Source organism: Pseudopodoces humilis, chromosome 5 (assembly GCF_049639895.1).
Source record: "Pseudopodoces humilis isolate 2021_Gansu_Grassland_sample_001 chromosome 5, ASM4963989v1, whole genome shotgun sequence".
NCBI classification, from domain to species: domain Eukaryota; kingdom Metazoa; phylum Chordata; class Aves; order Passeriformes; family Paridae; genus Pseudopodoces; species Pseudopodoces humilis.
This window is the reverse complement of record NC_142204.1, coordinates 53,949,392-54,093,570: the sequence shown is the minus strand read 5'-3', so window position 1 is coordinate 54,093,570 and position 144,179 is coordinate 53,949,392. Positions and strand designations below refer to the sequence as shown.

Here is a 144,179-nt window from a genome sequence, read left to right as displayed (position 1 = left end):
ATCTATAGAACTCTGAGAATCAACTCTTTTGTATGGATGATGAAAAAAATCATGGAAAGAGAAACATACAGTTAAAACAATCAAAAACTGAGTAAAACAGGCTTAGGGCTTTGAGGCAACAAGCCTCAAGGAATTCTGGGCTGGCCAGAAGACTGCAGGCTGTATTTGTTCCTTTTCTTTATCCCTGGAGAAGAATATAATTCAAATCAGCTTTTGATGATGCATAATATTATGGGAGAAAAATATACACTTTAAGATTATAAAATCATCTCTCTAAAGTGCTCTTTTGTTTCACAGGCTAAGTTTCTCCTACTTTTAGTAGAACTATTTGGTTGCATACTCTGGAAACAGAGAAATGTAGCTGAGCTGGCCCAGTTCCATAATCAGGAGTTAACAGAAGTGGGATTGTTTCTGGGTCCAGAACTGGGAGGGACAGAAGTGCTTTTGTTTTCTTTCAGTGGAATCCTGCAGAAAAGTTAAATAACAGAGAACCCAACAGAGAAATGATAATTCTACAAAGTCTACAACCTGTACAATGCACAAAGGTATACATAAATAATATGGAAATTATTAACACTCCAGTTTTAGGCTGCTAATTTAATGAACTACTCTCAGCGGCATCAGAAAGAGAAAGCCCACACATGCACATACACAAAATTAATGTTATCATATGCATTAGTCTCAATTGATAACTGTATCATTATTAAATAGATATTTCACTAGTATATTTAGCTATATTTCGCAAGTGCAAGTACCCTGAAAGCATCCTTGAAACAGAGTTTCTGAAACTCATAGAGCAACTAAAAAAGCATGTTTTGCCTAACTGACTGATGCCTACAAGCAGACTTCGAAGTAAAATTTTATTTTCGGTATAAACATTTTGTCAACTGCTTCCTTTCTCACTTATGTACACAGTCATGAAGTTCATGATGTATTGGCCCATACTGAAACACACATATATCTCACAAGCCACATGGCCTGTATATTCCCCTTTATATCTGCTCATGGTCCGTTTCACTTACTACACTTATGACACAAGTGTTCATGCAGTGGTTCCATCAAGTACTCTTGCACCCCTGTTCACGTCCAGGGCTCAGCGCCAGCAGTCACAGCAAACACCCCCTCACAGTGAGGAACCAGGTGGCAGCTCCCAGCCCTACTTCCCTAGGGCCAATCCCACAGGACAGGAAGCAGCACCTCTCCCCAGTTCCCAACAAACACTACAAGCAACAACCTCCTTCCCAACCTACGAACCGAACTTCTAGCACTACCAGCTGGATTTACAATATTTTCCCTTCAGGGGACTTTCAGCATTAGATGTGCCAAAAATTTCATTAAAACGCAACATTGACTTAACAACTCAAGTCTCTGGCGGTTTTCCCCAGGAAAAACTGGCAGGATCAATTCCAGGCTGTTCGTCCCATTACACAACACCACACTGCTTCCTACACACACCACTGAGTCATAAGGATTCCTTAAACTTACATTACTCTTCCTACTCAAACAAGATGTAGGCTTTAACGTCTGGTAATAATACAGCAGTATTTTGATGATTCAGAGTATGGTGGCTGACTCACAACTCATATTGTACTATTGAATTTAAAGAAAAAAGTCTTATGAATGTGAGGTTTGGCTTGGAAGAAAAGGTCTTTTGGGAAATGTTTCAGTTAAGGATTTTTTTTATGTTTTGGTTTGGGTTTTTTAAGTTTTTTTTTTAATTAATATGGTTTTAATAAACATTCCCATTACCCAAGTACCACAAAGGCTGGTGGGTCCCACAGGGTCAGACACTTGGGGTGCTGAGAGCTCCCTAGGAGAACCATCTGAGCAGGGCCTGTCAGCCAGTGCATGTTCCACCCTAGCCAGGAGCTGGGCAGCAGGAACACCCCCAGCCCTGGGCATCAGGCAGCTCTCTGGGAATGCAGAGCTGTGGGTGGGCCCTGCTCAGGAGGGGAAGGCTGTGGGGAGCTGGAGACCAGTGCTGTTCCAGTGTCACTGGGATGGGAATGATAGTCCCAGGGGGGCTGGAATGTGTCCTGGGCCATGGCAGGGTGGCGCATTATAGAACTGCTCACAGGAGGGAAAAGACTAGAATAAGCCATTCAAGACTACATAGCTTCTCAAACTCCCTTAAGAAATAATAGTCAAAAACTGCTGTCAGTCCCACATACCTGACTGCCCAGCATCTGCATTGTATAAATATCAGGTAACAGCTACTACAGACATTCAAAATACGACGCTACAATACATGATACATTGAACTTGGAAGCATTGTGCAAGAACCTGTATTTTGCATGTAAAAGCAATATATGCAGATTTGGAGTGATAAATTACGTGCACACATAATTGATCCAAATGGGGTGGGATGGTTGGCTTCAGTGTTAGTACACTCAGCAACATTGTACCATATACACTTGTAGAAGGAGTGTCACTGTTTCAAACTACTAAAAGTATTGAAGGGAGTTTCCTAATAATAGCTTTTTTCTAATACACTTGAAAGCCTGCTGTGATGGAAGACAATATTTTCTCTATTTTCTCAGCTAAGATATATGTTTTGCAGTCTCCCAGGTCTTAGTTTTTACTGTCTGTCCTTGACAAATCCCATGTGATGACAGAAAAATTGAACCCTGCCATCAATTAACATTCAGAATGGATGAGCATATGCCCTGGTAAGTACCATAAATATGAAGAAAATATTAAAAACAATTGCTTGTATTCAATGGGAGAACAGAGATAAGAATTCAGACATTTAAAGTTTGTATACATAAAAATCATTTTAAGAAAAAATGGAGTGGTATGTTTCAGGAAGGGCCAATATTAAATAAAAAATACTTTCCCTCTGTTCACAATTTAGTGAACAATGTGACATAAAATATACTACATTCTTTTATTGTCTTCCCCTAAAATAGTATGTTAGGAGAGAGGAAGACATTAATATTGACATAAATTATAATCCATTGACTGAAAACTAAGAGGCAGATAAAAAATACACAAACAATAGGAAACAGTGATTATTCATGAGTAAGTTGGATCCAGTATGTGATTTGCAAGCCAAATTTGTCTGTTTGATTTTTTAAATAATTTTCCCCCTTTAAAACATAAAACAGTCATCCTTTTTAGTTAACATCATCCTTTTTAGTTAACATATTATCACTAGTCTAAAAATTTCCCAACAAATACAAAGGCTTCTGAGAAGCAGACACAAAGATTTTCTATTAAGAACATTTACTTACCCTAATATGGAATCTATGAGGACTAAACCTACAGCTCATCTTAAATTATTTGGAGAAACTATTGTCAAGATATTCCACAAAATTGTCTCATTTTTTTCAATTTATTCTTCTAAGATCAATATATATGAAATAATCCATAATCTTACATTCCTCAGAAACACCAGAATTACTTCAATAAATGCCACCAATAGAAAGCATAAGGAATAAAAGACTAAGAATACTTTGATGCTATATTAAAGGAGAAGGAAAAATGTACTTTCAAACATTTCAGCTTTGATATTCTGACCTGTAGGTCATTTAGCCTATAAAAAAGTGTTTTTACTCTTCCACAGACTCTATTCTTTCCTTCAAAAATCAACTAATTCATTATTATCATAAAAAAACTGTTCATTGGCTAGAAGTGTCTTCCTTCACGGACACATCAACTTAAGAAAAAAAAGCCAGGCAAGCAGATCATTAAAATCCCAAAATCCAATATAAAAGTGTAACATCAATTTTAGTTCAATCAATGATGATTTTGATCTTCAATTGTTCCTTAAATTAATATATAATCATAGTTCCAAATACTATTTTTCATAAAATATTTAGTGAACTTATGCAAGCAAACAGATCCTGGAAATTTGGAAGTGGCATACCTTGGTGTTTGTACTTTAAGTTTTCCTTGAAGGGTATTTAAAAGGTCTATCGCCAATAAAAATAAAATAATTTTTAAACAATAAATAAACAAACAAAAATTTATTTATATATCAGGTGGACTTCATTAATCAATACCATCTCTTTCAATTAGCAAATACTGTATCCTTAAATCTGACCTGATGTTTTGTAATATACTCAGATATTGCAGGTGGGAAGTTACACATTTATGAAGGAAAACAGTTTTTCCACCTACTACTTGTTTCAGAAATTGTTTTAGAAATCAGCTCTGGTTTTGACAACACTGGATATACAGCAGCTGGAACAGCAGTTGATCCAGGCCCTTTACATAAAATACCTAGAAACAACATAGGTGGTTTTTAAAGGGATCCATATAAATATTGTCAATTTCTAAGTTCATTAAAGAAGATTTTAACTGTGATCAAATTTTGACTTACTTTTAATGCTTGCTTCCTCACTAAATGGTAATTATTTTAAATAGCCATTATGCCAAAAGAATCCTTTCAGCAATTACATCTTCCTTTTACTAAGAGTTGATATATAGGCAGAAGTCTCAGTTTGAAAAGGCACAACACTAATATATCACTAATATCACAGCTGATATAGGCAAAGAGAAATGCATAAGATCTGGAAATTAGCCTTTTGCAGGGAAATAAGAGAAGGTTTATGGAAATGAACTGAAACATATGCAGCACCCATACATTCAAGCAGGTGTCCTTTATTTATTAGTGACTCACAGGAATGTGGTTTCAACATTGGATTTTCATCTGATTTGTTCATAAAAGCATCCACAGTAATGCTTATTATTCTGTGCAATGAAGCAGACCTCCTCTGTCATAAGAGAGATGCCACTATTTCCTTCTCTGTATATAAATACCCAGTGTTTATAGCAGTTCAGATGATGGAGGGTTTTGGTGCAATACATTATGAAAAATTTCTTTACCAAAAGGGTTGTCAAGCGCTGGAACAGGCTCCCAGGGAAGTGAATGAGTCACCAACCCTAGAGGTGTTTAAAATGTGTAGATGTAGAACTTAGGGACACAGGTAGTAGTGGGCTTGGCAGTGCTGCATTAACAACTGAGACTTGATGATCTCAGAGGTCCTTTCCAACCTAAATGATTCTGTGATTTACAATAGGAAGTTAGGCCACAGAAGCCCCAGCATATCCTAATATTGTTATGGAATACAAAGGCTGTGGACAGCAAGCTGTATCACAGGTCAGCTGGAGCAAGACTGTGCATTTTAAAGTATTTTCTTACTCAAACCAATTCCCTTGACACTTCAAAACAGAAGTTGTTCACATTCTTTCTGGCTTCTTGACTGATGAGAGGTTTTCAGGACAGAAAATTCTTGCTCTATGTGAAGCTTTTTATAATGACCTTGTGCAGGCCAGATTATTCAAAGTGAGTGGAACAATATTGCTTAGAGGGATTGCTCTGTGCGGATGTCATTCATTGAGGATAAACAAAAAGCTAAACCATGAGTCAGCCTCAAAGAATGCTGAAAATAAAGAAGCTCCTACAGGCTGGTTTTGCATTTTTATCCCCTAAACGAGTTTTTTCTAAAGAATGCAGTATGATTTGTCAGACTTCTTGGTGGCCAAAGAAAAGAAATAAGAAATAAGAAATAAATAAGAAATAAATAATAAGAAATAAGAAAGAAGAAAGAAGAAAGAAGAAAGAAAGAAGAAAGAAGAAAGAAGAAAGGAGAAAGGAGAAAGGAGAAATGAGCAAAAATAAGAATAATCTAGAAAAGCAGCTGAGTTTCCTATAGAACTGCAAAAATAATTTAAATTTTGGCATTTATAGAGAGGAGTGAACTTGTTCAAAAATACACATATATTTAAGTTGTTTTGCAGATGACCAGTTCTTAAATCCTTTGTGCAACCATGCCAGTGAAATTTTCAGTTAGTTAAAGACTTTGAAAACAGTACCTCTTTTAAAAAGAGACTGTGCCTTGCAAGTGCATGAGCAGCATCATAAACATAACATCAGTATTTCCACTGGTTCCACAGTGCTCTTCTCACACTGGAAGATGATGCTTCCTCTTGAGACCTGTAACATATAGAGTTAATGCAATTCCCATGACAACGAAATTATAAAATTAGACAAAAGCTAAATGCAAACAAAAGACACAGTTGGTTAAAAATTTCTTCACAATCTCCTCTATAACAGATGAAGGAAACACAGCAGGAGAAAGATATTTTCTCTGGAATCAGTATCAATGAGACTAGTTCCTCGACCATTTATTTACTCAAATCCTGAGAGGGGCTGAAATAAAACCCTGATATGCATTCAGCATACTGCAAAGAATTTGGCTACTGGCAAAAAGATTAAAAACTTAAACAAATACAACAAAAAGAAGACAGAAATCTGTTTTATAGTCCCTGTCAGTAAAAGGAGTTAACAATTTTTCTCAGTCACTCATTGATGATTCAGAAGTTAAACTCCCTCCTGAATATGTCAGTTGCCTTGCTTGATGGAGCATTCCCAAACAGCTGCCTAGAGCTGCTTCCCCAAGTCTTTATACTCAGAGTAAGAACAACAGTCAGACCCCTCTACTTGCAAAGATGGGGCACACACTTCTCAAATTCTCACTGAATGCTGTTGCTCCTTCCCCATGACCTCCTCAGTGTTTCATCTTCCCTTTCTCCAGGAATATTTCAGGTCCCACATCCAAACCTCCTGCCTTGCTGAAGGTGCTGTTACTCCTCATGTAGACAGAAAACTCCATTTGACTTCACTGATCACAATTCAATGTACATTGAATTGTTTCAGTTGCTGTAAAACACAGTGTTCTCTTATTCACTATAAATTTGATAGAGAATAACTTAAGTCATCAATACTGTACATGTTGAAGTTACATACTTTCAACAAAGCTGGCTGAGGATGGCAATGTCATAGGAAGAAGTGATTGCATGGTTGTGTTACCCTGGCAATTTAAAGACCAAAGTGAATCCACTTGTTACTTTCAACACTCCTCAAAATTCTACCAACTGTGCAAACAATATGTCTAATGGCACCAGACTAGCAGAGCTTGTTTGAAATTAGATACGTGCTCTGAATATCATTGGAATGCCTGTAACAAAAACTCCCCTGAAACTGCAACATGACATGAAGTATGATATGTCCCCTGCTATCTTCAGTGGAATCAGAGCACCCATGAGCCCAGGCCCACAGCAGCATCAGCGAGCAGGAACCTGAGCCCAGTTAGTATTTTGCAAGTCACAACCTGTGAGTTAAATCATAACTGAATATCCAGGAACACTCATTCTGGCTTTATGATATACTATTACCTGATAGATAATAGTTCATGTAATTAGACTCTGAATTCTTAGATAAAGATGCCAGGCTGTAGAGAAACATTCACTTTCAGCAGGATTGTGACTTAGATTACATTTCTCTGTGGAAAAGAAGCACTACACGTTATTCCAAATGCACTAATTAGGGCATGAAAAAAGCACTCATTTATTCTGATAAAGCACAGATGGGTACACCCTTCATTCTTCAGGGCAGAGAAATAATTGACTACTGGTAAGTGTAAACTTCAGATAATATGTATCTTGCAGCACTATAGAAATATATGGAAGATAAACAGTGAGTACACTATCTACATAAGTGAATATAAAAAGCTAGTGAATAGGATGCCACTTCTCCCAAAATTGGAGGGATCTTCCTCCAGCACATGTATGCTGTGTGAAACTGTGTAGACAATCCAACTTTCCTGCAATCTGTATCATTCCCACAAGCAAACAGAAAAGAGTAAGTCAGTTACCCAAAAAACTGGAGCATGACATTGCAACAGCTTCAGGGTTAAAATTTTTCTCTGCATTGGAGAAGAGATGCTCACCTGAAGCTCAGCATCTCAAATTGTTTCTAATAAGATGGCACATGTTTGCCAGCTGTGGCTCAGAAATCCACTTGACTCACTGACATATGACCGACGCTATGAGCTATGGTTTTTCCATACATATCCCAAGTACAAAAACTGGATGCAAGGCATTTCTCAGGTGCTTTGCTTTCCCAAAAGACTATCCTCAAAACCAAGCCTGGAACTACAACAAAGTGATTAGCACACTCCAACCCTTCTCTGTTCAAACAGTTTTTCCATGAAGAATGGAATTCATGGTTTCTAAGTCCAGAAGAGAACAAAGAGGGCCCTAACAGTACAAACTTGTTGTTCACCTTCTCTAAAAGAACATGGCCATTTCTTCCCAGTAGAACTGTTTTTGCATAGAATGAGCGCTGGGTAAAGTTGCAGTATCAGCAGCTATCATCTATTGGCTGCGTGTTTTGGAAGGGAATAGCTTAATCACCTTTAAGCATCAGTGGGAATGTAACTGAATCACGAGCCATGAGAAACCATCCTAATAAAGTCCAAAGAAGTGGAGCACTAGAAAAGGAAAATAAGGTGCTAAGAAGTCACGGCTGGTGACAGACATGCTAAGATAGTTGAAAGAATGTAAATCCCAGGTTTTCCATAAAAGAATCTGTATTCCCTACAAAGATGCGCCTCTGAGAAGGCACTCTCTTAAATTTGGCAAAAATATCTTCTCAAAGTAAAACACAAACCATGGGTTTTATCCATAGTTTAAAATGCCACATAGTTCCAGCAACATGCTCATAAAAGAAATTAAAACAGCCATGATCACCCATGGTAAAAAGCTTCAGTAGGTTAATTATAGGCTCTCTTTCCAACAAGGAATATATTTGGTTACATTTGGGATAAATTTTGAAATACTTATCATGCTTCTCCAAATACAAAATTCGCATTTGTTCATGCTGTGCCTTGGATCTCTATTTGAAAGAGGGAGGCGAGAAATATTTATCATGGACATGTTCCAAAACCTGCAAGGAGAACAAAGATATTACTCTGAAATTAAATGCACTCTCCTAGTCAGCAAGCCACTTCAAAATAAATCTGAGAATAACTCCTTTCAGTCCTCTCCTGCCTTTTCAGTCATTTAAAAACAAGCATTATCTTTCATGATGTCTGCAATTTTAAACTAAAATTTAGTTTATTTAAAATTTAAACAACAGCTAAATAACATTTATCTGAGCCGATGTGCAAGAATACTTGCATTTGGGAACTGCAGTCATTGTGTCAATAATAGTTGAAAACACTGAAGAAGCTGTTCTGCAAGACATAAATTTTTAATCAACCAGTTAACAGCTTTTTATACATTAATTCATACTAATAACAGCATTCCCATGTCAGAACCTCACAAATACATGGAAACCATTTGTATATAATCCAAGTAGTCACTGTTTAGCAAAAGCCTGATAAGCTAGAGGTCCACTTAAACATCTAAGAGCTGCTTCTTTTCCTCACATCCTAGTTCTGTCAGACTGACTTTTTGACATTAAAAAAAAAAGGAACAAGACTATGCAGCAAAGCCGGACAGCTCTTCCAGACTTTTAGACAAAACACTGTGTAAAAGTTATTGTCAAACACAGCTGCCCATTCCATTTGCTTATATGTCAGTGCAAAATAAGTCTTTACAGAGCTCCTACTTCGCAAAGCACCTTCAGTACAAGGCTGTATTAGAGTGAAAGGTTCTGTTTCACATGAAGTTGGTAACATGATAAAAGTAAATGCATCTTTCCTTTAAGGAAGACTTGTAGCTATTAAAGCAGTGAACAAAGACAGTACTTGGTCTGAATTTGCTTAAGATCACACACTTGGAAAGAAATAACTGCAAGTCACATTCATGTAAAAATGCCCCTATTAGTCTTTGTAGTTTTCAGGTTTTGCTTTTTCTTTTTTCTTTTCTCCATTATAATTACTTATCTTTTAAAATAGTTAAGTATTCCTGCCAACTTTACTTGATCTCTAACCAGTCTCTGATGTGGAGGTGTTTCTGACATGCCTGCAGGACCTGTTAAGGCTAAGTGAAATATTACTTTAAAACAGCTTGTTCATTCCTGCTTGGTTGATACAATAAGGTTGTGATGGGCCCTTGTGTCTGTTCCCTAAAGGCTTTAGTGAGTGCAGTCTTGCATCTTTCACAATGAGGTTTTACATCTTTCATTCTGGGTCTCTCACAGGTGGACAACCTTGAAGGAAACAACAAGGAAAGTATCTGGGCGCTGGTACTTGCAAGACAAGAGGATGCAGATACCAGGAAATAAATATTCAGCACCTCTTCCTTATATCACACACACCAACGTTGAAGCTTTAAAGTATTTGAAAGACACAGGATATCAAGAGCTAACCTTATTTGGAAGGATACAGGAGCCCTCCCCTTCCTAGAATCAGTTAGGTTCATGTCCCACCTCCCAGGGAGTGCCTAAACCAGTTTAAGGTATACTTGAGCGCTGGTCTTAATCACTCCTGTTGCAGTAGGTCCACTTTACATGAAATATCCACCAGGGTAAGTAATGTCAGAAAAATAGGCAAGACAGCAAAGTTCCTAACCTTTCTCCTGAAAGAGTTTAGTATTCTGTGCAATGCTGAACAACATTGGATAGAGTACTTGAGAGAAATCCACTCTGGAGTAACACATCCAATACTGGTTGGTGATCTCTGTTGTAAGATAATGGGTTCAAATCCCCTTAATTGCAAGAGAATTGAATTGGGGTTTCTCACATCTTCCAAAATTACAGTTCAGAATGAATGGGTAGGAAGAAGTAAGAAAAGAGTAATTTTTCTGTCTGGCTCTTTAGTGAACAATGTTTGTCACTTCTCACTTTTACCACAAATTTGCAAAAATACAGTTGTCAAAGCCTGTCTTTTTTTTTTAGGCACAATGTTTTGGTGAATTTAGGACTAAATTTGCTGAGTTTTGACAACTAAAATAAAATCCCAAACTATTTTTTCTGGCTTCATTTATAGCTTAAAAAACACCAGAGCATGCAAGGATTAGAAATCACAAGTTCTACTTCTGTGAAAATACGTGTGAAAGAAACTGAAGATACGCATTTAAAAAGACTCTCAGCTTGACTCCCCCTCCAGTTCTCCTTGCATCTCTTTCTCCCTTTGTGCCTTATGGTTTGGGACCTATTGCACCCGCCACTTTTTTCAAAGACCTCCCACCACACTATAGTATCCACCTGAGTATTTATCCTGCCCCAATCTTCTCCACCTCAATGACAAAGCTAAGAGTAATTTTCTAACCCACCACAAGGCAGAAACAGCCACAGAATGAGTTTAAAATGCATAAAGCAGGCTTCAGACATCCCATAATTTCTCTTTCTGTAAATAGTGTGTGACCCACCTATTAAGCCCAAATCTAAATAGACTTCACAAGAAACAGCTGGGTGCTATGCAATACCCATCACTGAGGAACAGATGTGAGAAGACTTTCTTTTAGACTATATTTTATTAATATGTGAAGGTCTCCTCTTTCATCGATCAAACTATTACATTCTACAACTTGTTTTTAGTTTGCAGAGTGCTCTCTGCAAGGCACCAAAGCGAAAACTTCTCATGGTGGGTTGAAATTCAACCTCAGTGTGGTGGGAGACAACAGTGTCTGTCATCATGATGATCTAGATAAAATCCAGATTACCTTCCAGAATTCTTTTGCCTTCACTGTCTGGGGATGGGATGGACTGGGCAGGGAAGGATCTCACACCCAGCTTGCCCCACCATGTACTGGTATATTAGCCAGCTGGCAAGGAGTATACAAAAACTGACCAGGTACTGGGGCCTCTCAGGTGGAAATCTATGAAAAAGGTTCAGAAACTCATTTGCTCTCTTACAACTCCTTCTGCTGTGTCAGTGGTGCAGGGACCATCCCCACAGAGTCACTGAATGTACCATGGCCAAGAGATGCAGAGAAGAAGCCTATTTTTTTATCAGATACTTAGGAACAGAGCAAAGGCTGGCACTGAACTGAGAAAGAAAAAAATTAATTTTTCTTATGCTTGTCTCTTAAGATTGATGGCAAGCGTTGGAGGAGGGAATCATTAGATTTAAGTAAGCTGCAACTTTGGTCATATTTTTACCATTTTTATGTTTCGTTTTCTAGCACTATTAACAAACAAAATTAAAAGCTCCATTGTTTACCTCCATATTAAGCACCCATAACAGATCACAAAATGGTTGTTCTGTGTTTTTCAAATGTGCATCACTTTAAAGCTAGTTGACTGCTAGCCATCTTTTTGATCTACATGGTAGTCAGAATATCTTGAGCTTTTGTACTCGAAAAAGCAAGATTATCTCTAAAATCTGTTCTCCCATCATACATTGCTTTTTTTTCAAGACAGTGAAAAATAGACTGCAGTAAGACAGTGCTTACCGTGAGTACTACTATGTCAAAGAAACAGGTCTAGCCTGGATCTGTGATTTTCATAATTTTATTTCATTGTTGTTGTCTTTGCTAAGTCCCAAGACAACATTTGATTTCATATAATTCAAAGGAGTGCAGGTGTTACATGGTTGGTACAAATGAACAGTGTCTGAGGAAAAAAAAATAAGACCAGATGAATGTAAACATGAAGATGATTCATTCTTGCAGTAATTTTGTGTCAATGGAAAATACACCAGGTATAAATTTGGCCCCATGACGCAAAGCTTCCAGGAAAAATGAAGCTATTGTAACTAGAGATCTCAGCTGACGTATGAATTGAAAAGCAAAACAGAAATGAGGCAAATTCAGCATGGGCATAAAAGAAGTGAAGTCAGCCCTATTAATTACCAAACTGAAAGAAAATAAAAGCCTGGATCAAAATAACCTAAAGTACAGAGAGAAAAGGATGAAAACATGAGGCAAGAAGAACAGCATGATGACAGATTTGAGAAGTAGCACATAATGAATACAATGACTAAAATGGAAAGCGTTTTCCATGACATTCAGCATAGAAAACAAATCCTTGGCTTCTGAGAAACTCAGTTCAGAGAGTGCTCAATGAACTATACACCTTTCAATAAACATCCTTTACACCCATTAATAACCAGAGTAATAGAGCTTCTGCTAATGCCACACTCATGCATAAAATTGTGAAGAGCTGGCTTTTGATCTGATGAAATTAGGGTAAAGGTAATCTGTTTCTACATAATTGCTACTGACATTTTCATCACTTCACAAGGGGAACAAGAACTGGTTCCTCTCAGGAGATACCCCACACTTTCAATTTAAACTCTCATTAGTGTAAAATGTAGGTGGTAGAGTAGGGTGCAAAAGAGAAAAGGTCAATATATATTTTATAACAAGTAAACCTATTGGCACATATTTTTCCTAAATTTGAGAAGAGAATGTCAGAATCACCATTAACCCTGCTGTCCCAATCTTCTGTCCTGGCAGAGATGCAGGAACATGTTACATCCTCCTCCTTCACTGCCTGGGTTTCGTGCCTGTGGAGGATGAGAGAAGGGGGCCACCTAAAACTTACACCAGTGTGATTAGACACAGACAAGACATGCACTTGGTGCCCAGGACTGCCCACAGCAATTATCCATTAATGTGCACAGATTCTATTATGAAAAGAGGTAACTCAGGCCAGAGAAGAGTGGAGAAATTTTTCTTGCAGTTATTTTTAAGAAACCGGCATATTTTGTTACACTATCTAAGGTTCTTCCTAAAGCAGGTAATTTATTAATGGTGTCACCAAATATACTACAAACCCTTACTCGTAATATGGAAGCTGTGACAAGTCAAACTAGATTTCTTTTTCTGGTAGTTTACTAAATACAAGAAATGGATCATAAAAACTCAGGTTGACAATGTCTCCAAGAGCAGTGAGGAGAGGTTTAGGCTCACTTCCAATCACCTTATTTTTTCTCCTGAGAATCAACCAACAGAAAGGGATGGGAGAATGAAGAAGAAAAATAAACCTCAATGGCCTCTCTCTTGTGACATGGTAAGTAAGTTATGGGTTGAGAAATTAATTGTTAAAACATGAATGTGTCCTTTTTTGCTGAAAGCTGGGGGCATACAAATGATCTCACCAAGGTGATCATGAGTATAAGCACTGTGTGAACTTCAAACGTACAAAAGAAATTTCCATGTACAGGCAATCCCAAAAACACGACCTAGGTGCAATCTGGTTTCTCCATGTTCTCCAGCTTTTTACAGTTGTGTTATTAAAAATAGTGTCATCAGAGGGACTAGCTCTTTGTAACAGTCCTGTATAACACTTATATTTACTAGATTGCAGGTCTGCAATCTGAAATCACTAACAGCCTATACTTGACTACTTTTTTGCCTGTAAAAATGACTCCAAATAGATATATTTGAGGTGGATTTTGTCAACTTTAAACCTATGTTTTCCAAAGTACTAGAATTGCAATTACTGTGAGTTAGTTTATAGAGCTGACTTCTCAAGCAATAGACTTTCTAAAAGATAATAAAAACAGACATGTCTTACTGCAAGTTTCATCATGGAAATATTTCCAACTAAAACAATTAATATTGTTCTTTCTTGGCTTTATTGTCATGAATTATTTATCTGTTATGATTGTCTGAACAACAAAAGAGATTTCAGTGTTTAATAACTAATATTTATCTTTTGATTATCCATTATCACATTAATATTCCTTTGTCTCTAAAATACTACTAAGGAAAAGAATATATTATTCTTGTAAATCAATCCAAAAACAAGACATTTTTGTTCAACAGGAAAACATGCCTATGTTATTATCTTGGTTGATTTGTTCTCTGTCATGTTTTGCAAAGAAGACTTGTAACCAGCAGGGATTTAGTAAAAGCCATTTTATAAATAAATAAAAGTAAATTATTTCTCTGTGGCAACCACCCTGAAGAATATTACTCAGAGAATCCTACCTAGTTTGATGTTTCTTTTCACATGATAAATGATGACCAGCTGTCCAGGCTACTGAGCACAGATTCTCTTACAAAGTAAGGCAAGGTCAGAAGTTTATGCATCTATCTTTACATGTCTGAGTTGGCAAACAGTATTCTCAATTTATTACAAGTGCATCCCTGACCCAAAGTAAAAAATTTGGTGTAGGTGATGCAACTTAGTACTTGAATAACATACGCCAATTTCTATAACAATTACTTGATCCTCAAATCTACCTTCATGTAGACTTGCAAAATTGCCAATGAGATACTTGTCAAGATCTGAACTATTAACTTCAGCAGCAAAGAATTTAGACATTGCCCTTTTGAGGACTACTACAATAGATATGAGTAATTAGCCTATCCAGGAACTGGACAGGAAAACAGAGTTGGGTGAGTGAATGAGAGATAGACATAAAGTGACAACTTCAGGAGCAGAAGGAATTAGAGAAGCAGAACAGACACATGTTATCAGAAAGGGAAGTAGAGAGAGAAAAGGAATTTCCCATCAACCTCCCTAATCTTACTTCCTTTGTTTGCTTTCCCATTATCATGGTAGAAAAGAGGAGAGGAAGGTTGGAAAAAACACTAAGCAGAAGAGAAAGGGGAAAATGTGGTTTTAGTTCCTTCCTACCCATGACAGGAAATACCACAGGAACAATAATTATAACAGCAGGTGCAAAGGATCAAAGTGGTCTAGAAGGACCAAGAGGGAGGTACCATTTGGATGTGGGAATCACCAGATCCCTTATTATTGATACGCCTTAAGAAACTCCATAGCAGCCCAGTTTGTGTATGAACATAGGCTCATCCAGGACAATAACACTAGCTTCAACACTTCTTCTTACTCAGGGAATCCTACAAGCATAGAGATATTCTTCTTGTTGTTGGCTTGGGGTTGGAGGTCTTTTATACATAACTAGGAGTATTTTTCCCACAGTGAATTAACTTGTGGTTTTCTCAACTTGCTATGCGGCCGTGATCAGAGAAAAATGTCTTACATGATTTGGGTAAAATCCTCTACAGTGAAAAATAAAAACTGATCTTTTCTTTTAATAGTTTTACCAGCTTCTGTTATGGATATAAATTAGCCCATTTTATTGATAAGGGCTTGAAGTAGTCAGAGCTGATTCAGAGTCCAGAGGTCTGATTTACCAAAGTAAATCTGCACAGTCTCCTTGTATACTCTCTTTCCCATCATCCTCCCTCCAACTCACTGTGATCATTGGATATGTTGAAGGCATTTGCCATTCCCACACAGAGAAAATAATTCCTTCCACCATGTGTCACCCACATCTTAAGGTCAATAATTTTAAATTACATAACTGGGCTATGCTGATCACAGTTGGATCAGAAGGAACCAAGCTGATCTGATGAGCTATTGCTCTGATTCTAAACAGCACTGTTCGTACAGCTCTGAACCACCAGGATTTTAGTCTGAGGTCTCTTGCTTTTAGTTACCACATCAAATAACCAAGGACCACTTGTCCCAGATTATACCATACACCTACAACACAAGATTAAAATGGAAACATCTGTCCTATACTATTTACATCCCTGACACCTAGCAAAGGTTTCCTAGACCACTTATTCTCTGTTATCTAGATACAACTGCTATGCTACTGTACAATGGATGTGCTTTGAGAGGCAAAATGCACAGAAAGCAAAAGATTATGGAATGGTCACATTAAATTTAGTAACAGAAGCACCTCCTAATTATAAAGCAACAGACCTTATCTTCAACACAATTTTATCTCTATTAAAAATAACTATCAGTCTGTGTAACCAGTATATGAGTAATGCTGCACAAAGAGCTATTTTTTCTGTATATTAACTAATTTATTTTGCCAACAACTATTATTTCTAGTGTATTAATTTGCCAACATCTGTGGTTTTGTCATCGAAAGAAATTCATGCTACACTAATCACCTCACCATGGAAAACATAACACATAGAAATTGAAGGAGAAAAGTCAAGGAAAATGTGATGAAAAAGAGTAGGGGTATTGGTAGAAATCAAAAAAAAATGAGGATTATTTTCCTTAGAAAACAGGTGAATAAGAGACTATGGGATAAAAAAATACAAAGAACAAGACTTAGATTAATTTTCTCTGCATCAAACCACAGAAGTATGGATATTCAATCAAAATACATTATCATCTCACATGATATTTACCCAAACTCTGGAACTGCATTTCCAGATGTCACAAGCATCAGGACAGCAGCATGCTTGAAAAGATTACAGATTCAGAGGTAGCAGCTGAAAATACAGAACAGAGCTAACAGCATTTCTGAGGAGATTAATCTTCATATTTCAGGGAGTAGTGAAAAAGCATCTTAACTCTTCTGAGTTTTCTGAGCTGACCACTTTCATAGTAAGACTGAATATCTGATAGGGTCACCAACTAAACTACTGTTACATTACCTCCCAGACTAGTCTTCACCTGTGTGAAAATGCTGAGACTGAGCTAAACTGTCCTTTTTTTTGGCAAAAAAAATTAGGCATAACCTAAAAATGCATTAATTTTTCCACCCCAGTGTAGTATCTGCCCACTATCCATACAGTGAAAGATTGCTTTTGACAGATCAAAATCACATGTGTACACATACAGAAGGAAGACACCTACCATCACCTTCTGAAACTGGATTTATGTTGTATCCATAACTGCTATAGGAATCCAAAAGGAGCTACTTATGCAAGGTATGGACATAAAATGCAGGGCTGTTCATCTTAGATCCATTTAGCCTGAGTAAATCAGCTGTGTCTCACAAAGAGCTGGAGGGACATCTAGTGGACTTGTTTACAAGCAGGAAGGCCTTTGTGCTATCATTTTACTGCACTGCTGCTTCACGTGAGAGTTGTTAATGTTGGTCTTCCCACTAAATAAGTGTATGAAATACCAGAACAGTACTAAAATCCCTGCCATGAGAAACAGGCAGCCAGCTACAAAACATACTGTCATCAATTCTAGATCTAGCCTGATTCTCATACCCAAACCAACATACAATTCAAAGCAAATCTACAGTTTCCTGATACTACAAGATCAGAACTATGTTTAAAATACACACCTAAGGTGTTTTAACTATAAATATGGAAAGTGCACATTGCATTTCAAAAGGTGCATATGGTTTAACATCTACAAAAATTCCTTTACAGGCTGCAAGCAAGAGATAATTCTATTTTTTTTATCATCTATGAAAGTAAGAGAAAATTATCTTCCAGCTTTACCCCAATCCTATCAGCCTCAAGAGGAAAAATGTACTTTGGAAAGCAGAATGAAACATTCAGCAACAGGTATTTTATAGAAACTTTATTCTTACCCAAGCTATGAATATTTACTTCCACTGGCTATATTCAATAATAAACTTGAATATTTCCAAGTTTCTTGGGAATGGAGTTCATTTAAAGAAGAGGAAAGAGCAGACCTGCAGATTGCTCTGATTCTGGGGAATAATCCTACTAATTTCAAGTACTTTTGAAAAAATGTGAGAGATTATATTGGAGGGTCTAAACATTTTTAGCGTCTGAGTCCAACAGATGTATTCCAAAACAGTACATCAGCCTAAAATCTGTACATTTAAGAATATCATTACTTAGTTTTGTAATTCCCACAAATTTTAATGTGAGCATCTTGACCTGCATGTGCTTTCAACTTTGTTTCAGACATGGGCAATCTTTATGCAAAAACAAATTCTTGAAGTGTTTCAGTCTAAGAAGCAACTTCGGGAGAATCAGGCAAAAGCCATTTCAATCTTCTTTCCACCCAAGGGAAAAGCTAAGCCTCAGCTCTTCTCTTTTCAGTTTTCCCTGCTATAGTTCTCTATAGCTTAAAATACAGAAAAATCCTCCAAACAGTGAATTTCAGTACCATTTCTACCTTTTCAAATTTAAGTTACGTTCAAATTTCATTCTACGGTTTGTTTTAATTAATGTGAAATGGGCAAACTTCAGGTGGGCTTTCACTTTCCTTATTGATTTTCCACACACCTACACAGTGTCTTTGTTCCTTCAAGGTTTGGAGGAATAACCTGACTCTGCTTCTACTTGTTCTATGTTCCTTTATTGCATTTTTTAGTCAGGAGACCTCATCTACTTCTTCCCTTCTGTAACAGACACTCACTCTAACACACATGTTGGTTGCCCACAAACCCTAGCTCATAAGCAATCAGTTCGCTCATCATGCAAAGTTCATCTTCATGTACAAGAAATCAAAATCTTTGGAAGACTGACTTCATGAAACACAAGTGTGCACAACCCAGAAAAGAAGCATATGCTTCCTCTTGCATTCACGTGGGAACTCTGCAACTTCTGCTACCATGTTGCCTAATCTGGACTCGCATTTTACAGACTGCAAGAGTATAGAAAGTATGGTTTCATAAGCAGAGAGTAACAGTCCACAACAAACTCTGAGACACAAAGACAGATTATGGAGCATGACACTTTCTTTCACTGACATTTTGACTAAGGAATGGGGATTAACACCAGGATGTGACCAATGCATTTCCTAATTAAATCATATTATAAATAGATCATATATACATGTCCTGAAAGACAAACACAATCGAAAGTCAGCCTATGTATTTACGAGCTACATGGTATTTATGGAAAAGCTATGAAGAGGATCAATAGTTACCCAAAGCCAGAAGCTGAGATTTCCCTTGAGCAAGGATCTTACACTGTAGTTTAGTTTAACAAAACTAAAGTAGTTTTGTAGTATAGTAGTGCAGTGTAGTGTAGTTTAACAAAGAGAGGCTGATTGCTATGTTCCAGGTGCTCCTCAGGGAGCATCCAGTTGGACACTGGACTGCAGAAGCAAATGACTGCTAGATGTTCCAAATCCATGTTCAGACCTACAGCTGAAAACTTAATTTCCATTTCTGAGACACTCAAATTACATAGTCAAAATTAATTTTTAAAAGGTTGCAGTTAACAAGTCCACATATAGCAAGCAGTTCACTGGTGAAGGTGGCTTATACCTGCCTGAAGATGGCAAATAAATGTATTTCTAATCTCCTTGCTGAAAAAGGCAGCCAGCCAAAACACAAGGTTATTCCAAATGGATTTACAGGCCTAAAAAAAAAAAAAAAAAACCCTCACAGGCTTGCAATCCTTTTGACTGAGTAATTATAGAAGTATTCTGTTTACCAGTGCCCTTCCCATCCTTATTCATGTTTTCATCTAACTCAATTCAACAACAAAAGAGAAAAAAAAAAACAAAAAACAGCTCTCATCTGTTTCAGCCTTTAGCATACAGAGAGTAAGGGGAATCTCTCCTACTGCCTTTTTCTTCTTTACATTTCTTTTAAAAAAGAAGACACATGACTGAGGTTGGCAGGGACCTTTGGAGATTAAGTGGTCCAATCTCTCTGCTCAAAGCAGTCATCTACAGCAGGTTCTTGTACATGATGTCCAGCCACATTTCAAGCATCTACAAGGACAGAAACTCACAGGATATCTCAACATGTGCCTATGTTCAGCACCCTTACAGTTTAAAAGTCTTCCTTACATTCAAGCAGGATTTCTCATATTTCAGCCAATTCCCTCTTGTTCTTTCACTGGATCCACTTAGCAGGGTCCATCTCATTTAGTGTCCCTGCTGTTATTTGCACACATTGAATTTTCTCTTCTGTAGTCTAAACTGTCCCATCTCTCTCAGTTTATCCTTACACATCAGGATTGGATCTAATCCCCTAATCATCTCAGTGATCCTTTCCAAGAGTCACCACAGTATGTAAATGTCCTTCTTGTCGTGGAGAGCGCTGGCCTGGACAGAACACTCTGACTGCAGTCTTGACAAAGCTGAGCCAAGGTGGGAGAAGTAGCATCTCCCTCAATCTGCTGCAGTGCCGTGCCCAGTAGAGCCCAGGATGCTGCTGGCCACCGTTGCAAAAGGATGCATTTCTGGACAATAACTTTTATTGTATCCCAGGTCCTGTTGGCAGTGCAGTCACCCAGCCAGTCAATCCCCAGCGGCCCAGGTGCAGGGGGACCTACCTGGCCCACAGCTCAGACAGTAATTCCACAACCAGTGCAAGGCCTCGTGCGTGTTCATTTTGCCCTCCACTGTCACCACTTAGGCAGACCACTGTAGCTGGCAGTCATTGGAAAGCTCAGCATGGAAAATACTTGTGTTTTTTTCAGGAATGAGGCCCTTCCCTAACAGACCCCACTGGCCGCCCCTGAATACTGCTGGCCTATCCTGTAACGTCAGAACGTTCAGAAAGCGAAGGGAGCACTGCCACTGTTGCACAGCGCAGCTTTATTTAACAACCTATAGAAAACTTCGCACTCTGATGAACACTGAGAGACATGAGAGCACTTTCTGTTCACTCTTCTTGGCTATTTGACGGTACAGCCGCCGGGGCCGGCACACGCGCAGCCCTGCCCTGGGCCGCTCCCCCCGCGGCGGGCACGGCGGGCTCGCTGCGGCCCTGCCCCGGCGCCTCCGGCAGGGGGAGCGCGGAGGCCGCGGCTCGGCGGGACGGGGCTGAGGGGCCTCCCGGCCGCGCTCACTGCACAGGCCGCAAGCAGGCCCCTTCCCGGCTGGTTCGGTCTCCATAACGGGGAGTCACTGCGGAAAGGAGTCCGTGTTGCCGAGCCAGAGGCACGTTCTTACCACAGAAAGCGGCGGCTGGCGCGGGGAGGCGGTCAGCGCAGCGAGCCTCCTCGGTACCGGGACCTGGTGTTCCTTTTCCTAGGCAAGAGCAGCTGGAATCCCAGGAATTTCAGAATATTCCCAGATGGTACTGAGCAAGTCGTAATGGGTTTCAGGAGTCGAGGGTCGTCTCAGGGACGAAACTCCGCGGGAATTTGTGCGTTTCGGCACAGGGAGTTTCTGTGTTTGGAGGCGCGGCGTGGGTCTGGGGAAGCGGCTGTCTCGGGAAAAGGGCATTCCACGCAAGGCACGGTGATCTCCAGGAGCGTCCTGGGTCCAAGAGCTGCACTAATCATCATTTGCATAAGGGGTGGTTTGGGTTTTTTTTAATTCCTTGGTGTACAAGCAAGAAGCGAATAACGATTTGGTGCCATTTGTACACGTGGTTACAGGCAAAAGAATTGAGTGTCCTATTCTAGGTCAAAAACTAAGTGACGGCCAGAATTCAGAATCTAGCCCAACTTCCTGTCCAACACCAAACACTAATACCGTACTTTTGGAGCGATTCACACCCTTTCATGTCACACTCTTTGATGCTTCTAATGGTTCTACTTTACCACAGCTTTAATTTCACTGCAAGACTGGCAAGATACTAATCCTGAAATACGCCTTGCATTGGTGGAAAAGAACTATTATCCACTTGGGATACTAAATCTCATGTGCAACTCAACAAATTTCCACAAACGCAGCTAGAACCACTATTCCATTAAAGCTATTTGCTGCAAGACCACGTCTGCAGTTTACAAACAAGTTATGAGAATACTGTCTTCCCATTCACTGGAGCAGTTTCTGCACTTCCGTTTGTAAAAGATAGATCTCATTGACATCATCTGAATGTGTCTTCACCTAGTTATTATCCTATTAAAATAATTATGCCTCCATTTTGAGCAGCAAGAATTTTTGTCTTATACTTTCACACGCATAAAGATCTCCTATTTCCTAGAGTGGACACAAGTAAGCATTTATCTCATTAGGATCATGTCTTGGTTTTATTAACTGTCCTTTGTATTGCAGTTATAATTTCCATATTCTTGGCAACATGCATTCCAATGTGTAAATTCTTCAGACCGGTTCTTGGAATAAACAACACAGCTTTCTGAAACAACCAAAATTAACTGTTCTGAGCAGAGCATGGGACTATGTGTGAGAGGCTGGGAAAGTGGGGGAGACAGCTCAGACTGGCCTCTGATTAGAGATTTCTAAATCATATGAGTACCTTGTGATACCTAAGACATTTCAAAACCTCCCCTGTGCAGGAAGGTACAGAAAGAAATTGACGCTGAAATGCAGAGGAACTCTCAAGTTTATATTCTTTCTGGGCTGAAGTTGGCCAGATAATTTCTAGTCACCATGTAAACTAAAAACTTTAAGAGTTCCACGGCCATTTAAATTCTTGTACATGAGCTGAGACTGCCACAGTTGAAGTTAATCCTCAATTCCTGGGAGCCTATCAAAGACAGCCCATTCTATCTTGGACAAACAGAGTAATACTACAAAGCCTTTACCATGGAAAAATTACTGATCAATAGCTCCTATAAAGGGGATTATCCTTTGTCTTTGGAAAAAGTTGAATTGAGAAGCTGTTTCATGCATCAATGTATCTTTTTGCTCTTGTTGCATTATTTTCTTTCAAACTATGTCATATAAAATATCAACAATTTGATAAGGTGACTTGCCATCCATTCAGGTGTTGTATGACAGGTGAGAATGGGTTTACTTATCCACTGGCAACTGGCTTAGAGAAAAAGAATTTCAAAGCTTTATTCAAAAAAATCCAGATCTTCATTTTCAGATATGACCTGAAAAATGCGCTTCAAGACTACAACAAGCAGACAAGATGATGGCTGTTGTGGTTGTCTGAGGTGAGTCACTGTTCTGCTTCCACCCTGACAGGGGAGTAACTTGGATTTATCCTGGCACTGGTATGTTCTGGGGTGGTAATTTGCCTTTGGGGATATTTGTGACGTATTTTGTTTCTCTCTTCCCATGTTCCCTTATTTTATACCCGTTTGTACTGTGCATTGCTTATGACTGAGGAAAAACCTTTACTTCAAAGCCTAGATACTTTGGTTTATTGTACTCAAGTTAATGTAATTTTCTGACCATTCTGCATGGAAGTGACAAACGGTGTACCTGCTTATTAATGAGGGTCTGAGCTTGGACCAGTGACTGCCTTTCTGCAAGTCAGTCCCTGGCAGAAAAGTTACATGAGTGATGATACCAGAGCTACCATCACACTGGGCTGTAAGACAGCAATGAGATTATAAGAAGAAAGCAAGTTTAGAAGTGAGAAGTCATTTTAACTATGTGAAGAACTCTAGGCATATGTATGGCATTCATACCTGGCCTCTTTGCTGTGTATATTCAGCAGACAGTAGTGTGACTATTTAACTGTCTATGCCTGTCTATATCGACTCACAGAGGTCATGCACTCTGTGGGGGTAATGATGGGTGCACCCTGTATCTCGGTTCCCTTGCAGAGGAAAACAAGGCTTATAAAAATAGACAGCACAGTCTGAAAAACTCCAGCTACTGTAACAGAAGTTACCTTAAGAAATCATCTCAAAAGGGAAGCCCTTTCAGGGATTTTCTGTTGTGGGCAACATGAAACTCAAAATATGAAGAAGTGAAGGAGAACAGTATGGAGTGCTTTGCCAACTATTAAATTAAAAGGCTTCTGTAAATTAAAATGTCACCAGAGATTTAGATTTTCTTTTTCAAATGTCTTTTATATCACTGTCACTGCTGCAACGTCTCTGATGCTCTGTTTTGTTGCATACAAAGGAAAGTGTAAATATGGTAACATCAACAGAAAATGTCCATGAAAAAAGTACTCTTAGATTCACAACTAAGTCCACCTTGACCATCTTATAAGAGTTCTTTATGCAACCTAATATCCTTTTGGAGAGTTTCAGAATAGTTGGAGATTAGCACTGGAGCTTGGCATACCCTCTGCCACCATCATGGCCAATAGCAACACTCACAAGAAAAGACAAAACATAGAATCCAAAAGTCAAAACATGGGATACATAAATTTGATGCCACTATTCCTGTATGAGAAGTATGGGACTAATAGTTCTGGGGGAAAACATCATTGATTTTTTTTTAATCTTATCCAAGATTTTCCATTCTCTTTCAACAGAGTGGATTTTTAAGAAATATCTTGTCCAGTTAGTCAGGATCTGCTATCATAGCATGATGCAATTTAGGAACAGGCTGCTTCAGTGCTTCTTATGTGTCCAGACAATAGTCAAAGAGTTGCAGTATGTCACACAGTTTTAGATAATGTCTTTCTGACATAAAAAGCTCTTTATAAAGCTGGGTAGTTCTGCCTATCAAGGTTTTGCTGATGACAATTAAGGTAGCAAAGATTAGTAGAGAGAGTATTTTCATTTATCACGGAAACCATATAGCTTTAGGCTGATGTGTGATGGGGTACTCTTCCTCCCACCTCCATTCTGGGACAACAGAATAGCGTACAGATAGTTTGGGTTCAGTGAAGTGATGTGCTTACCCTCTGATTTTCTAAAAAGCTGTAGCAATCAGAATCTGAGAACAAGCTTACAGAGATTCCTCCATTGTCCAGGAGACATTGGCAAGGCATTCCTTACTCTGAGGTCTTCAGAAACGAAAACAATTACATTTCTTCTTGGTGAGTCCTGCAAACAAGTCAAACCTACAGCAAGTACAAAGAAAATCCATATTGTCCAGAATCTATGATTGTTCACTTGTGTTTAAAGATGTGCCTGATTAAGTTATCCACCAGACTGTTCTAATAACTGCAGCACAGAGTGATCTGATGCCATATGCATGAGTTCAAAAGTTTCATTACCTCCTGGCATTCAGAAAAGCTCTTTCTGCTTTTCACTTCATTATCATCATCTGTCATTACTGACACTGATTAACCTGAGAGGTGCTAGATCATTTACAGGCTTTCTGGGCTGCTCCTCCAGTGCTGGAGGAGTTTGCAAAGAATGTCTGTGTCTTGGGCAATATGGGCAGTAAAATACCTGACAGAAATTTACCCAAGTATGAAAAAATAAAAAATGTAAATTAAATATGTTTTGTGCCTGCCTCTGGGTCCTTTTCTGTCTCAATCTGAAGTTAATATTGGCAAAGGATTTCACTCCAAAAGGCTTGTTTCTATTCATTAAAATTACCTAGAATTATATCGTTAGCCCAGTCTGTGTGGTTAAGTTACATTCAGAAACTGAACCTTGTTCACTTTCCAAAGTTTTTCCTTCCAGTGACTCTAATTAGAGAGCAGACAACCAGCTCAGCAGTAGATGTCTACACCTGATCAGATGGAACCATCAGCAAAATTTTTGCCCCAGCTACTAGATTAGAGGCTTCTCAATCCCTAAATTTTTCATTGTGAATACATGTTTCTTTTGAGAACTCTACATAGTCACACTACTTCATTATGCTGGGTGTATGATGGGAGGTGAAGACCTGAAAATGAATCATTTGGGCTCACTTCAGTAAACCAAAGTGGATTTTTTTGATTGTGGTCTATGATAACCTTTCATTTAGATTTTAAAAACAGCAGGAAAACGTTGAGATTTTTAATTAAACTTTTGTGGGAACATCTTGTTTTCTTGGAGTACTACATGCTCACAGTTTTTATTCACGTGTAATAAAAACAATATTGAAATGTTGGAACTTTTCTTGGGATTGAAACTGGGCTCTGTTTAACAACACTAAAATCATACTGAGTTCATCCAATTAGGTCGCATCACCAAGTTACAAAAGGACATTACAGCAAAGGAGAACCTACCACATTTAAGAAGCTTTTTGTGTTTTCCTTTCACATTTGTTTAGCAAACCATCATGTTGATTACAATAAAATACTGGCCACAGCTGATTACTGGGGTATGTTTTCTGACCATGCAAATGAGTGGGACAGCCTGTCTTGCTTACAGCAGCACAGCTGGATCCTTTCCACAGCATGGTCTTCACTATACCTTGTATTGCAGCCAGCCTCTTTCCTCGTATTATCCCTCAAGCCACTCCTGGCCACCTTTTGGAGCAGTGCTGGTTAAAAGGTCATGTGGCAAAAGTGGGCCAGGTCAGGGGTTAGTAAACACCAAACAGTACATCTGATAGATGTTACTTCTCAAGCCAATGCCTTGGCGCTGTTTAGCTTGCTTGCAGTTTGCTTTTAGTTCACTATGGCTGAGTAAAAGCCTCTAAGCAGTGTAGACTGGCTCGTGGCCACAGCAGGAAGGGTTAGCTCCCTTCAGAGCCGAAATCCTTGTGCCTCAGTCATACTTTGGTGCCTCTAAAATGCTGCTCCTACATGATCTGATGCTTTCATCTGAAAGTGTTCAAAATAAGGTAAGGGGAATTTTGCAGCACATCAGGGTATTTTGATAACGACTGATGTAGTGTGTGTATTGCATGCCCAGGGATACACTGCACTAGTGAGTAGAGGGCAAAAGTGCTGATGTATTATGGAATCACTGCAGAGGGGAGGAGAGACGGGATAGTTCCATCTATTTTGGGGAAAAGAGCCTGGAGTGAACTATCCCCAGAGCTGTGCCTGGGCTGTGTGTGTCCTTGCTAAAGCAGATAGGAGAGAGACAAACCAGAGCCATGTTAAGCTACAGCTAAACAGACAATGATCAAAGTCTCTCTCCCTTGCCCTTGCACATCTAGTAGCAGTAGTACCTTCAGACTGTAATAAAATATTTAACAATGGTCCATCATTAGCTTTGGGAACCCCTCATGGATTGGAGAGCTGGAATCTAGTCAAACCATACTTAGCTCATAAGTTCTCTAAAACCAAAACCTTCCAATGTCAAAATTTCACTTTTGACTTTAGGACAACTAGCCTTAAAGGGAATGTAACAGTTTCCACACAATGAATAACACAGACAGTTGCCTATCCCAACTGGAGTATTTTTGTGTGTGGTTTGTGGCCAGGCTTTGAAGCAGCATTCTGTTGCATGGTAAAAGTCAAAGTGACACTATCATCTGTTTTGCAGAGATACAATTTTATTACTGTGGTGCCCAGTGAAGATTTTTCTTTAATAAAAGAGTCATAAATGTCTATTTTCAAAAGACCTTATCTGAACCATAAAATTTATCTTCAGGCATGAGCTATAAAAATAAGGCTGTGGCACTCAAGCATGATTTTATCTTTGGCAGCACTGTAGACAGTATGTTTAAATTTGAATTGGTTTGCCCTGATTCAGTCTTTTTTGGTAACTTAAGGCATGCCACAAATTATAGCACATTTTTATATTGCTAGATTTTTTAACAGATTTCATAAAAATCCAAAGGCTAGTTTTATGTCTGTAATTTTTATGGACCAATAAATCTGTGAGAAAGAATGGTTGTTCACAGCCAAATTACAGCTCTGTGCAAGCACATAATTTTTATTGTCTTTGTAAAAATATTAATTACTATAACTAAGATTCTGTACAAAATCTTGTAGATACAGGTTTTTCATACTGGAAGACACCCTGAGGAATCATAGTCAGTTTTTTTTACATTTTTATGTTTAAAGACTGACTGGGGACTCCTCGCAGAGAACTATGGTTCAGAGCAATAGCAATAAAAATAGTAAATTATTTTTACATAAACGCAATAATGTAATAAATGTGAAATCATTTCAGATCTGTATGATCATTTCAGCATCATATGTCAATTAAGCCAACTCTATGTACAGAAAGCCAGCTGTATCTTGAGCTACTTCAAAAGCAGCATGGCCATCAGGTTGAGGGAAGGGATTCTACCCCTCTGCTCCACTCTGGTGAGATCCCATGTGCAGTGTTGCACACAGCTCTGGAGAGACATTGACCCATTGCAGCGAGTCCAGAGGAGGCCACCACAATGGTTAGATGTCCAGAGCTCCTCTCCTATGAGGAAAGCCTGGGAAAATTGGGGTTGTTCAGCATGGAAAAGAGAAGGCTTCAGAGTGGCCTAGTTGTGTCCTTCCAGTAACTGAAGGCAGCCTATAAAAAAGCTGGAGAGGGACTTCTTACAAAGGAGCATGTAGTGACAGGACAAGGGGGAATAGACTCAAACTGAAAGAGACTAGGGTGAGATTAGATACTGGGAAGAAATGCTTTACTGTGAGGGTGGTGAGGCACTGGAACAGGATGCGGAGAGAAGCTGTGGATGCCCCATCCCTGAAAGTGTTCAAGACCACATTGGGTGGAGCTGTAAGCAGCCTTGTCTAGCGAAATGTGTCCTGGCCATGGCAGCAGCATCAGAACTAGATTACCTTTAGGGTCTCTTCCAGCTCAAACCATTTTATTATTCTATGATTCTATGAAGAGTTCTTTTTTTCATGCACAGCAGCACCTAGCCCACTTTCCTGGGCTGGGAGGTGGAGGGGCAGGGCCCTACCTGCCAGGCCAAGCACAAGTAGATATTCACATCCCCAGACAAGTCTCTGTTTCCCCAGACTTTCCGGAGACCCAACAGCTGGACCTACCTCCAAAATTGCTACTGTACCAATTCATTGCCTTCCCTTATGCATCACCCAAAAACCTTATCTAATCCTTAGCCCTCCTAATGGCCACTTCTCTCAGAACCACAGGCACTGCCTCCCACCTGTCATCAGGTGTCTCAATGCCCAGTCCCCTGTATAGTTCCTCATTGCAAATCTATTATCTGCTTGTAGATCCGTGGTGCTTATCTGCAAAGCCAGGTGATTGCTAGCTACAGAGCCACAGGGCTGCAGAGCCACGAGCTGCTGTGCAGCAAGGCCACCCCGGGAGATTCACTGGCCATGCATTGGCCATGGTCACTACAGTCTGTAGGCTGAGTGGTTCAGTTGGTTTGGAGAAGAGAGCGAGCACCAGAAATAAACCAAAAGAAGCTTCAAGGGGTGCAATGACCTGATGATATAACCAAAAAACAGCTTGGGAAAGTTCATGCTGGGAATTAGGTAACACAGAAGTACTTTGGTTTCTAGGAAGAATGGAAATTGAAAAAATATTGTGATTAAGATAAAATGAGGAGTCATTCAAATGAACTCATTAGTCAAATCATCTATCTACACTACTGAAAAGGAATTGCATCTAAGCATTTCTTAAAAGCTAGTAAGAAGGGAAATCAACTGATTAGGATGTAGCTCTGCTGGCATGGAAACAACCATGATTTACAGGAAACCAAATTTAAAAAAAAACCAAAAAAACATGTTTGTTGGTCTTGCCAGATGGCAAAAATTTACCATCTTCTACATAATCATTAATACTGGAAAAAACTTTTAAAATCACCACATCCAACTGTTAACCCAGTGATACCATATTACCACTAAACCATATCCATGGAAAGTAAGGAAGTAAAAGAAAACAAATGGAAATATTTAGCTTCTGAGGGAGAAGGAAGAATTTCTATAAATAACTATGTCATTTGGTGAGAAGATGCCAGCTCCTTGCTGGAATTAGCTACAGAGAGGAACACAGCATACATTCAGGATGACAAAAAAAGTGAGCAGCTGCCTGAGGATACCCCTTAAAAAGCTTTTGGATGGCACATGGCTGGTGTTGCCAGAAGGGAATGTTCATAGGGTAACAGACTGGTGATACCTACACTCTAATTCTCAGACCTGTTCGTGAAGTAAAATCACAGCGCTTCACTGTCACTTCTATCTATACCACCAAACCAGCAGGTTGTACTTAGGTCTTAAAAATCCTGGTAACTTTTACAAATTTGCCTTATCCTCTATTTATATTACATAGTCCCCTGAGGACTTTTTACTGCCTGCATCTGCGCAGAAATTGTTACGTTTCTTCTGCTGCTTAGCTGTGCTTGCTCCTGCTTGAAAATAGAACTCATAATAAACTTACTCTTTCCTACTTAACCCTATTTAAGAAATTAATTAAGGGGCACAGTCCTTTATGGAAATACATACTAGCAACCTTTTTGTTTCAGAGGACTCTTGACCAGAACAGCTGATCAAAAATACATCCCAAAGAAGTTTTTACAGAGGGGAAAAATCCTGTTTTCCCATTCAATAAAGGATTTGAATTGTATTTTATAACTGTGATCAACACTATCATGATTCAAAAACTGGAAAAAAACTTACTGTCCTTTCCAATTTAACATAAGTTTGTCACTGATATTTCAGATAGCTCTAATCAGAATGATGTATTCAGAGGTAATTATTTTTCCAAAAAGTCATTATACAGTACATTAGCCAAGGAACAACATTTCAGTACCTGGGACTGCATAATTAATTCAGCCTACACATGAAAGCTGAGAAGTTCACCCAAAAGAGGAAGCAGACATTCCTATCACCCTCAACTTGCTTACATTCCTGTGGCTTACTGCATATCAGCAATAAATTCCTGCTAAGTATTTCCATAATTCAGATTCGTGTGTCATCATCCAAAAATCTGGCAGGAGCTGGCCTGCAAAAGGGCAAACATCTACAGCAAATAGAGCTTTTCTGCCTGTAATCAATCACTCTCTCAACTTGCATACTTACTATGCCTCATTAAAAGTGAAAATGGTGGTTCATTCCTGCAACGCCTAGTGGAGAGGAGTGATTATAAACCACACAGCTTGGAGTGTGCTCATCATGAGTGTCCTCAGATGCCCAGATCCCTGAGACAGCTGGAGCTCTGTGGAAGATGGAACTATTACAGCGTCTTCTGACTGCTGCAGCTTAAAAGCAGGAATTCCATGTATGATCCTCTGGCAAACCCCAAATATCCATTTCAAAATCCCACCAGTGTAAAATGTGAGTGGGTAACCATCAGCTGAACCACTGCAAAGCCTTCCACCTACCTTCTGCAGAAAGCACCCAACTGGAAGGGGTAGTTTCCAACAGCAGGACACAGGCTAGATGATACTACACTTAAAGCCTCCTCTTCTCCTCACACATGTCCCAAATACCCAGGGAGCTGATATACCATATTTTTTTCCTCCTCTAAATGTTCTTTGTCTTGCTCCCTTCATGGGATAGCATTAAGAAAAATAAAATCTGTAGAGGTCTTTAATGTTTGGGTGTTTTTTTAATTTAATGTCATTAATCTTGCAATTTGAGTAGCTGGTAACTGGCTAAGAACATGACTGGTTAGCATGGCAAAAAAAACCCCAGTGACTCAGACCTTCCAGACTGACCTTCTCCCTCCATAGTACAAACTACTTTTGTTCAGTTCTACTGAGTAAAGATTATTCAGATGAGCATACCCTGAGCAGTGCAGTCCATTGGGGAGCCTAGAAAGATCCCAGCCTGCAAAAGCCAGAATTTGGTGTTATCTATGCAAATTTCAACGGGTTTTCCCATATGAAATAACCCGTAACCAGCATAGAAGAGGAAGTCACACTTCCTCACAGAGCCATATGTAAAATGATTGACAGTACTGGCATGTGCTGCATTGCGGCAGTTTCTCCCTTTGTCACTCTGTGTTGCTCTGTAGTTCTGTCAGCGGTTCCCAGCACTGGCTGGTTTGGTCTTATCATGACAGCCTTACTGGAAACTGTTGTTCCCACTGTTACTCTTCACAGAATTCTTTTTTTTTTTTTTTTTTTTTTTTTTTTTTTTATTGTACCAGTTATTATTGCACCAAGAATTGCTTGTCAAGCGGAAATTCCCAACTTTGAACAAATTTACACAGATTACAGTTGATATTATATTTGCCTAGTTTCCTTGTAGGAAAACTTTCCCTGAGTTACCATCCCCTGAAAATGAAAAGAAGCTGTATTGTAACTGGAAAAGATAACCAGCTTTACAATGGGTTTTATGTCAGCTGATAATCTTGGTTATTGCCATTTCTGTACTGAGGCTTAGTTCTCCAACATTGCATGCAGCCATTAGAGCCAAGAAAGTAACTTATTTACCTGGGAGCTGCAATCATTGTTCCCTGCAATGGCACAGCCACCATGGAACAGGCACTGATTCCATGAATTTTCTCTCTGAATTCTCTGGCATAATTCTCTTGTTCATATTATCTGCTTAAAAGAGTACCTGGAATTCACCTTAAAGCTTTTTCTTCTGCAATCAGCTAAAGCTAAAAAAAACCAAAACTCTGGAATGAGAATTTACCTTGAAATGCTTTCTATTGATGGTGAAGATCCAGTTAAAAATCAGTCCATGAATTCAGCCTGAAGACAAAAAAGTTCAAGAACTGGAACAATTTTCAGGGAGGTCTTGAAAAAAATAAATGAGGAAAGAGATAAAGAAAGAGATAAGAAAAGATGATTGATTACACCTTTTAGATTCTTACCTAAAAGGGAAGAAATTCTGACAACTAGTCAATAAATTAAATTCACCTGAAAGACAAATACTGATACTATATACCTTTTCCTACCCAATGACAGATTATGTATTCCCACATAAACAGTTGGAGGATGCAAATTACTATACAATGTAAATCAGATAACAAATTACTAAAGAAAAGTGGCTGAGATAAGAAGAAAACACAAAACCTACATCTGAAGCCAGTTTTTCAGCACAAGGAACTATATCTGGGAAAATAGAGTAGGAAGGAGAGTGTATCATCACAATGCAATAAAACAATATTATCTCTATGGGCTTTTTTGTTGTTTTTTTACTAAATGAAAACTAAGAAGGGCTAGTGAGAATGCAGAGTTGGAAGCCAATCTTGGATATGCATGGCTGGATCCAAGGATGCTATAAGCAGATGGAGATAATTCTTTATGCAATAATGGGAGACATATTAATATAAACTAATAAGTAATACCTCTATAATATAAGAAGCCAGGCTTCACATTCAAGCAATTTCCTCTCCTTAGAAACTATGTCTTATTGTGTGCATGTGTGGTCCCTGATGACTTGGCTCTGCAATTCATACCTCAGTCATAACCTCATAAGAAGGGATAATTTGACAGCAGATATATCTTTTATGTATTGTTTTAAAAGTCCATTAGTCATACATTACACAATCCTCTCATGTGCATTCTTCTCATATATATCCTTTCAACCTTCTTTTTCCCCTTTGCATCTAAGTGGAATTGAGATTTTTATAGGGGGAAAAAAAATTTGCAAACTGGCATTTGCTTTCCATGCTTGCCTTTACAAAGTGAAAGGACCTCCTGCAAAGTCTGATGTTACTATATTAATAAATAAAGTTAGTTAGAAATCAAGAGTAAGAGACCTGTGAGGTAAAAAAATGGCAGCACTTGTTTCGACTGCGGTTAAGTGTTCCGTTTGAAAAAATGTTGTTGGAGCCCTGAAGCTGAAACAGAAGCATCATGAAAAGGAAACTGCTGAGGATAGATAGAGGTGAATGGGAAATGGGTGTCTGAAGAAACATGAGAAACAAAAGGGATGTGAAAAAGTTCTTAGCTGCCTTGTCAAGAGGAAAAAATTGGGAACTGTGGATTTCAAGCTTTGCAAAAACTTCTATGAGAATTCACAGCCTTGTGCCTGTTTTTCCTCTGAAAGCTATACATGGAATAACACTAAGAAACCAGAAGAAGCCAAATCTATGGAGGGTGGCACAAAGCCTCCCAGCCATCATGGCAAAGCCACTACTTCTTTTTCATGAGGATAATCACTCTCAGGAACAAATAACATGAAACAATAGAATATAACAGATTAATCTGTAATTGGCTTTCATCTTCTTATATGAACCCACATTTCTTTTCCTGTGAAGCAGCAGGCAAGTCATGCCCAGCGTAATCCTTCCACCTCAGGATGAGCAGCTCACCTCTGGAATGAGCAGCAGCCAAAACAGAGCCACACCTGGGCCTGCCTCCTGTTCCTCATCTGTTAACCAACATTGTATGTGCGTGTGTTTGTATTATGAAAAGCGTGTTAGAACAGGAAGACAGAGCATTTTGTCTATTTATTATATATACTCTTTTCCAAGTAAATGCTTCAGAGATGTTTTCCTGGCACACAGTTGGTTCTCTCAATCTACAGTCTGTCTCAGACACCAGCTTTTGAAGTCCATTTCCAGCACTCTCGGCCACAATGTTATATTCCCCACTTGCCCCAGAGTCTCTGCCACTGAGCTGCAGTGCTGCCTTTGCAAATATCCCAGCACAGCCATGTGCTCTGGGGCCAGCTCTGACCAAGGCATCCTTCCCATGAGTTATTCAAACCAGGCAAAGGCAGCTCAAAGACACATCAGTGTGGGGATGGGACCATCACAAGTTTGCACTGAAGCTCAGTGTCACCAGTCCCCAGAGGGAGATTCCAACCTTGTTTGTTCTCTTCACTGTACCTCAAGACCCTGCTTTGCATTTATTATTGCACAGTTGGATGGGAGTCTCTCTTCTCTCTCCTCTTTTCTCTCAGACCCAATAGGTAATTAGCATAATTCCCAAATTGTGGAGACAGGGCACTATAAAAAGTCAATACCAGAACTCAGACACATGTTGGTTTCACCTGCCACATCCCTTCCAGTGCAATAAGAGAGGGAAGGCCTTAATTTCCTCTTCACTTTGTCACTTTTAAGAGAAACAGAAGCTGAATTGCTGCTGGGGAGTCTTGCTGGGCTTTGAAAACACACAGAGCAATGACATCCAGACAGTTTTCTAAATGGTCTGACTGAAAAATCAGAGATTTGTCAAGAATACCAAGGAATGATTAAACAAATTAAAGGAAAAACAAGCAAGCAGGTAACTAAGTGTCCTGGATCTTGTGTGGAGAATTTTGTGACACAGTTTCAGTGGAACTATGCAATTGTGGAACTACTTTTCAACACAGGTTGAAATTTCCCCATCAGACTCCCAAATTCAGCAAGACTTGAGCCTAGGCTCAATGGGTAGTCTATTCTTTCCCTACTAGCCATTATGGTTTAAAAGCTGTGTTCAGTTTTTCACAATTAATCAAACCTACACAGCTGTTAAGAAACACTTGATAAAAATCACAGCTGAAAAGGGGAAGGAGAAAGACTAATCCAAAGCAAACACTACTTTGCATAAATTAAGAGATTAATACAGGGAGATGTATCATTCACTGCAGTGCACTTCCCTTTGGACCACTTCCCCTTGGAGCACTCCATGGCTAATTGCAAGTAAGTGCAATGCTATTCCACAGTTTTCCCTTTTTTCCCCAGCTGTGCTATTAACAATCTGTCTGAAGACAATGATGTCTCTAGTGAGAAAAATATGAGGACAAGATAGAGGGTGTGGAAAAGGTTATCAGTTAGAGAAGAGATATTGATTTACATTTTTACTGCTACAGAGGAAGCACATGTTGGTTTCTCAACTGTTCAACATGCTTGTAAAATATTCAGCTGATAGTATAAAACATTTGACAGTGAGCCTAAGGTATTCAAGCTGAACATGAAAAATTACAAATGGGTTTTGCAACAGTGTGCAGCTGATGATAAAATAGTAGGTGGTTCTCAATGCTGATAAATCAAGTGATGTGTAGGGGGAGAAAAACAATCTTAACTGTATCTACAGAAAACACCATTGACAACACCACAACCATCACCAGTCCTAGCATGAACCTTAACTAATACAGAATGTGTCCTGTTCTGACCTGGTAGACTCATGAAAAAAAAAACCCTACTATTATGAGTAAGTTGCAAAACTTTTCTAAAGCTGCCTGTCTTGCAGAAAAATATTACACTCCATATCTGATACTGTCAGGTTCAGCCTGCTGTATCTGAGCTTGCTTCTCTAGAAAGAAGTGATTTGGACTAGGGGATCAGGACTCTTTTCCCTTCAAACCCAGCTATGTAGAGACTGCATGGCCACACCATATATACCATATAGAGCAACTTACTTACTGTACAAATATCCCAGTGAAGATTGAATATCCTGTGGCTGGGTCTTTCCTGCAGATTGGCATAGGGCATATTAACATTCATGGAAGTGTTACCAGAAACTGTCTAATGCAAGGGAAGTGTGAGAAGTTGTCTGGTTTTCCTTATGAATTTGCTTAGTTGAAGGAGTTTTAATGAAACATCTGTCTCTTCTGTCCAGTCTACAAGAAGTAAGGTCTGAAGAAAACATAAAGCTGTATTTTTTGTAATATAGTGCTATATTCTGATTTAGACATAAGCACTAAGGATTGAGATCTTGAATTTCTAAGAGTTCCATGTTGTCAACAGTGCAGTACTTAGAAGTACTTGTTAAAAACAGGCAGGTAGTTGTCAGCATTATTAGATCGGGAAGAGAGAAATTAACAGAACATCTCTATGCCACTGTATAAAATCATGTTTCCATATTTTGAATACTGTATATAGTTCAAGTGGTTGCCATATAAAGAATGATTAAATAGAATAAATTCTTCAAACTGACGAAAAGATGAAGAGAAGATAACGTAGAAGTCAATAAAGAATAAGGAATGTGGGAAAATAAGTACAGAGAAACATTTCATTGTTCTTTTTGTCATAAACTAGGTGACATCAGAGCAAGGACAGATACTTCACACATCACCTGCTTAAACTGTGGAGTTTAACAAAATGAGGAATAGAAAATACAAGATTTATGTGAGTTCAAAAAAAACACTTAGGTAAATTTGTATAAGAAAAACCTTCCATAGATACTAAGCGCACAAGAATAATTCATTCATTAAGTTCTTAAGAAATGCAGATGAACCTGTTGAAGACAGAGTGCATACTAGAAGAACATTAGATTTGACACAGTACAAACTCTCATATGTCCTTACACAAAGCTAGAGAAGCCCGAGGTGACTGGATAGAATGTGGAAAAGGTAATGAAAGGTTCAGAGAAGCTCTGCTCCTGGCTAGGAGCGCTCTGCAACAGATAGGGCAGGATGAGATTTACAGAGGAAAAGATTTAACTGTCTGGGATTTCCTACTTTCCCCAGACCTTACTTTTTGCTTCTTCCAGCTCATTACCCTCTGTTTTCCCAGATATTAACCCTCTGGGCTCCATAAACAGGAGAGAAGATGTATTGCTGTATGGCAAAGTGGGAATGTGTGCCCGTAGCTCCAGCTTCACAATCCTTCCTCAGGATGGACTTGATTTAGAGATGGCACAAAGCCTGTCCCATCATGAGATGCAACCTGGTTGAAGGAGAAACATCTTTGTCACAGGACATGATGAAATGGTAGCTAACCCCACAAAAATCAGAACAGCATCCTGCCCTGACTAGTATCCATGGGGACATAAATTTTAGCCTTTAGAGGAACTAGCAAGGATGACAACAAAAGCACAGAAGCTTTCTGATCCAAAGCCGATTAAAATTTGCCTAGTGAGAAACAGGTTTGATTCCTCATGCATATGATTTGTTCTCTCTGAAATAAACCTATAATTACCCACACTTCAAAAGCTGCTTCTTATGCCTCATAGTCTAAAAACGTGGTTTCCATTTACCTGGAAATGAATCACTGGACTTCATAGAAGAATTAAAAGTTTTGTGCTTCTGGGAAATGAAACTCAGTAGTGTGCACATATTGCCAAGCAAATAGTAATACAAAAGAAAAATTGAATCCATATTTGACTGGGATCTACTATTAATTACTACAGATGACTTACAGACCTGAGGCATGCTTTCCTCGAGCAGGACAATATCTGTTTTCTTCGTGACAATACTATGTGGTCAGGGAACAGTATTGTTTCTGGCAGGCATAGATATTGTTGCTGTCAGGCAGTGGCTCACAGGGCAGATGATATGCAAGAGAAAGTTTCTTGCAATTGTTCGTTCTTTGTCTCCCTTTGTCTCAAGCTTCACACACATGAGCAGCAGACACCCTTCACAAAAATTCACAACTGTCAGATTAGACATGGGGAATTGTGGTTATGAGTTATATTACAATGAACATTCTTTTAGTAACACTCGCTTTGCTGTTGTTTTTCAGAATTCCATAAAATTGCCGATTACATTTAAAAGACATTTCTTTGCAGACCTTAAGAAATAGATAAGGGAATACTGTTACCCTATATGCTGAGTCATACAAGAATTATGTCCATTAAAGACTTGATGCAATGGTTCTTCATTTCTGTGGGCTGGAAAGTATATATTGGTGTATTTGCTGGAGAAAGAGAATGGAACCTTGTGAAAATCCAAAATAAATTAACTTGTAGTGTTTGGGTCTTTTAAAATACCAGAAGCACACATGGTACATTCTTCAAACACAGTCTCTAATTTTGTCTTGTATTTGAAACAGAGCATTGGTAAGCTGGAGTACAGAAGAGCATCCATTCAGGAATCACAGAATCCTCTTTCATCTGAGGCAGTAACACAACAGCAGCACTTTTTGTACAGCTATTTCCTATGATATTCAATGTCTCTGCACCAAGCAGTAATTAACAGCCTTCACAAGTACATTTATATCATCTTTGTGGTCTTTTTCATGGAGTAAATCTTACTTTGCTTGTGCAGCCTAGGTTGTATATGTGCAGCAGCACAGCAACAGCAACAGCTGGTTATTTGGTGAATATTCCCCTGGCCTTAGAAGCAGATAAAAGTCTCATACCTTGATGCTACAAATAAATGTCATCTGTATCATAACCTTGAAGAGCTAAAAATGGGCCTCTAGAAAGAAACTTGGTCACAAAACAGAAAAGCCACAGAAGTGAGCTGCCTGAAAATGTGACAAAGGATTTGAGTCAGGTTTGATATTTATGACAGTTTTCTGTTCATCATTAACTCACAGCCTCAGCTTGAGTTTTTGAAGGAGGGGACACCAAATTAGGTAGCTCATTTGGCTCTGCTCAGTCTCATATCTTAAGTAAGCCAAGACAAAAAGTGTGAATTTGGGAAATATATCTCAAATAACACTGGACATATATCCAGAAAGACATGCTGGCATTTTGTTTATATAACAAAGTGAGGATAGATACCAGATTGCTGTCTGTGCTCTGATTTGGCTAGAGAAAGTTATCCTCAATCTGGAAACCACATGAGTGCAGATCAATCAATCTATCCTGACTTCCAGTAAATCTTTTCAGATTAGCCATATTCAGAATGATAGAAATATAGTTATGTGACTTCATACTCAGCTACGCATTCAGTTATCTTAGAACAAAGACAGAAAATGCTTATATGGTCTAGAAATGGTCCAAAATTTTCAGATACTCATGGTTCATTAGTGTTAATTGGGTGGGGCATAGATAAGGAACAGGGTAGACAAAAGAACACATCAGTGGAACAAGTAGAGCATTCAAGCATTATGATAATATTGGTATCTGCATACAGAGAACCATGCCTTTCCAGAATGAACTGGCAACAGTCCAACGTGAAGCCTCTCAGCTGCCCAGGGCCTTGCAGAAAAATATCAGTGAGTGAAAACTACAGGTGTAGAAAGACATTCTGGATTTCACAAGGAATGTGAACAGAGAACAGAAGAGAGAGCTACCTGAAAGGAAGCTGACTGCCACAGAAGTCTAATGCTATAAGATTCATTATAGCATTCATTCACAGAGTCATTAAAAAGAAAGTGAAAATTTTCTTCTAAAAAATAAAGGGAAACTGACTTAATGCAAAAGAAAGAAAAGAAAAAGCTCGGTAAAGTTTCACTAGTTTTAAGGGGGTAAATGGTCATGAAAGAACTATCAAGAGTGTGTGGCTGTTGTGCATCTTGGTGTTTCTCCACTTGTTTGAACCACCTTTTCTTTCCACTTCACCACTGGTAGGACAGTTATTATTGAAGAAGGGAATAAAAATGACAGGCTGTTTCCACAGGCTCCAACAAGGTGTTGTTAGATGACTTGTTGAAGATCCAACAAACTGTGAAGTCCCATAGATAAGAAGCCCAGAGACTCACTGAAGGACTCCCAGTTTTACAGAGAGGTTCTGGGTCAGTTTGCCTCCCACTCATCCTGGCGTTGTGCCCCATGAAGAAGAAGACAAGATAGTGTATAACAGGGATGAAGGTGAGAAGCAACCAGGTAGGGAAAATGTATATATTGGGTGCAGAGCAGCACATCTGTGGTTACTTTCCACTCATTTTGCCATTTTACCTGGAGGTTCTGAGTGAGGAGTAGCTGTGAGTCAGGAATGTGAATCACACCCAGGCTGGCCAACTTCACTTCTCCCTTCCCTCCCCTGCCTCACAGCCTTTGTCCCCTCAAGTCCCTCTTGAGCTGTCAAGAGTTCCCCTGTCCCACCTCCTGTCACCCCTACCTCAGTTTCTGCAGCTCCAGGTCATTCTTCATCCTTTATGGGCTTCCTTCTGCAGGCTCCATATACAGCTTTTCCTTCTGAGTGCATCTCCTCACTTGTGCCCATAGATGACTCAAAGCACATTCTCCCCATCCTTTATCTAGTCATCCTATCTCTGGGCATTCTTTTTGCTTTTCATCCTTTCCATTTCCAAACACATCCTGTCAGGGAGTCTCTTATGACAAAACTGTTCATCAAGCACAAATCCAGCTTCTGAATGCATATAAGCAATGTAAACAAAGCTTGGAAATCTCTGCAGTGTGTGATCAGACACTAGAACCTCTGAAATATATGAGAATAGTGGCTATCAACTCAAAGGCAAGAGTTTTTTTAGTCTATTTTCTATGACATGAAAAGGTAAAAAACCTTAGAGCACTCATGTGGAGACAGAAATGGAGAACACAATCTCATCCACAGCTGATTTTGAGAACTGACTTTTAGAAGTTAGATAGGAACTTATATAGCTTTAAAAGAGGATAGTTTAGGTTTCATTCTTTAGAATGTAGTCAATGACAGAAAATATAATATCTGACAAATTTCACCTATTAAAAAAAGTAGTCTATAGAAATGATCATCTGTTTCTCAGTACATAAGATGTCCTGGTTTTACTGTATCAGCTATATACTAAGCCATTTAGATCTATATGAGATGGAGAATTAATCTGTCTGATGGTTCCTAAAAAATAATAATTTCTAGAGTGCTTGTGAACCCAATACCAGAACTGACCCTTGTTCATAAAGTTTTTCAAAAATGGCACGTAGTGCCAATTGAAAGGGCTTATTCCTGCAAAATATGAGTCAGTGATACTGGCAGTGGCTTGAAGTGGTGGAAACCCAGCAGGAGGATGGGAGGAATAGCTCCCATCATTGCTACTGGACTTGTTCACTTGTTCTCTTGTTCACAGCAGCTTTACATGTTTGCACTACAGGCCTTTCTGGATAAGACAGAGAAATTGTATTCTTAGTCCAGGAAAGACATTTCTGTGTACAATAAAGAAACTTACAGGGGATATAAGATAAATTCACCATTTTTTTAAGCCAGCTATTACAGGATATGAGTAAGGGGAACTTTTCACGCTAAGTTGAAGCAAGTACATTTCCTTCTGTTTGTTAAGCACAGGTGTGTTAGACTTCAGGTTGAAGTCTAACTAAGGACAGCTAAGGACCTAACCAGCAAACTGTTTGCACTCCCCTAGAGCTGGGCTGTTTCCCTTCTGCTGGCTCACATAGGCCTGATTATGTAGTCCCAGAAGTGAAATAAGCAGTAAAATAACCCTACAAAAGAAGTCATAATTTCTCTTCCCATTTATTTCTTTGAAGTAGCTTATCAGAAGTCTAAAAAAGAGACAGCTCAGGAACTCAGCCTGCAGAGCAGGACTAGTTCTGCTGTGGCTGTTGTTACAGCTTGATGAATACACAGCTACTCTAATGAGAGCTGTGGCAATTCAAGCATGGCACTCAACTGTAACTTGCTGATATCAAGGAAATGTATTTAGGTTGAGTTGCATTACTGCCAATAAAGAATACTGCAACAGCACCAGGCTGGTTTCCCACACCAGACCACACATCAGCATAGAAAGAAAATAAGCCCATTAATAAGCGGAACAAAATTGGTTTAATTTATGTGTTAACTTTAAAAGTTAGGTTCAGGTTTGTGCAATGCACTAGACATAAAGTCTTTAAAAGATTACTAAAAAGCATCTTATCAGTGTTTTTGCTATATTTTGATATTCTGATACATGCTAAGATTTTAGAACTGGGACATTCATGCTCTGTGATAATACTAAGAATGTAGATATTAAATGAAAAACAAATACATGCAGGTTATCTCAAAATAAGGTGTTTGGACTGGGCCCACAATAAGCATGAAGGGAATTTCCTTCAACAAAGGAATGGAGGCTCTAGACAATTAGCCAAGTCTATAAGCAACACATAGGGGGATTTTTGCATTTGACTATCGTTACAACACCATTGACCAATTGTGCATTGGTCAGTATTGCAAAATTGTTGCATATTTTGGGTGAGAGAAAGAAAATATTTCAGTGGTCAGCAGAGTGTAATGAATACTTTTAGGGTTAGGAAAGATTTTATTACTATCTTCTTTCAGCACTAACCTACCAGTGTTTAAAATGTCTTGTGAAAAAATTTAAACACTTTTACTTTTGCAGCTTTGAAGTCACAAGAACAGAAGAGGCTGTAACTTCTCTAGAAAATATCTCCACTCACTGTGTGGAGATAGAGTAGACCTTCTTCCAAATGTATTACATGTATGGGGTGGTCCAGTTACCATCTGGAAGAGCAGGAAAGTTGGTCCCAGGGGGAGCAGGAATTTTGTAATTAGAAGAGAAAATGCTTGCCTGAAGCATAGTATTAGGAAAGGAATCATACAGATCTGCTTGGGAATCAGTCAGAAAAGCTACCAGCAATTTTCTCAATACACAAATGCAAACAGGCAGACCTGAGCCAAAGGATTATTAAGGATTATTTGCAAACGTTTGCTGTAAGCAGGAATGTTGTAATGGTAAGCATTTAGGTCAAGTTTCCTAGGCTCCCTTTAAAAAAAATCCCCAAGCAGAATGAAATATGCCTGGAAACTACCTGTCTCTCTGCAGTGGCCATCCATCATCCATCATCCAAAGACCACTATCTTTGGATGAACACTTTACTTTCAGATTAAGTGACATCTGCTATATCCATCACCTAAATTTTCCTGTAAAACAGGACCGTGCTTGGTCATATTTTCTTTGGTATCGTCAGCATTGCAGCCAACAAGAGATGATATACTTCAAGGGTCAGCATCTATGCAGCTGCAACAGAACTTTCTCATTGAAAGCATACAGCTTAGTACAGTTGTTGTTGCTTCAGGATCTCAGATGAGCTTGTCATTGGAGGTGGTGTTTTGCCTTAGTCTTAGATATAACTGTATCATTTTAATTCATTTTCAGTCTGAGGACATATTCATAAAGGTGATCTTAAGATACCATGACAACAAAAATCACTCTGTACAAATCAACCTTTCCTATAGAAAAGACTTCTCCACTGGAAGAAAGTGAAGAGAGTAGTGTTCTCATGCTCTCTCAACTGGATGGTCGAGTGCCTTGTTCCTGACTGCAGCCTGAAAGGCATTAGAGGAAAAGCAGGTGTGTCAGGGTAGTTCAGAGCTGCAGCTTCACAGACAAAGTAATTAAGTGCTTTAGGAATGCTGCCCTGCCACCTCTGCTTTTGGAGCTGCAGCACAGCTAGGAATGAGACTAGAGCTAATAGATGTGCTGTCTAAACAATAAAGCTTTTATATAAAAGGAGTCGAGCAGAACTTGACCTCTCCAGGGCACACCAAAAATTCTTGTGTTTCAATGCAGTGGATATGTCTCTAATAACGTACTCTGTAAATTTGTCAATGAATGACTTGAAACAAAACAAAACAATTTTAAAACCCCACACATTCAGATGGAAAATATTTTTTATTGATCAACTTCTTGTTCCAGACCCTCACTCCTCACCCATATTCCTGATCTCACATGATCAATTCCACATGGTTTCAGGATATGCTATTAATCATCCTTTAGTTGATTTTATTCCAATGTTACACAACAGGAAGGATGTTTGACAGGACTATTCAGTGAAATAAAGGCCAAATGTTTAATAATCAGTACAGTGTGTAATATTATCCTGAACAATTGAGTATAAATACTGATATAATGGGGAAAAATATTTCCATTATTTCCATTAAACTGTTTCCTTCTAGATCAGATTTCCACAAGAGTTTTAAATAGCAATCAAACCAAAGACATGTACCACCTCAGACAAATAGGAAAATTATCTCCAAGGCAAACACAAATGCAAACACAGAAAGCAGTTGTTAGATATACTTAAAGAACATGGTCTGTTATGGTGAGATTATCAGAATGGCATGACAAAATCGAAACAGGAAATTGCAAAGAAAAATAACATATCAAAGCTGAGAAAACTTCCTCCGTTCTTCATTTCTCAAAAACTATTGCTTATGGTTTAAAAATTAAGGTTATAAACAAGAAAATCTGAAATCCTTATTCTATAGGTACACAAAGTACTATGAAAGTACACAGAGCATGTTTTGTATAAATGGGAAATATGGACCTGATTTTCTAAGTGATCTAAGACTTATTTTTAAATACTGGGAAATAAGGAATCATAATCTGAATTTGTCATACTAGAGTAGGCTCAGCTTGCTAAATTCTTCACTCATGAGTATAATCTAATAGTCATTAGAAACTACTATCATGAGAGAGGACCAGTTAGACAAGATTTGCAAGTTGCACCAAAATACAATGTTGAGAAGATACTGAGGACCTTGGAAACATGTTGAATTCAATTCAAGGACTGCACACTCTTCATCCTAGGAGAAAAACAGAAGAGGAAAGAAGATTGTTGTGAGGTTATTTCCTCTAAAGTGTGAAAAAAATTCATTGCATTCATATATAGTTGGTGTAAAGTAACAAATCTCACCATTTGTCTACAGCTTGTGTATTTGACTGTCACAGTTCAAACAGTGCTTATATGAACAAATAAAACCAGGATACTTTATTCTGAATGGTATCTTCTGACAAGGGAAAAGCCAAAGCCTGTCTCAAAGCAAGGATGGTGGCCCCTTCTCAACCACACGATTTGCACAGCTTTTGCAAGGCTGCATCTTTTCCCCATCTTTGAACAAGGATTTTTCAGACCATCTCTATTTTCTCTGGAGTTCTAGGTAGCTCCCACTCTTCTAGTTTGGCTCTGAAAGGTATCCTTAAAGGAAGAGAATTTTTAAGGGCTCAGGGTCTACCAAGTCATACCTCCATGGGCTGTGTTATTTACTGATTTGTCTGTAGGCTAGGACAGGTGTTTCGTAAAGGACTGTGGCAATAAGAAGCAGCACTGAAACAGCTGAGCAGACGTCTAATCAGTGAGAGCACAGAGGGAACTGATCTGCATGCAAACATCAGTGAGAAAGCAGGGGACAGGTTCTAATAATGTGAATATCATGCACAGCACATCTGAGCTTGTTTCAGGGCTCTTGAAGGTTGTGTTGTTACTTTACACTTCCCACTTCCACTGGTTATTTGTCTCCCTTTCTCCTCACATTGGTAGCAAGGCAGCTACCTCTGATTCCAGACTGTACTGCAAAGAGAGAAAGCAAGAGAAGAGAGAACACAGAAGCAAGGAATGTCTTCAGTGGGAAAGGGAGAGTTAAGAACCTGATATTCCTTCTAACTATATTCAAAATTTATTCAGCTATTCCTTCTGTGCCTTTAGCAAAGCCAGTGATACGGTTTTAAGATTAAAAACTCCATCCATTCCCACAGATGTTTTAAACTTTACATTACATGGATACCTGTGTGCCATGGCCTTTGCTGGGTTTCCATTACTGTGTGACTGACCATGAAAACCTGAGGGAACAAGTTCAAATATAGTTTGCCATTTCGTTTTCATTACAATTCACATATTTATTCCCAGAGTAACTGATATGGATTATTGTTTCAAACAAAATACATAAATTTCTTATTTTATAGGTGAAATAATGTTTCAAAATGTATGGGTTTATTAAATATAATCCAGAAAAGTGGTCAAAGGAAATAGAAAATTTAAAAGGAACACAAAGTTTTGCCTCCAAGTCAATGATTAAATGCAAATTTAAAAAAAACCACCACATTATTTTCCCATATCCATCCTTTGTAGAGTAAACAAGAGTAAGCCACTGTAATTCCCAAAGCATAAATACTTATAGAAAAATGAAATCCATTGTAGAATAATAAATTCTACATGCCAGAAAGCTCTTCTTGAAGCCTGGGAAACAGCAGCCTTCCTGATGGTTAGACACACTGACTTTGTTATAATAGATGTTGTTATGACTGGAATCTTGTTTTTTAATAACATCGTGAGTCTTCTGTGCACATTGACAGTGCTTGGTATTTTTAACAGTAACACTTAACATGCACATTTCTATTTTACAAAGGTGTACACAGTATATATTTTCACTGTTTCACTATGCCATTACAAGATTATTTGTCATTTGCTTTGACATTTGTATAAATCATATTGTCACAAATTACGGACAAATCTCAAGGTCAATACTGCCTTCACCTTTATGTGGATGGGTTTTCTTAACATCTTATGCTCAAACACAATGTTACAGCATCCCAGTGCAACAGTTATCACCCTCGATGACTCTTTCAAAAAACTTTCATCATGTTCTGATTTTAAAAAGCTAATGTTTAAGAAATACCTTTGTAATAGAAAATATGCATTTAAGTATACAAAAGTCCTTACTAGTTTTGCTGTTACTGATACATTAAAAAAGTAGCTGGTGACTTCCAATTAGTCATTAATAACATTGGAATTATTGCAATGAGACAGACCAACCCAGTTCAGTATCCTACTTTTGACACTGACTTGTACAATCTTGATTACAGGGAGGTTTTGGGAACACTGGTCCACAGATAGAGATGGATTTCTCTACAAACTAATGTAAATCACATTATCCTGAAACCTATGTCAGAATCCATGAAGCATAAGGTTAATGTGTAACGAACACAGTGATCACATATTAAACTTCTGATATTCTTGATAAGTGCACATTTTCTCCTTTTTTTCCTTAATCTTCACAAATTCCTAATCAGAAGAAAAAAACCCAAAACAACAACAAACAAAAAACCCACACATATACAAACAAAACAAACAAACAAACAAACTTGTGACAAAAAGTTCAATATTTAAATCAAATATTGTGCCCAAAAAGTTCTTTAGTCAGCTTTTAAAGTTATGTTTTTTCATTTAATACACAGACATATTCTCTCCACTATGAGGTGCAGGGAAATTCCAAGACTGACATCTCTAGAGCTTTTAATTATTTTACATGCTTTCATCATACTCTGCATTTGTTAAATGGAAAATATGAAAAATGAAAATGCATCCACACTGTATGAACCACAGTACTCTGATTATTTAATTTTTTCATCTTGAGTGGGCTTGTTACAATTTTTTCAGTGGAGAAGAAACCTGAACTGGCATTATACGAATGATTACACAGGGAACTACATTCAGACTACAGTTTCAAGCTCCCTTCTTTCTATTATCAGGCTTCCAAATCTAAAGCTGTAGTTAACTGACAGGTGGTTTTAGACAACAGGAAAAATCTGTCACAGGACTCAGTATATTTGCAGTGAGCTAGAAGGGGATGTTGATTGGTTGATTGATTGTGAGTCTGGGGAAGTGTTTTCAGCAATGCTCGGATTGAGGCTTCTCTCACCATGATTCCTTTAAGATTTTTTAGTTCTAAATTAGTCAATCCACTGCTGTACTGCTCACCACAAAGCCCCTTAGTTTGCTCTGAACTCACTAACTTCTACAATGCCTTAGTTTCAGGGCTTGGAGATTTTAAAATATTTTGGTTCCGTAGTGTATCTGAGTAGTGTATCAAATAATAATAAAAATAATTATAACAATTATTATTGGTTTTGTTGTTGTTATATCCAGAAGCAAACTTCTGCTTGCTGGGAAGTGGAGGGAAATGCTGCTCTCCCATTTGCAGAGGTGGGGAACTGACAGCAGGGCTGTGGTGCAGTCACTGCAATGGCAGTAGTGTGTGCCTCTTGCCAAGGTGTGCTTTTAACTATTTACCTCATGTACTGACAGCAAGGTAAATGTAGGTGTGACACACAGAACCTGGCACAGGGTGGAAAATTCACCCAGGAAAAGCAGAGGCAGAAGCCAGCCACACAAGTTGCCCTTGCAGAGCTTAATAAAGTAGCTGATGAGGTACTGTCCATTGTCTATAAAGGAATCAGAGCATATCTAGCTCTCACGCACACATCCACATTCAGTCAGGTTAATCCCTCAGTTTCCCAGTGAAAACACACTTCACCTGAAATGCTCCCTTCTACAGAACCAAGACACAATGCTCCTTTTCTTAGCACGCATACTTACCACAGTAGGTATCACAGATCTGCACTGGAACTGAATAATCTACATCTGTTCTCCAGCCCTTTTAAAAGAAAGAATTGAGGCTTATTCCCCTTTCAGTAGAACCGTTGCTAATCACTTGTGTTAACAAAATGAGATTACTTTATTAGTTTACTCAAGTGACTCAAGTTTTAAATGTTTCTAAACATAAACATATGGAGATTACTGGTCTAGTGTAATCACTTCTAGGTCTCTGATAGAGTTAACCATAATTTCTGTTGTTATTGTTGTCTGACAGAAAATGTCTTATTTACAAAATAAATAATTTATGCAGGAGTCTCCCCACCAAATTTCTTTTTTCACTAGGGAAACTACTACTTTCATTACTCAGAAGGATCTTGCCAATCTTATTTTCATCTTGCTTCTTTCTTCCCAGCAGCAGAAAGTGAAGCTGAGAGGCCTTCCAGGGCAGCTACTGGAGCCTCAGAGCTCCACTCTCATTTCTCTCAGCATCTGCTGAGAACATTAACTCCAGAGAGGCATAAACCTATCAGCTTCATGCTCATTTTCTATGAATAAAATTTCTTAATAAAAGTCAGCTATGGAATTGGCGTGCAGAAATATCAAAAATAATTTGCTCTTTTCTACTTTCTTGAGTGCTAATTCTAGACACCATGCAGATGCTGCACTATTTACTTGGGTCTTTTGATAGCTTGGAACTTTTTTTTTTTTTTTTATGAAGGAACATATAAAGACAGAATTAGCAATATCCTGATGATATCCTTTTATCTGCCATGGACAAAGGAGCAAGATCATGGAGAGCAACTTCTCAGTTAATTAATGTCATCTCAAAGAGAGGTGGTGGCAGCATACCAAGCTATAAATAATGCTCTTTGCCAACTCAATTTGCACAGTAATCAGATTTAGCTGGGAGGAGAAAGCAATGAGAATACCTGCTGGTTTGCTTGCGTTTTTAATGATTTTTTTATTAGTTTATTTTGTACAGAGTACCTGGCAAAAGTAAGACACATACCTGAATGCAAATTGTTGACCCACACATTTCCTGTGACATAGGGATTAAAACAGAATCTCCCTAATGAAAAAAAGAATAAATAAAATTTGAAAATCACTATTTTGCATACCCTGGAACAATGAAAACATACTGTGTCTCTCCAGCTCATTGCTTTGGTTTCCAATAATGGAAAATTAATGGGAGATTAGTTATTTTCAGAGACAGTCCCAGATCTCAATGACCATAAGCAGATGGCAGAGTTTAACCAAGCACAGTGTGGCAGCACAGGAAGAGGGCTAATGTTACTGTATTTTATGAAGCATCATAAGGAGGACACTCTCCCCCCACAGTTTGCTTCCTCCCATCATCTTCACTTCTTTTCCCTGGTGTATGAGCTGTCTTTACAGTTCTTCTGGACTTCCCATCCCATTGTATGCAGAGAACAAGCTGAGCCTTAGGGTAAAATTGTCCTAAATGACTGGCTTGACATTTAATATTTGATTGATTATAGTTTGTCCCCAAAATAATGTTTGTTACTCCACCAATAGCTATGAATCCCACACCATTCTCTTCAGCATGGTAAACTCCTAAAGTAATTTGGGGGAAATTAAGTGAATATATATATTTTTTTTTCAAGCATGACTGAAGAGGAATTAATAGTTAAAGGATCAACATTGGTTTATGGGAACATAGAGTTAGGTCTTGATGAAAACTTTGTCTATACTGATCATGGTGTTGAGACAGGAACTGTACGTAATTTATGTGGGGTCTCATTCTGTCACAGTAGCAGAGGACATAACAGCTTTGTACCACAGGGAAGAAAACATCATTTTTAAATGCATCATTGCCTTCATGAAACACACACTTCAATATCTAGATGTGCTCCACGATTATCCCTTTCACTTAGCAATTCACACAGGGAACCTTTTAAACCAGAAACTCCACAGATTTCATGTGAAATAGACCAGTTGAAGGGAAGTGCTACTGAATGTTCCCTGAGTGTTGACAACTTTTCTACCATGCAGATCTTCATCTCTGCCAGTAATACAGCACTTTCCAGACAGCTTTTCCCATAAGGACAGACTCTTGATGTTACCATTAATGCCCTCTGTGGTCCATTACACAGGTCCATTAACTAAGATAGCTGTTTTTTCCCAGGTCTTTCCCATGATTATTCAGCTTTCGGATCTCCTAGAGGAGCAATTTTTCATCTTCTGCTTATTCATGTCCTCAGATTGAGCTGAGTTGGAAAACCCTGTTTTTAACAGTTACATTCAGCACCTAAATCTAAATCTAGATCTAAACTGATTCATTATTCAGAAAACAAATTCAGTGTTCAGTGTCCAGCCCATTATGTTTAAGAAATCCTTGTTCATAACTGCCTGGTCATCAGCTAAGCCCTGGTATGTGCACTCTTCTACAGCAGTACAGTAAAATCACAAGTACCTGAAAAAGGCACATTGTGTCTCTGCATAGTGGCAAATAAGTACAGCTGGAATATACCTTAAAGAGAGGACAGATGTAGGAGCTGTGTTTGTGTGTTCTAAAGCACATCCCTCCACAAGGAAGTGAAGTCAGCAGGAGTAACAGGAGTAACAATTCAAATCACAATATCTAGATTTCTCAAATTTCTCAAAATTCATCATATGCCATCTCATATACCTGGTCAGTGAAGCAGACAGCAGGAGCACTTATTTAGCAGTGGACATGGGACTACTGAGGAGCTGGATGCTGGACCAGAGGGATGTCTTTCAGCATGGTGGTCCAAATAGCTACTAGGATATATCCTGCTAATATTCTTGTTTGAAAAATAATGCTATGGCCATTCTTTTGCTCTTTGACCTCACTTTCCAATGTGTCTCTCAGCAGATCACAGTTTGGGCCAACAAGGTAACCTGGCAGAGTTAAAGGGAAAACCACAGTGCTGCACTGAAAATGTGTGGGGTGTGGACTAAGCTGCAAGGGAGGAATGAGGCTCCCATGATTAGCTGCTGCCTGAAACTGAAGTCTCACCCTCCCATAATCTTTTCCCACTCTGTCCCCACTTTATTGGAAGAAGCAGTTGTGTAGCCATACAGTCAGCTCAGAAAGATAATTTGGCTGAAAACTAACCCTTCTTGCATGCTGAATTTGTATTGGCAGCTGTGACATTTAGAGTTCATCATGGATTGATGGCTCAAGTCTTACATTTCATGATGTGTGATTTGCCAGGTCAGCTATATCAGTGACCCATGTATGAAATATTAACAGTAACATTTGCTATATACATAATACAAATACTACACTACAAAAATGACATTAAAAGAATATTAACCACTCAATAGTCACATCCTCTGATGTGACTCATTTCACTTCAGGATCTTTATTTCTTGTTTCAGTGAGAGATCAGATTTAGAACTGCATGCTTTTAAAATGTTCCAGTAATTGTTCCAATATGTACATGGTTTATTAATGGATTCAAGCTGCAGAACAATAAATGAAATCAAAGATTAATAAAGTTAGGTATGTTTAAAAGTCTTACAATATTTAAGAAATAATATATACAAACCACAGAGACTGAATGGTGCATCCCAAGAGATTCACATGAAGCCATCTGCGTCTTGTTACACACAAGCACTGAGAACTGTGCCTTGATTTGGGATGTGAAGAAAACTTGTATTTGTTCTGCAACTGCAGCAGTCCTCATTTTCCAGGCTGATATTGGGGGAAAAGATTTGCTTTTAGATGTACAAATACCATACATTATATCCTAAATTGATGCCTAAAATAAAAGCTTTTTGTAAGTGCTATCAAACAATGTGCAAGTAATTATTTTGTTTCCTGCAAGTTACTTTTTATACCAATGAACACTAGATCTTCTGAGGATACATAGAAGTAACAAGCTGTCAAATCTCTTTGACTTAGTTTACAATTTAGAGTATTGTGAATACTTCTCGCTTAAGAGACAGGTTATATCTAGTGATTTAAATATTTTCCACAATATAATGTTATGCAATTTTAAAAATATATATTTACCTGGAAATTCTCCATGAGAAAATGGACATTTAATCCGAGATCCTCGTTTGGTTGTAAACTGAAAGCAGAGAAACTTGTTAGGAAAAATGAATTTTCTATTTCAATCTGTGGCAAAATATTCAACTAGTGATGATCAGGGCATTCCAGAAAGTTGCAGAAGATTAATTTACAGCTTTCCTGCTTTACGGTATCTTCTAACCTTTGACATAAATTGGATCCCCTAATTCTTCAGGTATTTATAATAGTGCATATTTTACAGAAATACCTGGTTCCACTGACTTAAAAGTGTTCTAAAATAAAACAATAATACACCTGCCTTACTTGGCATTTTTTTCTCAACTACAATAGTAAGAGATTCTCCATTAAATTTACTGTATTGATCATTTTATTCTTAAATATTCACTACAAAAAACTTTATATGTTAAATTTAGCACATTGTTCAGAGTTTGCATTGACCAAAACCATTTTTTTTCTTGGTTTCCTTAAACAGAAAAAATGAAGGGCAGAATCTGACCTGTGTCCTATCTATCATTGCTGTTGCACTTCAAAACAATCACCTTCTAATCTAATCTTTCATTTTTCTTTCATTCTCAGTACCCATTCACCAGAGCTACAAAAAAAAAAAAAAAAGTCATAAAGACCATCAGCATCTCAATTTTTTTAGAGACAGAAGAAGGACAGTTAATATATGTTTTATAAAGAAATCCCTTTACCTTCATGCAAAGTCTTGGGTGAGTGTCCACACGAGAATATTTAATCTGCTGGAAGATAGAGCACTCAGCATTAGCTAGTTTTATTAACTAGTTTCACAAAATCAACTATTGAAAATGTTCATGCTTTGATTACTGAGAAGGCAACTGGTTTATTTACTTCATAAACACCCCAGGAAGTTAATCGCATAAAATGATTAGAAATAACTGCTGCTTTGGGTTACTAAATAATTTGCTTCTTTTTATCTGCAACATGTAATATTTTTTATGGTCAACCTGACCCATTAGAGCTTAATTAATTGATTCCATGGTGTCTTGTGCAAAATTGTCATTACACAGTTGTCTTGTATCAACCCGTTATTTGCCACTCATGAATAACTCAGCAGAACAATTAAACAGACATCCAAAAATATTCCACCATCAGTTGAGAAATCTTTGCATTTTCCATACCCATATTTCAGAATGTAGGCTGAATTTTAGAAATCCACTTAAGCAATCCACAAAATGTTGTTTACTTGATTAACAACTCTTTACCCACCAAGGGCTTCACCACAAAAAGCTTTGTCTTATATAAACAATTGCTACACATATAAGTGATCCTACTTAAATTAACCCTGTTGCTCAAGTGACTGAGCACAATATACAGCCAAACTCTTCCTTCCTGTAACCTCCTTTGAGAACATAACAGTGCCCCTGGAGATAGTCTGACTGTCAGACCTGGAGACAGCATTGTCATTGACAGAGAAAGCCCCAGCCTCAGTAAAGAGTAATGCAGCTTTTGTGCCTAAGTCAGCACATGTGCACAGTATTGGTGGCCTTGTGTGGATTTACAGAGCAGGTGGCCCTATCTGAGAAATCTGCAGTGGTTTCCAGCATACTGCAGAGATGGTTTTCAGGGTTACAGTACAATAAATGGACCAAATTCAATATCAAACTTCTCAGAATTAATGAGGGGAAAAAAAGGGAATTAATTCTATCCATAAATGTTGATGATCCTTTTGGGTCCCTTCCAGCTCAGGATACTCTATGGTTCTATGATTAATTTTAATGCTCAGCCATTTAATGCAATCAGTAAATACAGATAAACACTCATACTCCATAATAAAGTTGGATTTTGTTCTGGTAACAGATACAACCATTACCAGCCAGACCTCATTTAAGTATTTTTTTTTTTTTCTTTTTCTCTCCTGCAAGCAATAAGTTGTTGCCAGCAGATGAATAATCCCACAGGGATCACTCACATCTAAAATTAAATTAATCTGTTTTTTGGAGATCAAAGCTTTGTTGGAACTCACAAATGATAAATCTGAAGAATCACTAAAGGCTTGGCCAGGAGTTCCTAATCACAAAAGCATTCAACAGTCTTGAGTCAGCCCCACCCCCTCCTCTATCATGTCATCACAATAACAATATTAGTCCAAAAGTTTCAAAATTATTTGATTTTATTTGCCTTTTCAATTGTTACTTTAAGTTTACTATCTTCTCTCCACAATCAGGCAAGCCTGAAACTTACTTTTCATTATGAAATTAATTCTAATGAACCTCAGAAACCCAGAGCATTCAGTATCATCAGATTTCAAATTGAAGTGTTAAGCCATTCAAGACACATGCATTTGAAAACCCTTCTTAGCCTGAGGAAAAAAAAGTGCTGGAAAAACTAAGGGACACAAAATTTCAGCATCCATAATTTCAAGACATTGGACCAGGTTGAGGAAGGCACTTCAGAAAGATCTTATATACAAAACAATTGTGCCCTACCAAAGTACTGTTATGTCTCCAGAAATATTTAAAGATATTTAGCTTTATCTTATTTACATTTTTGGTGTCTAAATGTTAAATATCTAAATCTGTTCTAATCACAACAGACCCTTGTAACCTTGTAAGTAGAAAGAAGGCAGTATCATCAGAGAGAAATCCCTTCAACCTATTATGCCTATCTACAGATAAGAGCTGTCCTCACAATGTGTCTGTCTCCCTTACTTTAAAGGAAATCTGACATGAATTATAAATAAAAAGCAGATTCTATTTACCCCACAGAATTTAGCAAACATTACTAGCTGCCCAGTCATCTCCACTTTTTATTTCTTTATAATGAGTCAGTGACCATTTTGAATAAATCATGTGATTAGTGTGGAAGAACAGACTGTGATTATGAATAGTTTTAAGAATCAAAGAAGAAGAGAGGGATTTGCAACTGCTGTTAATCCAAAGTCTAGTTCTTCACATTTTGCCTTTGGTGATGCCCTTCAATCTCACAGCTTGAATTAATCCACACAGCTCTTACTTTCTCGGGAGAATTTTTGAAAGAGTTTTCTATATCTTCACAATGGTCATTCGACTTGGTGAACCTGCATAGGTTAACCATGACAAGGACAGGACAGGCTGGCTCCCAAGCAAGGGTTTGTGTTGATGGGTTATAAACAATATTGTCCCATAGCACCTGTGTATCTGTGCACAAAGAAAGAGGGAAAACATTATTCAAAATGTCCAGACAGGAATCAACACAGTTAACAAGTCTGGTACTTATTGTATATGTGCTTTAAACCAAAATCTTGGACTTAACACAATAAAACACTTTTTAGGCCACTCTTATTTCTATTTGTCTGGTAAAACATTTACTTTCATAAGTGCTAATAAGAATTTCATTTTCAGCTGTCATCTCAGAACAAATTCGGACATTGCTGGAATATTTTTGTGGGTAATTTCCCCTTAAGCATGGAAGGCACAAGGATACTCCATGCACCCTCCTCTAAGTAGGGTACTTGACACCTTCTTCAAATGTCTCCTTGAAGCACTCTCTCTTCAAGCACTCAGCTCACTTCTAAGCTGACCTTTTATTCCTTAAGAAAATGGGGGAAATATCTAGAAAGTTACTTAGTGTTTATGTTGCCATGAACTTGGTGAACTATTTGGTCTGAAAGTAAGTTGTTTTATCTACTCACAGTAAAACAAACCAATATGATGATTTCCTTGAAGTTTTGCAATACATTTTTTTCACTGTAGATTAATTTAAATTGTGACATACTAATGGAGCTGCTGAAAGTCACTCCTATAAAGAGTAATCATAAAGTACTTGCCATTTTCAAAGGGGCAAAGTTGTATCCTCCTTGCATCTGGAAATGCCAGCCAACCCTACAACCAAACAGTGGACATTAGAGGTTGTCAGACACATTTTTAACATTTCAGGGAGAATGTGTCAGAAAAATTTTCCACCAAAGGATTAGGATGCTATGTTTGTTAGAAAGCTTTGGAAGTTGTTTTTTAAAAGAAGTTTTGCACTATATTTTTATTTTATTAGTATTTCTACTATTTTTAAGTCATATATTTAGTCCAATTTCATTTAGAAAGTCTTCCAGATTAATTTTCATTAAGTTTCTCACAGCAACATTACTTTCTAGGAGTATCAAAACATTCAATAATCATAATATAAAATCTCCTGGCCTGGGCAATGGTAAAGGATGCATCCTTAAAATCTGAAGGCTAACACTTAACCCAATCTTCAAGTGTATGTGCATGGCTGCTGCTATACCCTATTTATGTAGACTCATGTGCAAATGTTTCTGTTATTTAGAGTTCTCATCTGTTTGCTCAGCAAACCTATTGCAGAATTTTCTGTGTGTACACTGAGAGGAATAATATTTTTCTAGTGGTCTCATATATTCAGAGTGGGATAAAAAAAATCCTTAGGCTTGGAAGAGACTTGGTGGTTCAGCTTGTGTATTTAGGCATGTGATTTTAGGTCCCACAATGTACACATCTAATTGTGACTGAAGTCCCCAAATTACTGTCACAGTAGTCTTATTGTGCAATCTACAGCGCGGTCCAGCACATCCCAAAAGGGCCATCTACCTTAATGATGTAGTCAGTTGAGCAACTGACTGCATTAATTACATCTCCATTGACTGTAAGGAATTTGGACACCTAATTCAAATGTAGATATCTATATTTGGATGTCTACATTTAGATATCTTAATCTTCAAGGTAAATCCAACCCCAAATTTCACTGAGAAAACTAGGTTCACATAGTAGCTTTCTATGTTATCAAAATAATTTTAGATTTGTTTGGGACCTTTTATTCCTTGCATAAAAGACATTCCAAAATCTCACTTCTCGGGTTATCAGAAAAATCTGTAACTAACCTGAATATATTCATGGAATGAAGTTTATCCCCCTTCATTCTCATTGAAAGAATGGCTTTTGTTTAAAACACAACTTATTTTTTCCTTATAAGTGACCCTTCTGGTCTCTATTTACACAGCAAACATATTTTCTCTTTGCATGTGTCTTACCAGGCTAATGGAAACATGGTATTTGAATCTCCTTTGTAAAACAGTATCTTCTTTTCCCAACCACTACAGATTTCTTATGTACATCTTCCTTTTGAATTAATCTTTCTGGAATATGGATACAAGAATTCCTTACAGTATTTCAAAGGCCTTGCCCATACTTTTCTGTTAGCTTGGAATAACCTAACTTTTGTTCATGTTTGCATCATGGAAGCAAGCTAGTTAATCACCCTGTGATCAACTATTTCACCCAGATCTTTTTCTTCCACTGTTATTTCTAAATGAGGACTTGCATCATACAAAGAATTCTTTTTATTAGAGCAAGTGCATGAACTTGCACATCATACTTAACACTTCATCATCATTCAATTATGTCACATATGAAGCTCTCTAGTCTCTTCCAATTACCCTGACCCTCTTCCATGTTTGATTACACGTCCCAGTTGTGTTCCAGAAAATGCATTTTTTACCCATGTCCTTGATGAAAACATTTATATGAGAATCACTCTACATGTCATCCTTAAATAACCTCCCTATCAGCACAGGCCCATCCAACAGGAGTTGCTGAGTTAGCCTTGCAGCCAGGTATTATCTACCACTCAAATCTTGTTCTCACTCTCAGTTTCCTCAATTCCTGTTTTAGTTTCTCATGCAATACTATATCAAATGCTGCTGAAATTCAGTCAGATTAAGTCTTCTGTCTTTCATTTTTTATAAAAGATCAGTCAAAATAATATTACACAACAAATTCCATAAATTACTGTAAATTTTATCCCATTTTCTTCTGATGGCCGTATTTTAATTAGCATTTCCTAAAAAATCTCTTCCTTACATTCATGTAATCCTAAGGTTAAAAAAGCCTTAGTCAAAAACTTGGATCTAAAGCCTTTTTCTTCAGATTTTTCCTTCTTTCTTAGCACAAATGCCTGATAAAATTTCTTTAATAAGAAACACAAACATATACCAAATTCCAGACCGCATTACCTCAATGCAAAGACAAGGGAGTAGCTGAGAATATTTCAGAGAAACGGATTTAAAAGATTCCTTTCCTTTTATCTGAAATTAAAAAGATGATCGTAAATCCAGGACAGTAAATGACTTTTAATAAAGCTAAATGATAGCTACAGATTACATAGATATGGATGAATATAGACAGAGATTATATAGATGATATATAGATATAGATTAAATATAGATACAGATATATATAGAGATATAGATACAGATATAGATAGATATAGATCTATATAGATAGATATATAGATATAGATTAGATATATAGATATAGATTAGATATAGATATAGATATAGATATATAGATGATATAGATAAATAGATGATATAGATATAGATATAGATGATATAGATATAGATAGATGGCGTTTATTATAACCTTAATGAGCATTGCCACCTCCAAGGCACCCCCCACCAGTTCCCCGAACCAGTGTGATTTTAACTCACCACAGCAAATGCCCCAACATCTTCACAGGTAAACCATTTGTGGCACAGGCGAACATAATAATCTTGATCTCGGGGAAAGTTGGATACATTCACTGTTACAATTTTCCTTGCCCTGTCTAAATTATAATCTAACTTTCCAGCTGAAAAAAAAGATCAAGCATGAAATTATTACAACTGTTTCTTTATTTACTTTCATATTTCTATGTTATCTATTCATAAAAGGTACAGAATATATTTCATAACTTGATGGAGATGAAACTCAACATCTATAGATTACTTAGAACGTTTGAAATTATTACTTTTATACTGATAATCCTAATGTTCTTTTTTATGAGATATAATTTTCATTCAACATTCTTTATCTTAGAACTTGTAATACTGAGAGGCCAAGACATGTGCCAATTTTACCTGAACCTTAGTACTTGGAATCTTATGTAGTTTATGTACAAATATTTGAAATATACACACTAATACTATTATAAGGGCTGATTATCCCAAGATTGTAATTTTCTTACATAGAGAATATGTGCAACTATGATTGACAAATGCAATATGTGGAAGGAATATTTTTTTATACATATATTCACAGGTATGCCAAAAGCAGTATAGTAATTTGGCAAATTAATTTTGATCTATTTATGAGGTCTGTCGATAGGCAAAACATAAAAACAGCAATCCAAAGTGCATTAAAAAAACACAAATCTATTTCCAAAAGTTTAGAAATCAAATAGATTATCAAAACCTTTACCTCCCATGTAGCATATTCAATAGAAATATATTTTCAGAACATTACCATGTACCATTTCAATAGAAATACATTTCCAGAACATTATCTATCAACTACAGGGTAATTATAAGTAGTGATAGTTGGAAATTATATTTTTTTCTCCTTGCTCATTTAAGAATGAAAACATGTAATTTTATAGAAAATATAAAATTTTTTTTATAAAAAATATCTCAGTTCTAGGTTGCATAGAAGATCAGCTCACCCGAACAAGCTGGAATATATTTTCCCACATCACTGTTTCTGCAGTCTGCAAAGTGGAAGGCAGAGTTTGTCTCAGTGCTGCTTTATTCATATAACTGTGTAAACAAACTGCCAAAATATCCGATAGATTCCCAGCAGGAAACCTCTCTCATCCCTCTTTTTAAAGGCAGATTTACATACATGTTTAGATAAATGGCAAAAGAGAGAAGTACTCTTCCCACACATAGAGATTATATCACAATATGCCTTAAGGATCTATCTCCCCAGTCTGGGGTTTCTACTGGGAAGCCTAATCAGCAGTTAAGGCTGCAGTTGAGGATATAATGGTACACTTTTTTACCCAGAAGCTAACAACAATTTGAGTAATAATATTCATTTCAGTTACTTTTTCCTTGAAAAACAACTCCTGTTGTTTACCAGGCTCATTTCTCTGTTATCATTAATTCTCTATTTTTGCTATTCTGACTCCAGCCTTAGAAAGAAATGCCCTATCTAGCTTCTAGGGAGCTTACCAGAATTAGAAGCCAGGCAACACTTTCTCTTAACACTTAACTCTTAAGAACATTAAAACAAATTTTCATGTCTTGCCTTCACTCCCCCTTGTATAACACAGTATTGGAGCAGCACTTTAATTTCCCCACAGAGTTCTCTTCCAGCAAGAAGTATTTCCTATTTTCATTTGCTCACTCACCCTAGTAATGTGTCTTAAAACTGGGCTTCAAAAAACCTTGTTTCCACCCCTCTTTGTTCACAAAGTATTTATATACTTCAATAGCGAATCAGGATTTATAAGAAAATGAAAGGCTTTTTAAGCACAAAATGGCCTTACTTGTACCAAAATGTCAAACCATATACCAGGGATGACACTGTACCAAGGGGCAAGGGCAAGAATCATCCACCCATGGGCTCTGGAGGTGGGAAGGCAGGACAGTCCCAGGCATGGGATAGGACAAGGGGTCTCATGTCATTTTTTGCTTTTTCCTTCCCTGGCTACACTGTATCTTGGTTGGACCATGTTGCTGAATATATTTTTGTATGGACATGGAATTATTTGTACAAATAATGGAATTACATGGAATCATTTGTAAAAAATTGGTAGGCACTTCACCCCAAAAACTGGAAAATGGAAAAATGTGACCTAAGCTTTTAGTTACATGTAAACAGGCTATAGAACACCTAGTTAATGAAAGTAAAAAATAAATTTCCATAGATTTTCCTATTAACCTTTCCTTAGCTTCTGAAGCCACCCCTGGGCCACCCATGCAGAGAAGCAGAAGCTCCATCCATCTAAGACACAGAGAGCAGGCAGGGATGAACCTTCAGGCAGAGAAAGGGCACGTGCCAATCACAAGAAGGTCAACTGGGATAAATGCTTTGTGTAAATTCAGTTTTCCACATACTTTTAGATATAAACTCTGGGTTTTATAGCAAGTCGAGACTTTTACTTGCTAACAAGAAAAAAAAAAAAACAATGAAAAAAACAAACTAAGCCTGGTCCTGGCATGGGTGATTTACCATCAGTTAGATCAGTGTATCCCACAAATCAGAACCCAGTTTGGATGTACTTTTGCCTTTGAGGGTTTTTTTTGTTGTTTGGTTGGTTTGAGTTTTTTTATTTTGCAATATATTTCTTGAAAAGCATCTGATTTAAGATGATTTCCTACCTTCAACATAGTATTGCTGACTCAGCTTGACTTCACAGTAATGTGGTACAGTTTTCATGGTCACATAGATGTGTTGTGCTACATTGACTTCAACGCAATTGAATTGGACCTGTACCTGTTTAAAACATTTATAAAACTGAGTTCACGCATGACTTCCAGATACAGAAAAACCTCTGGTTAAGATATTTAAGAAATAAATATTCTTCATTCAGATATATTTGCATTTAAAAGCAGCATTAAGCAGTCAATACGGTAGCATTAGGAATGTAAAAGTAGATATAACTTAATAAAAGGATTTCAAAGAGTATCATAATTTCTAATCCAGGATGTTGCTATCACCTTCACTTTTAGAAATCCAAATATTCACAAAAAGAAGTTTACCTTCTTTCCATTAAGCATCTTGCTTTTCTTCCTAGTGAATCTCACATTTGTGCACTGAGATTGCTGCGTGTCCAGTGAAAAAGAACATATTTCCAGCCCACGGACATTTTCTGAAACGAGTTAGGAACAGATTGCAAAAGTATAATTTAAGCATCTTTAAGAAGAACAAAAACTTAAATTAAAATACACCATATCATAAGCTTTCCTTCTGAGTGAAAGGCACATGTATTGTATCTCTGCTAAAAAAGGGACATTATATATAACTCACACATGGGAGTAGGAACAAGGATTTAATACAGATTGCTATAAATGAAGCTTTAAATGCAAATTTTAAAAATAAACCTATTAACTCTGAGTGAAGCAACTAGGAAATACCTAAATGGTAACATGAAGCACATGAATGACAAGGTGTTAGTAAAAATAGACTACGCACAGGAAGGTCATGCACTTCCATTTTATTTTAGTGCAGAACTGTAACTGCAGATGAATAAACTGTTTCTCCTTCTGTAAGGGCAGTCACTCATGTCCAGATTATCAGAGCAGACAGAATTAGTGTGTGTGCCTGCATGGATGTCAGAGCTAGAAAGAAAAGGGCAGCTGTGTGCTTGGGGCACTGGCAGAAGACAAGTTATGTGTGTTACATTGGAAGACAGAATTCATTATCTCAGTTCTCAGTCACTTTGAGAACTGTTTTGTAGTAAAATGCTTTCATAAAAATATTTTTCTGATGTTACATGAAAACAGCTTGGTCCAAAATATTACCATATGGAATAAATTTGGCTGAAATAAGCAAAAAATGAACAGAAAGGGTTCAGTAACAAAACTGATTCCTACCATCCAGACTCAGTGTTCCTTTAATGTTTAAATGAAGAGAGCATGGGCTTCCTTGGACACATTTCATCACTGTTGAGATCTTCATGCTTTTCAGCACCATAGAAGATAAAGATGCAGGAGCATCATGGCAGAAGCTGTTAAAAATGCCACCTGCAAATGCAAACACAAGGACAGAGAAAACTCATCATACACAGGATGTCTGGGGGAGAGCAAGCACTACAGGGGAAGTTCCAACTCTCCTGAAATCACTAAGAATGTAACCACTGACCAGCAAAGCCAGTACTTTGCCTAAGACTTTCACACAGCCAACATACTTAGTTGGCTTCACTAGCAATTTTAGGGGGTTGGAATAAATTTCTAGGCTTAGGGAAATGTTCACCCATAAGAGGAAGCAATCACACTTCTACCAACTAAGGTTAGCAGAACACACCTAGACTAATACTGTTTTTAATTAATTAGATGTGCTAGATCATGGCTAAACTAATAATTTATATAAACTTTTTTCAAAACCATTACCTGCATATTGTGAGCACTCTCATAATAGTACTTAAATTTTAGGACTTTCTGATGGTCTCCATTGCTGTTAAAATTTCACTTTCACACAAGAGGGCACCATTGCATTCCTAGTCATGGAAGAGTACCCTACATCTACTGGATTTCCTTCTGATTTAGACCAGAACAACAAGAGCAGAATAAATATTATCCAGGCCTTCTTCAAGGCACAAAACACAGTAATCAGTAGGCAAAGAACACAGCTACTATGCCTTCTTCTATTTCGCTGTGTAATTTTAGTCATTCCAAAGCCTTAGGAAATGGGTTTGAAGAGCTAAAACTGTAGGCTAGTATAAATGGAAAAAATAGACGTAAGGCCCCAAACCCCATCAGTTAGCATATTTCATCTCTTTCTACTTCTCAGTCTTCCCGACATAGAAATCAGTTGTTTATTTATGAATTTATATTGGTACAGTGGATTTAATCCCCAATGCATTCCTTGGGCTTCTCCACATCCATTGTTTGCAGTCATGAAAACTAGTAATTCAAGAAACTATCAGAAAAAATAGCCAGGGAATTGGGTTTTGTCCCTTGGCTTTGTGGTATGCAATGCAGCACAGCTCTTTTTAGCTCTAACTATACAACTATTATTTCTTTGAAATATTTCATAGCCTTCTTCCTTCCATACATAGCATGAAAGTCAAAAACCACCCAAGTAAAAAATGTATTTTATTGACCATTATCCTTTCCCCTGGTGAGAGGCTAGAAGAACAAAAAAAAAATATATATATATATATAATTCAGCTGTTCAAAATGGTCCTAGAAGGATTTCAGAAAGAATGGCAAAGAGTATGAAAGTATGAAACAGCAGTTCCACAATACTGTGCTTGCCACAAAATTCAGGATAGCACTTTTAATGGAATCATCAGGAAAGGGTGCATCCGTTAATGTCAAGCCAAGAGCTGTTGTCAACTGTGGATGCTCATTGACTCACATGGAAGACAGATCCACAGCTCCCGCAGAGGAAAGGTAGGGTGTGGAGAAGGAAAGACAAAGTGTATCCTTACTTATCCTTCCAACCCCTCAAGTGAAGGAAAATGCTCTAAATTCAAAGACTGAAAGTGTATTAACCGGAACAGGACTTCTTCCTAACTTACGAGATCATCATTTTCCCAGTGTCCATTGTCAAAGATCAGATACTGATACTGCAGAATGTCAAGACAGGCTGAAATAAATGTGGCACCTTTGCTTAAATCTGTTAGGCCTTAAGTGCCCTCACACCTGATATCAGGAGGACTAAGTCCTGCATGATACATATCACATACATATGGTCAGAAGAGACAAACCCTTCACACCCGAATCTCTGCTCTGTTTGTCTGGTTTTGTGTCATTGAGCATATTTTGGAGGCAGCAGGATATGCTGATATGAACCAAGTGGAAAAGCATGGGAAAACATGGACACTTTACTTCAACTGGCAGTAGTTCAACTCTGAATTATCAAAAAAAATATTGGCAACTAGAGGACAATTTATGCAAACCAATGAAAAAACACAGATCACTCAAAATATACATATAAAGCTTTAAGAGTATGTTGGCTTTTGAAGAATTTATAAATATTTCCACAGAAATGAGACTGCCCTCAGGAGTACAGTGCACAGCAGCTGGATATGAACACTGTATTCCATGTTCCAAAAATGGGTGGTGTAATAATCCTGAAGGTATCTCAGGATGGAAAGTTATTGTACAACACTCAATTAATCCACCCACAACTAACTGGGAATTGCTTAACTACATGATAACTATTACTAATAATGTGATAAGTGATGATTAGTTTGAGTTCTGTCTCTTTGCTCAAAAAGATATTTTCCTGACTGCATCATATGAGATGCAGTTGTGGATACCCAGTGGTATCTGGGAGTAACTGTTGCTGCTTAAGTTTTGGTTATTGGTGTAAATTTCTTGATCCAGGCTTATAAACTTGCCTAGTCCTATGTCTGCATAGAAATTATTTAAGGGGAGGGCAATGTATGTAGACATATGTAGAGATAGATAGATAGATAGATAGATAGATTAGATAGATAGATAGATAGATAGATAGATAGATAGATAGATAGATAGATAGATAGATAGATAGATATTCAAAGTGGATGCTTAGTTACAAAACATTCTGTCATTCTGTTTGGGTGTATTTGACCATATTATTTGGCCATATTTTTGGGGGGAGGGAATATTGTCATGATTTAGTTGAAGTTTCTTCTTAGCTATTACAGCCTGAGGTGTGATATCATCAGGAGTCACAGAGTTGGAACTATCTTATGAGAGCTCTAAGTCAACCTGGATGCATAACTGATATTGGATCAGCATCAGACAGATGCACAAACACTCTGCTGTCCTGTCAGCAGACACACTGTTCTTAATCAGGGTTTCTACTATCAAACTGAGAACAAATGCACTGAATGAAATGAAATTACACTTCCACTTTGGATTTTTTTCCATTAATTTTATAATAGATTTTGAGAATTGCAAAATATGTTGCAAAACTCATTAATAATAAAGTAAATGGATCATATCATGCATGAGGATACTACCATTGGATTACAGTAAATACATGATATGACCAGACAGAAAATAATTTTCATTGTATAAATCATCACAGTATGAGACTCATTTCTGACTAACTCTTCAGTAAACTCCCACTTTATCATCTTTTAATCCCCCCTTAAGATATTTTCTTCTGGAACACACCCCATTTTCCTTTTCAACAAATAGTTTTATCTATACCTCAGAAGACATAAAAATACATCTTGCTACACAAACCATCTGCTGAGTAAATCTTACCTAAATTTTGTGTTTATGAATAATAGCTGTAATTAGCCCTACATGAGAAAGGGATTGTTGCTTTAATAAAAGGTTACTTAATTATGGGCACATATAAGCCCAGGCATAAAGAGGCTTATTATTCAGCATGTATGCATTTCCTTGTACTTTTGCCATCAGGTCAACCACAGCAGATAATTTTTTTTTAATCTGATGATGCAGCAATCAACCTAGAATTGTCATGACATTAAAGGACACCTTATGTACAGTTGGATGTTAGAAGCCAGAGATGAGCAATGAATATGCAATAGAAATGAATAGATGAATAATTTGAAGCCGCAGGTAAGGAGATGAAATTGGAGAAGAGCATGAAAAAAAAAAAAAAAAGGCAGAGAAAACCTATTAATAACAGAACTGGGACAACACCCAATAGAAAATCCTAACTGTTTTTTTTTTATCTGATATGTCTTCCCTACAAGTATTGTAAGAATCTGAGCTACTTAAGGATGCTGACAGGGCTAAATCTGTGAGCATCTCTAAAGCCTAAATCTGAATTGCTTCACTGGCATATCATTCCATGAGTATAAATTACAGTAGTATTTCAAATCTATTTGCATATGATTTACCACAGTGTCTGCTGCATCTGTTCATTAGGATGATTCACCAAAATTCATCAACAAAGTAGACATGCTCTCCTACCATATCCACATGGTGCACTTCAGTTAATAAGTACCAAAATTCACTACTTGAAAGTACTCACAGCAATTATGAAATTGATTAAATTTTAGACTGGCAGCCTCTCTTTCACAATAGATTGAATGTACAGTAAATTAAAAGGGTTTCATGGTTGTGTGTTCAGAAAACATTTCAAACTTTCAAGGATACTGAACAACAGGGTGATATACTGTGCCAACCATATCTTCTGAAAATGTAATTTTTTTAAAATTCGATACTTTGATATCAATATATGGATATATTACAGTGAATTTCAAATACTACAGTAGTTCTTATGTGCTACCTAACAGTCTAGAAGAGCAGGAGGAAGATGTCAGAGTCAAAGCCACACTGCCAAATACTACTGAGGTGGTGGTTGCAAATTTTAGGAAATATCCTTTTGTTGCAGCTTAAAGAAATAACTACTGCAAAGGTTCTCTACCATAGAGTTAAGGTCTCTTAAGGTAATTTTACCTCAAGTAACAAATAATTTTAAAAAATAATATAGAGAAGGAAGTATGCAAAGGAGTATACACCCACTGTTGCACAAGTGAATTAGGATGAAGACAAAAAATGCTTTTTCATCACCCCTGTAAGGCTGAGTCATCCTACATGTTAATTGTCTTAAAGAGAGCTGATAAGTTTTTTTTCAGACAGCACTGAAAAACCTACAACCAGCTTCATGTATATCATCTTCAAAGATATGGATCTTTAGTTTAATGAACCCTTCACTGCCCTTCCTGTTAAGAGTGAAACATCTAGCTTATCTGACGTGCATCATCTGCATGTCCCTGCATCGGGGATTGGACCAGAAGACTCACGGAGGTCCCTTCTGACCTCAGCCAGGCTGTGTCTGTGATCTGCACAACTCTGGCAGCCAACAGAGAGTGACAATCCCTCTTGCCTCTCTCCCAGCATATAAATCCCATTGTCCTAAAATGGATGGAATGAATCACCACCTCGTGGTACCTGTGAGTCTCCGCTGTCTAGATCTGCATTTGTTTTTAACTGCACAGAACAGATTTTAACTCATAACCAACAGAATTACGGGTGTTCTTCCTTTTGAGAACAGGTTGAAGGGCTTGATTTTCTCAGCCTGAACTGCTCAAAGATTTACATCTTTGAAGGCATGCTTCAGCTAGCAGAGCAAGGGTCAACACCCCTGTTTCTTCTTCTATCTTCCACATAGTTTCTGCAACTACCAACTCAGCTGCCTAATCCTAACAAGATTCATTCACAGCCTCTGAACCAGCCACCGAAAGTTCACTCTGCTGACTGGCAGAAGCCTTGAGATTTTTTCTGGTGAGACTTTTAACTGCATCCATTCCATATACACATTATTTCTCTCCATCTCAACACAATCCCATAAATACCACGCATTCCAAGTAAGGAGTTGTGCCAGCTGACATTCAGTTCATGCCCTATGTCATAGCATCAGCATCTCACATGCTTGAGCTCAGCATTGCATCTTCTCCCTGTCTATGGACTCACTGCCACATGGATTCAGGAAAGGCTTTGTGGAGACCAGCAGTACTCAGAGCTGAGCCTCCAGCTAGGACAGTCCTCTCAGGGGGGCTGTGACTGTCCTCTTGGGGGGACTGTGACTGTCCTCTCAGGGGGGACTGTTTGCGAGGCAGCTGCCTCATACTTCCCTACAAATGACTGCGTGCACTGAAGGAGTGACTGATGGAGGCTTCAGGGTTCAGGTAATTCAAGCCCATGTGTTATTACTATAGGCAATATCAATAATAAGTAGAAGCAATAAAAACATGTAAAGTGACTTAGCACACTCTCTTTCCTTCACTATGGTAAGGAAAATTATAAAGCAATTGTCATTATTAACCTATTATTTATCAAAACTTACCAATTTCCAATGTTTTTTATGAAAGAATTGGTGGTAAGTGCCTTGTTATGACAGCGATCTGATGTCACTAGCATAGTGGATTTAATATCTTTAACAAATTATCCTTAAAAACAAACATAGTAAAACCGTGAATAATGTATACTCACCAGAAGGCTTGCTTTTACAGTGAATCCCCTGCAAACAGAAACAAAATATTTTAAGAGCTGAGGAAATAATAAAAATAAATATTGCTCAATCATTGTACACAAGTAAACATACCTTAAACAGGTAAACTTATTCATTGTCCACAACAGAAATAATATTCAAGATTTAAAAAAAAATATTTTCCAATACCATAAAAAAGCACATCAGTGCTGCATATGACAGCCTGATACATATGGGGACACAGGATCAGCATTATCCTCATTTTCATGTATTTCTACTGAGGTGTGTAATTGTTCTAACAAACATAAAAGTTCCATCAAATACAGACATAATTTTATAGATACTGCATTCCTACTGACCAAGAGTTTATGCATTACTTCATTAAACTCTACAATGGATTGTTCACACCAGAGCAAAAAAACCCAACAATTTTATAATGGAAGATACCCATTATAGAACATTATTGAATATTATATGATTTTTAGAAGATCCCACTAGAAAGGAAGCATTATAGCAATTGAAAAAGCAGTCTAGAAATAAGACTTTTTATTTCTGACATCTGGCTTAGAAGACTGAAAATTAAATTACTCCATTACCACACTACTTACTGTGTTCAAGGGAGGCAAAGTGAACCTGGCATTGAGATTTTAACAAGCTTCTAGCTATCTTTCAGACAGACTGCATCCATTTTCCCATTAGAATAAACATTTAACCAGACACTAAAATTTTGTAGAGTACAGGAATAACAAATCTTACTTTGACTGCTATGCATGACATTCTAAAGAAGGACTATTCCTTAGCCAGCAAATACTGTTTGCTGCTGTTCTGGCATTCAGGTCTCTGGCATAGCCCTTATAGCAGTATTCTTTTGCATAGAGAATATATGTTCCCATTTTCTTTCCTTTAAAAGCAGTGTCCTGTTGACAGAGGTACTTTTATCACACCCACAGAAGTAGCAGGCACTGCCTTGTATCCTCTGCTCTCAAACGGGATGGCAGCTCTTAGTCCTTTTAAAACATTTTAGGATCTTGTCCAGAAGCCAAGAATCTGTGAGTTTTAGAGCCAGCAAAAGTCTTCTGATGGACATCTAGAAGTTCTTGAATTGAAACTCAGAGGCTACAGCCTGGGAAAGCATTAGCACATCATAAAATAACTATTGCTTGGTTTTCCAGGAGGCTTTCATCCACAAGAAATCCTGTGCTGCTCAGAAACAAAGCTGTAGAGCAAAACCATATTGCTACAGGTGAGAAATGGCAGCATGTTCATTCTCCTGTGGCAGCTGCCTGGGGTACCTAAGTGTGTCCTGTTCTTCATGACAGCTTTTCATTTGAGCTAAATAAGCTCCTTCTTAAAGGAGGCCTTAAGAAAGCCAGTGACCACTGTCTAACCTGAATCAGTTTTTGTCCTTTTGGCACTTCTATTTTTTAACAATCACTTTTGGATAAGCTATCATCTTTTACTATTGGCAATTTGTTACTATGACTCAAAAAAGTGCAAATGCATAAAATGTGGCATTTTAAACCATGTTTTATAATAAAACAAACATGGTCATATACTGTCATTGACTGAAGATTAGAAAAATTATTTGTGACATTGTTAAAGATATTTTTTGGCTGCTTCTACAGCATAATACATTGACACTCCAATTACGGCCTGTTGCAACCAGACAAGGGGTAATGGTTTTAAATTAAATGAGAGTAGATTTAGATCAGACATAAGAAAATGTTTTACAGTCAGGGTGGTGGAAACATTCAAGGCCAAGTTGGATGAGGCTGTGAGCACACTGATCCAGCTAGAGCTATCCCTACTCACTGCAGGGGACTAAATGACCTTTAAAGCTCCCTTCCAGCCCAAACAATTTTATGATTCTCTAAAGTACACCAAACTTCTTTACATAACAGTTCTAAAACTGGGATATTCTATTTCAATGATTTATTATTTCCTCAAATCCCCATGAAAAACTGAAAATAGTAACTGATAAGCCCTAATTTCTGCTGTATCATATAAATACTTGTTATTTATTAACTATTTCTGTCCCCTTCCCCACAAAATAAGCTTCATTGGTAATTTGATGATGCTGCCACTGCACATTCATCAATAAAAAGAAGACTATAATTTTCTGAATTATTCAGTCCAACACTAAGCCAACAGAAGTGGAACATGCCATCTCATATAAAATTACCAGATTTTTAACTGCTGTTTCAAAGTCTAATTTTTGATTTTTTTCTTATTAAATCCTGCAGAAGTGTGCTGCAAGAAAACTTGAATTGAGTCACTTTTGAGCTTCTCTATGGCCCTAGGAAGTGGAATAACCAAATATACAAAATCACTGCAAAATATCAAGTGAGTGAGTTAGAGAGCTCACTTTTATTGTTGAGAAAACCTAACTGCTAGATCAACTAATTTCTCAGTCATTACTTACTGGAAGAAATTAATCTCTCATGAGGCTGATCATTCAGCAAATTACCTCCATATTTTTAACTTCCCATTTTGCAGCCAGACTGTTGAAAATATTTTGGTTAGGTGGCTTGACAGAGTTCCCAATTGCCAGTCAAAATTTCTTAGAACAGCATCTTTAACTTCTCTAACCATTCTTTCTGGTTACAACCTTAGTGCAAAAAACACATTTAAAAAAAATCAAGACCACACTGAATTAAACAACAAAAAAATTCATAAAAATCAGAGGATTCAGCCTTTTTCTTAGAGAAGGTCATCTCCCTATTATGACACCTGAAAAATAAAAACTGAAAACTGAAGGTAAAATAATTAAATTACATATATTGCAGGGGGAAAACTGAAACACCCCCTTCTGTGAGCTGTGGCATGATAAAGAAATCCTCTAACACCTTTTAGTCTATCCTAATTAATTACTAGTTTTCACTATTGCATGGAGGAATCCTATCATATGAACTCTTACATTTATTTTCTTGTATTTTCCACAGGAAAGAAAGAAACATCCTTTGTGACTTTTGTTCTGGTAGGGAGATGTTTTGTCATTCTTGGGCACTTGGTTGAGTTCTGGGTGAGTTGTTGGGAACATTTACATAAATAATCAAATATTTGCACAAACACTTGCCAGTTACAGCAACATTAGGTCACACCCAAATTTCTTATTTTTTTAAGTGTTTCTTTTTATTGTACAATACCAAGTGGGTGGGGGTGGTATTTTCTCTTACAATCATTTTGCAAAACAGTCCAAATAGACTATTTGTCTGAAAAAATAATTCAAATGAATTAACCAAGTTCCTCTCACACTTTCTATATATTTTTTTTTTTTTTTCAGGAATTTTCAGTTATAAGTGCAATAGAAAAACATGACACACTAAAACCAGAACGGAAATTTTCTTCCCTTTTTACAAATGCCGAGGGCATCTTTTATGCAAAAATAAGATCCTGAACATGATAGTACATTTTACTCTTATACAGGTAGAATCTTTGATTCATATCTTCTTTGGCAAAAAGCCTAAGCAAAATATACTTACACAATGCACAAACAGTTAGGGATTTTCCTATTTCTCTGGGGTTTTCCCCATTTGTGGTATTACTCAACTGTAGCTAGAGGTTATCTGAACAGACACCACCAGCATGCAGCACTCTGAATAGAAGATGTGGTGCCAACTTTTTAGCTAGCACAGCAACTTCTCCTCAATCGAAGATAATTGTAATATCCCATTGTTCTAATAACTGTAGAGAAGAGAGTGAGATCAGCAGAGGAAGACTTGGATTAGGGGGCACAGGGAGTGTTTTCATGAATTAAAATTGCCATGAAAAAGAAACAAAGATCAAATCTGCTTCCCATTTCCTCGCATGTCTTCAGGCACTAAATCAAGTGAAGAATTGTGGAAATTCTTCCCTGGATGTTCTGTCATGCTGGAAAGAGTCTGAGGAAAATTTGGGTTCACAGTCTACCTGTTATTTCTGTTGGACCTCGTTCACAGAAGAGTTGGTGGCAGCTCTTCCACAGCTCCGTAAGGAATAGTAAAAAGCCTGAAAATGCCTTAAAATGCATTCTTTAGTGGGGACCAGGTTGTCAGACATTTAACATTGATTCATTAAGTTATCTACATTAGTCAGTGAATGTAGAACGAAGAGTTTTCCCCCCTCTTTAGCAATGCTCACTGGTAAAGCTATTAGTTACATTTCTACTTTAGGTTCAGTTGTCATAAAAGGCAGAGAGAAGGGAACATGACCATATTCTTTCGTTTCTCTCTATTCCAACAATTTCTATTCTTTAACCATCATTAAAAGCAAGCATGGGTACTTTTACAACACAGGGAAAGGGTGGGTTTGCAATAATTGATGTTCAAACTGTAGCCAAAAGGCCAATAAAGATGATTAATCTGAACATGTTCTTTTTTAATTTCCAATTGAGAGGAGATGCTCTGCAAAAATCCATCTTATTCTGCACACAAATAGAGAGGAGGTCCCAGATCACTGGGTATAGTCCCCTGACTATAACCACAGATACTATATAAGCTAATCACTTTCAAAAACTGGTGAAGCATCATTTTAAAATCAGCCTCTACTAAAAAACCTGGCATGCCAGTGTGATCTCAATCACCTCCATAAGGAAAAGTTCTTTGAGCAGTGGACAGCCATAGACAAAGTTATATGCATCTCCACCATTTAAGAACTTTGGATGGAAACTGAGAGGATTCAGAGTTCTATCTGTATCAAAAGCTCCACAGACCATCAACAAATCACTGTAATTCCTTTCACAGAGACATTCATGGAGACAAACAACTGAATATGTTTTAGCATTTTCCAGAGCTATTTTCATAGGTAAAGGCCATAATGCCTTTGCAATTTACACATCACTGATGCTGGTGGGGACTGGAACCTCACAGAACTTTTCTCATTATATTCTTAGAAAGCTCACTGTTGAGCTTTCTAAGCTTTGTTCAAATGTAAGGAAACAGAATTCTTTACAGTAAAAGAAATCACAGTGGTAACATAATGATTCCTCTCCCACTGAAAGAAGACAATTATATCATGGTCAAGTATTTATACAAAAAGCTTGTTATTGGAAGTGGGTGAAAAGGAAAAATAATACATCTCCAAAACACACTTGGCAAGTGAATAAAACTGTGGTTATATTTACCAAGAACCAGAGAAATTGCAATGATTAATATACTTAATATGAAAATTTAGAACTGTTAAAAATTCAGTTATTACTGCTGATACAGTGCCCTCAAAAGACCTTTTCTCTAAAGAAGCATCTGTATTTGTTTTGACATCATATGTAATTATTCTCATTGCCAAAGTAAAACTATTTTACTAATGACAGTTTTCAATTTTTGGCAAATCATGAGGTTGTTCTTCAGCTTTTACTGACAATGTGGTGATCTGATATACGTGAGCAGTGTGCAGTGGGATTAGCTAAGCAGTCATAGATGGAAGCATTTGGACTGTTATCCATGCAGAAAAGAAACAGGCACCCAAACTTATAGAAAAGCATTATTTTAGACTACTTCAAACTACAAAAACACCTGGATGCTGGCTGGATTGTTTTACAGAATGCTAAAAACAAAATATCTGAGTTATGTCTACACATTATCCAGCTCCAGGTCTTTTCCCTGTGTGTTCCAAGTGGAATAAAAAACATCCCATCGCATTATCGCAGTGCTGAATCTGAAAGACTAACTGCTACTGAGAAGTGGGATATCAAGCTGTGGCTCAGTACAGTGCTAATGAGGTCATGCACTTTTTGGATGAGAGTTGGCTTGAGTCCAGCAGAGCAAGGTAACATCTGGCTGTGTTAATGCTCTGTTGATGTGCTCTGAGCTCATCAGTGAAACAGCCGTGAGCAAACAGGGAAGACGTGATTGTGCTTACCGAAGATTATTTGACATTCTCCAGTAAGACTTCACAGGGATCTCAAGCAGGGACTGTTACCAATTGTCATTGCACCACCTTCCATTTCACATGTAAATGCAAAGGTACAGACCCTGTCTCCCACAACCTGCTTCTTGGCCAACACCTCCATCACAGCTTAGCAGTACTTCAGGGAGTGCACATGACTAAGACCCTCAGCCCCCTTAGATTTTCATCCTTTTGTTTACCTGCTACTGGTCAGGTATAACAGAGATTTCTGTTTTCCAGACAGAATGCATTTCCTCCTGCACTGCACTAATACAGAGGAATCCTGTTCCTATATTATGACTGCACTGTTCCATATGTTATCAGTACTGCACGTGGCATATAATATCTTCTGGCCCTTGCAGTAGCTACATGGCTGAATCCCTTTCACAGAGCAGAACAACTGGAAGAATTAGAAGCACAGTAATTTCTCAGAACTCTTGGCAGTGACATACATTTATCCTATAAGTGAATAGCCAGAAAAACAATATTGCTTTGAGGTCTCTCAACTGGGAAGAATATTCCCCACTCCTAATTCTTTTTAAATTCATTTTATTTAAAAGTGATGTTGAGATACAAAAAAAGGACCTACATATAAACCAGTTGCTTTTAAATTTATTGGACCAGAGGGAGCTATGACTGCCTGAAATAAAAGCTGCCTGTTCCATTGTATGCTCCAGCTCCAGGGCTAGAAGAAGAATTTGCTTGAAGCAACAGTATGCATTAACTTCTTTCTTTTAGAAATGAAAAGAACCAAACAGAAAAAAAACAACCAAAATTTGTCAATCATTTTGATGTCATGTTTCCTACAATATTAAGACAAGTTGTTAACAAAACAGAACAGCATACAATAGACACAGTAAAATTAAAATCTACTTTGACTGCCATACCCTCAGCTGGTATAAATCAGCACCATCTCATACACAGAGTGTCAAAAATTTCAGACTACTCAGCTACATGAAAGGAAAACTAATCTACCAAATCAGCACTTCTAGTATAACAATGAGACAGGGACACTCTGACACAGCATTAATTATTTCAATTACTTACTAGAGTTCTCATACAGGGGATGATAAAATGGAATCAAAGAAATGTAGGGTGGAAGTGATCTCTGAAGGTCACCAAGTCCAGCCTCCTGCTAGAAGCAGTACTGTCACCAGCACCAGATCAAGACAGCAATTATTTTGGTCATTTCTTGAAAAACTGGAGGACAGATTCCACAAGCCCTCCAGACAGCCATGGATATCATGGTGATATCCTGTGGTTTGAGATTATGATGTTATAATGATCTTTGTAGCACAAATCAGGCTACAAGAAAAAAGATCCATCAGCAACACTGACAACTGAGACTAGCAGTCTCAGAGGTGACTGGAATCAGTGGGCAGTAAGATTGCCATAGAAAAGAAAGAACAGAGAAGAAAGAAAAAAAAAAAGAAAGAATTCAAGTGAAGATTATGAGAAGATAGTCTCCAGGACAGAACTGCTCCTCCTGCTGCTGGAGACAGTTATTATTTCTTTTGCGAATATGTATTTTTATTTTTGTCTGAAGATACTTTTCTATTCCAGTTACTGTCTTCTCATATATCCTAACACTATTGCTCAGCAAAAAGAGGAGATATACTGCAGGACTGGTTTTCCAGTGTTCTGGCATACACAGCAAAGCCCACACTGTTTTGCTCTAGGCAACTATTCTTTTAATATATGTCTAGAGTCAGTCCCAGGAGCAGCACACAGTGCTCAGCTGTACACTGTAAAATTTATAAATTAAAAATGTCACACAGCTCACATTTAGAAATCGTCGAAGACTATGGCTATGTGAGACACATTCCACTGATTTGAATGAACTTTGATGCAAGTGGGGATAATTTTTTTTGTCTATTTTGGTGGGTTGCCTCTGACTGGATGCCAGGTGCTTACCATAGACACTCTGTCACTCCCCTCCACCCCTGGACCAGGAACAAAAGAATGTAACAAAAGGCTCCTGGTTGGAGATTAAGATGGGGAGAGATCACCCAGCAGTTGCCATCACAGGCAAAATAGACTCAGCTTGGGGAAATTAGTTTAATTTATTCCCAATTAAAATCAGAGTAAGTTAACAAGAAAATAAAAAACAAACTTTAAATCACCTTCCTTCCACCCCTCCCTTCATTACAGACTCAACTTCACTCCTGATTTGTCCACCTCCTCCCCCTCAGCAGTGCAGAGGATCAAGGAAAGGAGGCTGCTGTCAGTTCATCACACATCACATCATCATTGTCTCTGCCATGCTTTCCTTCTCAGGGAGAGGACTCCTTATACTCTTCCTCCTTCTCCTGCTCCAGTAAGCCATCCCTCCCACAGGAGGAGACAGAACTCCATGAACTTCTCCAAGACGAGTCCTTCCCATGGGCTGAGGTTCTTCATGAACTTTTCCAGAGTGGATCCTTTCCACAAGGTGCAGTTCTTCAGGAACAGACTGCTCCAGTGCAGTAACCCACAGGGTTACAAGTCCTGCTAGCAAACCTGCTCCAATGTGGCTCCTCTCTCTCCACAGGCCACAGGTCCTGCCAGGAGCCTGCTCCACCATAGGCTTCCCACAGGACCCCAACCTCCTTAAGGCATCCACCTGCTCCATCAGAGGACGATAGAAAGCTGATATCCTGAGGTGCTACCATTGTCACTGATGGTCTCGACCTTGGCCAGCAGTGGGTCTGTCTTGGAGCTGGCTGGCAGCTTCTTACAGAAGCCACCCCTGCTCAGCTACCAAAACTTCACAAACGCAACACACCTATTCAAACATCAGCTTTGCCCATGAGAAAAGGGTCACATCATTCCCAAGTAAGGCAATTTCTCCGTGAGGATTTTGCATTAGTGGCTAGTGAAATAAAGCCAAAGTTTTCAGCCATTTTCAAAAGGATTAAGTCAGCCAAATCTAAAAGAGGGCTTAGGAACTTGAAATATAATTTAAGCAACCTGGTAATCTCAGCTCAGCACCATGATCCATAATACCCAATGAATTGCCGCGCAGCACTAGAGGTACCTAAGCTTATTAGACATCTCCTTTTCTGATCTGAAATATCCCTGCATGCAATTTGGTGTTTAGTTTGTGAACATAATGACACTGGAATGATGTCTAGCTCATGTCAGGGATAGCAGACACTCAGTGACACACATCCACATCCCCCAGCATAGCAGGTGGCTGGAGATTTAATAGTAACAGAGTAAAACTAACAAAGCTCAAGCCTCCTTCAAACTGTAAATATTAGAGAAGGAAAGCAGAATATGGGAATTTTCCAGATTTTGTACTCCATCTTTCAAGTTCTTATCTCAAGGGACCACCAGGTTCAACATCCTCCTTAAACTGAAGCAGTTCTGAGCTGCCTGTTTGCCACACTGTGTGGTAAATGGGAGGGTTTCCCAGGCCTCCTGACAAAGCAGTCAGTACAGAGGGGAAATGGAAGAATGCTGGTCTGAGAGGAGGACAGGGAAGACACAGTGAAATTTTTAAGTTGAGTTTGTTGAGTGCTTTCAACATTCACATGGGAGAACTGTTTCCTACTTATATTTTATTCTAAGCAGTGATCAGAAAACAAACCAGAAACTGAAACTTTGGAAGAGTAGCTCTCAGCAGCTGCTCCACAAAGAGAGCATCAAACTCTCAATCATAACTCAGGTTTGTGGACTCTAAAGTGTGGAGATCAGACTAACCAGGTGCTTAACTTCTTCCCTTGCCTTTCCTGATGCAGCACCATGCTGAGCATGCATGTTTCTCATACTGCCCTGACAAGTCTCTAGTGCTTTCTCATGATTTCCACTGAATCTGTATTTAATAACCTGGAACCACAGGAACAGAGCAGCATCACAAAATGGGTGAATGTTGTAGACACTACCCTGAAATATTTGAGGTACAGAAACTTAAAAACCAAAAAGAACTTGCTAACGCTGCCATCACGGATCACAAACTGATACTAAAATTTAGAATAACATAGCACGCTTGGCAAAAATTTCTTATAAGAGTTCCAAGACTTTGGAGGCCACATTTCAGGGCTGAGACTCCCTTCAAAGCAGGAGCACATGTTTCCGGGTTTTGTGGCTCTGATTAAAATTATATTTCACTCTCTTTTCCTTAAATAGTAGCAAATTTCAAATCTAAATAATCCTGGAACTACCCCTGATTATAGCTCTTCCAGATGAGAAGTAATTTTTAATGTTGACTTTGGTTTTACTCTAGCCTTAGCTTCTTATGTTGTGTAAGGATGTAAGGCCATACAGATGATCCCACAGGACATGGTAGAAGCCATGGTAGTCTCAGATGACTGTCCAGGGAGGTTTCTGCATTCCTGCCTGATGCCACAGTATCAGTTAAGGAACTGCTTCTATTAAAGTCAATGCTAAACATGCCTGATTGGCTCTAATAGTGCTTGTTGGAGTTACAGAAACATTCTAGCCACAACAAAATGAGGGAAATATTAGTTCGTGAAAAGTTTTTCAGCTGTATTCTTGAAAATTTTTGAGAGGACTATTTCCTGGCTATTCATATTTGTATTATTGTGGTGTCTGAAAGTCTGAATCCTACATCAGAATCCCTACACCAGAATCCCTACATATATGCCTTTGCTCTCCTATCAAGAGCAACAAAAGCCAAAAACACCTTTCCCTGACAGAAATAGCTGTATAGTACATGAGAAATTTTAAAAATTCAAAATTTGCCATGTAGAGAAACCCTACTGAAAATATCTAGTGTATATTGTAGCATGAACATTTGCAGTTTGAGATAATTGATAGAAAAGCTAGTTATATATAAATTTGGAAAATTTAAAGAGAAATTAATCATATCCAATACAAATTAATAATTTAAAATGTCATTATATGTGTCTATTTCTCAAAATTTTTACTGTTAATGATAGTTTTGTGGGGGTATGGGGAAGGGGAAACAAACTGTGCAATAATCAGTTTACCTTAATAAATCCTCCATGTACTATAGCTGCTAAACTTCACACAGGACAATTAAAGGAGGCAGAGGTCCAAAAGAAGGGCTTCCAAAAAAGCAGGAAACTACTAATTTTACAACAACTAAATAAACCCATAAGTGTTCACTACTTTCATATGTTGTTTCACACTATGCCTCATTTTTAATGATAGCACTCACTGAAAACCACCTATGCCATACATTTGCTTAAAAATTGTATGTGATTTTTGACCTCCACATGGAAGAGAAAATAAGCTACAAAGGCAGACTGAACAGTAATACAAATCTGACCATGCTCTAAAGATTATTCTATTGTATCATATATAAATATAATATGTTGCAAATGAGGGTGGGAACTCCAAAGAAGAGATATTACTTATCAAAACTAAGCATGAAGCATCACATTATAATGATAACTGAAATTATGAAAATTATAACAAAGATATCAAAATTCAAAATGCAATGGAGAAAAATCATTGCAGTCATAGAAAAAGAAAAGCAGGTCAGGGAGATGAGGAAGTGGGAAAAAGATGAAGGAAGTTTGCATATGTAGGGATGAAAGGGAAAAATAAAACTGGATACAGTGAATAATAACTGCAATAAATTCAATTTCCTCAGTTTTTCCAAGAAAAGACAATGACTGCACATCTAGTACTGTACAGTGTTGTTTATGTGATTCATACTCTCTGAAAATATGCAGACAAGTAGAGGCAATAGCAAGACAAACAGTTTTCCAGAAATTATTGAAATTCACCTCACTTATTCAAAGCAACTATGTTGAAACATTTCCTTTCAAGAGAAAGACCCACAAGTAATTTGCAAATTAAAACTAAAACTCTCTTCATTTTTGCATAGACACTTCCTGAATGAGATTGCATGTCCCATACAGTTTTCATGGTGAGTCCTAGATTTTGCATGCTGGAAGGACAGGACATGCCATAGAGCAAAACAGGTCTTTGGCTCTGCTGACTGTTCCAAAGGATTAAGTCAAACACTATTTGAAGGACCATCTGTAGATCCCACAAAAGAGAAGAGGATGAATGAATGAAAGCAGAGATACTTGTCTTAGGAAAAAAACTCAAGATGTCATCTACTCTATTTTTCTGCCTCAGGAAGAATGATAATTTTCTGAGACATATGTGAGCTACATTAGACATATCTCAGCTGTATTTTCTTAGTGTGTGTGGAGATCTCTATAAGCTCCACAGGCAATCTATCCTAGTGCTCAGCATCATTAGTTACTGTAATTTTCCAGTTTATTCATGACATCAGAAAATTCTGGCCCAGTGAATTCCTGTGGTTGTGAATGCAGGAGTAGTGCTGTGATGTGTCTTTATCACAACTGAGTATACATGAATTTACTGGTTCCATGATCATTCCCAGACAAGTAGTTCAGAGTTGGTCTGGAATTTCCTCAGCAACACACTGCAGTTTGGCGAGTACTTTCTGGTTTGTATTCTTATTTATTTAAGACAGCAAGTAATTTACTAGTTTTCAAAAAATAGCCAGTAAATGTTAACAAAATCAGGAAAAAAAATTATAAGGAAATATATTTTTCTGACAGTATGAAAACTACTACAAAAACATCTGTAACAGGTTGGTATATAAAACCTAGGGATCTCTTGTGGGGATAATGGTAACAAAACTCATAACTTCAAATATGGGATCCTGGTTTGAACAACCACCAAGCCACAACACAGCACACAGAAACTTATGGCCCCCAGAAACCAAATTATTTTTAGACAGAGATAGGAGGAAACTCCTTTGTTAGGTCCAAATTTATCCATCCATCCATCCATCCATCCATCCATCCATCCATCCATCCATCCATCCATCCATCCCTCTGCAAAGCCTAGCATTTCAATGCTGAGCCAAAAAGCAAGGAGAGTATCCAAACCCATCCTTAGAAAGAAGTTTTTTAAACCTCTTTTGGTCCTTCTCATTTTTTATCATCTCTGGTTCTCTCCTATGCACAGGCATTCTGTCAGGAGAGGAAGAATGGAATAGTAAAAATAGACATGACAATGTAGCACTGCCAGCTCCACAAAAGTACAAACTAAACTATTCCTAGACCTTATTGCAAGAATTACAAGCTAGGTCACACCACATGGCCTCATTAAAGTTATTACCACTCCTAGAAAACCCGTCCTGGCCACATTTGATCAAATTACAAGTAGTTTTCCAGCTACAAAGCAGTCAGATGGCTGTGGAAAGCACCTACTTCCAAGTGTCAATACCCACTACTTAGTTTTGGGTCCAAATGGAGCTGAAGGGTAGATCAGATCCTAAGATTAGGGCTGAGAGAGATTTGTAAGCTAAAATTTACTGCCAATAATAAAGGCCAGCTGCTCCCATCTGCTGAGCTTTCTTATATATCCCTTTTTGGGTTTTTTAAATATGTATCTCCTGCTATGGGTACTGGCTGCACATAGCTGATGCTGATGTCTCACAGTGAAGCTTCTAGCACTGCCTTGTGTTTCAGTTCCAAGACACTTTGTCAGGTCCAGTTCCAACACCTTTTAAGTCTGTGCCCCCAACTTTCATGACTGCTTGTATTCTGTGATTGCTATTCAGTGGCTAGTCTCTTTCCAGACCTTGAAACCTTTCTCTGGAGCTCCTGAGGAAGAGAGAAGGGAAAAAGCCCAAAAACTACCATTGCAGTTTTTGCAAGTTCTGAATTGCAGAGCTTTCTCCATCTCTACTTCTCTTACAGGAACTGGTGGTACATGCTGTAACACTGAGGAACACTGCAGTAAGTCCCTGTTTGTACCTGTCACTGGCTGTTTCCTTCTCAGGGGGAGAGGAAATGTGACAGCACCCAACCAGTGGCATAGGACACAACAGGAAGCTGTCTTTGACCCAAAGAGCATATGTGAAACACAGTCCAATAGATAAGCCACCCAAATGGGCTAATTTCAGCTCTTCTAAGTACCAGTAGAGAAGCCAAGTGAGCTTGGATATCTAAGCAAATGGGTTAATATCACTCTAATACAACAAATCAATATTATTGAGCCTCTTAAGTATGACCGTTTTAAATAATGAGTACTAAACTCAAAATATTCAAAGCAGTTAATGGAAACATATAATTAAGACACACCACACAGGAAGATCAGAACTCTTCTGTACTTGTGAAAACCAGAGGAATGAAATTACTTGAAGAGGGCCACAAAAGTGATTTGATGACAGGCAGAGAGGTAGACCCCAGGCTTTCTCTCTAGGGCATGCTCTCATGGATTGTACTGCACCTGAGCAAATATTACCAAAGGATATGTTTCATATATTTATGCATCTTCAGTCATCAGATATATCCATGCCTACCCAAAAAAGTCTGTGTTGAATTGTATTCCTAAAATGGGATTTCATGCTGTATTCCTCTCATTCACCCTGAGGAAGCCAGGTCTCTGATCAGTCTCTTTAGACATTCCCCATGCCTTAATTATGTTTTCAATCGGATTTTAGAGGACGACTGAATTATGTCACTTACATTATCATGTCCATTTTCTAAAGGCTTGGGATCACTTTTAAAATACTAATTGCTTAATAATGAACAAAGAATACCAATTTATGTCAGCTGACTTTGTGGACTAAAGGCCATATTGTAGCACTGGTTTTGCAGTGTGCTGTATTCAGCAAAAATGGACTGATCCATGGTATAAATATCCAGTAAAGAAACACCACGTATTTTGACTATGAATAGCAGAAACAAGCAGCAGCTATATTAAGGATTTGCTGCCAATAATCTTTATAATTAGAAGGAAATCCCAGATTCAGTTCAGTGTTTTCTTCTTTATCCATAGACTTTGAAAACATTACTGCATTAAATGGCAGACAATACAAATAATACTTCATAGTGTTCTAGGGAGTGTTTTTTAAATATAGTGCTCTTGATCTTTACCAGCTGTTGAATCAAATTTGGCATAAGCCTATTTCTTTGTGTACAGCCCGAAAACAATGTGGATTGTAAAATGAGTAGGGCACAAACCCAGTTTCAATTGCAGGCTGGGATTTCCCTATGGTTTTACAGGGAAACTTGGTTGATAACCATGTTTCCCATTGGGTGGGGCATGGAGACCATACCTATAGCATTTAATCTTTGAATTCTAGAATATCACATGACCTCTACAGCCAAGCTATTCAAATAAAGGAGAAATAAATCATAGCACATAATAAAAGCTTAGCTCATTTCTCATCATTCAACCCACAACTGTATATTTTTCATGCTGCTTAAAATTTCACCTAATACTGGCATAAACATCCAATGTTCTTTTTTTTCCTTTCCTGTATTGAACAAATGCACAGTTTGTGTTACAGTAATGAAACCCGAATATTGCCTTACACCAGGCAATGCTGAAGACCCATGGTAAACTAAGAATGATTCATAAAGCTGTGATAACAGTTCAGTGCAGATGTTTTGCAAGTCGTATGCCTCAAAATAGTAATGTCGCTATTTCCCTCCTAAGTACAACCAGTGCTTTACTCTGAGAAGGAGTAACCATGGAGGTCAAAACTGCTCACAAATATCTTGTGGACACAGCCACACTAAAATCTAGTCTACTGGTCAAATTCAACAGTTTCAGTTATTAAACCTGCTAAAAAAACTTCTGACAATACCCATAGTTTGAAAATTGCAGAAAAATGCAAATTAATTGTTTTTTATATCCCTATTGCCTTATGAAGAACCACATAGCCTCAAGTTTGAATGCAAAAGAGAAATTTACGATGCAAACCTCTGGGAAAACTTCCTAAGAAAAAAATCCAATTTCCTATAATATTCACTTAACATTCTATATATATTCTATTCTATAATATTCACTGTAACAACAGCAGCTGAAGAAATCTCTGACAGTTTTAAAACTACAATATCTCATTATCACATTAAGGAAATGGATAGAAATAAGTCATTGACTCTCTACTTTGTGATCTGATGTGCTATAGCAGAAGGGAGCACACACATATTTCACACACACAATGGCAAACTGTAACCCCTGACTAGTGCCCCTATGAAGAACACTGAGTTACACATCATGGGGAAAACTGACTGCTCCCTTTTAGAATAACTCATGAGCTGGACTGAGCCCACAAATCATGGTCAGTTATGAAGAGAAATTGAAGTTACTTTCAAAGGAAAAGGAAGAAGTTTCCTCTAACAAGCTATTCATGGGATTCTAAAGTTCATGTAGCTAAAGTGCTTTGCACTAGATTGAAAATGCTATGCTGGCAGTAATTTATGCTGTTGAGATCATTATTGTTCCCTCTGAGAAAACATTTTTGTCTTAAAAAGTCATTAATGCATTCAAGACTCTACAACTAGCAGAAACATCACACACAGAACATGAACTGAATCCTGTCCCTAATATCACAAATGATTGATGGATTAATTCTGCTATACTGGAAACAATGTATTTCCCTTGTAAATAAGAAAAATAAAACATGCCTTTCTCAGTTAATCAATCTTCCGTATTGGAAAAGGTAAGACACACTCTTAAAGGTAAAGGGATTCAGTCTGACAAACCTCAGAGGTGTGTCTAAAGGCAATTATGAATCAGACTTCGTAACATACATATCGAATACTTGACAGAGCAAGATACCCCTTAAGGTGCCCAGAGGTAAATCCTATCCCCTAGACCGAAACCCACCAAAAAAAGGTTGCTAATGATTTTTACATGCTGAGTCTGATAGTACTACACTCTTTGGAGGGATAAATTAGAATGGCAAATCATTTCTACTTTAAACTCTCATTTCAGCAGACCAAGGAGCATAAATTATTTAAAATACATGTGAATTTGCATTCATGAACATAAGTACATAAAAATTCTTGAAAAGTATTTGGGTACATCTAGAGATTAATCTCTTATGGCTATATTTTATTATTCCAAAAACATCTAAGTAGATAGAGACTACAGAACTTGAATACAGGAACATTAATTACATTACATAAATATTTAAATATACAGAGGGCTTTTTTTGTTCAATCTAGTATAAGTATCTTTATTCCTACCGTTTTTCTAGGATACACATATTAAATATAGAATAAATTGCTTTAAAATGAACTAACTTAATATCTGAGTAGTGCCACCACATTTAAACAATCTTTAGAATATCTGCTTGTCCTAAATACTGACATCTTCAAGCAGAAGTTTATACAGAGAAATTCTTTCATACTATCAATTTCACTTCTCTGTAGCCAGTACACAGTTATCATTCTCCACTAAGACTGAAAGTCAGATTGCCTATTATTTAATATCCTTTTTTTAAATTTATCTTTCTGTGTACTCTTTATATGCTTACAATTTCAGAATGCCAAGAGCAGAATATCTCCACACTGCCCCTTGGCGGGGATATTTGGAATCATACAAAATCCAAAGCTATTAAAGAGATGGTATGGTTCACATTCCTTTCATGCACATACAGAAGTCATTAAATTTAATACTGAAGTTACATTCAACCCACAAAATGAAAAACATATTCTACTCTTTCTCAGGCTTAAGCCGTTTATTCACAGCAAAGTCAGTGCTAATATATTCCTAACATAATTAGCAATTGTTGAAACCTCTCATTCCTCCCTCTCACATCTCTTTGGCACCACTGCTGTTGTAAAAACTCACTCTGGAAAATTAATTCATATGAACCAATTTTTTTTTAAATACAAAAGACAGATTTTAAACTAACAGCATCAGTTGCAAATGGTGTAAAATGCACTTTCCTACACCCTTTCAGAGTAATTTTTGCCACTTTAGATACTTAATTCAGAAGGATAGGAATATAAAGTTAATGTTCAGAACAGCTGAAATATTTTTCCCCTTTTTTCCCCTCTTGCTTTTCCTACAATTATTTTGACAGCATATAACTACTATTTTAATAGACAGCAAATTGGAACAAGATATTACCTGAGAACATGAAAGTCCACATTCTTCAATCCTGGGAATAATCTGACAATCAGCATTCCAAAAGAGAATTATTAGAAGAATCTGAACATAAATACTTATCATCCTAAATCCTGATTGAAAAAAAAAATAAAATAGAAAAAGCAAAACCTCAGAAGAAACCTCCTATTCTGACAATTCTCCCCCTCGTGCCAAAACTTTATTATGAATTTTAGTCCCTCCCACAGCACCTCTGAGCTCCTCCCTCTAAAACTTTCCAAAGACAGAAAATTGCTAGTTCTGGGAAATATAAAGCATGCTCAAGTCATTTCATATGTTCCAAACTGAAAAATAGGAAACAGTGATTTCTGACAATCACAGTAAAAGCCTCTTCCTTCTGGATTTAATCATAACAGCATTAGATCAGTTTGAACAGATTTCTTTTTTGTAAATTCCATATATAAATGGAAATTTTGCTTCTAGAGTAATGTACCAGACAGGTTCATGTGTATTCAAATTTATTTTTCTGGTTTTCTAGTGCTTTTAATAAAAAGAAAACCAGCTTTACCAAGGTGGGTGGTCTGGAAGATTAGGTTCTTTTTTTTCATCAGCAGGAATTCCAGATTCTGTTAACCTAGAAATCTGTGCCTTGAACTTATTTCCCTTATTATCTAATTATATCAATAGAAGTATCTTGTTCTATAGCCTATCTCTAGCTTTGAGAAATATGCATGGTTTTTTAAAGCTCAACATCACCAACTCTGAAAGCAGGGTAGGAGTGAGTCACAATACCTCAATACCTATTAGCAAAACTGAATGCCCAGGAATGCCTCTCTGGATGCTACATTTCACACAGTCCCGTTACCCTTTGTAAGGAACAAGTATTCCAAAAACACACTCTCTGGTTCATATGGAGACTAAATATAATATGCTTAAGGGGAATAAGGAGTTTTCCTCCACAGAGAGGGCTTTCTCACCACTGAGAGATATCTTTCAGTAGGACAGTGCCAGGACCCAAGTACTCAGTGCTGTTACAAAACCCTTTACATCAGTTACAGTTGGGAATACACAACTAACAGCATCCACTAGGATCTGGCTTTGCATGTAAAATAGGTCTACTCTGCCAATGTATCTACTGTACTTGTATTCCAGATACTTCATTTGCTAATTTTCCAAGAAGACTATTTTATAGATAAGCAGCATCACCATACTGAACAAAATGTAATTTAAATGTTTTGGTTAAAAAACAAAGTTTTGTCATCTTATAGAAGCTTGCACATTAAGGAGTTAATGTGTTGCTATACCTCAAACACTGATGGGCCACTGATAGAACAGTGAAACCCCTGAAAAGGGGGGCCCTATGGAGGTAGGGCAGCACCTTTCTGGGCCCACTTACCTGTTCTGGTCCATGGTGACCACACAAAGCACAGAACTGATGACAAGGAGGAGTCAGGAGCTATCAAGGAAGAGTGAATACAGCAGAGGTTGATTGAAACCACCAAAATATGCTCAAAGCCCCCTGGCCCATTACCAAATAGGTCCAGGAAAACTTTAACCACAGGCGTCAATGAATCCTGAGTACTCACAGGAGTGGGATGTGACACATTTGTGCACAAAAATACTCGAGGTCAAAAATCTGCTGAGTCCATTTTCCTGTGCCTAAGAGGATCAGTAAAAAATATTTAGAAGAAATAAGAAAGAAGTTAAATATTCTGCTTCCGTGGATTATTTTAATATGTATGCTGACAAATTCCAATGACCTGGATCTTACAGATTTACTGAACCAAAAGCCACATACACAACACTGGTTTTAAGAGCTGCTTCTGGAACTTTCTTAAATGTATTTGTAAAACAACCCTTTGCATCAATTCATCCTTTTGATTTTCAAAAATTCTTGGAGCAATGAGTTGTACAATTAAACTATGTTTATTGGCTTTGTTTGGACTTTGAAACTGCTTCCAAATAGTTCAGATGGGTTCCCACTTGTTGCCTTAAAAAAATACAGAATATCCATTTTCATCTCACTTTTGCCAAAATAGTCACAGCAGTATTTTTTTTCTAGCATACCTCCCCTATATTTTTTATGATAAGTAATATACCTCTTTATACTCAAAAGGGGTATGTTTTTACTATACCCTTTTGTAAGATGGGGGTCCTGCAGACACTATTCAGGAGTGGCCAGTTCAAGGATGTTTTACTCTCTAGCAAATGCCATTTTGACTCTCCTTAGTGTGTTACCTCTAGTTTCCACATAAATTAATGGTGTGATTCACCTGATGAAATTTTATTCTCTTTGATATTCCTTAGGGCACCTCTGTCACATTCTGAATAAAGTCAATCATAGCACAGTTCTAACAATGTGCTCTTTCTATGCAGAACAGTGTTTCAGTCAAGACAGTTTCTGTGTGGACTGAAGCTGCTACTAAGTTCAACAGGCAACAGCCTTATTGTTATTTGTTTCATTTGAACCTTTTTTAAAAATCATGTCTAAAGTAGCTACTTTACTGTTCCTGCATAATTTGTATTCTCGAATTACTGTGTTCATCCACTGTTTATATTACATCATATTTCAGAACCCCCATTAAGATTCTCACTAAAAGCTGGGCAGTATAATTGACCCATGTCACATGTTTTGAAAACTATCAGTTATGTAGAAGCATTGATGGATTTAAAGTTTACAGAAACAATATCTCTTAGGCTCCCTGCTCAAATGGAACTCTAATTCTTGATCATAGTTTTGAAAATAATTTCTTTCTAACAGATGTCTTTTAGTCCTTGTTACTTACTACACCTTACCTATATTTTAATCCACATTTTCTTTTAGTTTAATGCTTTCACTACCTTATCCCTGAAGAATAGACAATAGCAAAAAACACTATTCTGCTTCTACCAATGTTTCCTCCATCTTCAGTAAAAAGACTCTTAAAAAACCCTTAATAGGAAGAGCCTCCCTTTACACTTTGGTAATACAGATATTTTGCACCCTAAATCTTTATTAGAGCACTGGTCAAGAACACAGAGAAGCCAGAATCTAAACATTTCACAGTCCAAGAAGGTTTGTGTCCAAATCTTGCACATTTCAGCACGGTGGCTTGGTTGCTCAGGGGGTTTTTAATAAAATGCAGAGGTAGACCTTAGAGTACAGAGTGAAATCCAGTATTTTGCATTCCCCATTTTCTCTTTGGTCAAGTTTGATCTCTGGAACATCAGCTCAGGTACCTTTTTCTAAACTAGTCTCTGTCTTCACAAATTTTGCATGCTTGAATACCTACTTGGCCCACTTCAAAAGAGAACATAATTCCACCACTGGTCAAGTGTGTACACAAAAGATTTGAAAATGAAAGTTAGGACAGATGCATCACCAGACATACCTAAGCAGCCAGAAATGGATTTTGTGACCCAATGTGTTGGAGTTTAAGCACAGAACTCCAAAGAGATTTCTGCTTTGGCTACATTATTTTTTGACTTTGTTAAATTAACATCAATTTCTATGCTGGAAGGCATGTCCCTGTCACATCCATATTGGAGAAGTCCCAGCCTCCTTTGGAGCACAATAGCCACATTCACACTGTTTTGCAAGAGGATCCTGTGACATATCCCTACATACTTCCCAATTTCACCAACACAGGCACACATACCATATTACAACAGTCCCCTGGCTATTATTTTAGCTCTGTGTGAAGTTGTATTGCCTGCTCCAGACAACAGACATCTTGCCTCAGGAACACTCAATCAACCATAGGACAGCTGTTTATAACTTCAGCTTCTTGTCATGCTGGGCATGTTCTGGAGTGGAACAGTGTGAGGTGCTACTGTCATCACAACAAAATACTCACAAGGGATTCAGAGCTGCTTTGGAACTGCACTGTTCTGGGAGTGTGCCTCTATCTCCTGTCCAGAGTGAGCCTGTGCAGCCAGGACAGGTATGCAGCAGAGGTACTAGTAGGGCACCTATACCCCAGAGAGACACAAGACAGGCTGGTGAAACAGAAGCCGCCCAGTGCTTCTGTATTCAACAAGTTACTGATTCACTGTCCAAAGACAACCACTACTCATTTCATCTATGGGATTCAAGGGGACCCTCACTCTCCTCTCCCACCCCATCCCTTTTCTTCAAAACTCTCAAGTAGTCAGCAATGAAGGCAATCATTGCAGTAGGCAGCACCTTAGGTGCACTTTTACAACCTAGGTACATCCCTCAGATGCTGAAGACTTTCCTTTCCTAAGATTAGAATCATACAATCAAAGTGGTTTGGGCTAGAAGGGATTTTAAAGATAATCTAGTTCCTACTTAGGTTGCTAAAAGTCCCGTGCATTATTAAAGAATAAAATGAAGAAAATGTATTTTTAAATGAATAAAGAAAATCATTTTAGACCTCTATGAAATTAATAAAATTATTTAAGAAGAAAACTAAAACTTGAGTGTTCAAAAAAATTTAAATAGAAAAAAGTAAAACGGTAATAAAAATAAAGCGTATTCACAATTCTCAAAAAATTTTACATATAATTTATACTTTCATGAACTTAAAGCTCAGAGAAACTGGAATTATTAGCACATGTGGAAGGGTCGCAACTAAAAATAAATCATTCATGCACCATGTGCACACAATTATTTTTTCTTCAGGAGATGCTTCATTCTCATTTTTTTCTTTATTTTACCCTGGATTATTTTTTTTAACTCCTGGTAAGCAGTAGCCCATGGCATTAATTCTAGTGATACCCAGCAAGGCAGGAAATGGCACATTTCCAAGCAGAAACCCTTCCAACATGGCACACACATTTACCTCACCAAGCTGACCTCAGACAGGGATATGATTTTTGTCCTTTTAACAGTTTTTCTAGCTGGGCTGTGGAAACAGATCATCTACTAGCAGACTCTAATCAAAGCTTCAAGCTATCAAGATTTACTCTGTGCCAAACATCAATACAAAAAATCATTTGGTAAAGAAAGGCATATGCGGGGGGTGTTGTTCTGAGTTACAAAAACATTGATGAGATTTACAGTGAAACTTTCTCTGCCTGAGAAATGCTTTTCATATCAGTAGCTAGCCCTGCATTAATTATGATTTTAAAAGCGTGCCTCTTACCTCCATGATTTTTCTTCTTGCAGGGTATGACAAAATTCAGCCTCCAGAGAGGTCTCCATGGTGGGGCTCCTTGTTTACCAGGCATGCAGAGAGAAGTCTTGCACCTGGCAGATCGTCCAGTCTCTGCTGTGCTGAACACAGCAGGAAGGGAGCCCTAGCCAGGCAGGGAGCCCTGGGATGTTCATCTTCACTAGAAGGCAGAATCTATGGCTGGCAGCTCTATTACAATCTCTTCTTTTTTTTTCCCATCCATTCCTTACCCTTGTTAATCTGAGATGACTAAAAAAACCCCAGATACAGTCACACATCTCAACCATTATCCAGGGTCAATCCAAATTTTAATTCAATCATCCTTTTTAGCCTATTTAGTTTTTCTCTTTCTTTTTGATGAATTCTATTTTCTTAACTTCTTATTAAAACACTTTAGTTCCCCAATAGAAATGCAAATATCTCCTATTTTATATACTTTGCTTCTTCATAGTCACTCATGACACAAAAAATAACAAAAAAAACCCCAAATAACCCAAAAAACATAAAAAACCAAAACAAACATAGAACCAGGAGCTGCTTAAAAGGCTCTCACTGTTTAGAAGAGAGCACCTCAAGCCATTTTGACTCAAAAGGAGGTTAAAGTGTTTTTGCCTGTTTTGTTGGTATAAGCATTTTGCGGAAAGGGAATTCTATCAGCTGTGCAACTTCCGTTAATTTCTTTTCCCATCCAAATAATTTACAAAAGTAGTATCTACCTATATCTAACCTGGATAACCAAAGCAAATCTTCACTTGACTAAAAACATAAAAAACAATCTCTTAAAGCCACAGATTCAGTTAAACAAAGGCAAAGTGTTTTACCACATAAAGTAAAACAAACTATTAAGGAAACAGTTAAGTTACGTTCACACTATTCTATATATTAAAATCCTTTCACTTTAAATGATTCATGTAGAACTTCTACAGTGTTTACAGTCTTTATCCAGTTTCATGCATGAGATTTAGAAAGTCAGATGTTTATTTTTAGGTAGAACTGTCACTATCTCTTTGCAACTTTCAAAAAAATAGTGTATCATCAAACACTAACTTTTCCTACTTGTAAAATTGGCAGGATTCTAGCAGATATACAGTAAATTAGCAGATACACAATTAATTGTGTTATGTTGAGAGAATGTTCACACAAGTACCACCATGAAATTTTGCAATATTTAAGAAATAGCAGCTGCAGCCTGTGGTTGCTGATGTAGTAGTCTGGACCAAAAGCACACCCTATTGTGTTTAGGTGGATAGGGAGGCTGCTGGATACATGCTCTTAAATAGCACTGCTCTAAACTTGAAAGAGTACCCTCTATGTATTGAAATCCCATAATAACTGGCAGCTTTTCCAAAATTAAAAGAAACATTCTCGTGTACCTGAAAGGCTCCACACACTACACACCTTTCTCTCTTTCTTTCTCCTTCTCAAAAGCAAAGAGTTAAGCTTTGCAGCATGCTCTGAACAAATAATCTGAGTTATTTCAGATTAAAAATAGAATGAACTTCAAAGTCTACCTCTCAAAACACAATAAAACAAGAAAAACATAACCTCACCACCTTGTCAGAAGTTATCACCCTGGTTACACCAGAATTCCTATTAACATGGAAATTCTAATAGTGTTTGAAATCTACCCAATCATACACATAGTTCAGCTATATGAAAAGGTAATCTATATGGGGGGTGTCCCTTGTTTCAGGGCAGCTACATTTCATAGGTTTTAAAGATAGTTAGGAATATAAATAAATGAAAAGTAATATATCTAAGAATAAAAAATTTTAAAACCTTCTTTCATTGTCATTAGTATCTCCTGTTACTTGGCCAATTGCTCTGTTTGTTGGATGATTTGCTTTGACTAGCAGCTTATGTGTCCCAGCACTCAGAAAAAGCCTCTTCCCCTTTTAGCAGTCCAGAAATTGAAGATTAATGGGAAAGAATATTTTGTTGTGACCACTTGGATTAGAATGTCAATCCACATTCTTGAGTTTCCACATAATAAAGACTTTTATTTATATAAAAGCAATAAGATGCAGAACAACTTTACAACTCCTACAAAAGTGAAGTATAAGCAAAAACATCAATTATGACTTGTACTCATAACTTTACAAAAGCATTTATCAGTCACACTGACTGCATAACTGCAGTTATAACAATCTCTTGCAAATATATGAAGCCTACTACATATTGCAATATTTTACCTTGCCATCAGCATAAATCCATATGACTCATTACCTTTTTCTAAAGGTATCTTCTAAACACTAGCCTACAGACACCAACAGAAAAGACAGATGTGTTAAAAATATTATCAATGAATTTTAAAATTATTAGAAAGATACATCATTTACTGTGTTATTCCATGGCTCCTACAGCTGCAACTATATTGCTGTTTAAAAATGGAAAAGTTTTTAAACCTTAATTCAAACATTTGATTTATCTTATTGGATTGTGCTGTGTTGGTTGCATTTGTAGAATCCAAACTACTGAGCCATCTGCACCACAACCGCTTTCCAAGCTTTATCTTTGTCAAAATCCTTTAAGGTATTATTGGAAACCTAGAAGTAAAAAAAAATCAGAAAAATGCAAACATTAAAAAATGTTTTGATCAAAAACTGAAGTTCAAGCAAATAAAAATATCTGAGAGAAGCTAGGAGAATGCAAACATGAATAGTTATAGCCAGAGCTATTAAAACATTCTATACATTTGTAAATTGTATAGTTTTGTATATTACAGTTTATCTTCAGCATATAAAAAATAACAGTGTAAATTGTATAATACTTGAAACATTTGGGTCTAAGAAACTTGGCCAAATTCCTGTTTTAAACATGTTACTTAAGACATTTTTTCAAGATTTTTTTCTTAAATATGACTGAAAGCTTTTGCACCTAACCCTTTAACCCCAAAGCCAGAAGCAGCCCCTGTGCTGCAACTGAAGCAAGATTTACCTATATACATGCAAGCAAAGTAAGGCCTTGCCTAAGAACACAGACTTCTGAGAAGCCAAAGGGATTTGCAACTTCACCTATAACATTATTTATGTGTTTAAATACTATAAGGTAAGCAAAAAAGTGTTGCTTTTGCAGAGACAGTGATCCTTTTAGCATTCAATTCATGCCTAATTTCTCAGTGTCTCAAGGAATACTTTTGTAAATAATCCCCAGCAGAGGTCTGTTTAGCCACACCATGACCCATGCTCCAAAATGTGATTTGCAGTTTATGCTTCATCTTTTATACAGAACCTAAGTCTCAGGACACAGATCCAGAAAATAAGCAATCTGCACCAAATATTCTCAGCAGTCTCAGGGGCCTAATTCCAAAACTTCCACTTTCCATTAGCAGCTCTTTACTGACTTGACTAAGTTTCTCTTCCCAGTGCTTTCTATCCAGTGCTGGCTGGACTGAACCCAGCACTCTCCTTCTAGTGCAGTAAGCATGAGTTACTCTCTCAGAATCTTTAAGGATGCAGGGTCTAGCTCTGTGCAGCAGAGGAAAGCCAAAGAGGTACAGCTCTGTGCCCTACATCATGCCCAGTTATCATCTAACCAGGAAACTATTATCTCTTGATTACAAAATTAAGTTTCATGGAACAGCTTTTAATTGTGTTCTGAATTAAGACCACAAAACATTACAAAAAAAACCTATTTTAAAATAGATATTTTCAAATTTTCTACTGGATATAAATACAAACCTCTGTTGTTCTGTATTCCTGTTTTTTAACCTGTGATGGTGTCCATGCTGAATCTTGTAGTTTCATTTTTGTCTTGTAATTCACACACTGTATTACAGTTCCAATAGTAAGGCATGCCTGAATTAGGAGCATCAACATCAGAAGCAACAGGAGTACATCATAAGATTGCTGAAAATAGACAGATGTTGTTAACTACTTGAATAGAATATTTTATGATGTTTCCATCTCTATACTTTTAAGATTCCTATCTAGACTTCTTAAATCAAATTATAATTTACGGTTTATTTCAGCATAAAGTTTAAAATAAAATTTTAGTGCCTGAGTTTGCTGAAAGTAAAAGAGACTGGTAACTTTTAAGAAAATGTTAATTTTCCAAATTATCTTTTCCTCTGGAAACAGGACAGAATTGAGGAAACTATCAACTGAAATAGTGTCTTACTGCTAGTTCTGAGCTAAGCAATGTCACAGCTATGCTTGGGCCTGGCCTTGTACCTTGCTGGCTCTGACCTTGCCCTGTTGACCTGAGTTCCTGGATGACCTTGGATCTGTCTCAATACTGTGGACTTACCTGGCAATCACTGAACCATTGATTGAACCTGGCTACTATGGCTGGTAGTAGCCATTGCTTTACTATTTTGGGGGGTGCTGTAGGACTGCCCTGCTTGCCAATGAAGTTACCATTCTTTTTCTGCCTTGCTGTTAACCTCGTGCTCCTTTGGTAAACATCCTAAGAAGCAGAAAAATGTACTCTTCAAGGAAACCTAGAATCTTTTACTTAAATACTAGAAATTATAAAAGCTTCAAGGAGCCTAGCACTCCATATATTAATTATTTTTACGGTGTCTTTAGAATAACATCCTGTCTTTTTAAAACTACAATTCCAGGGTGCCAATAGATGTAACATACTTCCAATTATATCATAAATTAAACAGTAGTTTTTAAATAATTTCTATAATGTTTCAATCAATCTTTATAATGCAATACCCTGTCTTCATATATTCCCTAATTTACTAGTACCTTGGTACTGTAACATATAGAGGTTAATTTTTCAATTGCATAAAAACACATACTTTAACGGCAGGTGGGTAACTTTTAAAGATGTCAACAACTTGCATGATACTGAAGGATAAGTATGCAGAAGCAGTGAACAACAAAGGAGAGGTAACACTGCTAATGGCAATCAGGACCTCAACCTAAAAAATAAGATAATAAATGTTAAATAATAATCTAAAAAAATTAACTCCGGTTTGTGAGCTATATCTCCTTGAAGCAAGCATAACAGAAGTGTATAAAACTATGTTGGATTACAAATGAAAGATAAACACTAAGCCATCCACATTTCATGGAGATACAGAAGCAAGCTTCGAATAACCTAAGTTTCCTAGCCAAAACACTGTTGGCTTGTAATTAATTTTTCATTCAATATAGATGATGACATTTTTTTTATTTTACAAGTGCCTTCCATATCCACATAGAGGAAGCAATAGCCACCCTGGAGAACTAGTGTAGAAGCCACCATTTATTCTTCAATTTATATGAAGTAAGAATCAACAACAGATATTGCAGACTTGCAGCCTAAAAAAAATCTTACGCAAATAAATTTAAGTGCCCTGAGGAAAATTCATTGCCATACAACAGAAGTTGAGTTTCATTCAAATAACACCCCTACAGGATTATATTCTGACTTCAATATGGCTCATTACTCACTTAAATATAGTCACATGACTATGTGACTATGACAGATACTTTAAGGCGCCTTAACTACACATCTAGGACATTCAAGGATTAAATGCACTCTACTGAATATCATTAGTTCTTGTTGCTAATCACGAAGATGAAGAATTTGTTTAAAATAGGATCTAGGTCCAGCACAGCCTGCACACCTAATTTTCTTCTTTCAGAAACCACAAGTGATAATGAGAGAAAAAGGGAACCTCATTGCAGAAGCCTGAGAACAGTTCTTGGCATACCATATGAGGCATGTAATTTTTCTATAATAATATCTTTTCCCAAGGAATCCCTTCAAAAAAATCCAAAAAAACAAAACAGAAAAAAAAAAAACCCAAAAACCAAACAAACTCTTCAAATTCTTTTCTGGAACTGATGAAATTAAGCCTCCAAAGAAGCTACCAGAGTTCTTTTAAGGGATACTAGCTAAGACTTCTGCTATGTATTTCTGACACATTTTGTAGAAGCAGCTAAAAACAAGTGAGCAGACTTGATTAGTGCCCACTATCAGGCAGACTTTTTTAGCATTAATCCACCCTAATGATAAAATCCAAGAATTTTACACACTTACCAGACATTTACTTGGATATTCAGCAGCTACATGACTTGCAATAGCACTTGGAAAGCACTAAACAAAAGAGTGTAATGAAGTATTTATTGAGTTGAAAATTACAAAAATTACAATTGAATTACAGTAATTCCCACTATTCACAGCCTTTTTTTGTGAATTCTGAATGCTGAAAAGCTTGTTTATGAACTTTTTCCACTTAATACAAAGGGATTTTATAGACATACATAAACCTTATGGCCACTGTTTTCTTTCTCAATCAGTTCCTTCGTGGCAAGCAGGGTGGCACATCTTGTCTGAATCTACTGTTCCTTGGTACAGACTGTTATTAGGGATAAGGGTTACCAAGCACACTCTCAGACTTTTAAAACAGTTAAAACTGAGAGGTTAAATAAGATGTTCTAAGGGTTCTACCATGCTAAAACTAACTCAATTTTTTTTCTTTTGCAGCCTGAAATATTCCAAAACCTACAACTTTTTTTTGACAAAACACCTCACTTCTAATACTGTTGTTTTAATACTTATTTCCATTTTACTGAATTGAGGACTGAGAATGTATCACAACGCTTTACTAAAGTATTGCATACCAAAACAGATATAAAATATTGCATAAATATATTCAGAATATTGAAGTGCTAATTCATTTGCTAAGCAGCAATTCCCAAACAGTAATAGAGCCAAGTAAATACTCCAGTAGGGAGGAGAAAAGTGAACAAAAAAAAAAACCACTGAATAAAAGCCATTGTTTTTAAAGCGTAGCTCCCATTTGCATTACTTACAGCAACTAAGATCCAAAAGAATGTCACTGAGAGGTATGGACCTGAGACTAGAACATCCATATTCAAAGCAATTATTCCACCAAACACTGATGAAATTCCAATAATCACCTCAATTACCTAAAACAAATAAGAGCACATAAATTATTTAAAATGTATTTGAATGCAGAATTTCCTATTTGCATATAGAAAGGACCTCAACAGAAAGAATAAATTCATTTATGCTAGTATCTAGTCATGAAGTCTATGTTTTCAAAATCTAAAATATGGCAAAATGCTAGCTAACTTAAGTGAAAACAAGATCGGCTTCATTATAAATATTTATGCTTTCATTTATTATCTCCCCTGAATAATAGTTCAGTTTATAACATTTATCCTTAAATCATTAAGTAGGCTCCTTCCCATAATAAAGAGCAGTTATGATTTATCTTGCAGTCTTCTAAAAGGAAATATTTTACTATACATCTCTCATTTTTATCTGCATTCTTTCAGTTCTTAACTACACTGATCTCCTCCTGGCTTTAAAGAACCTTCGCACTTAGAAAGAAGTAATAAATTGATTCAATGAAGCAATGGTTTTCTTACTGAGTATGACTTCAGAATTCGAGCAGGAAAGCTGACATTGCTCAAAACAATGGCACTGTCATATGCAGTATTCTAGAGGGGAATAAAAAAATCATGATAAAAAATATACAAAGTGATACATTTCTTTCTAGTATCTTGTACAACCTGTTACAGATCCTAACAGTGATATGCAACATCTGGTTGGCCCAGAAGAGGTGACAGTGACACATCATGGTGTTTTCCAGTGTCAGACCACATCAATTCCATTAAAACCAAATTCATTAGTTCCAGATTAGCTGTTCCACAGCCACCATTCAATAATGAAATATTGTCATCTTTTCTCCCTTTTTCACCTTCAAAGAATATACTTTCTTCCCAAGCCTTCAGATTTTACAGATCTGGATCAGCAAGAGCCAAAGTAGGACAGGGCTCTACACAACTTTATCAATCTGTATTTCCAATGGCATAACATGTTTGCTTCATTCTTACCTAAAAGTATTCTTGCAGAAAAATAAGGGTGGGGTTTGGGAAAGCACTTGTGAATAAAGAAAATTTTATCAATAGCCCCAAATCCCGAAGCCAAGATTTGTTGTCCAGATACCACCAAACTGGCATACAAGACAAATACTTTCTCTACATCAGGCTTCAAAAAGGTATTGCTTGCATACATAAAAGTTATCAAGTTTCATTCTACAAAACAGAAATAAAACATTTGCCATGCCCATTCATAAGGTATTCAGAGAACTCTGTACTGTATAATTTTCAACACAGGTAATTTTGTAGAGGGGTCATTGCACTTTTAAAAGACAGAAGAAAGATGTTTAGTTTAGTAACATCTTATTTATAGTTAAAATATAGTTTTAGCATGCAAAGTTATATATTGGAGTTGACAAAGTTGTATACTGGAGTTGACAATAAATTGTCAGCATATGCAATACAGGAAAATGGAATATTTTTTAACATGCACAACCCTTAAGGGTACCTACTTTCTTTCTTGTACAGCAGTCTTCAGTAGACCTAGCTGAAATGATCACAGTAGTTGCCATGAAGATTTCCAGCAGAATAAGTAGAATCAAGTTGAAATTTATCTGTCAGTAAAATCCCAGATATAAATGAGTTATGTCTCCCATATTAAAAAGAAAGGAAGGGGCTGAGTCTAGCACGATTAGGCAGGTTGTCTAGTTTCTGTCAGATTTAGACACACCTACTGATTACATACTTTGTTAACTATTTTCTTTCAAACTTCAAGAACATAATACTCAAAATGCCTACCCTAAGAAAGAAACATTTACTTAATTTATGGAAATATTCTGCCTGAAGATTTTATCACTATCTTCTGGAAGAGAAGCTTTTGATAAGGGAGTGTTCTCTGGGTACATTTGCTTTTTGCAGGCCCTTCCATGTGAAACCAGAACGCTGTAGCAACTAATGGAAGATTCTCAGGGGAAGGAGGGCCACAGGTTGCAACTCCTAGGTTGCAATTCCAAATGATGCAGTACCATATAGGATGCTGAATGAAAATACAAATCAAAGAACTGCACCAAGGATCCCAGTGGTAAAGCTGGTAAAGCATTCACAGACACTCTTCGTGGTTTCATGACTCTCACAGACTACATTGTTGTGCAAAAACATGGATGCTGCCATTGCTCATATTCAAGAGACAAGAAAGTGAATGCAATACTTAACGTTGCTCTTTTGCTCCTTATTATTCTCATGAAAAGAGGTAGATACCTACACTACATGGACTGAACCATTTCCAGAGGCACACAAGTGAGGCAAAGTGGATCTCCCTTTCTTGTCTTCAGAAGCACCATGTTGTTCCATTGACAGCCCAAGAAAACATCTGGTAGTCAGTCAGGCCATTGGGGCAAAGTACCAAAAGTCTAGGAAGACCTGACACTATTCCAAACCTATACAATTACAGCAAACCATTGTTCAACAACTTATATTGTTTTCTCACGTCAGACCTACTTTGTTGATGATGAAATCTCAGTCTTTCTCTGACACATATCTTGCAGCATGTGTTTTTTTGAAAAAAGCAGTAAGTGGCAGATTTAGGAGGCTTTTTTGGATGCTGAAATTCACTTTTGCTTAGGAAATTATAATTGTAACTATGTGCTTTGCTGTACCAAACAGACTGTACAGTTGTACTAACTCCACAAACAGCAGTAAATGTCATTGTGGTAAATTTCTAGAAAATGTGCTACAATGAAGAATCCAGGAATTGTTAGGCAAAACAAGAGGTTTCAAATGTGTGGTCTGTAGAACAATTTAATCCAGATTATAAATTCCCATGATTTAGACATGTTTTGACACAGAGCTAATACTGATGTGAGCTGGCAAGGCCACATGTCATACTTGGCAGTGCAGTGCCAAGTAGATGCACAAGTTTGAGTTGAGAAGCACTGTAACTAAACTGATGGACTATCTCACTTAGTCCTAGGTATAAGAAGTAAATAACAAAAATTGAAAAATTAACAGGAAATAAATTAGATTCTTGTGAATATTATTTCAGGGAACTAACGTTGGGCAAAGAGAAATGTAGTTACTGCTGTATGAGCTCTCCTCACAGACCAAGCAGGAACATGGAATATTGGCAGCAAAGTAATGACCTGTGATCTCCAGCCACCTAATGTCCACCCCGCCTTGTTTTTTACCAAAGATAAATGAATCACAATTAGTAATTGTTTTAGTAACTTACATTTATAGCTGATGGATTGAGGACAAGTTTGCATCCAAACCAAATTAAACATGTTGTTGTAACAGCAAATGTAGAGACAAATAGAATCTGAAAATTTGGTATCTGAAAAACAGTTTCAAAATGTGTTTCTCTCTCATTTTAAACACGGGGGGAATATGAACACACATACACACAGACATACATAGATAGACTGGATGGATGGATGGATGGATGGATGGATGGATGGATGGATGGATGGATGGATATAGAGGGAAAGAAGGAGAGAGTGGGACAGGGGGATGGGGAGAGAGAGATAAAATTGATACTGAAGTTTTATACTTACCACATTAATTTTACTCCTTGCTATAGCAAAGCTCACAACTGCTGAAGGAATACACTGGGAAAATTAAAAGAGAAGACTAGTGGGATCTTCTGCACAATTAATTTTATATATACTTCTATAGATGTATTTTATGTGTCTGAATTCCTATTTCAGTACATTCAGACAAACAGAAGATCAGAAACTCTGAAGAAAATGTGTCACTTGACTATGGTCATTAATCTGCTAGTGTCTGAGGATTACAAGAAGTTTAAATATACTTTCCACATCCCTCAGTTTTTACTAACTACCCAGCATAACATGATGACTGAAAGAAAGAAAGTCTTTCATGAGGTATTTCATGCCTTTGTTAGTTTAAATTAACTCTAGAAGGCCTAAGATCCTTAAGCAGGAGAAAACAGTGCTACTCCCCAACTGGATCTGCATTGTTTAAACAGACATCATCCTGGTTGTTTATGCTAAAATTTTCCCAATCCCAAAACAGTTCTGAAGAACCTTGTGAAAATCTGCTGAGTCAAGATACACTTAGAGAATTGTGCCTGGGATGTCCAATCTGTTCATTGGGAACTGTTTCCATACTTGAGGGCAAAGATAAATGGAACAGTCATGCACAAATGAAGTCTCATAAAGTAATTTCTCTATCCCTTAGCTGTTCCCCACCACAACAGACATGGCTCCATTACAGATCCAACTCTATTTTACACAAATGCCTACTAAAATTATAATAAAAATGTTCTTATGTTAAATAATGAATCATGCAATAAATGCCACTTTTCTAATTCTCTTCCCACACATCTGAACACTGATGGCTTAACAATAGAACACTATAAAGAGATTAATACTGATATGTAAAATTCCTGGCAGCGCTTCCTTAACACCTAAGTGACCTTTACTGAACATTATTAAAACATCCTTTTATGCCCTGGATACACAGGAATCTCTAGAACACTCAGGACTATGTTTAGGCAACTGAATCCAGCTACTAGTCCAGATGGTGAAAGTCTAGAGAGCAATTCAGGCTACATGAGACACTCAGTGGCCAGCTGGCTACAAATCTCTCTAGGCTCTTCTAACTGCACTGACACCATCATTTGCAGTAGGAACTCTAATACCTTCCTCACATACAGGCACCAAACATACACCTTCAAACCCAGTGTCATGACCTTCTGCATCAAAAGATCTACCAGGTCTTTTGAAACTTTTAAACATGAAGTTCAAAGAGTCAAGATCCAGGGTAGAGAAAGAGACATCTCAGTAACTAACACTAATGTTGCAGAGAATAAGGTATCTGTGAAGATACTGATTTCAAAAACTCCTCCAACTTTAACACCTTTAGAGGAAGCCCAAGTGATAACTCATTCACAGAGCAAGTCCTGGGACTTGTTTGTTTCAAGTAAAGCATTAGTCTTGGACCTGACTTAAAAACAGATGCATAAGTCAAGTTGAGAAAATAACAATGACATAATGCTGCCATAAAGTACACAAGTACAAGAGACTTATCTTATGAATCTTACTTATGAAAAGCACAAATTAAGCACATATAATACAGTAAACATATATATGCACCCCTAAAAATATAGTAAAACCACATTGAGCTCTGGAAAATGTCAGCCATCTTTAATGCATACTCTACTAGTAAAATAATAATATTTAAGAGAGCTTTAGTCTGCTTCAGTACTTGAATATTATGGCAAAATAAACTGAAAAATTAGTACTTTGAGATACAATCCAAAATACAGTTTGATAATATATAGCCAGAACACTTCCCAAATACATAGAAATGAAAATTTTCTTAAAATCAAGCACAGAAAAACTGTTCAGCAGATTAATACTGCACACCAGTGGTGAGCTGATTAACAAAAATGGTAACACAAACCCAGCTGTCTTTATGACAACTGTTATTCCTTTAACCATGCAACGAAAATCCATTTAATGAACTGTTAAATAGAATTAAATCCTCCATGAAAAAAATTAGCAGTAGAAAGACAGACAGACTAGAAGACATAAACCCGCAAAAATTATTTACTATTGCATTTGCTGTCAAACAGCCACAGCAAATAATTAAGAATGCTTACTGAACCTGCTGCACAACGTAAATAATCCATTTCAGATGGAAAAATATTTCCCAGATATAGTGAAAATCCAGAAGTAATAAGGAGGCAAGTCTGAAAAGCAACAAATAAAATAAATTTATATGAATAAAACTGTTCTTTCAAAAAGCAACTTATCAGACATAAATCAGTAATCAGCCACTTTCAAACTGAGTTACTTTTAAAAATACTGGTTTTGTGTGAATAAATTTGAAGAAAAATATCAAAATATGCTGACTCATGAAGACGTTTTGCTGGTTACCAAGACCTAATAATGAACAATGTTCATTTTTAAATCAAGCATCTTGTCCTGACCTGGCACATAACTCAATAAAATACTCAAAAGGTAACTGCAGTGTTTCGTGGTAGAAATGCTTCAGAAACCTCAGCTATGTCTCTACTTTGTATTCTTTGCTTGATTCCAACAACATTCATTATGCATATGGGCCGCTGGGAAATTGCCAAATGGAACATAGCAGTTATTGGGATACATTATATCCCAATAGTATTGGGATACATTAATGAAGTTTCTTCCAGTATATTCCTGCATCCTTCCAAACTCTCTTCCTTTTTTCATTCAGCAGCACATCCAAAAATGTTCAACTGCTCCTCTTCACTTAATAAGTCTTCTGTTTATTTCATAACTATCACAGTTATGCACTCTGCAAGCGATTAGTGTGTTCTACTAACATTATTTTGGTTTTCCTTGTCATTCCTCTGAGTAGGCATTTCTTTGAAGGGGCAGGGGAAGGTAAGAGACAGAATGGCTCTTTTGTTTTATTGGGCATTCTTTTCATGTTAGAAAATTACTGGGGGTCTTTAAAACATCCTTGTCAAAAAAAGAAAGAAAATAAAGCTAGCGTATGTGCATGTATAAACACACACACACACAGAATTTTGGCAGGCTGGAAGAACAGTCTATGGGATCACAAGCTGAAATTGTGCTTCAAGCTCATCAAATCGTTTCTGCACAAAACCAGCCCATCAGCCACTTTGATGTCATTCTACAGTTCGCAACTGCTGCCTGAAGTAGACTGTTCTGTTCACTATGACTTATGTACAGACTCTCTTTTCTGGACAGTCTTTCAGAAGGGTTGATAGAGACTAAACACTTGGAATAAAAATCTAATTGGAATTTAATCTAAGAGTTTATTAATAAATCTGCATTTTATTTTTCCATTAAATTCATTCTTCTTGATATTATGATTTCAGCAAATGATCATTAAACACTATTATGTCCAAGAATCTACAACAACTCAGTAAATTACAGACAGTTGTCCCTTTGGACAAATAAGTTTGTGAAAATTTCATGCAAAGAAAGCCAGCACTTCTTTTGCTCTCTTTTCATGTGACGGTACATCTGAAAGGAAATCCAAGCCTTGCAGTTTGTCAGAAAGGAAAAAATGCTCAGCTGTTTCCACAAAAATAAGGCAATACTTCTACTCACTGTGCAAAAACAACCAATTACCATATTAAGTGAGACAATCATAGTTCTTAGTAGAAATTACACTTCAAAACACACAAGCTGACAGAGAAAGAAAACATCAAATTCTAATTGCTATAATGAAGTTTAATTAACTTGGCTCAGAACATGGAGAAGCATATGATGTACATGCAAGATGAGTATCCTGTGATTCTAGCAGTGACACAAAAATTCAAAACACTGTGTTGTTCATGGAAGAAACACAAGTATATAATTATTATGTGGCTATTGAACCCTGGTAAATGAATGTGGCAATCAAGTACCACACATATTTTTAATGCCAAAATGTTATCATGGCAGCCACAGTGCATTTAATAGTTAGAAATCTTTTTAAAAGAATGCATGTGGTCCACATACTTTATATACTCTACCAAAAGGCACTCATTATACATACACATGGGCTGATATTTATCACTACCGCACTTATTCTCTTCTTATATGATTAATATCAATGATAAGAATAAGCCTTCATATACCATCTCTGATTAGCAAAAATATAGTCAAAGAATACAAGTAGTCAATGAATTGTTACATTCCAAATTTGCTAAATATGTTTCTGTTTATACAAAGATTTATTTTCAATACCATCAGTGATGAAATTCTTAGTCTTCAAATTATGTCAAACAGAACAACTGATTTCTGGGCACTAAGGCCTCACCTCCTCACCTGTAGTTTTAAATTTGCTATCATTTAAAGTACTTACTCCCATCAGCAAAGAAAATATCCATGTTTTGTAACTAAAGCAAGGATGCAGCCTCTTTGACAGCTGAAGGTCACTGGATTTGATATCTGGTATATAATTTCCATTCTCTTGTTTTCCCCGCTCCAAAGTTGGCATCCTGTCATAGCTAAATTCTTCTCTGTAACCTTCTTCCCTGGTCATAACACTTCACGAGAGCAATTAAATAATAATAATGCAAATTACAAAGAAAGAGAAAAAATATAATTTAGATCCTTCATATACTCAGATCAATACTCAACTAGGTTTTTTTGTGTATTCAAGACAAAAAAAATAAAAGCAATATCAGGGACTAGACATTTCAAAATACATAAGCTTTCTAACAACTTACTTGCACACCTTATCTAAATTACATCCTACAGCCACAGCTCATAATAGTACAGCAGTATAAGTACCAATAAATTGAAAGTTTGTGTATCTTTGATACCTCAGTCAATTTTTATTTCAAGATCTAAGAACCAGTTTTAGAGGTGTTAGTGCATACCTCAATAATCAAAGCTTTTCTCTTTTTCAACTCTAGGACAGTAAAGATAATCAAGCAGGTTTCAATATAAATTCCATTTTATTTCAACACTTTTTATCAGCTATCTAAAATGACAGACTTCCCTATGATTCTCATGAACATACATACTCACAATAACTCAGCTACAGCAAACTGTTTCTAATTTACCCAGTATCAACCATTTCTCTTGTTCATTTCATCCTTCTTTGTTCACCTCACTGCTTGCCAATCTGTTAAAATACCATGAGGAGTATCTTATATTAGAATTAAGTTACTGCAGATTTTTCAACAGTTAAAAACCTTCGTGCTTACCTTCCACTGAAAAGTTAACTGTCAGTTTAAAACAGCCCTGTGAACACAGCTGCCTGTACACTTTGTGATATTCTCACCGTTCAGTGAGTCATGCCGGCTTTGAAAAGTTCTCCCTTACACTTTGGCTTTCAACAACATCTATTCAGATATGGAACAAAAGCACAGCAAGAACTTCAGTTAAGCCAGGGAACAGGAAAATGCCTCCTGAATTTTAATTAACAGAACACACTAGAAAATGACTGTACTACATCTCATAGGGCTGCTTCCAAATCAGACCAACAAATTAAAAGTTTCATGTCTCTTTCTTACTTGAGCACTACCCCTTACTTAGCATCTTAAATAAAAGCTTCCTCACAGTTTACCACTTTTAGCTATCATAATAGCCAGTGACCGCAATATCTAACAAATGAGTTCTTGTTTCAAAAGAGCAAAATGTACCCAATGTTTTCCTAGAAAAAACTACAGATAAAAGTTCAAGTATTACAGTATAAGATGGGAAGCTCAAAAGTTAGAGGTTAGAAATCTGTCAAGATCGTTATTTTCACTGTAGAACACATCTTCATCTTTTTCCACTGACCCCGGTCTTCTGGAGTGCCCAGATAAACCCCACACATTTCAATCATGCCGTCATTCATACTTACAGAAGACCCAGATGACTAAACAACATATTTTAAACCTAGCAGGCAGCAGTGACATGCAATGGCCAGCGTACATTGGATCCAGTCCTCCTGCTTATTAAGCAATGAAAAGGGGGAAAAAAAAGGACATTTTTATCTTGAAGATGTTGGCACCTTGACAGCTACAGCAATGACAGGGTCTTTTGTCTAAACTTTAAACACTCTTGTAACCAAGACACAATTAAATCTTCAGTATTCTGAAGGGCATCACCTCCAAAGTATGCTAGAAAAACTTTTGAACAGCACAACTTCTCAGTTTGTAGAGACTGTAGATTTTCCTTTTTTTTGTAATGTCAGCCAATACTGAAATAATATTAAAATGTTAGTTATTTTAATAGATTTAAACAGGGGAATTAATACACTATACACAGCAATAGACACATCTGTAAACTGTGCTAGAAAAGAGGGGCAAAAAAGATTGTACAGTCAAGCAGAACTGTCTAAAGTAATTAAGCCCTAATGTTCCTCTGCTCATGGTAGAAACACTGCACAACTATTTCCATTATCTGTAACTTTCCAAAGAATGAGGTTAAATGGAAAATGGGTATTGCTTACCTGACAGTTTTTTTCAGTGAATATGAGGTACTAATTGACACAAATTACCATAGACACAAAACACAATCATATTTTAACCCTTTTGATCAGTTTAGGGAAAAGGTTTGTGGGGTTTTTTTGTTCTGTCTGGGTTTTTTTTACACAAAATTGGTGAGATATTCAGGTCTTTACTTAATCTAATCTCGCTGAACAAAGAGAATTTATAAAGTCCTGTACCACTGACCAGAGGAAGGTTCAAAGCCTGGAACAATTTGTTCACAATTCCAAGTATTTCAGCCAGTATTGCAACTGAAAGTTACCTCTCTCTCAAGCATGGTATTACAGTGTTTTCTCAGCTTATAGTGAAATTCCTCCTACCCCCTTTCTTTCCTGTGCACTTCTCAGTATTTCCCATTTCCATTTTGCACACAGGTTCATTGCATAATTACTGTATCCTCGGCAGCTGGCATCAGCATCAACAAAAAGCACCTAAACTTCAATGTTAAGTTTCTACTCTAAAAATCTTCTGGGGCCCTTATTCTAGGTTCCCTTCATCTCATGTACCTGATTCCAGAAAGTCTCTTTTTCTGTGCAAGACCTGGTAACCAGAACCCAAGTCATTGACTAAGACCTTCTAATGCTATATAAGGTACAAATATGCTGTACAAAGAGATGTCTCCTAATTCTAAAGAATACATAGGAATTTTACACAAGGACTCCAGCAAGCATAAAAATTCCAACAGAACATGAAAAACTTCTGAACAGGATTTACAGATTAAGTGTTTAAATTCTAAGTTAGGCCAAAAAAATTCAAGGGATGACAATTAAATCAAATCATGAGCAGCTATGAATAACCACATACTTCCACCACAAGATTAACCACTGAATAAATTCAGCTGCCTGAAGCAGCTATAGTAGATACTTGGTCTTTTGCCACAGGCTGTGTGCAATGCAAGCATCCCCCACAGTAACCACAAAAGATAAAAAGCAGATCATCAATTATAACTCAAGTGCCAAGGGACAGTGTGACAAAAAGGTACATAAACTTGTCCTACTTTTCCTATCGAAGACTAAGGAGAAAGCACTGTCCTGGGCCAGGTTCCCTAGTTCCGAACAAAGGTTCATACACGTTCCAAAATCTAAATGAAAACCACACCTGAAGCTCTGGTGAAGTTTACATTTAGCATCCTGACCAATTCTTTCATTTTCTGATGAGTTAATAGCGGCAATACACTTGTGTTTTTTCACACAGTATTTAACTACACTACTTTAGCTCACTACCTGTATTCCTTGTTCAGTATTTTCACCTCTTTAAAAAACCAGCTTCCTGATGTAGTTATTTCTCTGAAGCATTCCTCAGTCCATGTTTCCTAGCTCATGTCTTGGGGTATGTACTGAACCAAGATCAAAATGCAGATCAAACAGCTTCAAATTGATTTCTTGCTCTCCTGGAGTAATATTTGCTCCCACAATGTAACACAAACTTCTTTGGATTTAGTCCTTCATGTAAACCATCATCTCCAGAAACACAATCTTTTCATCCACCACATTTTTACCAGCTATGCTCCCCCGCCAACACTCACACTGGGAACTCAGTGGAAGAAAACAGTAGTTAAAATTCTTTAAATCAATGTATCCAAAAGAGGCTAATACTGTCTCAGTACTTTTCTATAAACAGCACTGACTACAGACACTCAGGTGTTTCTCCTTCCAATGGCATTATATCGTTCAGAATGAGACACTGGAACCTGTGTGCATTTACCAGCAACCTGAATTTATTCTGCTCTAGGACATGCACAGAACTCTGTTAAATCATCTGAAACGCATTCCTAGCCCTTCTTTGCCTAAATAACACTGTGTGAACCATACAACTAGACACTAAAACTGAAGTTTCTGAAGACAACTGCTGCTTTAGTTGCATTACTTAAGCAGTATATTTTGTGATATCAACAAAAAACTACACACTGCTCAACCTCCTGAAAATACCTCCTATAACAGCTTTATATGGCAGCTCCTATCCAAACTACTGGGATGCTGAGCTCATCAACTCAAAAAACTTTGTTTGGTGAAACAGATTTTGTTAAACAAAAGGCAAAGAGACCTTATACAAGATACCTGAACTGCACTGTGTGAAGAGAACTGGTAAAAATATGAACTAAAGAGATAGTAAGCAAGTCAGTAAAATTGTATTTCCTCAGGCACTACAGCAGCTCCTTCATTCACAATATTAAGTCAAAACCACCATTTTTCCTGTTAGGCAAGTTTATCATGTTCTAGAGTTTATTCTATCACTTTGAAACTGGCTGCTACTGAGAGCATCACAATCCATTAATATGCCATTTGCACGTGCATACTCTTCCAACCCATTCCGTTCTACCACACTGGAGGGACTCTATGCCTGGTTTATTCCCAGGGCCACGGAGATCTCTCAGCCAAGGGGACGTGACAGCCTGTCCGTGGCTTCTCTCTGGTCCGGGAATCTCATCACAGAAACGCTGTCATACACTACGACCACAATACATTCGGACAGCACCAAGAGCGAGCAACAGGCTGCACGCACTAGCCTCGTGCGACATCACCTTTACCGTGGCCTCAAGCGTCGCCAACGGAGCCTCTGCAGAGGGAGGCCCCTCGCCCCGCGGCGCTCGCTGGGGGCCGCGCTGATGGCTGTACTGAGGGCTGCAGTGGGGGCTGTATTGAGGGCCGAGCTGAGAGCCGCATTGCGGGCTGTGCTGAGGGCCGCACTGAGAGCTGTACTGACACCTTGTACTGAGGGCTGTACTGAGGGCTGCACTGAGAGCTGTACTGACACCTTGTACTGAGGGCTGCACTGGGGGCCGAGCTGGGGCCTCTCCCTGGCGCCGGGTCAGCAGCCCCTGCGCGGCCCCTGGAGCGCCCCCGTGACCCGGAGCGAGCAGCGCCATTGGCCGCAGCAGGGCGGGCTCGAGGCGCCGCCGGAGTAGATTTTGCGCCTCGGCTTCGCGCGCTCTGCGGGTTGTGCCGCATCTCTCAGGCCGTTCTGGGGGCTCTGGTTCTTCGCTAAGGCGCTCCGGGATGCTCTCTCTCCTTTCTAAGGCGCTCTCCTACTTCTGGAGACGCGCAGATGACGAAAATGAGAGATGGGCGACCTCTGGTAGGAATTCCGGGCCGGTTCTGGGTTTGTGGTGCGGCTTCTGAGCCGTGAGGTGTGCTCGTGCCCCACGTGACTGGAGCTGAGTGCAGACCTGTTTACTTAAGAAAGGTTGTAAAGAGAAGATTGAGATTATAAAACATCATTTTGACTACACGGCATGTGGAAGTTTTCTCCTAAGTACCTTTTTGCTGTTTCCTGGGTTGGACAGGTTACATTTGCTGCTGAGAGTATGGAGTGAGGTGTAGGAGTAGTTCCCTGGCAGCCAGGAGGGCCAGGCCGTGTCCTAGGGTGCATCAGGCCCAGCATCGTTGGCTGGGTGAGGGAGGGGATTGTCCTGCTCTGCTCTGGGCAGCCTCGCCTCAAGTCCTGGGGGCAGTTTCAGATGCCTCAATATATGAATTACATCAAACCACGATAGTGAGTCTAGTGAAGGCTGAGAAAACGGTGAAAGGTCTCAGGGTGTGACTTAGGAGGAGCAGCTAAGGTCACGCAGCTCGTTTAGCTCGGAGAAAAGAAAGCTGAAGGGAGACCTCATCGCAGACGACGCCTTGGGGGGCGGGGTTCTGGTCTTACCTCCCTGAGGCCCACTCACAGGGACACAAGGACGTGGAAGGGAGCTGCATCAGGGGAAGTTCAAACTGGACTGTGGGGAAAGGCTCCTGAATGGGAGGGTGGTTAGTCCCTGGAACAGGCTTCCAAGTCTCTCAGAGTTTAAGGGGCATCAGGATGAGACGCTGAATCATATTGTTTCGTTTTAGGTAGTCCTGTGAAGAGCAGGGAGTTAGGCCCCCGTCATCCTTACGGGTCTCTTTCAGTCTGAGATATTCTAGGATTTTTAATTTTTTTAAAATGGAGCTTAAAGCATGTTGGTTTTAAAATATAGTTTGTATTTAATTAGCTTTATTAATTTGGTTGATACCATAAAGTGCCATAACACTTGAAGGCTTAATTGTGAAAATAATTAGTTGGCAGCTGTTGCTATTTCCAGTTGACCTTTTCATAGAATAGATGTCCTTTTTAGTAGTATTCGTATGTTTTTGCATGGTTCTATAAACAAGTGATTTGGGTCTATGTCAACATTACTCCTTTTGATGCAGATGATAAAGAATTGAAAAGGGTACAAGGAGTAGTGACAAGACTTTGCCATGATTATGGGATGATAGATGACATGATAGTCTTTACGAAGGATGTTGTCACAAAAAACATGCTGCTGGCTGTTGGACAAGAAGTTATTGCCACTGTGGAAGAGGATAAAACATCAGGTGGCCTGAAGGCTGTCAGGGTAAGAGGTGAAGATAAATGTTAGTCTGACTTTCTCCATAAGTACCTTGAGGCTTTCTTTTAAAAGTTGCTATAGTTTTAGCCTGACAAGTTCTACAGAATAGGAGAAATTGCAAGCCCTTCACCTAGAGGGGATAAGTTGGGTTTTGTTGATAATGTGATTGTTTCATTCCATCTCCTTTCAAATTATGTTTAATACTGATTCTCTGAATATAGGTGTAGATGTAGTGAATAAGAAACTATTCGTTGAGATAATTGCATCAGAATTTTAGTCACAGCTAACTCCAGATCTGTATAACTTAGTTCTGAGTTTCAGTCGACTTTGTTATTGTTAGCAGAATGGATAAGAAGATCAAAGCAGTTTGATCTTGTGCAAAGTTTGTTCTTTTTCACAGAAGTAATTTATGTTCTTGTCAATAAGAACAAGAATTTCAAAACTTCTTGTTGTAAAAACTAGTAACTTAATGTTAAGGACAGTTAAAAAATGGAGATCTTGCTACCTTTTTTGCCTAACACTTCATTTGCAAACCTATTTCAAGCTTTATTATACCTTGTCATGAAATTTGAGAGGAGTTTTTCTTAGCAGATCATGTTGGAACCAAATGTAGTTTCGTTGATTAAATAAAAACCAAAGAAACAGTTAATGGGAAGACAGTTTTATTATGTGACCCAAAATTAAACATAGAAGGATAATAATTAGGAAGTCTTGTTTCTCCAGTATTACCAGCTCTAGTGCTATCAAAAACCTAGTGTCTTATAAGGTAACCTTATATCTCTTATTTCCTTTTGTTTCTCCTTTTAAAATTGAAATAACTTTATTGTGTAAAAATTAAATATTGTTTGTCCAACAAGCAATATCACTGCTGTTTCATAACATGTTACTCACAGTCAGAAAATTGAGTTTAAATCTTACTTTTTCTTCCTTGTTTTTCTTCTGACTGACAGCTTTCGTCATACTGTGGAAATATTGTCATTGCTCCAAAATACATAAACCTGGTAGCTGAAGAACTACATATGGCTCTACAAAGCAACTAGAATATTTTAGCACTTGTGGCATGTTTAGCTGTATATTCTAGATAATGGTATTTTCAAAAGTACTTTTTTCAAAAGCATGATGATTTTCCCTGTTCCTGTTTGTGAGCCATAATCCTGCAGGCATCTTGGACTGTTGGCAGTGTAGTTTGTGGCTGGGTGAAAAGCTTTTTGAGACAAGGTCGTGTCAAAAGCTGACTATACTCCATAGAAAGTCAAATTCCAAGAGCAGTCCTGATTCAGTAAGCAAGAAGAAAAAGCTAATTTCTTCAAAGTCCGTTCTAAGAACATAAATAAAAACCTAAACTATTCTGTACTTTGTGATGTATTGCCTTACTTTCCATATTGTGGCACAAACTTGAAATACTCTGAAGATTTGATAAGAATGGACAACACTATTTGAATTGTACTTGCTTTCCATGGTGAAGAACTAAGTCCCTTTTCAAACCCCTAGTTAGAGGAGAAAATTTAGCTTCCTGACAAGCATAATTATTAACTACTGTGCAAAATGCTGTTTGAATACCAGTACTATCTCCTTCCAAATAACTGAGATACTACCACTTTGGTTTTTAAGTGTTCTAAAAGGTACTCCTCAAATTGCAGACAGGAGTACAAGTTCTGCAGCCTGGACACTGCCACCGTGCAGTTTGGGGCAGAATCTGGATGGCACAGTTCAAACTTCAGTGGTGTCAGTGTGTTTATGTTAATGGCTGTAAGAAAGAATGTGGTCAACCTTGAGTGGCTCTCTGCTCAGTTTACTGTTTCAGCTGCTGTTTGGAGGTGCTGGCCATGTGGTTTGGAAAGATCCTGGCTCAAAAGTCTGGATTTCAGTTTATTTGAGGTCAAGTCCTAATTAAACTCCGCATGGAATGATTATAGGTTCTGTAGCAGCCTTTAAAACCAGGCTGCTACCAGTGGTAGTAGGAAGGCGATTTTGACCTTCCTGTATGAGAAAGATCTTCAGTTTTATTGGTAGAGAAAAATTGAGAAGTATCAAAAGAAAATGTACATTGAGAGTTTTAAGGTGTTTTCTTGTATTAAAAATAGTTCTTTCAGTCTACAAATTTCTTTCAAGTGTGACTGCATGTGTAGTTTACATGAAATGTAAATTTACTAGTCTTCTGAGGAACAGTTTGCTTATTCGTGTTCTATCCATATGAAGCCATAAAAATCACTTTAGAGAAAGTTTGATATTCTCAGATCTTCCTGGTGAATGGGAAGATACATCTGTCAGACTGGAACATAGTATACATTTTTCTTTAATATTTTTACAGTGAGTTTTCATGTTGTCAAAGAAATATGTAATAACAATTATTTTAATACAATAAAACAGTATTGGCTAAAAAATAAATAGCTATATAAAGTCAACTGTGGTGTTTGCAAACCTCTGAAGTATAGATAGACATAGGCTATTTATTACTATCATAAATGGTAAGCATTATGTTCCACAAAATAAATCATATAAAATTTAGTATGAGACTATACTTTAGATTGGATCAGACTTCAGTAAACTTACATGTGAAGTGGCGATATGAAGAGTCTGTAAGAAGCAGCTCTAGAGGTTTTCTTACTCAAATTACTAAAAAGTTCCAGGGTCAGTCTGAAATACATGTAGTTTATATATATAAATACCATCTTGAAAACATGTTTTTTGTTTTTTGAAACAGTCCTTTTCTGCTTCCAGTTGTGTACAGACATATTGCTGGATACGGTGTTCCTGCCAAATGAAGAAAAATCTTAAGTAGGCCTAGAGCAAGGGATATGTGAGAAAGATTTGAAAAATCAGCATGTAATTATAGCAGTTGTCAGCACTGTAGCATACAGTACTCTTTAAAAGAGAAGTTACTGTTTATTACTTACTCTTTTTGTGTCCAAAAAGTAACAGCTACAGTAATTGTCTAGTAAGAAGCTTTGCCTCCAGAAGCAATTGAAATTTTGTATATTTATTGTAGGAATATATATTTCATTCTAAGTGTCAGCTGTTGAAATGGGGTTATTTTTGTATTAACAGGTGGAAACCATCTGGAATACAACAGAACACTCTGGTCCTACTTTTGATGCATCTGAACTAAATAAGAAAACATTAATTGGCTGTATTACCTCTCTCTCTATGGATGGTGGCTATATTAATCAGAATACTTACTTTGCAATGCAAGATGTCTGGGAAGGTGTGTAGGGATTCTTGTTTCCTCTTTCTTAATATTTTTGTGTATACAATAGAAAAATATCTTCTGATAAACTTGGAGTTGTTGTCCCAAATAAGTTCTAGTAGAATATGTGGTGAAACATATTGAAACAGCCAGACACGGATGAAGAAAGCTGGCTGTTCATTCTCACAGAGCATGACTTGCATTGAACCATAAGTTACATGTAAGCAGGTGTATTTTTCCACTAGCACCTCTTGCATAGTTAGCAATAACCTGCAAAGCAAAGGACTGCAAAGAGAACTTTGGACTCAGTGGGTCTGAATAATGCATTCATAATGCATAATGCATAATGCATTATCAATAATGTTCTGGCTTTTACTTAACTTACACTAATTCTGTAAGGGAGTAGTGTAAATGTTATCAATAGTAATTAACCTCAAGAAATGATCTGTTTTGTATAGATTTCAAACCTTATGAAGGTGACTGGGTGCAAGCAAAATATTATATTAACTCGACAACATGGAAGAGTGAAGCAGTTGCTGTAAGGCCTTTGAGGTATAAACAAGTAAACAAGGTAAATGTTCTGCACAGTGTTTTTGGCAAGAGGAATCCTGGCTGAAGGATTAGGTTTCTAATTGGTTTTGGTTACAAATGTTGGTAGATTTTCTATAATACATCTTTAATTAAAAGATAAAATGTACCAATTCATCCATTTAGAGCGTGCTTCTAAAATAATACGGCGTCTTGAAAATGCATACACATTTTGGGTTGAACAGAAAGAGTAACTAGCTTGTCTATCATGAATTGCTGATTTGAATTCTTACTATTAGTTATAATGAGAATGTGTCATGACAGGGGAATTTATTATGGTTAATTTATTCAAGTGTTTCAGCTTAAAAAAAGCATGGTCCCTTTTTTTTTGTTTGTTTTAATGAAAGTGTTTGTGCACTCTAGTAATGCATATGCTATACTAGGTTTATGGTTTATTGTCTTTGTCTTAACCCTATATATCAATTGTAAGAAAAAAGTTCTCATTACTGCTAATATGGAAATATAAATTAGATAAGTTGATGTGTCACAAGAAAGGTATCATGGTTAAGTCTAGTGTACATATTGTAGTATGCACTTCAGTGGAACTTAATGCTTATTTGAAGTACTTGTGTTTCTTTATTCTTCTAAATCTGAAGACAAACACAGTGAGTCTGGGTTAGAGCTCTGTGTTTACCTCCTGTGAATAACTGAAATTTCAGAATGCATTTTTATTAATGCTAGATGTGCTGTTTTGTGGGGAAAAATAGGCAATGTTAGTATTAAACAGTATTAAAATTAAATAGTATTAAAAAGATAATATCAAGTAACAGTGAATACAAACTATTACAGGTTTGCATTTCCAGCATCTGTGGAAGAACTGGGACAGTAGATGACAGTATATTTTTCACTTTGGATTCACTGAGACTTCCTGATGGTTACTTACCTCGTAGGCATGATCTAGTGAACACAATCGTGGTGGAGAGCAGTCAGTCCTGTTACATTTGGAGAGCTCTCTGCTTGGTGCCAGTCAGCCAGGATGGGTAATATTATTTTGTTCTCTTTATAGCAGTTAGAGACATGGTGTAGTTATGCAACTTATATTTCATTGCATCTGTTAAGCAATAAATACTGTGAATATTTCCCTCATTGACTAGAAGGCATGATAGACCATTGGAAAAACCAGAGTATGTTGTGATTTGGCCCTTGTTTGGGTTTTTTTCTCTTTTCAGAAGGTGGGAACATGAGTGCTACTAGAGAAGCATAACTAGTAGCAGCTGGACTCAGGGGTATTGCTAGGCGGGGAAGGAGTTTTGCATGCATATTAGAAAAATACCAAGTTCATTGTGCTCCTCCAGTAGGGACTTCACTGTTTAAAACCAAATCACATCAAAACTCATATAAAATTCATGTTTCTTTAATCCATTTTGCTTAAGTTACAGTGATTGTTCAGATTTCTGTCCTAAAAGGAAAAGTTTCATGTTCTAAATAATAGAGATTCCATAGGCTTGCAAATATTGAACTGGGAGGTTCTTCAGGGGCTTCAGATGTTATATGCAGTATGAGGAGGAGCTGGACACACTGCAGAAGAGGTTGGAAAAGGTAGATGATGTTCAGTATGGAGAAGGGGCAAAACTTAAGGGAATAATCAACTACACAAAAGTAAAATGGGCAACTAGTCAATAATGAACCTCAGCGAAATCTGGAATTTGACTTGTGAGTTTGTGTCTGTCCTGCGAAACACACAAATACCGCCTGAATAAACAGATCTGTTAACTGTAAAATCTATCACTTTCCATGCTGAGGTCTTGACAGGATAACATAGTCTAACTCTGCAGGCCAGAAATAAATTGTCGATTGGAAAATCCCGAGGGAGAGCATTCTGATATCTTTCAAACATCATATTTGGGAGATCTCGACGAAATTTAGCCAAGACCAGTATATACATGTTTAAAAGATCTAAAAATAAAGATATAAGATGTTTTTTGCTAGAGATAACAGATATAATAAATTGTACTTAGATGAAACTTGAAGTGTTTTCATCATTTTGCAAAACAATACAAATTGTTCACATCTTTTTTTCAGTTGCACTTATATTTAATGATGGATTTTACACAGAAAATCATTACTAAAGCCAAATTATAAAAGTAGACCTTAGGGTTGATTTCTCAGGTTTAGTGTACATCCTACCATATCAAAAACTGTGCCTTAGGCTGCAGTGAGAGACATCTAGTGGGCTTGGCTAGACAATTGATGTAGCTAATGAAAAGCAGCTCAGATAACTCAGGAGGTTGTGTACATATTAGTGATGATATTAAAATATTTCTAAATTATTTCCATGCCACTTTATCAAAATTAATAGTTTCTTAATTACAGAATAAAAACCATTTAAAAAATTGTTTCTACAGGCAGAAGACACCAAGGGTTTAGACCTGTGTTCAGTGTTTGAGACAGGAAAGAGTATGTGCCTGGTTTCATAGACATTTTTCATCAGTCCTGTGTGGTAAAAGTTTTCAAGGGTAGTTTTTGGTTTTCAGCTGTTTTGTCCTCAGCTTGCTGATTTCAGATTGGAACAGTAAACAGACACAGGTGCATAGGTTGAAACACTTCCAATCTTCTAATCCAAATTTTATCTCTTGGCTGCAGTGCTAGACCTGATTCTTGCTAAGGAGCTGCTCTTTGTTGTGTCTTTGTTCAGCTCCCAGAGAGAGCCATAATGACTTCACTCACCATTTGATTCAGCTCTTCAGCAGGATTAGTTAACTTCTCAATCATTTTAGTCTTGCATCCAAAGTTTTATGCTGGTTTATTGTGCTGCTGACAAAAGACTTGTTGCTGCTTAAATTAGTTAATCTAATTGTCTTGGAAGTATAAATGGCTGAGAAACAAACAATACGCCTACTTCTTTCTAAATATTGTGACTGTGCCTTAGTTTAGTGTTTCTTAAACTTGTGCTGAATCAAGATATCAAAGATATTTGCTGAGCCTATTAGTGTTTAAAAACTGCTACCTAAAATTATTTTGACAGACAATCTCGCTCTGATGATAATGTGGATGAGCCTTATGAAGACATCATGAGAGACAAAGGAGAGCTGAAAGTATCAAGAATGACTGACTTTGGAACTCTGAAGCAGGGGGAATCTAAAAGAATGATCATTTGGATAGAGTAAGCCTTTCTGATTGTTTGACGATTTCTTTATGTCCATCACACTGCAATCTGTTAACCTGTTTTGCATTCAGAAGCCTCTTCTAGTGGAGCCTTGTGGTTTGTGATCTTCAAGTAACCTCCAGATACTATGGAATTAAAGAGAATTTTACACAATGTAATGTCTCTGTAATGTAGGATAGCCTTTTTGATATTGAATGTTTATCTTGCATATAGTGCTTTGAGACTCCCCAGTCCTGTATCTCTTTTCCATCCTAGTAAAATCCTTCCTAGAACAGGGGTTGAAGTAAAAGCTTTTAGTTGTGTGTTTAACTTAAACTGCAGGTACTCTGCCATCTTCAAAATCTTAGAACAAGAGGATTGTTGCATACCCATGTATTAGAAGCAGACCAGAATTTTTTTTTCTGGTTTGGTTTTTTGTTTGTTTGTTTGTTTGTTTTTGTTTTTGGGGGGGTTTTTTGTTTGTTTTTTGTTTGGTTTGTTTTTTTTGTAAACTTGGATGCTGAAGAGCTATGTTGGTGTATCCTTAAGAGGGTTCTGTTTTGGTAGTGGGGTTTTTTTTGTTTGTTTTTTTGGGGTTTGGTTGGGGTTTCTTGTATGTGTTTTATTGCTCATATGTGAGCATAAATGCTTCAATGAAGACACACTTGCATACCCATTACATGTTGTTCTATGCTCTTTTCTAAGAGTTGGTTACCCAGTGCTGAATTTTGAGCTCCTATTATAGTATCATATAAGCTCCATTATATTATTCGTGGTATTTTTTTATGTTTTATATGGTAATTGATGTGACCTAAAAGTACCACCATAGAAAGCAGAGGTTTTTGTCCTCGTAAGTTAGAAGCAGCAGTGCAATTTCTTGCTGATAGAGGTTATGAAATAAGGGGAGCTAACCTGCTGCAGACAATTGTATTTGACTTCAAGTAGAAATAAACTTCTCAAGAACATTAGCCATGCACTTAATTATGTAACTAATCACATAACTACTTCTAGGAATAAAGGGAGCATACCACAGTCCTTAATCAGCTGCAAATTAGCTGGATGGGTGAAAGACAAGCAATTCAGTGTTGAAATCCCTCAAAAATGTGAGAACAGTCCATATTTTCCAATAAATCAAGAACACCTCTCAAAAGCTGCAGTTAATTCATTTAACAACAGTGGAGGAACAACATGTGAGTCACTGAACCACAAGTCCATCATGAAGAATGGAGTCATTCCAGGTACAGTGAAATGATAACATTTGAATGCTGAATGTTAGTTCCTCAGAAGACCGGTAGGTTTGTTTGAGAAGACTTGCCTATGTTAGCTATAGAAATTGTGATAATAAAATTTATTGTTATACATTTACTACAGAAGGAATTGATTTTCAAGATACAAATTTGTCAAGGACAAAGGAAAACAATTCCTTGGTGAAAGATGAAAATACGCAAAATGGAGATTGTGAGCAAAAAGACCATGTGGAGCAAACAGTTAAGCACACCAATATTAGTCCAGAAATTGTGATACCACCAGGTGAAAAAATATTCATAGTGATTGTATGCACAGCTGTGTAAGTATTCCTTTCCATTATTTCTAACAAATACAATGGCAAGAAGTAATGAAAATAGACTTAGTAGTTCCCTTATTCTGGGCACAGTTCTCTTCTTGGCATGTTGTGCTTTAACCCCAGCTGTCGATTAATCCCCATTCAGCTGCTTGCTCACTCCTTCTAGCAGGATAGTGGGGACAATAGGAAGAGTAAAAGTGAGAAAACTCACAGGTTGAACTTAAGACAGTTTAAAAAGTAAAGCAAAAGGCACTAAGACAAGCAAAGTAAAATAAGGAATTTGTTCACCACTTCTTGTGGGCAGACAGGTATTCAGCCCATCCCCGGGACAGCAGGGCTCTGTCACACATGATGGTGACTAAGGAAATGCCATCACTCAGAATGTCCTCCCTTCTTCCTTCCCCCCAGCTTTATGTACTGAGCATGATGCCCTATGATGTGGAATATTCCTTGGGGCAGTTGGTGTCAGCTGTCCTGGGTGTGTCCCCTTCCAACTCCTTCTGAACCCCCAGACTCCTCACTAGTGGGGTAATATGAGAAGGGGTAAAAGCCTTTTAAACACTGTAAAAATATCCCTATGCTATCACCACTTTTTTCAGTGCAGATCCAAACCAGAGCCCCATATTAGCTATTATGAAGAAAATTAACTCTACCCCAGTCAAAACAGGCACATGGTGTTGTGTAAAGTAAGCCAATACATATTAGCAAATCATCTGGAAACCTATGTTAGCCTTTGAAAGTAGTTAGCATTTCAGTGCTTGATTCTGAATTTTTATTGAAAGAAAGTGGTAGTCGTTAATCAAGCAATATGAGTGGGAGTAGGTAACATTTCTAAAATGACACAGTGAGATGAAGATAATGCCTGCAGATGGATATATACTTTGTAGTAAATCCATTTCTCCATGAGCACTAGCGCTAATGCAGATTTCCTGGGAATTGCTGTGTTACGTCTGATGTGTTTCTTTTAATCTTTAGTATCTCGTATTGCTACATGCCCTGATCTCAAGTTTTCCTGTTCTGTGGTGGGAAATTCAAGTTATGTATGCTGAAATAGGAAAGAAAACTTTCTTCACTGAAGGTGTAATTCACAGAGGAAGTGCTTTGCAAGACCACTTAGAAAACCCTCAAAAAGCACTCAGTTATACAAAATATTTTATTAATTTAGTTAAGAATGGAAAGTGGCTTTGTGGGAGCACTTGCATTCAAGTAGGAGTAGGAACCTTACACACCAAAGATTCTATTTGTGTACCTTCCACTTGCTTCCAGCTGTAGTTCTGCAGACTTTGTGTTCCACAGACGTTGATTCCTAGGATGGTAAAGTTGGGCAGAGGAAAACAAGGTTTCATTCATTGAAGTAATGCAGCAATAATATTCACACTACTTCTCTTATCATTTTAAATAGTGAAGCAGGAGGCAAAAAATTTCTTAGGCGGATGATTTAGCTCTAGTTTAAAAGACAAAGCTGCAGGCATGGCTTGTCTTCATGGAGATAGACATGTAGAAAGAACGATTTATATTTCACAGTAAATCCATAAAAGCCACAGACTTAGAATCTTCTAATAATACAGAATGATCAGTAGAAAGCTTTGTGGGAGGCTGCAGCATGAATTTAACAAGTGTTTGCTGGCCAGTTAAGAAACCATAGAGATTGCAGATTTAGATGATAAATTTGGACAGTTTGGTGTCTGTTTTGAGTTTTTAATATCTGAGATAACCAGGCTATAGTTTTAACTTGAGCAGGTAGTGTTAGTTGACAAAAGTTTAAAAAGTGGTTCTCTTGCCAAAGAGAAGGTAAGCTGGAATTTTTCTTGGATGCATTTGTTTCAGACACATGGTAAGCAGTGTTGGACCATGTAGTTAGAGAGCTACACTCTAGTAGTGCTTAAGTTTCTTAGAAACCAATCTGAAGTAACCTTTCCCTCCTGTTTTTTTCCCCATCTGTCACTCCCCAAGCAACAGTTGCACATAAAAAATATGTTTTCCAGAATTAAAGGATTTTTCCTGCTTTCTCCAATTCATGAGTTTACAGTTAGGGTTCAGTTCTGAGTAGCCTTTTGCAAGGTGCTACAAAGCTGTTACTGCAAACAGTGAAGAGATTTGCTTCAGGTTCCTCTGGTGGAGCTGTTTGGCTCTTTTTTTGCACTAGCAGTAATTCCCAGCTGTTCCTTGTAACAGAAGCATTATTTCTGTACCCTGATGTGTTGAGTGGAGAGATTTTGCATTTTACCCAAGGTTTTGATGAAATTGTGGGGTTGAGATTTTTGCTGTGGTTTTGGGTTGGGTTTTTTTGGTTGGGTGGGTTTTTTAAATTTATGAAACCTGTATTGAACTGGAGGTAGGGACTGTGATGAATTACCCTAAATTAGCAGTTCTCATATGTAACAAAGCTGAAAACTGAAAAAGAGAATCTATCTCTTGGCTGGGGAAAATGAAGTGTGAAACATGTTGATGTTAAGAAGATAACTTCTGTTTGCTTGAAGGATTCATGGACACAGTAAAGAGCTCTTGTTGCTTGGCTTTCCTGATTTTACTGTTGGCCGCTATATTGAAGCCACTGTAACAAATGAAGAAGAATTACTTATAGCACCTGTAAAACCTTATTCTTCAAGAAAGCCTAAAATTGTTCCAGATTCTCAGCCAAGGAAGACAACAGTGGCTGGTCCTACATACAAAAGGTACTGTCACTTAGAGCATGAAATAATACTTACTTAACATTGCTCTATTTGGTATTGCTGTATCTGTTGTGTAATGCTGAGAAGGAAAATGTGAAACTAGGAGAATATATATATATATATATATATATATATGTTGTAAACAAGATGGTTGAGGACATTGCTGATAGAGGAGGTTTTTTCAGTAATTAAGCACTTGATTTCTTTTTCTGTTTGATTCTTCAAACAGACTAATGTGTAGTGTGGTAATAAGATAAAACACTGTTCCTTAGTTATCTACTTAGTAACAATTGTGTTATTAAGAAAAAAAGATGGGAAACTGAAAATAATTTCTGAGATAATAAGCTTAATTCTTTACACAACTATTTGACTAATGTCTCCCATCTTTCATTCATTTCATTCATTTTGTTTCCATTAAGCACTAAGCAAATAAGCTTCCATTTTACTTACAGTATTTGCTTAGTTATAAAAATATACCTAAGCTGCAAAAGCAGAAACAGTGTTTTCAAATAATCTGTAGAGCACTTACTACAGAACAGCCGGAGTTGGAAGGAACCCATAAGGGTCATCAAGTCCATCTCCTAGCCCTGCACCAGGAATCACCCCAAGAAATGTACCATATGCCTGAGAGCTTTGTCCAAACACTTCTTGAACTCTGTCAGGCTTGGGGCTGTGACCACTTCCCTGCTCCAGTGCTCTGCCACACTCTGGGTGAAGAATCATTCCTAATACCTAACTTAAGGCTCTCCTGACACAGCTTCATGCCATTCCCCGAGGTCCTGTGACTGCAATGAGGTCTTCCCTCAGTCTCCTCCAAGCTGAAAAGAACAAGTGACCTCAGCAGCTCCTCATATGACTTCCCCTCCATGCCATTCACCATCCATATGGCGGGATGATCCTCTCCCTCCTTCGCCCAGCTGGGAATGCCATGCCTGATGCGCCCTAGGATACAGTTGGCCCTCCTGGCTGCCAGGTTACTGCTGGCTCATTTTCAACTTGCTATCCACCAGGACCCCCAGCTCCTTTTCTGCAGTGCTGCTTTTCAGTGTCTTGTCTTCCAGTCTCGCTATATGTCCAGGTGGACCAGGTACAGAATCTGGCACTTGTCTTTGTCCAGTGTCATACAGTTGGTGGTTGTCTATCTTTCTAATTTGCATAGGTCTCTCTTCAGTACCTCTATGCATTTGAGGGAGTCATCAGCTCCTCCCAATTTAGTACCATCGGCAGACACCTTCAAATCCTGCATCCAGTCATTTGAAATGTTGAAGAAAACTAGCCCTAAGATGGAGTCCTGCGAAACCCTGCTAGGGACAGGCCACCAGTCAGATGTCACCCCCTCCACTCTAACCCAGTTGCTCACCTATTGCATGATGTATTTATCCAGCTGTGGGCTGGATATTTTGTCCTGAAGGACAAATGATACTGTCAGAGCGGCAGTATCGAAAAACTTTACTGTCTTGTGATGACATCAGCCAGCTCTTTGAGTACTTAGATGAATACCATTAGTTTCCATAGACTTACAGCGATCTAGGAGGAGCAAAAAGTCCTGCAGAAGTTCAGGTTCAACTTGGAGTTAATCATTCTCAGTCATGACTCTCTAGCTAAGGGCACTGGCACTCCCTTAGCTCTTCATCAGTGTAGAAAACAGAAGCAAAGAAATCATTAAACATCTCTGCCTTGTCTGTGTCCCTGTGTGTGAGGTGATCATCTTCATCCTGTAATGGACCAATGTTGTTTTTGCAGTGCTTTTTGCTATTGGCATATTTTTAAAACCTTTTTGTTGTCCCCCACAGTATTGGACAGCTTCATCTTCAATAGAGGTTTGGCCATGTGAATTTTTTCTCTACAGAGTCAAGGAGCATCTTTGTAGAGGGTCTCTTACCTTTCTTCCCAGTATAACAAACTCCTCAGTTGTCCCTTTGAGGGAGTCATTAGTCTGTCCCTCTGTGTGTGTGTATGTGTTTTGGATTTATAGTCTTGGTGATGTGACATGTTAATTAGCTGTTTTTCATATACATTACTAAAGCAAGCAAAATGATATGTCACACATTTTCATTTTAGAAATAAGAGACGGTGGTGTTCAAACTTTCTCCCGCATTATACCATACCGGATGAATTAAGAAAATGTGTTGAACAGCAGTTAGACATACTGACCTTTCAGCCCCTCCTAGCAGAGGTATGTAAGTGTATGTTTTATATGAAAAATATTTTCTGATAACCATGTTTTTGTTCGAGCACCCTTAACTTAGGAAGAATGTGTAGTCCTTAGCGTAAGAGAAGATGACATAACACTTGTCAGGTAGACTTAAACTTCAGTCTGGATCCCATAACTTCCATGAGTTTCAGTATGTTACAGAATCCAAACTTAGAAAACCACAAAAACATAAATGGGAAAATCTGAAAAGAGAGTAGAAGTGTATTGGGGAGGCATCACAGAAGCTGAACAAAGATTTCTCTGTATTCTCACTTTTTAGGCATCACTGGAAAGGGTTTTTTGAGGTGTCAGAAAAGTTGTTATTTCATAGAAAATCACAATCTCTTAAATTATTGCAATAACAGAGGAATCTTTTCTGGTTTTTCAAAATAGTTTTCTTAAGCATCTTCAGATTTAATTCACTATAGCTTGTTCAAATTCTTCCCATAAGTATAGTGGGTTCAGAGTACATATAAAACACCTTCAAAAAAGTTTTAATGTCTTAAGACAATTAAAATGAGTCCTTCTTCAAAACTTTGCTCTGATTTCTGGTAGAACATTGCTACAACTCACTTTATTTTGGTAAATTGTATTTAACTGGGGCTGACACTTTTTTAAAATGTAAAAGGCTATATAGTCTCCTTACTAAACAGCTCACATTCAACTTGAAATCACACCATTAAGCTAGTAGGTTAGAGATCCTCTCTCAAAAAGAAGATAAAGCACTGTAGTGTATATAATAATTTTACATTGAAAGCCTGCCATTAATGATTACTTTTTTTTAACCACACTTCAATCCTAACCTTAGATAGAACTTGGTTCTGTTGGAGAATACCTTTGCAGTAAGATTCATTAAGCTCTGAGGGAGAAAATTCGTGTTCTTTCAGCCTGCCATAAGCTGTATGCCATCATATATAATCATCAGCCGGGACTGAGACTGACATGATTCTTCTTCCAGCTGTCTCTGTCCATGTATTTAGATTTTATGCTTTCCAGGCATAAATTGAGCATAGAACTCAGTTTGTAGACGGTCCTTGAATTCAGACGGTGAAACTGCCACTGCAATAAGGGAAGACTTGGTTAATTCTTTAGCTGAGGGGCTATTGTATTTGAGCTCCAAGGACTATACTAATCCTGCTTTGGCTATTAAGGAGATTTAAAATATTACCTAGCGTATGGATGCATGTATTTAAGTATCTTATTTGGCAATCTAGTTGCTGTGCAGTCTGTCTTAAAAAGTGTTTTGTTTAATGTTAGCAATAGTTGGTTCCATATCTTAGTATGACGATAACGTGTACTGTTTTCTTTTTCAGCGTCTTAATCTAGATAATTATAAGGCAAACTTTTCTACTCTTTTATGGCTTGAAGAGATCCAAGCAGAAATGGACATAAAAGATTACTACATGAGTGGGGTTACTTTAAAAAGGAATGGGAACCTGTTAGTGCTGGAAGTGCCAGGAGTAGAAGAGGGCAGACCTCGCCTGGTTCCAGGTAGAAATGAATGTGAGATAAGGTCAAATGGCATGTTGATCTATATTTTCACTACAATGCAAACTGGTTTTTATTCTCTTGTTTAAAGAAGTCTTTCAGATATTTGAGCACAAAGTTACTAATTTAGGCTACTAGACAGGGACTAGAGACAGGGGACACAAGGACACTATGTTAGTGTTTCAGTCTTACAGCGGCTGCTGTCTGAAGCAGCATTGCATATGTCTGTTCTTACAGATGTTTCAATACTTAAGGACTTTTCTTTTACAATAATCAGTGGGGCTTTCAGCAAAAGTAAACTATGCAATGCAGTAATAGCTTAAAAAGCAATAGGTGTAGCAAAGCTGGGAAAGTAGCTAAAATTAAATTCAGAATTTCCAGTAATATAATGTCTAATATAGTGTTTTCAAGAGGTGTTGTGTGATGGCATCAATACTAGATGCCTTTTAAAATGTAACATACAACTACATAGGGCATTTCAAAACAGTACTGATGGATACAGCAACCTTGCTGAAGGTAGCCTCTTGAAAATTCCTAGTTTAAACATGCAAAAGAGAAGAAATTACGTGCTGTAGTGAAAATGTTACTATTCCTTGTAACAGTGTTTTGCCTTTTAATTTGGTTTACAATTAGGTGATAAGGTGATATTGAAAAGTCAGATCTACTCAGAGCATATAATAGAGTACATTGCCTATGTTGCTGAGGTAAGCAGTGTCTCTTCTCTTGAAAATACCATGCTCCACAGGTTTTTTACGGGAAGCTTGCAATTTATGGAATTGCATACTAGTTTAACCTGTCTTCTGAGAAGATAGGTTTATTTTATAAGATAAGTATAAAATAAATAAATATTATATATAAATATTTTTTTTGAATTATTTTGTATTTTTATTGTATTTTTAAAGAGTCTGCTTTCCTTATTCTTTTAAGATTATAATCTTTACCTGCTCTGAAAGCACTTTTAACATACTGTAGATAGGCAATATGTTGATAGTAGATAAATACATATATATACTTTTTTCAGTTCGTGGGGGATTCAGTGCTTTCAGAGGTGTTTTTTATTATATTTATATTTTATTTATTTATTTATGTATATTATGTTTAAGGTACTAAATCTTTATCAGTATCGTGACTTTTTTTATCTTTGTAACAGATATGTGAAGAAGATGTTACTCTTAAGGTTAATGCAGACTTTGAACGGGCTTACAACTTGGAACCCATGGATGTGGAATTTGTTCATTGCAGGTGTTTTTATAAGCTTCCAGAAAGCTGCATTTAATGATTCCTCTAGTAAAATGACTTCTAAAATATGACCATCAACTGTTTATTTTGGTGGACACAGACAAGGAGATAATTAAGATCATGCCAATTTTTTCACTTCTTTTCCTCAACACACCTTTGCCACTATATTCATGGTTAAAGGACTGTAACTGTACAAGTGTTCAAAGAGTTATTACCTTAATCATTTCTAGGTAGCCACACCGATGTCAGACATTAAAATGAGGGGGAATGAGGTGGGGTGTTTGGGGGCATTTTTTTAGGTTTTTTGAGGGTTTTTTTTTAAGAAAAAAATGTATTAATACTGCAAGACTATGCAGGAAGTAAAAATAGCTGTTGATAATCTCCTATTCTTTTATATTTTTGTTTTATTCATGGGATGTTCTTACCTGTTTGGAGTTACGTGATCTCTGTAAATTCAGCCTTGCAAAGAAGTTCCTTGAAAATGGTCAACAGCAGGCCATCTTTGTCAATATTACTCATAGCAAAACTGTTTATACTTCTGCAGCATATTTCTCAGTAGATGCTTTTTTTAAAAAATACTTTTTTTTATACAAGACTCTTATTTTTATGCACAGTAAAAAGTACCAGATACTTCATAGGTGTGTGCTGTCATAGTATATGGCAACTTAAGCTTTTACTTTAATCTACAAATCTGTATTTGTTCCAGGATTCCTAGCAGGCGATGCCAGTTGGCCATTCAGCAAGCTCTCTACCTGGGTGAAAAAGGTATATTTTATTTGACTATTAAGCTGTCTAGAGGAATTTCTTTGTGCAGGGTCTTGTGGGTTTTATTGCTTTTACATTGGGGAATACTGAGAAGAATGCATTTTAATTTGTTCTTACAGGAGTTTTTCGTGTGTTGTTAGGGGCTTTTTGGTTTGGTTTTTAAGAAAAAAAAAGCAGTGCTGAATGTAGAGAAGGTTTTGTCAAAATTATTTCATCTGTTGGCCATCACAGGCAGGAGGACTGGAAGCAAACTTTGTGAGCTATTAGAGCCAACAGGAAATACAGAAATCATACATACTGCTATAATAATAGCCAGTGAAATGGCCATATTTTGTGTTACCTCAGAATTTATTTTAAAATACCGATTCCCTGTTCTGTGGTTGCGTTGAATGATGCATATGAACTTCACATCTTTACCACCTTAGTTCTGATTAACCAGTTTTGGCAGCTCAGACTAAGCTGATGTTTCAACAGTAACATTAATCAGTGAAATATGCAACGTGTTTGTGTGACTTTGAGATTTCTCCACTTTCTTTTTCTCTGCTAAATTTTAAGTGTTATTTCCGGAAAGGCTTGTGTTACAATCACCACAAGTTATCAAGACACCGAATGCTACAGAGCATTTTGCTGTTGATGATGGCCTTAAACAGTCTTCACAGCAGGAAAGTAAGGTATCTAATATGTAAATGTTCCTTAAAATGTTCCTTTATTCAGATTGGCACCAGATACTTACTGTACAGCTATTGCCGGAAAGGAACTGCGTAATGGAGTATCAAAGAATCAAAGTTGTATTCTTCTGCATTCTGATGACAATTTTCGTTTGCTGCCTGGAGATGAGGCATTTTATGATAACTGATACCATAAAGCTAAGAAAATGGAAAGTGCTTATTTAAAAAGTGTGTGATTGTGATGGGAATTGTCAAATTTGCCTTAGACTAGTTTTCATAGCTACTGTTGAGTAGATGGTTAAGTCCAGTCAATGTGCCAGGAAATAATTTTGTAATAGAAGATAATCATCCTGTTCTGAGTAGATTTACCCAGGCTTAACTGCCACTTATATTTTATTAATAAATTGTAGAAATCTTTCTTAGAAAGGACTTTTGGAGGCTGCCTAATTCTTTCCTTTTTGAAGCAGGACTCTCACCAACACTAAATCAAGTCAGCTTGGGGGCATATGGCAGCATTTCCTTATTTTTGTTTAGGGTTTTCACAGCATCTGTATAATCTGTGCTTCATCTCCTTTACACTCAAGATTTTTTCCTAATTCCCTAATTATTTCACCTGCAATTTGTGCTTTACAACAAGGAGTAATCAATCAATCTGGTTTGAAATCAATATTTTTAAGATGATTGAGGCATGATGTCTAGAGCCTTGCCAACACCACATTCCCTACAAGCAGTTTTCTCCCATGCTACAATCTGAAGGGACATGTCCACCAAGTACATGTATCTTTCGTAGTGGTCTGGAATGTTGTGACTGTTTGCTTTTGTGGAAGCAAACAAATTGTATAGTTATGGCTTAAAAGTCCTCATCTGAGCCTACAGAGTATTTGTGAAATAAATGTTTAGTGTTAACAGATCCAAACTATTAGAAATTTTAAACCTAACATGGAAATTCCTGGCACCACCTTCTACTAATCTTACCTTTCTGTCTTAATGGTAGATATTCTATTAAATGGGAAAAAATAAAACTTAGCAACTTCAAAAGTTTTAGGGAAGATAGTTGTCTGTCTTCATAAGGTTATAAATGCATTTATCTTCACTTGCTCTTTCCAGGTCAAAAAAAAGCAGAACAAACATACAAAAGGTATGACATCATATGTATGTATGTATGTAACAGATGTGGTGAGAGTAACTGCAAACAAGCCAACTGTGCTTAAATATTAAGTGTCACATACGTAAATCAGGGCTGAGTAAGATATCTTTAAGATGTCCTTGTGCTCTGTTCTCTAAAAGACAAATTCTAGAACTCCTAGCAGGAAATTTCTATGGAGGCTTTTGGTGCATTACTTAAACATATCTAATTCACAGTTTAGAATGGTTTGGGTTGGAAAGGACCTTGCAGATCATCTTGTTCCAACCCCTCTGCCACAGTTAGGAACACCTTCCACTAGACCAGGTTGCTCAGAGTTCCATCCAGGCTGGCTTTGAACACTTTGGGGGAAGGGGGAGCAAGCATCTGATGATATATTTTGTAATGAATAAATAGCTTTTTCCCAGTCACTTACTCAAAACTTTTTGATCATATTGAGAGTGTTCAATTTGTTACTGGGATCCTGTCTCTCATCTTTGGGAAAGCTTTGCTAAAGATGCTAAAAATTCAAGTATCCCAGATTATTCCTATGGGGTTTTTTTTTGGAAAGTGTGACTTGAAATATCATTGTAGTGAAATGCCTAAGAGGAAAGTGATCATGTCATTTTTTTATTAGAAGTATGTTAAAGAATCACTGATTAATTACCTAGAATGCACTTCTGTCCAAGGGTTAATGAGGTTATACTTTGGAAAGTTAAAGCTAGACTAATTCAGACAGGATTAAGAAAAAAAATCCAGCAGTTGTAGCTGTAGAGTACTGATCATGTAGTATTGGTACCATTCCTGAAGTGCCAGTTACTGGAAGTTTCTCAAGTTTTGCTTGTTCTTGTCTTTGCTGTTCAAAGACAAGAAAGTGAGTTTGATTCTAAAATTACTGAATAGAATTTTAATGGATTGTTTGGTTATGTAATTATGGTTGTTTTCTGCCTTCCAATAAAGAGCTGGTACACTTCAGAAATATTCATGGCTTATTTTCTACTTGGTATTCAATGAAAACTGAATTTTTGAGAAATTTATTGGTTGTTACCACAAAAGGTAATAAACAGAAGAATGGTGTGAGTTGGAATTGTTTTAATCTACATATGTTAAAAATATGTATGTGAAGTTCTGAAATACACTTGTCTTGATTACAGCTGGTGAAACTGTGGCACATAAACAGAGAGATGGTGAATTTTTCAATCCTGTGCTGAATGTGCAACAGAAACTGGCAGTGAAAAGGATACTGAGTGGTGAATGTCGCCCAACACCTTATCTTCTCTTTGGACCACCAGGAACTGGAAAAACAGTAACAGTAATTGAAGCTATTTTACAGGTAGTGGTAAATGACAAATCAGTCATCTCTAGCCTTTTCCATGTTGGAACATTTATAGTACTTCTGTAAGTACCATCATATTTTTTTCCAAAGGAGTTTTCAAAATACTCCTTTTTAAATCATTTTCTATAGCTCAGTAAAAGGAAGAAAATCCATCTTCATAGGGATTACCTATGATTAACCCAGATTTAAATTCTGAATGGCTTATTTTCAAGCCTTTTTGTCTTTAAAACTTCAGTGAACAGTGTCTGCCTTGTGATTCCAGTAGTGCATAATGTATTCATGAGGCACAGGTATACATTAATATGATAACCATTAATTAATTCTGTTGTGGGTACACTCAGTTTGAGAGTATTTAGTCATGACTGTCAGCAGGAGTGTTACTGAACTGCAAAAGCATGGATGGATATCACACATGTGCAGAACTCTCCCAGGTTCTGTTTTCAGTGAAATAAAATGGGAATGTTTGTGCTATTGCTGCTTAAATAACATCTTTATTTAATATCTGTCTTCTTTAATGTAGATACATTTTAGTCTCCCAGACAGTCGGATTTTGGTATGCGCACCGTCAAACGCTGCAACAGATCTGATTTGCTTGAGGCTGCATCAAAGCAATCTCTTAAAACCAGGGACTATGGTCCGAGTTAATGCTGCCTTCAGGTCCGCAGAGGTAAATATTACAATTACCTGCCACTTAATATTTCCATTTTAATATTTTTACCTTAAAATACTGATTCAGTTACAGTTTTAACTCTGAGTGGCTATGAGCCTGCCTAGGTTTGCTTAGGATCCAGAGTATTACATTGCTTCAGCTTTTCCAGATGATTAACTGCAAAATGTTGATCGTAGGCCTTAATTTGATTGTATGAGTATAGGATCTTCACCTTTTTCTTGCTGTGCTTAACTCTACAAACAGCAAGTAGGCATTGGTGGGGATTTTTGCTTTCATTTGTTTTTTGTTATCAGTCCAGGTTAAGATTACTTACGCAGAAAGTAAGCAAGTAGGATTATCATCTCTATGCAGGACGCACACCTTGTGTGTTCATTGCATATATACATACATATTTATACATACGTATATATATTTATATGTATGTATATATAGAGGCATACATTTGTGTATGTGTGTATATAGGTATGTGCACACATACACATATATATGTGTGTGTATATGTAGATGAGTGTATAAAATACCCAAACTGTCCATTTTGGTCCTTAGAATAAAACACAAATGTCTTGCATATATACCACTTTGTTTAATTAATGATCTAAATCTATGTGTTTTGCTCAGCTTTTAAAATAGTTTCCAGAGAGCTTTTCTATTCAAATTTAAAAGTTCTGTTTTAGGTTGGAATTCTGTTTTACCTTTTTGTTTCTGCAGCTAATTGATGATATGGTGAAACCTTACTGCAAAGATGGTGACGATATTCAGAAGGCATTGTGGTCCAGGATTGTAGTTACAACGTGCAGCAGTGCAGGATTGTTTTATCAAGCAGATACCAGGTATGGTACCATAGATAGTAGTATCACTGAAGTGGCTGGATGACACAAACCCCAGAGCTTTTAAAAACTTGTCTGAACTGTAACTTGGGCTGTTTTAATGGTTTACTTCATGCACCTGTATTGTGTAAGAGAGCAAAGCACTTGGTTCTAGGTAATGTTTAAGCAGAAACTTTCTCCATGGTAAATTTAAGAATTATCTTGAATAGTGCTTAGGATTTTTGAAACAATAACTTCTCCTCTGCCACCAGTGGTAATTACATTGCTCTTGACAATTACTTTGGCTTAAAATTATTGCCACACTAAAAACTGTAATGTATTTGGCTTTTATCAAGTCACTGAAAGTTAGGGGTTGTTTTTCCTCTATTTCCTTCTGGAAATACCCATCTTTGCTCTGTGTCTATGGGATTGCCTGGCACACTTGACAAGGATATTTACAGAATAGCTGAGGTCAACCACAGGGTGGCAGAATGAACTAACCTGAAAACAACCCTGTTTCAGGTTAATGTTATTTAATTACAGGCTTGGACATTTCACTCATGTGATTCTGGATGAGGCAGGTCAAGCAAGTGAACCAGAGAGTCTGATTCCTATTGGGTTGATTTCAGAAGCTGATGGACAGGTAGTTCTCTTAACATCATTTACTGGAAAGGAAAAAGCTTGTTTATTATTTTCATACTTTGTGGATTATGTAGAATGCAAGAAGCCATTTTTTGGTAATGAGTTTTGTAATAGATATTTTTCATTCATATTAATTTTCAACACTTAAACAAGTTTCTTTACATCTAGAACACATCTGTGTTGATAAGACAGGGTCAGTGTGTGGGAGATATCAAAAGATGTGTTCTGAGGCAACAACGTATCTCTGTTCTTTGCAAACAAATGTTTGAAGGAAAGCAGAATACTTGATATGAATTGATCTCTGAATTCTGAAATGTGTATGTCATTATAAAATGAAGCTACAATAACAATTGTTTTAATCTAAGGTGGATGTTTTTAAATTTTGTGTACAGATAATTCTCGTTGGAGATCCAAAGCAGTTAGGGCCCCCAATAAAATCTAAACTTGCACAGACTTTTGGATTAAGTATGTCCTTGCTGGAAAGACTGTCATCAAGAGAGCTATATCTGAGAGATGAGGATGCTTTTGGTGCCTGTGGAGCATACAATCCCTTGTTGGTGAGTTAAACTTTTTCAGCTCAGTCAAAAAAGAAGTTGTGGTTTCTTACCACTGTTTTTCTCACTGATACTTACTGATAAGTCTAGCTTGAACAAGCTAGAGTTTCTAGTTCTCTAGAAAAGCTTGATTGTTTTGCATATGTAGTCTGAATAGTAAAGATGCTGAGGCCTCCAGCATGTTAAAACTTTTCTCTGAAGGGATCCTCTATTCTTAAGTAGCATTAGTCAAATATGGTGCACAAAGCACAGTTGTAAATAATAGCTTAAAATTCCCTTTCATGTTCACTGTCCAGATTTCCATAGCTTCATTTTCCACAGATGAAAAAGTACAATTTCTGCTTTTAACATAAAAAGACAAACAGAGTCTCTTCTTTGAAGTTTAGTTTTGCAAACATGTTTCACAAAGGGAAGAAGATAAACTGTTCTTATTTCTTTATCAAGCCTTCCTTTGAAAGACAGCTTCCCCAGATTCTTGTATGGGCAAGTACCAAAAGTCTGTGTTAAGTGGCAGAGGTAGCATGGTGTTTAAACAAGTACAGATATTTGGGCTGCTTTTAATTACTGTCTGAATTCAAAATAGGTCTGATGTTAAGCTTCCTAAGATGCCTTCTTATACTTATGATAACATACTTCAAAGAATTAAACTGAGAGCAAAAGATGACTAGATGACCATGGAAGTAGAGAAGAGAGGAAATTTGATGGCAGATTTAAGGGTGAAAGTGAGGGTGTTTGGACCTAGGCTTTAGGTCAGGTTCAGCCTCCTGAAAAGCCTGTCACACTTCCTCCTAAAATCTGTTAGCACAAACTTTGGTTTTTGTGTTCCTTACATAGTGCTTCAGGAGAACTGGCATAGTGAGAAATCAGAAAATTTGAGGGCTTTAAGGATATATTCTGACTGGAATATCCTATGTTACCCTTTTTACGGGACTGGGTTTTTTTGAGCTGGTTATTAGTTTCTGGAATGCTTCCTTAAGACTATTCTTTCATTTAAAGACAAATACATTTTAGATGTTCTAAGGCCAGCTTCTATCACCTGTTCTGATGCTCCCTTTTTGCCTGTTAAGACTTCTTCAAAAGAAGATACTACATCCATTGAAACTCCATTGAAATAATCTGACACTTAAGAAAAGAGGATGTGTCTATACATCAAATGTTTCAAGAAGCTGGAGAATGACCCATTTGCCTGTCATCTACATTCAATTCTCTTTGTTTCCTCTTTGGAGGGCAAGGAGATGGTCCTTAAAAAAAACTGCTTTGATGTACTTTTTACTTACAGAATACCACAACTGCAGTTTTTGCCTTGAATACAGTTCTTTGGCAGCCTTAGAAATGCTAAATGCTAGCAGATGGTAAGGCAATAGCTGTATTCTGAGAAGTCTGATGAATAATTACCTGTTTCAGTTAAGGATTTCAGGTTTTGTCTTTGCAGATCACTAAACTCACGAAGAACTACAGGTCTCATTCTGCATTGCTTGCCTTGCCGTCTAAATTGTTTTATCATAAAGAGCTGGAAGTTTGTGCAGATACTTCAGTAGTATCTTCTTTGTTGAATTGGGGGAAATTGCCCAGGAAGGGATTTCCATTAATTTTTCATGGAATAAGGGTAAGTAAAATGTTCATACAGTATAGGCTTGCTAGCACTTTGATGATTTCTTTAGAATAAAGTCTAGAAGGGATGTGAAAAAAGGTTAAACTGCCTTTCACAAGTAGCGTGACTTCCTGACCATCTGGTTTTAAAACCAGATATTGAAGTCAAATGTTTGTTAAGAACTTGAGCAGCTACCTCTTGAAGTGCATTGTGAAGACATTTTCATACAAGTTTAAATTCATAGCAGATGACTAGACTGGAGTTACCATCAGCTGCTGTAGATTGCTTTTGATGAGAGTTCCCCACATTAAGGTGGATACAAGCCTCTAAAACTAAAGGACCATTAGAGTTTAATTTAGCAGAGGAAAAAGTAGTATTTTGGAAAAAAATTTTTCTTTAGTGTTCCAAGAAGTTAGTAAGAAGTGGTAATATCTGCTGCTTGGAGAGGCTTGCTTTAGAACTCTTCCACCTTGAAAAAAGCAAGACACCCGCTTATTAACGTATGTTATTCTGAGTTGAGATTTTACTCCTTTGCTGCATACTTAAAATACTGTTATTATATCAATTATATTTATAAATGTATAAAAAAAATAAAATGTGAGGTGATACTTGTTCTCTAGAAAAGGTGTATAAAGAGGAAGAGAAATTATATATAACATTCCATCACTTTTTTTGCATTCAGGAGGTATGAGAATAATGTATTAATAAATACATAGTCATTTCCACACCTGATCTCCATCATCTCATTTCCTTTTCCCCCATTACAGGGCAGTGAAACTCGTGAAGGTTGCAGTCCTTCATGGTTTAATCCAGCTGAAGCAGTTCAAGTAATGATGTACTGTTGCCAGCTGGCTAGAAGTGAATACTCTGCAGTCTCAGTGACAGATATCGGAGTGATTGCACCATATCGTAAACAGGTATAATGTTTAACAGGTCTGATGTCTTAAGAAAAAAAGTTGCTGTACTTCATCTCATGTATTTATATGGTGGCTGTGGTTTGTTAAAGCACAGGGGCATATGCTAAAATTTCACTGTTGTGTATCATGATACACAGTGTATTATCAATCATTATGATGCTGCAGTTGAAATCTAAAAGGCAGGAATAATGGCATCCTACTGGTTTTTGAGTTTTAAAAATCAAGCTATTGAGGAAACCAGTTTGGAAACAGAAGCATATTTTTGAGTTGTTGGAAGTAATGAGTGCAAGTCAAGAATTCATTATCCAGCTGCTGAAACAGCAGTCTGGTTCTATCGTGTTCTGCAGTGAAGACTGGAACAAAAGCAAATTATTGTGAAGTAGATAGTGTGACACCTTGTTGTGGTCTTGAGGAGACTAGAGGAAACAATTACTGTGACTTCTTAGCTGTCCTGTAATCAAACTTGAAGTTTGTAATGTTATTTAAACCTCTAGAAAATGTTCAACATTAACTTCAAATGCTGTGCTTTATTTTTAAGTGTATTTATATCAAGGTGTGTTAAGTACCTGATGTTTACTTTCATTTTAAAAATAAACTTAATCCCCTCTCAGTTGCAAAGGAGATTTTGGACAGTGCACATAATTCATCTTGATGTTCACATCTCAATGTTCATAACCTTGTACCTGTGGCTTGGGAGAAGCACTGAGGCACATGAAAAAGACCGAGCCCTTGTGAAGAAATCTCACTTGCAAATTAAAGCTTTGCTTTTATTGATCCAGCTGGTCAGGTGCATGCACCTGCCTGTGTTTACAGTTACTATTTGTTTTTTTCAAGTATGTGTTCATATTATTGGTGTGACTGGATTTCTTACACTCCATAAACAATGATTTCACGTGATTCATTGTGATTTTTGTCCATCTGCCTATAATACAAGGCCTATGATAGTAATGTCCACATTAAGAAAGTCACTTTGTATTGCAGGAACACTGATTAGAAAGTAGTCTTTGACCATGATCTTCAGATTAGTCAGGCAGGATTTCTTCTGAAATCTTTTGGAGCACTTCAGTTATAATCTCTGAGCAACTGGCAGTACAGCAGTCCCACATGTACCAGGATCCCAGTGCCTGAGACTCCTTGTTCTCTTTTTTGGTGGATACTTAAGATCATATCTCACCTCTGCCTTTCAGTCTGCATGATGCATGTGGCAAGCAAAGGTGGAATCTTTGTAGTCTTCTTGAAGGGCTGAGGGAAGCTGCTTGCCCTGCTGCATCTGTGGTACGCATGTTTTTGGATATGATGCACATTGGAAAAAGAGATTTAAGGATGTGAGTTTTTCTTCTCTTTAACATCTGTAGTACTAAAAATCTCTGACCTTCTGTTGAATCTATGGTAGAGTACTCACTCCTTCACCTTCTGAGTTGTGTATTAGCTGTGATACTTTCTTGTAGGAAAAGTTACTACTTTATTTTAAAATCTTACTAGTGAGTGATGGCTCAGTGTAGTCATTCTTTTCAACATTACCATGTTAAGGTACATACATGTATATGTGGTATGGTTCTGGATTTAAAGCAGTCCACTCTCAAATGTAACACTAAATTCCCTCAAACACTTTTTTTTTTTTTTTTAAATAGGTGGAAAAAATTAGAGTTCTTCTCAAAAGTATTGATTTGGAAGATATAAAGGTTGGCACAGTAGAAGAATTTCAAGGGCGGGAATACATGGTTATCATCTTATCAACAGTATGTAGATTTACTGCGGTCTTACTGAGAATTTTGACATGTGTCTAATTCTCTGTGTTTATTTTTGATATAGGCCTTGAAAAAAATTTAGAAGCCATATTTTTGTCAGTCTCTCATAGTATTTGAAAGCAGAGCTTATTAAGTGCATGATTGTAGAATTATTCATCTCTTCAAAATCTGGATTATTAAAAATCTGTTGCTTTCTGTTTAAATTATGGTGGTATTACTTCACTTTTGTAGCTTGGATGAAGAGTCTGGGATTTTCTCACTTTTTTCTTTCCTGGGGGCAGTGGTACTGTGCTTACTTTCACTGTTCTCCATCATACCATAGCTTTACAATCCACTATTGGATCTCTCTTAAAGTAGTTCTGGGTATGTACTACACCCTTACTTATAAGAACTCATTATTTTGGTCATGAAAATTTTCTTCTTTTAAAAGATAGGTTCAAATATAGATGAAATACAGGTGAAAAACTAATGAGTCATAGTTTAGCACACTACTTGCTTTGGCTGTTTTTCCTATACTAAGTCAAAGCACCCTGGTGAGGTTACTGAAGAAGACATACTGAATTGTCTTTCAACTGAGTGAATTGTTGCAGTAAGGAAATATTATGTTGAAGTTACACTGTGGTATGTTGTGTTCTCATCACTTTATTTCTAAAATTATTCATAATTAATTTTAGGTGCGATCTCAGAAAGTCATAATTGATGATGAAAAACACTGTTTGGGCTTTCTCTGTAACCCAAAGAGGTTCAATGTAGCAATTACTAGAGCAAAAGCTTTGCTGATTGTTGTGGGAAATCCTCACGTACTTGTGAAAGTAAGTTTGGGGTTTATTTCTTTGAATTGCATGTGTTACTTGCCACAGCAGTTGAATGACTTTGTGGTTAATCTGATGTGAGGAAGCGTCCGAATGTTAGGAACTTGTACGTTGTCCTCAGTCTGCATTTGGGAATGCCTGATCTCCATGGGTTCCCATACAAACAGACCGTTCAGGCACACACACAGTAGATTTCCAAGTGCAAGGGAAATGGTGCTCTGTGCATACAAGTCTCTAGCTCCTCTTTCATCTCTAGCATGGAGGCTCAGACCTCCTCTAAAGTTCTCCAGCAGCCTGCAAGTCCAGTAAGCATGTTCTGCACAACCTCACACAATCAGGTTCTTCACAAAATGTAGTTGCATCACTTTTTAAATGGAGGGTGGCAGAAGAGATTATTCCCTATTAATGCAGTGAGTGCCAGAGAGGAGGACTCCTTTTGAACTCAGGCATGGTCCTTTCCCAGGAATAAGTTGAGCTAGTCTTAATATCTCATTTTATGTCTTGACTTCACAAACAACAAGGAAAACGGTGTTTCAAAAATGGTCTGAATGAAAATTTAGTTCCTCCACACCTTATATGTAATTTAGAGCAGCTATAGGTACCTTCCTCGCATGTTTTGCAATACTTGCACCATTTGTAGAGTTCTGTTTCTGGAAAAGGTCTTATTAAATCTCTTACATTCATGTGCTATGTTAATTTGTTTGAAAATTCACTTCACAGCACACCATGATTACAGTTACATATTCATTTTCTCTTGTAGGATCCCTGTTTTTGTGCACTGTTAGAATACAGTTTAATGAACAGAGTTTACATAGGTTGTGACCTGCCTGCTGACCTGGAGCACCTGCAGAAGTGAGTGTCTGGTCTTCACTTTAACCTTGCTAGTTATCAATCAGTTTACAGTGTTTTTAGAGCTAGCGTAATTTGAAAGATTGATCAGCACAACAACCCGTGTTATCATAGTGGGATTGGATTTCGCATTCCTAAGTAAACATTATGTAAACATAATGACATGTAATGTAGCCCTGTTTTCTCCCACCCCATAAGAGAGTCTGAGCACTAATTATTAAATAAGAGCTGTTGTTGACTTTGGTATCTTATGTATCCTCAAATGATAATGGCATATTTGATGATAATAAGGTCGAGGGTACAGCAGAAGTACTTAAGGTGATTTCACTGTAATTAAAAAACAAAGTGCTTGAAACTGAATTTAAATATGTCCCTCCTGATAAGATGTAATAAATACAGTGTTCAATGCTTATTATATACTAGATAATACTAATTTTTTTTAATCAAAACTGTTGTTTATGGAAAGGTAAGCAAGATCTTTGTTATTCCCTTTTACTGACAGGTGTGACTAGTTTCCTTGGTATTCAAGATGCATTGAAGAGTTTGGTATTCGTCTGTTATGAAACTAACACTTACTCAGTCCTGAGAAGATAAAGCACTTTCTGTCCTCAGGGACAGGCACATGTTCTGAAATGGATAGAAGTTTATGTAAACAAGATTTTTTTTTTTAAAGAAGTGAAAAAGCTGAAATTAATAGTATAAAATAGTAGTGGCACCTTACTAGATTTTCTGTTTAAAGTGTGTATTACTGTGCCTCTACAAAGAGCAGTATGCCTGAATCCTCCAGGCTTCAGGAGAAAAGTATTGAAAGACTCCTACATCAACTTTACCTTATTCTATAATTGTTTCAGCTTCTCAGTTTTCTCAGACTCATGTAGTACTGCCTAAAACTGGACTGTCCCAAGAACACAGATGTGTGTGTCATTGTTGTGGGGGCATTACAGTAATATATCTACCATGTGAACTGGAATGATACATTAAATATCTCCGTTCAACTGATATTCAGTACCTTAAGCCAAAACCCTAGTTCCAGTTTTTGAGGCCTTTGTATATACAGCTGAGATCACACAGCGTGTTCTTGGTTTCCAGTGTAGTTTAGCCATCTGCTGCGGTGTGTGTCAGAGCAATGCCTTAAGTGGCAGGTTAAAGAAAAAGAGGAAATGTAAACTGTGTTTTGCCTTTCTGTAAATGTGCTATGGAATAAAGTATCGTGTTTTATTTTGGCAAAATTATAGGTTAGCAGTATTTCTGCTCTTGGCTTAATTTGGCACTGTGCTTTCCCATTAAACAGTATTTTTCTCTTTTCCTTGTCCCCTCCTTAGTGATTAAGTCTTGCTACACAGCATTTCAGGAGTAGCTCGACAATTAGACATTGTGTTTAAAATGGCCAGTACAACAAGATGGCTTTCTGTAACAAACAGAAGTGTGTTAGATAGGGATATAGGCTACAGAGAAACAGATGAAGGAGAGGGGAAAGATAGGAAGCTTCTGTTGGCCTTGCTTACAGTCCTGTTGTATCATTTCCATTCCTGGTATGCACTGTGCTTCTCTCTCTTGCAGTGCACAATATGCAGATACTGCAATTTACATGCACTCTTCGTAAGGAAAGGTAGTAGTATTGAATCTGCACATGGATGCCTAAAGGTGCTGTTTGGCTGGTGGCTGAAGGAGCTGGATGGTGCTTTGTGGCTTCCCAGATCTTTAATAAAACCACACAGGTGATAATGCAGCAGGGAGGTCCATAAAACATACCCTGTGTGTCAGGTCCTAACATGCTTGCGCATGTCTTTATTAGCACACAGTAAAGCTAGGGCCCCACAAATTGTTTTGCTTCAATAAAAGCCTCTGGGGTATTTGGTGCTTTTTTGTGAACCAAGAGAGCTCTCTGTTAATGTGCCTTTTAGTACAATGATGCTTAGCAGAAGTGCGTGTTTTCATAAGAGATCCATGTATTCCTAACAATATAATACTTGCCCATCTCTGGAAGTGTTCAGGGCCAGGCTGAATGGAGCTCTGAGCAAGCTGGTCTAGTGAAAAGTGTTCCTGTCCACAGAAGAGGATGTAGAACTAGATGATCTTTAACACCTCTTCCAACCCTAGCTATTCAATAATTCTGTGATGCTGTGTCAAACAACAAAACATGTCCCTGTATGAGTACCAGAGAGATGATCCCAGTCACAGACAACTTGGAAGATGATGGCTATCACAATATTTGTGTCTTTAGAGGGCACATAGTATCCAAAAGAACAGTGAAGCTACTGTAACAGGAAAGGGGACAGTGTTGTGCTTCATAGTGAGATTTTTTTTTAAGCAATAACATGTACCATGTTGACAGCATCAAGACAAAATCATACTCCAAAGGACAAGTGCTAATGCTGCAAATTTGTTACTTCAGTTGGTCCTTGATAGCAGAGTGGCCCTAAATCAAGGGAGGGTGGCAGGGCCTGCAGCATGACCTGACAGAGCAGCCCAGCCGGAGCAAGGTGCAGTTCCTGCTACACTGGAAGGCTTCCTCTTGGCACGAAGCAGGTGGCCAGGCCAGCTGGGACAGAGAGCTGAGCCAAGCCCATATACAGCCCTGGCAGCAGGGATCAGGGAGGGCAGAGGCATGAAAATATGCATATTGTCAGCTCTTGGCAATTTGCTGAAAACAGCTTTTGGGAAGTCAAGGGCCTTTGGTGGTTTCCATTCTGTTTCTAAGAGCTGTGCCCTGGGGTAATGAAGATGATGAGGTAGTGAGAGTAGAAGGGTGGTGAAAGTCTCCCTTCTGGCTTCCCTTAAATTAATGAGCAAACTGCCCAGATGGGATGAGTGAGGCAGGAGAGGAAATCCAACATAAACATTCCATTTAGACTGCCTGAAATGAAGACATCCTTTATGTGGAACAGAATAGTGACCAAAAGGCATTTTCACCTTGCGTTATTTCTATTTTGGGAAGGGCTCTCTGCAGATTATTCAGGTCTTGCTGTGGAAAAGAACTGTGCCTGTAGCCCTCCAGATGTGTATTTCCATCCTTGAAATAGCATGCTGGTTTTCATAGGCTCCCTATGTCTGCCACCAGTAGTCCAACAGCCTGTGCAGAAAGGGCTGGTGCTGGCATGGGCAGAGCCAGTCAAGTTCAAGACCCAAGGACTTGCTGGTAATAGGTTATAAAGTAGCTGCAATTAACTTTCTCTGGGTGGTCATTAATTTTATTTAAGCTATCAC

The 144,179-nt window shown here is 37.5% G+C and overlaps 3 protein-coding genes across 10 annotated transcripts; 1 reads left to right on the top strand and 2 right to left on the bottom strand.

The window, feature by feature from the left end:
- Positions 1 to 43,803: 43,803 nt before the first annotated feature.
- IL17REL (interleukin 17 receptor E like) lies at positions 43,804 to 86,443 on the bottom strand. Of its 3 annotated transcripts, none has more exons than XM_088055463.1 (17): positions 86,300 to 86,443; positions 68,608 to 68,635; positions 62,575 to 62,724; positions 61,741 to 61,850; positions 61,360 to 61,474; positions 59,697 to 59,741; positions 58,708 to 58,847; positions 58,231 to 58,302; positions 56,038 to 56,092; positions 55,245 to 55,408; positions 52,964 to 53,011; positions 52,251 to 52,308; positions 51,784 to 51,929; positions 49,257 to 49,316; positions 48,248 to 48,305; positions 45,657 to 45,711; positions 43,804 to 44,678 (listed from the first exon to the last, which is right to left on the bottom strand). In XM_088055463.1, exons 1-17 carry the CDS (start codon positions 86,399 to 86,401, stop codon positions 44,651 to 44,653), a joined length of 1,434 nt encoding a protein of 477 aa, XP_087911589.1. In that variant the 5' UTR covers positions 86,402 to 86,443; the 3' UTR covers positions 43,804 to 44,650. The 3 variants fall into 3 exon arrangements, with proteins under 3 accessions (XP_087911589.1, XP_005519267.3, XP_087911590.1); XM_005519210.3 differs by having other exon boundaries at positions 52,964 to 53,008; XM_088055464.1 differs by lacking the exon at positions 59,697 to 59,741.
- Positions 86,444 to 93,564: 7,121 nt separating this feature from the next.
- Positions 93,565 to 106,984, bottom strand: MLC1 (modulator of VRAC current 1). 3 transcript variants are annotated; one of them, XM_005519211.2, is made up of 12 exons: positions 106,855 to 106,984; positions 106,005 to 106,188; positions 103,804 to 103,893; positions 101,732 to 101,785; positions 101,410 to 101,511; positions 99,695 to 99,796; positions 98,730 to 98,801; positions 98,148 to 98,264; positions 97,372 to 97,428; positions 96,143 to 96,265; positions 95,073 to 95,240; positions 93,565 to 93,938 (listed from the first exon to the last, which is right to left on the bottom strand). In XM_005519211.2, exons 2-12 carry the CDS (start codon positions 106,182 to 106,184, stop codon positions 93,864 to 93,866), a joined length of 1,140 nt encoding a protein of 379 aa, XP_005519268.1. In that variant the 5' UTR covers positions 106,185 to 106,188; positions 106,855 to 106,984; the 3' UTR covers positions 93,565 to 93,863. The 3 variants fall into 3 exon arrangements, with proteins under 3 accessions (XP_005519268.1, XP_087911582.1, XP_087911583.1); XM_088055456.1 differs by lacking the exon at positions 106,855 to 106,984 and adding an exon at positions 106,711 to 106,764; XM_088055457.1 differs by lacking the exon at positions 106,855 to 106,984 and adding an exon at positions 106,711 to 106,764 and having other exon boundaries at positions 95,073 to 95,189.
- A 4,080-nt stretch (positions 106,985 to 111,064) lies between these two features.
- On the top strand, positions 111,065 to 142,116 carry MOV10L1 (Mov10 like RNA helicase 1). 4 transcript variants are annotated; one of them, XM_088055607.1, is made up of 27 exons: positions 111,071 to 111,198; positions 112,296 to 112,480; positions 115,523 to 115,679; positions 116,120 to 116,232; positions 117,039 to 117,229; positions 119,215 to 119,352; positions 120,346 to 120,572; positions 120,706 to 120,901; positions 123,379 to 123,573; positions 125,632 to 125,746; positions 127,078 to 127,255; positions 127,886 to 127,956; positions 128,403 to 128,494; positions 129,198 to 129,256; positions 129,812 to 129,927; positions 131,032 to 131,062; positions 132,202 to 132,380; positions 132,904 to 133,050; positions 133,762 to 133,883; positions 134,403 to 134,502; positions 134,894 to 135,058; positions 136,488 to 136,661; positions 137,414 to 137,563; positions 139,195 to 139,302; positions 139,986 to 140,123; positions 140,884 to 140,975; positions 141,475 to 142,116. In XM_088055607.1, exons 1-27 carry the CDS (start codon positions 111,120 to 111,122, stop codon positions 141,482 to 141,484), a joined length of 3,528 nt encoding a protein of 1,175 aa, XP_087911733.1. In that variant the 5' UTR covers positions 111,071 to 111,119; the 3' UTR covers positions 141,485 to 142,116. The 4 variants fall into 4 exon arrangements, with proteins under 4 accessions (XP_087911734.1, XP_087911733.1, XP_014104355.2 ...); XM_088055608.1 differs by lacking the exon at positions 112,296 to 112,480 and having other exon boundaries at positions 111,065 to 111,198; XM_014248880.2 differs by lacking the exon at positions 141,475 to 142,116 and having other exon boundaries at positions 140,884 to 140,979.
- Positions 142,117 to 144,179: the final 2,063 nt, after the last annotated feature.

Excerpts from the sequence above, each read along its gene's own strand:
- IL17REL (XM_088055463.1), bottom strand. The coding sequence starts at position 86,401 with ATGATAAGTATTTATGTTCAGATTCTTCTAATAATTCTCTTTTGGAAT. Across the intron at positions 56,093-58,230 it reads TCCCTTGTCTTTGCATTGAG|GGTTGGCTGGCATTTCCAGA; the intron begins GTAATGCGGTCT and ends GTTTGGTTGTAG. Across the intron at positions 44,679-45,656 it reads GCAAAGGCCATGGCACACAG|GATGAAGAGTGTGCAGTCCT; the intron begins GTATCCATGTAA and ends TTTTTCTCCTAG.
- MLC1 (XM_088055456.1), bottom strand. Across the intron at positions 98,802-99,694 it reads ACTGCTGTACAAGAAAGAAA|AATACTGCATATGACAGTGC; the intron begins GTAGGTACCCTT and ends ATTCCCCTCTAG. Across the intron at positions 96,266-97,371 it reads AATATCCAAGTAAATGTCTG|GTTGAGGTCCTGATTGCCAT; the intron begins GTAAGTGTGTAA and ends CTTATTTTTTAG.
- MOV10L1 (XM_088055607.1), top strand. The coding sequence starts at position 111,120 with ATGCTCTCTCTCCTTTCTAAGGCGCTCTCCTACTTCTGGAGACGCGCA. Across the intron at positions 125,747-127,077 it reads TTCAGCCCCTCCTAGCAGAG|CGTCTTAATCTAGATAATTA; the intron begins GTATGTAAGTGT and ends TTTCTTTTTCAG. Across the intron at positions 136,662-137,413 it reads TAATTTTTCATGGAATAAGG|GGCAGTGAAACTCGTGAAGG; the intron begins GTAAGTAAAATG and ends CCCCCATTACAG.